This window comes from Vanellus vanellus (genome assembly GCF_965231255.1).
Source record: "Vanellus vanellus genome assembly, chromosome: 4".
NCBI classification, from domain to species: Eukaryota; Metazoa; Chordata; class Aves; order Charadriiformes; family Charadriidae; genus Vanellus; species Vanellus vanellus.
In genome coordinates, this window is record NC_138909.1 from 12634146 (window position 1) to 12778324 (window position 144179).

Consider the following 144179-nt stretch of genomic DNA (forward strand, 5'->3'; position numbering starts at 1 on the left):
ACAGTAATGAAACTGTAAGATGAGGGTAAAAAAAAAAAAAAAAAAGAATAATCCATTAGAGAGATCATTCTTATCTCCTTTACTTCTCTCAACAGCCTTCAGCCTGATGTGCGTGAAGTCACCGTGGGAGCATCCCTAGTCCTAGAAGTCAGTTCACCCCCTAATTAAAGCTAGTATGAGAGGTGGTGAGACACCCCCTCCTCAGAAGCAGCATGAAGCACAGCAGAACAGAAAAAAAACACTGATTCCTTCCAGAAAAAAAAAAGAAAAAAAAGGCAAATCACCACCGCAGCGACATTTTGAAGGCACACCCGGGAATGCCCACGGGAGCTTGAATTTGAAGCTGGGTTGATGCTACCACCTAGTGGGTATTGCTGGGGAAGGAAAAGCGGCTCCGCTGAGTCCAGCGGAGCAGCAAATCACGGCAGCTCTCTAACAAGCCTGCGATTGGCCTGAAACCACAGTGAGAAGGGTAAAAAAAAAAAAAAAAAAAAAAAAAAGAGCTAACAGATTAGCAGTCTCCCGGTGTTTGCTCCTTCTCAGAGATGTCTCCAACCCAACAGTAAAACTTGCTGGAATATGTTTTCTTTAAGCAAAAAACAAGTCAAGAGTCTTTAAAAGCGGTCAGAGTACTCCGTCGTCCGCAGACAGCAAAGGATGATCCATGCTTTGTGTCTTCGGACTCCGAGAAACAGCCTCAGGTCTGCAAACTGGAAACTCAGTATTTCTTAGTATTGAAGCCACCACTAAAATTCTGAAATACTATTGCTACAATCCCAAATGAAAACAATATAACCTCACTTTATTGGCATCAAATCTGAAGTTTTTTTTTTGTTGTTCTCTTTTTTTTTTTTTTTTTTCTCCCCCTGAAGTTCTGTTAAACTTCAGGATTTCTGTTAAACTCCAGGAGGGTTGCTGTTCTGGAAGAAATATCTTCAGGCTCCGTGATCCCTCACGACACTAGGATTTAGCACGCAGGGAGAAGACATTTTTATGGGTAAAATATGCAAAATATAGCACTGAAGGGGACCTTCTTCCTCTGAAACATGTGTCTAAACTGGCCGCTACAAGCCATAAATGCGGGGAAATTATGTTGCTCCTCACAGTGGTATAGGATAATGAAAATGTTGAAACTAGAAAAAATATGATATAGGTGTATAAGTGTCTTGGGAGTCTGAAGATATCATAAACCACTCACGCTTTTCTCTTTTTACTATCAGAACCCCGTAATGCCTATGTAGTGTTTTATCACCAGTTTTTCCTCTGTTGGTTCTTTATACGTAATGGACACAAATAATTCCCATACGTAGTGGTGTAGTATTCAGTCATGTAGTACTGGTAACCTAAATACTCTGATTTTATTTATTCTTCAGGGGAACTGTTTTGTTTTTTTTTTTTTAATCCAGGTTACTCTTTGGCACACACGCATGAGAAGCTAATATTCCTTTGAATGAACAAAAAAATTAAAGTAAACCAAATAGCTACTAAAATAAATTTGGAAGGATTTCCCCCGGACAGGATGATAAGTATTCCAAGGAACCCCATCCTACATACGTACAGGAATTTTACAGCTGTCCTGATACGCATTCAGCAATACAAGTGTAAAAACCGCGGGAAAAAGAAATGCCAAAGAGTTTTTTTGTGTATATCTGCTTATCAAATTCCCCAAATCTTTTTGCATCTTTTGTGCTGCCATCTCGTCTTTTTTCTGGCCGGCTTTTTTGTTGTTGATTCTGCATTTGCTTCTTGTCACTCAAGCATCTCATGTTTATTTCCCAGAGCATCATTTGCAGTCCAGAATAATGTATGCAACTTATATTTAGATCTTTTGATACTGATTCTTGCTTTGTTTTGGGGCATTTGGTTTTTATTTTGTTGCTTCCACCCTAGCTTCTTTACAGCGTTATGCTTCAAAACACGCCACTATCTGCCTTTCGGAAATATATCATCTTGTTTACATTTTTATGGATGCATGAGCTCCGTAGAATACTCTTCATTTTTTCTTTTCGTGAGCGTTAAAAAACTGTGCTTCTGGTTTCACGGAGTTTCGGTTTGCTTTCACACAGTTTTATGTAAAATGTTCCTTTGACTGTAATCTTAATGAGTGTGATATCCTTGAATTTTACTGTTCCCAAGCACATGATGGATCTCACCCTCGTGAAATTCTATCTGAGCCTGAGTTCAATCTGAATTCACATCACCTTTATCCAAACTCCTTTTTTTTTTTTTTTTTTTTTTTCCGGATACAGTAGTCCAAATTTTAAGGCCAGAGTAAACCCCACGTCTCTGAAACTTATTTCACAGTCCGAGTCTGAATCATCACCAGTGAAGCACCACTGCAATTTTCATATTTCCCTTTGTTTGCAAACACATCACATTCTATTAAGCCAACCCAGGTGTGTGAACACCAACATGTTGACTTGAAGGGCCCTGAATCCCTGCTTAAGAAAATCAGTTGACATCAGTGGAAATGGCTAATTTACACCGTTTATCCATCTGTCCCCCTGGCATTTGCTATCAAATACAGCTAGAATAACAGCTGAGTAGCTAAACATAAGCTAATAGAGAGTGAACGTATGCAAAACAGTTGTACATTTCGTAATTAGAAAGTAAGAAATAGATTTTCCAGATGAGACTTAGCTCTCTGTCTGGCGCTGAAAGTGCCTTCACCTGAAATTTAGATGCTGAAAATACTGATCTATAATCCGCCTGTTGGTAACACAGGGAAGCGTTGCAGGCTGGACACACGCGGACCTCCCCAGCACCGGTGCCGCGGCACATCCCCTGGAGCATTCGCCAGCAGGCGTTTCCCTCTCCACCTAGGGACACGCCAAATTTCTCCTGCTGAAGCGGCTCCAGTTGTGAAAACCAATTCAATATTAAATCACTGAGGAACCCCAGCCCTGTGCTTAGGGGGTTAGCACCTCCCTTTCTCATGATAGCGGCAGAATCCAAAATCCCCTCAAGCCCTCAGAGAGCTTGATGTGACACTGGTGGCTCTCCAGTGTTCATGGGACTTGTTTGGAGGGGGGAGACATGGACCAGCCTTTGCCCTTACCTCCTCGCCAGGCTCTGCGCCCTGAAAGTATACGGGCACCTTTCGCTCCCTCATTTCTGAGCAAGGCGCCTAAACCCTTCTCTTCCCCTCGCCACAAGGACATCCAGGCACTGGAGCGTGTCCAAAGAAGGGCAATGAAACTGGTGAGGGGGCTGGAGCACATGTCTTATGAGGAGCGGCTGAGGGAACTGGGGTTGTTCAGCCTGGAGAAAAGCAGGCTCAGGGGAGACCTTATCGCTCTCTACAACGATCTGAAAGGAGGTTGCAGAGAGGTGGGGTTGACCTGTTCTGTCAAGTTACAGGTGATAGAACAAGATGAAATGGCTTCAAGCTGAGCCATGGGAAGTTTAGATTGGAAATTAGGAAGAATTTCTTTACTGAACGGGTCATCAGGCATTGGAAGGCGTTACCCAGGGCAGTGGCGGAGTCCCCATCCCTGAAGGTATTTAAGGGTCGTGTAGATTTATGCTTAGGGACATGGTTTAGTGGTGGGCTTGGCAGTGTTAGGTTAATGATTGGATTAGATGATCTTACAGGTCTTTTCCAATCGAGGACATTCTGTGATTCTGCGATTCCTTTCTGCTGGTCAGGCTAAACAGCTCCCTGCTACAAACCCCCATCTTGGTCCTTTAAGGTCTATCTACAAAGGCGGGCAGCGGCATTTCGAGTCGGCGCGGGTATCGGAAAGGCTGCGGCGATGTTAGCACAGCAGCCGTCGATAACGGGGCCGGGCTGGGTGCGCCCGGGGAGGATCCCGATCCCGATCCCGACCCCGACCCCGACCCTGCGTGGCCCTGCTGCCTCCGGTGCCCCGTCCATCCAGACCAGCAAGGCATGCTGCCTCTCCCGCTGCATCCCCCCACCCCGGGCCCGCAGGTTTCATATCGCAGCACTACAGGAATCTAATCTCAGCTTTTCCGTGGCTAGAACGAACAGGCTTATTTGCCTGTTGACGCGGCAAGTAAGAAAGCTGGAATTTTTGTTCTCTTTTCAGGATCTGAATCCAGACCTAAAAACCTTCCTCGTACCCCTACCGCCCCCTAAAATCCATCCCACGTGTCTGCCAAAGCTGTTTGTCTCTGCTTCAACAATGACACCAGAATAACGCAGTCAGTGCCCAAATGCCGGCCGCTGCCACCTTCTCAGTAGGAAAAAAAAGGATCTTTGATCTGAGCCGGTTATTCATCCTGCCCCACGCTTACTACTACTGTTAAAAAACATAACACACTGGAGGGAGATTGTGCTATATTTCGTGAACGTTCACTGCTGGCGCTAAGGGACATACCCATCTGTTATTTGCTCTCAGCTTTGCTTACTGATAAAACAGGAAAGACAGCTTGCTGATGGGCTCTTTGAAGCAAAAGGCTTCTCTCTTTTTTACAATTAAAGTCTATAAATTATTTTTTCAGTAGACGGTATGCAGCCTACCTCAAATTAAAATGACTTCTACTAAAGTGAAATTAAGTGTTCTTTACTTTTTTTTTTTTTTGTATCACCTGACTTTGAGTGATGGAACCCTACAGCAGCGCGTCGCTCCTTAAAATATATTGAATTGGGCTTTTTCCCAGCACAATCTAGCTTTGTGTTAGCCGGGTTTCAAACATACGCTCCAGTGCGGTTTTCAGCTACGCTGTCGTATAAAAACGTGCGAGGCAGTTAGTGCGCTCTGGCTCAGGGACCCAAGAGGGCAGAGGGCAAGCAGGAGAACATAGCTGCCTGTAGGACACAGGTTACGGCAGATACTGGGCTATGTCCTTTCAAGGGCGCTCTCTGCTTGTTTTTACAGCCATCATAGAATCTTATAGAATCATAGAATTGTCTAGGTTGGAAGAGACCCTTGGGATCATCGAGTCCAACCATCTACCCTACTCTACAAAGTTCTCCCCTACACCATATCCCCCAACACCACATCTAAACGTCTCTTAAACATCTCCAGGGATGGTGACTCAACCACCTCCCAAAGAACATCCCGGTACTGAAGACAGGCAGCCTGCTAACATATTGGGAGTGACCTTAGCTGTTGGACACACCATACAAGTTCCCTCCAGTGGTTACTACATCTACCCGAACTGTTGGAAGTCGTCTTCCACTTTGGGGTCTCAATGCAGCCAGGGGCACTGGGGTAGAGAAGGTCCTGTCAGAGAAGGTCCATGCAGGGACTTGGGTCTTACCAATCAGTCTGCTTCTGGGCATCTTGCTGATCTTTCCCATGCCAAGTTTCTGCTGATGAGGGTGTAGATCCTTACCATGCAGAGAACAAAAATAAAGGCATAAAATTGATGCCAGGAGTACACTGACAAAAAAAAAACAACAAACCACCCTTGTTTTTGTTGTGCTTCTACTCTGCACGTGCTCAAACACTTCAGTTATCTCACACTTTTTCAAAAGGGCAATATCTGAAGATTTCAGCATTTAAACAGGGGTGGTTTTCGTCTCCAGGAGCATGTAATCAGGGATAAGGATACACCTTATGCATGCGGGAATCGTGTTTTCAGAGTGAGAACCGGTCCCTCCTTTTTGTTAGAGTAAACACCGCATCGCCAAGCACCATCAGTCAGTGCATCAGCTCAGATTTAACACCCGAAAGTACTAAAAGGCCCCTAGAAAGCTCCCCAGTTTTGCCAGACAAACCCGTAACCTGGCAGCAACCCGTCTGACACGCGGAACCTGTGCTGCCCTTCAAGCCCCGTGGGTCAACCGCTGGCCGGGCACCGCCTTCCTCTTCATTCCGCACAGGAACATTTGGCCGTGACAGTTTTGAGGAACGGGAGCTGCTCAATGGAAAGGAACACCAGTGACAGATGATATACAGTTTCTTTTGATGTATAGTTCAAAGCAACATTTAAAGCTTTGTGATGGAAAGTTAATTTTCTGACATTGTAACGCCTGCTGGTATTATACAACAGCAGAGGAAGAGCGATCCTCTATGATTCATAGCCGACGAGGTCTGAGCTTTCCAGAGTTAGATGCACTATTTAATGAAGTGCAACAGTTAGCAGCGTAGTCTGCGCACTGCTCAAGACATTTGAGAACAACTCATTGTTCTGACAAGGTCATTTCTACTGCTTGGACCAATTAAACCTCTTAAAGAGGAAAAAAATAGATTGCCTGTTAGCACAGAAAATTCAGCTGCAGATTCACGGTATTTCAATATAGTTCACAATAAATAACCTTATAATATTAGAACAACTTTGCTAATACAAACATCTCTGGACAGCCGTTTTCATTTTCTAAATGTGATGAATATACCAATGCCTGTAACGGCGTCCTATGGGTGTGCAACCTCTGCGTACAAGATACCCAAATAAGTAGACCAGCAGTCTTGCCCCGTTCTTCTTCCCCACGTATCTCCCCATTGTTCGCAGCAACCTACACCACAGGAGCAAAATCTGAGGAGGAGCGTCGACTGGTGAATTCCTGTTGCTTTGGGAGGCTGGAGGTCTGCGTAAGCTGACTCACCCTGCCACAGCCGTTGTCTTAAAATATCCTAGGAAAACGCTCAGGGAAGAATACCAATGCCCTCTGGTTCTATTGCTATTCTACCTTTTCTACACCGACAAGCCCTCAGAGAAGTCCGACACACGAGTACTGTCTTACTAACACCGGCGGAGTGTTTTGAGATTCTCACTGGAAAGCACTGCTGAAGCGCAAGCCCCACCAGCAGCGAGAGGTTGGAGCCACGGGAGGTTGGCCACCGCAGCAGTTGAGCAAGCAGAGCCCCCCGAGCACAGCTGGAGTCCGCTAGAGAGCTTCGTGTGCCTCACGGAAGGGCAGGTTTCACAGCTGCAGCTTCACCTGCTTTATGCTTAAAAGGTGATTTAAGATGGAAAGCAAATGCCATGCCAAGTGCGGTCACCCCCTTGTGCGCCTCTGGCTACCCGAAACAAAGCTGGTTTGCCTGAAATACGCTGTACCGGTGGGTCGCCTGGGCTCAGTCGGACTTCGGGGGATCCATCGATGTGTAGAAAGTCAGGGTAACCTCACAGTGGAAAAATCTCAACTGTGGTACTGCTTTGCCTGCAGCAATCATTGTTACCTCTTCTGTGAGCGTATCTGTCATCGCTGCAGCTGAACATCATTGCAATAGCAATTTGTCTACACTTCAAAAAAAAATGTGTCGTTTGCAATGGTGTGACCCCGCTGTCATGGACTGTCTTGGCTCCGTTGTTCTCCTCCATACAGCATGTTTGCCAGGGGTTGGTTTGTTGTTTTTTTTTATTCCTCTTGGGCAGAATAAAAAAAACCCAACACATAACAAAACCTCTTCCAGTCCTGAGGCCCTTAACCTTCACTCAGGCAAACGTGCCTTTAAAGCTCAACTGAACATAGGAAGTTCCATCTTAACATGAGGAGGAACTTCTTCACTTTGAGGGTAGTGGAGCACTGGAACAGGCTGCCCAGAGAGGTTGTGGAGTCTCCCACTCTGGAGACGTTCAAAACCCGCCTGGACACCGTCCTGTGCAACCTGCTGTAGGTGACCCTGCTCTCGCAGGGGGGTTGGACTAGATGATCTCCAGAGGTCCCTTCCAACCCTGACTATTCTGTGATTCTGTGATATCTGCTTCTGTTCAGAGGGACCAAAAGGGCAGGTCTGGTTTCTCCCCGTAGACTTCCCCATTCAGGCCAGCCCTGGGCACTGGCCTTCACCTGGGAGCGCTGGAAGAACAGCACGGATACGCTCGCTCGTTACGAAGACAACTGTCCCCATTGACCAGGAGGTCTCCCTTCCTGCTCCAGGCAATGAAAACCCTCCTCTGGAGACTTTTTGGGGCCACAGTACACAGTTCCTCTCCCCAGAGGCAGAAAGGGCCACCTCTCTCTCGCGGTCCCGCAGCATTTCCAAGGCACCTGAAGAGAAAAAGCCCCAGGTCATGAAACCTTGTCTCATGCGTCATGTGGAAAGGGTGGTCTCCTGTGCCCTTTTCATGCTGTTGAGAGCCTTCCGGGAGAAACACTAGGCATTTCATGGAAAGTCTGAACTTTTCATTCCTTCCTTTCAAACAAGGTCTATGGATTATTTATCCGTTCCCCTCAAGTGCGAACGCATTCTGTCATACATTATTGCATGAACCTCCTTAGGGACTATATAATGCAATTAGATCCCCTTCTGTCACCTTTTTTTCTAGCCCTGGAGATATTGTACTCTCCAAACCTCTTCTCATACATAACACATTCGTTGAATTCCCCGCAGTACGCTTTTTGCCCTTCTCTGCGCTTCCTACGGTATTTAAGTACCATCTTCAAACTTTTGTTCTGAGACTAGCCAACAAAACAGCACACAGGAATTAGTCCAGTTTTTAGAGATGCTGTAGAGATGTTTTCTTTTCTTTGACTCATAGCGCCCGGTGCTCTTCCTGGGCTTCTGGCAGCTCAATCCTTTGTGAAAAGGAGCCTCAAAAGCAAGCCATTTCTAAGAGAGAGCGACGGTTTGGTGCTTTCTCTGGTGCACTTCAGTCATTTTCGGGGCTGTGCTGAGTATCCTGGGTTATGTGATTTCCTTTTGCTCAAGCGTGTCATCGGCATCTCGAGTCTGTTCTGGTAGCGTTACAGTCAGGATATAAACAGCGCGAGCAACGAATTTCAAAATAGATACGCTGAGAGCAAAAGGGCATTTTCTTAGTTTTCAAAGTGTTGTCACAACGTGCTAAAACCTTGAATACCTATCAGGAAGAATGAAGCGTCTGCTGAGAAAAGGAAGGTTGTCATTTGTAACAGCAACAGTTTCTACTCTTAAAAAAAAAAAAAAAATAAAACTGAGGGAACGAAATACCAATCCCTCGTCAAGCGACCCTCTGGAGAAATCAGCTATCTCCTTACAAGCAATACCACTTAGGAGCGAAGCATTCTCCGCTTTTCTGTCTCAAATGAATTTTGTGCTCAATAAAGGCATGAAGGTGTGATTACATTATGCTTCTTACAGTTGCCAGTGCCTAACTATATTTAGTCTGCTTCTAAACCCTGTCAACTTTACATTTTCCCTATTGTTAAACAGACTATATTTTGTGCAGTTTGTTTCTTCTCCGCAATAATGAGCAGACTGCTATGTGTCACTCCTGTACTGTCATTAACAGCGGACTGGAACGAGGCCATACCTTGCTGGAGCTAAGCCAGACCGGAGAAGTGTCTTAATAAATGCCAAAGCTCATCTGAGAGGATACTCCAAACAGAGCGAGCCAGAAAATCTCCAGGAAAAGAAGTTTTCATTGAAATGCATCGGGTTCCTCAAACACAAAACACTAAAGAGAAACACGCTGGTTTCCGTGAGAGGGGCCCGGAGAAGTATGACTGGTTTCCAGCCGGGTGGATCAACCCTCCGGAACCCACAGTCTGTCCTGGAAACATCTCTGCTGTCAAAAGCCCAGCGGTTATTCCATGATTCATAGCCCTAGAGCAGATCCCGCTTGCAGGCTGCCACAGGTAAGGGGCACCACGAATTTCTCAAGGAATTTTTTTCCCTAGTTTTCCCTATTTTTTTTATTGGAACTCTCACACATATACTTTTTCCCCTAAAAATAATAATAATAAAAAAATAGTATCCAAAGCTCCAGGACTTCTGAATATCTCAGGACTGTGTAAAGAAATCTCTGTTTTCCACTAGCTTTGTTCTGCAATATTGACTTCTTTAGAGAGCTCATAGTAAGCTTGACATGCAGGTCTATGCAGTGCGACACTCGGGGTGAGCATATGCTTTAAAAGGTAATTGCTTTGGTTTCCCTACAGGTAGAGGAAAAACACACTAACAAGGGTGCGGTGTTGCCCGCTTTTATGTCTTCCTCATACTTCTTTCTCTTTTGGTGGAGTACACCGTATTTCAAATTTTTCACCGGAGTCATCAGACACGTTGTACAGCCTTATAGTAGGGGAATTAGGCTCCTTAAAGAGTTACCTTGGATTTAATGGTGGGTTTAATGGTCTGGCTAGTGTGCTTCTGTTCTTAATCTGAGGGTCATTACAACTCGCCTGTGTGAAACGACGCGAAGATCCAAAACAGATGAATCGGTACTACATCTGCAAAATGAGTATAGCATTGAACTCTGGTCTTCTCACTAGTGTAGCGCAGCGCCACTGTAGAGATGACTTATGAGGCAATTCCTCTATATTAATTTAGATGACATGCTCTCCCCCTCAAAAATAACTTCGGCATTCTTCTGGCCATGCCGCCAGTACATTTTGCTGAGTCAGCCTTTAGCTAGCTCTTTATTTCAATGTCATAAATTTCAACAACTAGTGATAAAATACATACTTTTTCTTGCTCAGGAGCACCAGAAGTTTAAGGTCTACACTTCTTTAACCCTGGAGCTGGGTTTGGTCATTATGGGGGAGCCTGGGGGTAAAAGTAATTAATTGTTCCTGATCAATAGTTTTCCGTAAAAACAATTCACCCCTTATATATATAAACATACCTGTGTCTGTGTTGGGATAAAAGCTCTTAAACAGGGGAAAAATTCAAGAGATGTGAAAATTTGGCTTATAGTTGGGAGCAGGGGTGGTGGTGGTGCTGACAGTCATATTTATGAACTAAACTATAGGGGTTTTTTTTGGTTTAAGATCCAAACTTGCCTTAACTATTCCATTAGCAGTAGCACCCGCTTTCTTTTTGAGAAGATCACTTTTACATGCCGAATCCTAAAAGTAAGATTTTATTTTACTATTATCCTGCTATTTTACGATTATCCTGAGTCTGATAGGGTCTGGGTTGCTATTTTAATCCTCTTATTTGCTGGCCGCCTTTGCCTGGCATGCGTGGCGTCCATGCCACGCGGGGGGAGAGATTTGCTTTCCCCTGGATCACTGAAAACACTGGCTAAAGGTTCCCAGGCTCTTAGTGGTAATCATTTCTAATGTCCCCGGTTGCCTGTCCTATTCACATACCCAATATCAGCCTGTAAGCCAGATTTGGTGTCTAGACAGATTTGATATCCCGTTGGCTGGGCAGGGACAAAAAGATGGGAGCTTTAGCTCTCTATTGTGTGGAGCACAAAGTGATCCCCAGGCTCAGAGGGGCGTTCTAGCGGGGCAAAATGCTGCGCCGTAGGGACCTAGGGCACCGGCGTGTATGTGCACGTACATATAGACATACACGTGCATAGAGCCTGATCTCGGTCTTTCTCTGGTTTTGCCTCTGGCTTCTCTCCGGTGCCGCTTCCCGTGGTTCATTATTATTTTTGCCTTTGATTCACTTACCACAAGTCTTATGTCGATTATTGGGCAGCAGAGCGATTGGCGACCTGTGGAGGCTGGCGACAAGTGGAATAGATGTTTCGGAGACCCTTCTAACCCAGACATCAACAGTACAGTTGTCTGTGATAGTGATCAGATGATTCCCGCATTCCTAACGTATTTGAACAATTGTTAAATACATCCTGCCCCTTCCTTCCCTTTGTTTTTCCTCTTAAAATGTTATTTGTAGAGTTAGACTTGTAAGACAGAAAAATATCTGAAAAAAAAACTGTTCTAAGGCTAAATTTGCCTTTGCTCATGAATATCTACCCTGCAGAGGAAAGGACTGTAGCACCTTGGAGCAAACACTGCAGTGCCTTGGAGGAACGAGAGAGCATCAAACCACATGTTTTGAAGAAAATACGTACCCAGATTCACATAGAATGTCTGAAGGTGTGGATGGGTAAGTTGAATCTTACATTTAATTTAACGGGGAGAGGTTATCTTTGTTTTGTCTATAAACACAATGAAGGACCAAGCCCAAAGGCACAGATTCAACTCGAAGGTTGCAAATACCCCTCTATACTGTATCTCGAGTCCTATAGGTGGGGTGGTTTGCTTCTTCTGAACCCCCCCGCTGGAAATATCCCCTAAGTGTAGAAGTCTGTAGTTAGTGTCTAAAGTTAACCTTTGCGACTATTCCAAGCCTTCAGCCTAAAGTAGAAACTTCAACCAGTTGCAGGCAGCTGCAATTAGGATGTTGTACTGGAAACCATTCCTTTGTTCGACATCACGTTTCTTCCTCTCTAGTAATTCCAATTTAATTTATCTCTAAAGTATTCACTTCTTCTCTTCCAGCGCGAGTTATCAGTATGCTCTTGTGGTGATGAAGGTTAACCACAAACTGGGCTGTACTGGTAAGACCGGATGCAAACTCAAGGAAGTGATTATTCTCTTTTTAGCACTTCTGGGACCACATCTGGAGTGGCGTGCCCAGTTTTGGGCTCCCCAATACCAGCAGGATATGGACATACTGGAGCAAGTCCAGCAAAGGGCTACAAAGATGGTTGGGGATCTGTGAGGAGAGGCCAAGAGAGCCAGTCAGTGTGGAGAAGGCGAGAAGTCCTCAGCTGTCCAGCGGGTGGCTTTACAGAAGAGAAAGCCAGATGCTTCCTGGAGGAAGAACAGTGAAAAGATGAGAGACAAAAGACACCAGTTGAGCCAAGGAACAAAATTTCACCACAAGGGTGGTCAAAATCTGGAGCAGGCTGCCCAGGAAGGCCGTGCCACGTCCATCCTTAGAAGCGTTTAAAATTCCACAGGGCATGGCCCTGAGCAACCTAGTCTGGTGCGGATGCTGCCCAGCTTAGATAAAGAGGCTGGACCAAACAATCTCTAGAGGTCCCTTCCAACCCGATTTTTTTCTGTGATTCTGGTCTGCAAATCTAAAAGCCCTACAAAGAAATGGAGCGACATGCGAATCAACAGGCAGAGGTATAAAGAAAGAGAGGAAACCGGGGCAATTTTAATCCTGGGCTGAATTCCTCTGCCATTTGAGACGGTGAATTATTTCATAAACATAACCAGGAAAATGTCCACGTCCCGAGGCCCGTGTATAAAATGCACTGACATTGAACGAAGTCTTGCAGAACAACATCCTTCCCCATCTCGCAAAATGGGCTGGGGTTTTTGATGCCATTTCACAGAGGGACAGCCAGCCCTGAGAGAGCTGATTAATTCCACTCCCTGTTCACCGGGGGTAGGTTAAAAGCTGGAATGCAGGCATCGAGCCCGGCAATACCAATTATAATAGTAAGATGGCTAATGAGATGAGTAATGGAGGATATCATGGCTGAAAATTTCACCTTTCTCGGAGATGAAAGGTTGAGGGAGATAGTTGCGTTTATACTCTAATTCCTCCCATATAGGGACCAGATGGCTTTTAGAATTGATTCCATTGATTTTCTTCTTTTTTTTATTTTTATTTGACATTCCAGCAAGAGAGCTCTTCTTTCATAGCGGCTGTGCGACTTATCTTTGCATAGTCCTACAATGGTTCTTTCTTCCCTTTCCTTTACCTAATCTGTGCTTTTTTTTTTTTTTTTTAACAACCAAAAAGCCATTTTTGATAAGTTTAAATGCAGCAGCAGTGCAAGACGGAAACATTATTCTCCTGCTTATCATTAACGTGGTTTGTCACTCACGCTAAACAAAAATTCTGCCCTCGGAAAAAAGGTTACACGCAAGAGAGACAAATGGTGTCTTACGGTACAGCACGTTAAAATGTTTTGCCTTCTACTGGGCAACATTGTCCAACATTGTGTGTCTAAGTCCCACCTAGAAAAGCACTTAAGCGCGTACCTGTTTGGAGGTGGCAGTCGTAGTTGGCTGACTAGGAACGGACGGCTCAGCTGGGGACTGCGTTTGCAAATTGCACATTTATCATCAAACCCGAGTATTATAAGATGAACTGTCGGAATAGCACACGTATGGTGCAGAAATTGCCATACCACCAGAAAGGAAATATGCTGGTGGTAATGGTAATCGCTATTATTAGTATTTTAATCAATGCAAATGATGTGTAACTGGTAATGACGTGCCCCAGTGTTTTGATTTGAAAGTTTTTTTCTGAGATTAGGAGTTTCACGAAAGTTTGCGCTATAACGGGCACTATTTTAAGAAGGCAGGCAGGCTTAACGCCCTGTTTTAAAGCGATATGAATACCAGGATATTTCAACAGTTCAGGTTCATCCGAGCACGATTTTGCAGGGCGTCATGAGGTGGCAGTGCCAGATCCCACGCCAGGAAGTCTTCTGCTCCCCGTCAATCTGTGACTGGTCTTTACAGCAGTACTGACTGCACTCAGGTCTGCTATTACGGGTCTCTCCGAGTGGAACGAGGGTGTCAGAAAAGCACATTATTTCACGTTCTGCTTGAGACTCTTCGCCTTATTGACAGCTACTGAGGTGAATAAGTAGCTTCCAAAGAACATGGCATCTGCATCAGTGTCAGGATCTCCTGAAAAGGGAGTTTCCGTATGTTGTTTTACAAGCTTTGCAGTGAAGATGGTGGCAATAAACAAGTTTGTTTCACAAGGAAACTCTGGCCTTTATATCCCCAGCTCCCCTCTGATGAGAAGACAGCTTGCAAGACCGTAACATCTGCTGCCTTTTAGAAAGAGGACAACGACGTTAGCTCAGCCATATTGCAAGGGTATACTTGCAAGGTATATTGCATGGGTACTTGTACCCGTGGAAATGTTGACAGCTGACCACAGGGAGTGCGCTGACCCACCAAATCATTTAAAAACTTTTGAGGGTCTTGCACATCGGGTCAGACCCACCATTCCCACCAGTCGTCTTTTGCCTCAGGGGAAACCGTGACAAATGTATTCAGGGTTTTTACTTCAGAAAGCGAGACAGTGCACAGAGAGCGCCAGTTGTCTTTGCTAGGTGACTCAGAGTCTTCAAACCTCTGGTCAAGAGGTCTGTCTCTCAATTTGGAAGGGTTTTTTACGTTTTCAATTTATTACTCGGAGTTACTTTCAGTTGAACGGGAGATACTCAGTTTAATGACTTGAATTTACAGGCCTTCTGCTAATAACTTCATCTGACTGTGGTGACCAAACAACAGAGATAAAGACACAGTGCAGTCTTATAGCAAAATAGCTTTTGGAAAATTGAAGTCGAATTTATGCTAATATAGCCATAAATAAACAGAACTAGTCTATGACACCTCTACAGAGAAAAATAACGCAGCAGGGGTACTTTTTACGGCCTTTGTCACACCTCCTTTTGTGATTATTCAATGACTTCAACTTCATGCACTTCAGAGAAGTGGTGCGGCGAAGCCTAGTTGCCATGGCAGTACTAAAAAACTGTTTCAAATTCACCAATGAGTGTAGTCTCTCGCCTGTATGTTGTTTTTTTTTCCTCCTGGTATTGGCGGCCACGAGAGGTACAGTCCTCATCTATGCATCGCTGACGGGAAATGGGGAGTATTTACCCTATATGAGCGGAAGATGTGAACCCTCGTTTGGGCCAAGATCTTGTCTCTATTCCACACCTCCAGGAGGCATTTCTGTTTTCACTGGCGTAAGGCAGGCCAAAACCCACTGGCAGATACTTCGGAGAAAGGGGCTTTTCTCTCATCCCTTCCTTCCCTGTTCCCCTCACTTATGGACATCGCCTAACATACCTGATAAAAGTCATATAGAATCATAGAATAGTTTGAGTTGGAAGAGACCTTTAAAGGTCATCTGGTCCAACCCCCCTGCAATGAGCAGCGACATCTTCCACTAGATTAGGTTGCTCAGAGCTGCGTCCATCCTGACCTTGAACGTTTCCATGGATGGGGCATCCACAACTTCTCTGGGCAGCGTGTTCCAGTGTTTCAACACCCTCATTATAAAAAGTTTCTTCCTTACATCTGGTCGGAATCTACCCTCTTTTAATTTAAAACCATTGCTCCTTGTCCTATTGCTTCAGGCCCTACTAAAAAGTTTGTCCCCATCTTTCTTACAAGCCCCTTTTAAATACTGAAAGGCTGCAACGAAGTCTTCCCAGAGCCTTCTCTTCTCCAGCCTGAACAACCCCAGCTCTCCCAGCCTGTCTTCATAGGAGAGGTGTTTCATCCCTCTGATCATTTTTGTATAGAAAAAAAAGAAAGCATCCTCCTTCCTGACAGCAATGACTTTATTCGCAGATGACATTAGACATCACACCTATCTGTCACCTTCTCCAGCCACCCTCCGCTCTCTTATGGAAACATGAAGCCTTTCACTTGGACCGCCCTTTCTGACTTGCAGATGGGGCTTTGACTACAGCTGAACTTAGAAAAGTCTCTGTTACCTGCTAATTTTTTCCTTCCGCAGCTATACCGCAGTTCAGCCACCGAAGTCTGGTCCAACTACCGTATCAGGAACTGAAGAACCAAGAGGGCAAATTCAAAGCATGGTCCAGGCAGCTCCACTACATAAATATGTATGTGTGCGAGTGCCTCTGTGCACACGTGAGAGAGTGCCCGCACACCTCCCAGTTGTTAAATTACACTTTTTTCATAACTTCAGTCTGAGACAAATGAAATCGCCCCCCAAAATATAATGAAACCTAAATTGATCTCCTAAGTGGATCAATAGAAGCTTAACTGAAATAGATAGGGGAGTTTATCAGACCTGATGTAGTAAAACACTAATAAGATCACTTCCAATTCACACATATAGGACTAAATTCTCAGCACAAATTGATTTCGTTGCCAAGGATGAATGGGAACCTTTAGTAACGGATTAGGGCCGTAAAGCATTCTTTTTCTAGACAAACAGTAGATTTTCCTCTTATCCTTACTGATTGCACGTTTTTAATGCTGCCTTTCTTCTCCACGAAACAGTAGATTTCTCTCTGAAGTGCTTATTTGTTTCAGACAACAAACTATCGGGTCATCGTCTGCACCATTTTGCACTGAATGGTACCTGAGAGAAAAAGTATGGGAGTAAAAACCACTTGTGGCCACGAATGCAAAACCCTTCCTCTCGGAGCCCTTGTTGCTGCCTGCAGAGACCACGTAAGGGCGTTGGGTGAAGCGGAGCAACCTCAGGAGAAGGGACGGAGAGAGTCCCCAGTGGCACTGCAGAAGAGGGAAGATCTGAACTGAAGGTGCCCATCGCTGGTGTTGACCGCGGGATATTCGGCCCCTTCTCCTTTAAATTTCTGGGCTTGAGGCTGCCTGCAGGAAAGAAAAAAAAAAACAAACCCAACACTTTTTCCCTAATTCCTTGACTCTGAAATCTGTAAAAAGCAGGTGACTCCGTCTGCCCCAGTGACAGGCAGGAGCACCCCCTTCTCCACATTGCCCCCGGCTAGCGAGATGCTTTCCTCCCTCAGCACGTTATCCTGCCGGCTTACCCAGGCGTAGATACTGCTAGTTGGACGGATAATCTCGTTGGGTTTATCACTACTACTTCAAAGAGTGGGATTTACCTCATCTATTTTCAGCTGCCCTGAAGTCTGATGTGTAGCTTATGTTCTTCTATCGCCTAAGGCTATTCTCCACGGTCAATGGGGGAAAACAGACTCCTCCAAGAGGGAGTGATGAGAAAACCCACCGTTACTCAAACGGCTGTGAGCTGAGACGTGTCAAAGAGTATCCGTGTGAAAGGCAGCAAAGTCCAACAGCGCTGGAGAGACAAGAAAGTACAATTCCACTCAGAGCAGAAGGCAGGCAGAGAGAAATTCATCCTGCATACAGAACAGCTCGCATCGCCTCCTGGAAGGACCGGTTTCTCTCCAGCGACTACAGAGATCTTCAACACGAGCACTGACTAAATACTTAGTTTTCAGATGGTTAGAGGCAAGCGAAACGAATACAGCTTTGAAGATCCAGCATCCACAGCCGTGAAGTTAGCTCTTAATCTCATCCTATTTTTTTTCTGGAAGGCTGTTCACGCAGCTTGGAATATAACTTGTTTGCTGCACGTTGATCCATTTAAAGGAGAAAAAAAATAACGGACGAGAGTAAGCAAGCACTCCCCGGTTGTAGTTAAATACGTGTAAATAAATGTATTAAGAAAGGAGACAACCCTTGCACAGCTTCACCTTTCTCCATCTGACTCCTAAAATATAAAGAGAGAAAATAAAAGGAATTGCCAAGAGAAATCTTTTTGCGCTATAGGACATAATTTATTTTTTTTTTTTTTTTTAAAAGATAAAATAAAGTACGCAGATGAAAAAACAAACCTGAGTTTTGACTCTGTAAATTTTTGGTAACGTTAAGGGCAATTTCTGACCCATTGTGCACAGGTTTCAGGATTTTGTTGCAATCCAGGCTGAAGCTAGTGGGCTGTCTGTGAAGTGATACCAATCATTCTGATACCGAGACGTTCAGTAAGGAGTTTGGTATGCTCCGGCATTAGAGGATCCAGAAGACTTTCAGCACCACAGAGGGAAGATGGCTGAATATTTATATCCCGAGGCATCACATTTAGAACAGCTTTCAAGAAAAAGGGGGATGAAGTTGTAACACAGTATAATAACAGGCCTTTTCTATTCTTTTTTTTTTTTTATAAAGCAATATTTAACAGGATTATTCATGCTTTTTAATTGTAGAACCAGCTGTATATCATTAAGAAAATGTAATTCACGGATAAATACATTTAGGAAAGTATTCTACCGAGGTAATAATCTCTTTGTAAAGAAACCCTGGAGCAGCGTACAAGAACGAACACTGTCTACCAAGGAAAGCAGAATAATACGGAAGATTTCTGACAGTAAGACAACCGGAGACCAAATGCAGAACTCTCAGCATTACCAATTACCACAAACGAACAAGGAAAATCAGACAGAACTGAAGAAAGATAAGATTTCCTGGAGCAGAGCTTCTGAACACGAATTGTTGCCTGAGAGTGTTGAATATGGCATATTAGAATAGATGGGCAAAGCAACTGAAGTGGAGTTACAATCAATTTCTGAAATAACAGAAACATAAATAAGAGAGCAGCAGTACCGTGATACCCATCGGACCTGCATTTTGTTAATGAGGAGTAAAGGATTTCTGCAAAATAGGCTGTTAATGTAAAATCCATAACTGTGCCTAGGCCGCAGATAGCTGTCTCTGGAATGATAGCTCCTGGTCTGCTCCCAACATTGCCAAGAATACAAGAATATAAACTGTATCCAGAGTGCAGACAATAATAATAAAAAAAAGCCTTCTTTTTTATGAACAAAATCTTTTAGTAATGGACTTGAATTGCAGGTTTTGCAGGCACTTTTGGAACCCAATGAGCAGTATACACACTGTTCAGAGGAGAAAAAAATAGATTTACTGCTCCAAATAGAGTCCACAACTTCTAAATTAAGGCTCTGGAAGTTCCTCTTAAGTCTGAAAATTAAGCTCAAAATATATCAAATTAGAAGCTCCAAAACACAGACAATCAAAATCTGTTGCTGTCTCTTAATATTTTTTTTTTCTATTACTTCGAAGGTCTAATTGTAACTGAAGCACTTTGTGCATGCCCTTTCCATTTTCATTTGAACGGAAATGTTTGGAATATGTGCCCTGGCAGAACAGAAACAATATTACGTGCCGGTCTTAATGAATCACGATTGCTTTATGGATATAATGCCTCAATTATAGACTAAAGAATTCAAAACAATATTTCTCGAATAGGCTTGAATATCAGATGACTCAGGGAACCACAATCTGTTAATTGATACAATATTAGCAGGAAAAAAGTGGTGCAACTGTCAAAACAATTATTAAAGAAAAATGCATTGGCCGTGTGTTAGTACCAAACCACGTCAAGAAGTTAATTTGTATTAGTTGTATGCGCACTGGGGGCAGGATAGGGAGCCACAAATCTTACCAGGCTAAATTTTCGTGGCGAACAAAGGCAGGAGAGAAGCAACTTCAAAAAAGCAGTGCCGCAGGGAGGGATTTACCCCCTCCCCGTGAAGGCAGCGCGCTTTTACAAGTGAAGAGAGAGGTGATTTGTGCACCGCTTCAGAAGCGCCTACAGAGGAATATGGCGGGTACCTGACCGGCAGACAACCCGTCCTGGGCTATGTGTCACCTTTGCCATCAGAACTGGGCGGGATATGTGCGAGCACCTGCTGAAGGTCTATGCCCACCCAGTCCATCTGTGAGGTCGTTGCTTCTTCCATCACTTCTTGCTTGAACCTTTCACAAGATGAAGTGACTGACTCCGGTCACGACTGTGGGCAGAGGGACCTGCTGTCAACTGGCATTTTGTGAAGTTTGGCTAAGCCGTTTCGGAGTCTGAATCGGAACATTTTGGTGGGAATTCATTAACGTTCAGTTATTTCTTTAAAGCGCTTTGCGTATCTCACAGCTATCTGTTAGGTGTCCAGGGCCACACTCACATCTATTGCACGACGTGTTAAAACACATTGCTGCCTCTGGTGAAACTTGGAAAGATGTGGTGAGTCCTAATGATTAGTTCTGACCTTGAAGAAAATTAAAGTAAAAGAAACTAAAAAGGAAAAAAAAAAAAAACCATAAAAAACAACCCAAAGTCCCAAACTTCTTTAAACTATGTAATAACAGCACAAAAATGGCTATCTAACTTTCTTCCTAGATAGGTTCAAAAAGGGAGAGAGAGTACATTTTTTTGAGGCCATGTTCCTCTCAGCTATTAAACACTGTAGTCCAGATGCAGTCACTAGCTCAGGGAGTCCTTTTGCCCCCGGTCACCGGGAGATAAGTCAGGGAAGCACTGTCTGTCCTTCTTTCTGATACTTTTTTGTTCTCAGAAGAAAAGCCACAGGTAGGGGCAGGACACTAGATTATATGGACCTTTGTTCTTTGTTCTCAGTCAATACAGCAACTTTTATATTCATAGCCCTGTATAAAGTATTTACATTATTAAAAAAATAAAAGAAAAAACAAAGGTTAGATTGCACAGAATACACAGAAACTCCTGGGTCGCAATTTCTTGCTTGTTTTGGTCCCCTCTGGTGGCTGGAGGCTCTTGGGAGGCACACATAGAGCTGAACCGGGCCTCATAGTGGAAGTCGCCCAAAGTCAAATACGTTTCTTGCTTGAACATAAATGGGGGGAAAATCCAGAAGTTAAATCAGAGAACTTGAAAGGTTTATATGAATGAGCATTCTGCATTGCTACAAATGAATGCGACAACAGTCTTCACCTCTTTCAGTTCAACCCTAGTCGAACTTGTCCCAGGCATCTCTTACCTGCCCTCAGGTTTCATCCGTCAGCCATCGTTTTTCTCCGGCAAGGAGAGACAGGTCTGTCTCTCTGGCATCCGCCTTTAGGAGGTCTTTAAGCCTGTAGTTGCCTCTTCAAGTCACCGTGACTTGAAATTCACGGGGACAAAACTCTGCCCGTTCTTTCTTACAGGCAATGTCTCCGCCAGTGCGTTGCCCTCACCCTCCATTTAGTCTGTCTCCCTACTGTTAACTTTCTTCTTTTCTCCAGCCTCCTGAAATAAGCTGACTTTTGCAACTGCCCTCAGGAAATGAGGCTGGTTGGGTGTTTTTTTTTTTCTTTTTTTTTTTTTTTCTTCTTTTGAGATGTGCTTGCCTCTCCAGGGAGTTGAATTAATTATCCCCCACGGAGACAGGAGCACAGAAATAGGCACAACACTGGCAGCACTGTTATGTTCAGTTTGGGGGCCTATTTCTTTTGTACGACCTATTGTAGCTCGGTATGAAAGACTTTAGGGTTTGCAAGCTTCCAGTAGCTTACGTTTGTCACAAACATCGGTTTCCGGGTGGGATCTCAAAAGCCACCTGTTTTTCCCCAGAGTTTGCTCTCGTTAAATTGAGCAGTCCCCCCCTGGGTATGGAGAGAGCGGGAGCCAAAAAAAACCAAAACCACTCCAGCCAAATTTCTCCCTGGTGTCAGCACCTGAAAGCCTGGCGCTGGAGGTGCTCGGGAGGAGAGACGTGAATATTGGAGCAGCGTCCCCCCAAAATTGTGGCAGCCCAGCCTTAGTACATGGAGTACATCACTCTTAGGCGCTACCTCCACCCGTAATGCTTTATTCCCTCTCACACACACACTCATACACACCTATCCACTTTTATAAGAGCGAAAAGGTTTTATATAAGTCTGGAGGATTGGTTTTTATTTTTAAAATGTTTGCGGTAGTACTTCTGAAGCATCCCTATCATCTGGCAAAAAAGGGAATTTAATGCAAAACCGTATTTCAGTTGCTCTCCCAACACTGCTGCTTCCCCTACAGAAATTGTTTCATTGAATCTGATTTCTTTTTTTTTTTTTTTTTGAAATGAATTTGGTATTCATGAAAGAGCTCGGATTGATAGCTTGGAAAGCGATGGCCCGATTTCCACGCAGAACCAAGGTAGCAAAACTGATTTCAGACCCGGCAACGATGGCTTGAAGAAGCTCAGTTTTTAAAGGGGGTCAGCTGGGGTTTTGGTTCCAGTCCTCGGAGGAGGGTTTCACCCACGTGCACAACATCATGCAAGGCCGTGTTCCCACTGACACCCAGACTTCTTCCCAGGCTCGTTTTAAAGGCTTGTCGCCTGGATTGGGCTCCGTTGGCGAGCAGGTTCTGCGTTTGGTGCCTTCGGGAGGCAGCGTAATGACAGGCGGTGACCAATAATGTGGTCAAACAGCGATTCAAACCACCCATCCAACATCAGAAAGCTGATTTATTACCTGGCAGAGTCAATCTTCTCTTTCATCAGTTTGGTTGGAAAGAAAGGAAATGGTTGTATTTTAAGAGCAATGTTGAAAAATATGGTACGGATGAAATATGAAACAGAAAACTTTTTATTTCTTAGAGTATCAGAAAAGACTAGCAGAAACCTCACACTAGTGGTTTACATCCTCCAAAGGACTTCAAAGTTTGCGGCAGCGTTTGTATCTATCCGAGAGCTATGTACACATGACCCGATACGTGCAGCCACTTTGATATGAGTAAACACAGGTGCAGATTTGCATCCATCGGAAAAAGAAAAAAAAGGATAATCTGTGTTATGTTCTTCCAGGAGCTCCCTTTGATTATCTTTCCCATTTCCATCTAGCTTTGTTCCGAGTTCGAAATAAAAAGCCTTCGTTTCATGCACAGTTGTAGCATTTGCAAACCGGGGGCTGGTATGATACCCGACCAGTAAAGATGTTCCGTGCGTAAGGAAAAGAGGGTCCATCCCTTTTTGTCTCATTTATATCGGGGGGAAAAAAAGATTCTGAAGTACTGTAGATTTATTACCGAGGGCTCGAAAGAACCTCCTAATTATTATTCACTGCTTTACAGATCATTGTTAAAAGTGTTAATTTCAATTATCTAAATGTTTTTCTGGCTTGTATGTCATGTGCAATAAAATTACCGGGGCCAGATTTACTGGTGTAGACCATTTGCTGCGTGCAATTCCAACCTCAGCTTTACGACTGCTTTGTGTTGCTGGAGTGGTGCTCTGAGCTTTCTAATGATTCTGGCTTACTGCCTTTTCCCCACACATTCTATTTCAATTTATTATTCCATGGTGGATGGTTATATGCTTTCTGCAATTTACTTCAGAAATAGTATTAAAAATGAAGTTGACGTGCACTAAATAATACTTCGTTGATTTTCTTACACTTGCAACACAGAAACGCACCTCTGCATCCCTAGCCCTAAACCATACATACCTGTACATACATATACAGATATACATGCACATACGTATACAGAAAACCACGTGTATAATCTAAGAGAAAGCCAGATGAAAGCCATACCAGTCGAACACAAAGACATCTCAAATGACATCTTGAAAAATTGCGAGGAAAAAATACCAAACCACCCCAGGTGGTACTGCACCAGTCTGTGTTTTGTATGCAGGCACATTCATAACGTGAATGAAATACAGTTTCTCCACGAGCACGGCTTCCAAACGAGCCACACCGCTACAGCGGCCACACAAATCGCTCCCCAACGAGCCCAGGAAGGGGAGATGGCCACATGCTGCTCCCCTTCATCCCCTCCCCTCAGGGAAGTTGTCGGGTCCCAGACCGTACCTCAAGCACAGAGTTTTGGTGCGCACATCCCCCGCCAAGAGCCCAACAGCAACAAATTGAACCCGAACCTATAGGACTACATTGCTTCCGATACCCGATTAGACAGATTTTTTTGTTTGTTTTTCTAAAGCAGGAATAAGGGGAGCGTTTGGGTGACCACCTCACCTTTTGACTAACGTATAACGATTTCATTTCCAAAAGTAGCAACTCTAAGTGAGCGCGGAGACCGGGTATTTTATTACCCACACGTGTCTGCTTTAGATAAAGGCTTTACCTATCCGTTTTGGAAAGGGCTTTGAAAACAATTCTTGTTTAAAATATGGGTAAAGGAATAAAAATGGGTCAAGGTGGATCCAACACGAGAGATAATTATTAGCGTGAGCTACAGCCCGGAGCATTTTAGAGCGCACGTGCCGCTAGATAAATACGACACTGGTGCAGCACTGTATGCTATCTTCTGAGCTAGCGTGCTTTTCATCATCCAGATGCCTTTCTATGATCTAAAGTAGGGCTGCAGGAGACTTGCAGTCAAATGCAGTGCTGCCAGAAAGGTATGATCAATCATCTCTGCCAAGCCGACAGTATAGGATCTGATTTATCCTGCCTCCGACTCATATATTTATTATAAAATCAAAGGTAGCTGGAGTTTAGCATCAGTACAAAGCGCTGGAGTTTTGTTCAATAGGGGGCTATCGCATGTGGAACAAGCATCAAATCTCCTGACATTTAATGATTCATTTTCAATATATCTGGCACATGAATTAGCAAACAGAGCCATGAAATACTAACAGCAGCCAAAAGTAATTTATGAATATGGAATTGCACTGTGCAGTATGTCAAGTAAAAATACAGCAAGAGCTCCCTTAAAAGCTTCTTTGCCTGTCCCAGCTTTCTGGTAATCAGAACACCTGAGAGAACTGTGCTGAATGTAATGCTCCACATCTAGAAATAAATAAAAAAAGAAAAAAAAAAAAAGAAAGAAAGAAAAAAAAGAAAAAAAAAAGAAAAAAGAAAAGAAAAAAGAAAACAAACCCAGAAAACCTGAAATTTCCCACTAGGAATGGATAGCAGAAGCTGTTGGTAATTGAAAATATGCAAGTAATTAAGTATACATAGATGGCTAACCGTAAATTTCACTGCTGTGCACATAGATTTGGACAAACCGAAAGCCTATCGGTATCGCCACAGAGTCTTCATAACCTCTGGCAGGGTTTGTCGCGTGTCCAAATTTTCCAACCCAAGTTGGCTGTGTCAGGACCTCTAAGTGCAAGGATTCTATTAAAACGCTGCAGCACATCCGAGATACCCCAGAGGAGCCGAGTATTTGATGGGATAAGCTTTAAGATCCTCCGGTTGCAATCTGCAAACAAAACTAGAGGAGCCTGTAAGGGAGGAGCTGTTTGGAAAGGCTTTAGATCCTTATGTGACCGTAACTCTCGATCACATTATGTTTTAAAAGTACCGTTACAGCCTGGACAACTGGTTTTTTTATGATGGGACAGTTTTCAGATGAGGAATAATACGAGGCATAAAAAAAAAAATAAAAAAAATCGAAAGTGGATGGGCAAGAATAGCACCCAGCTTAAAATTAAATACAGATGTCTCAAGAAGCTGGCTTGCAGAGGAGACACCGAAAGGAAATGCTTTCAGCGAAAAGTTATTTGTAACCTTCAGTCAGGGCGAATGTAGGAGAAAGCGCTGCGGAAACGGTAAGAATAATCATCTGCCTAGGAGTTCATCTTTAGCCCTCTAAGGTTTCCCCCCCCCCCTTTTTCTCCCAGAAATTTTGCCGAGCGCGGCAGAAGGCACACATACACACAGCCTAGAACACCTCGGGCTTCGCGCACGCCCTTTCCCGGGCTGTGTCACGAGTCCCCATCCGCTTTAAGCCAGAGGTCCTGCCCTGATGCTTTTAAGGAGCTTGATACGTAGGTACCGTGAAAGCTCAAGTTCTCATGAAGACTTATTCATCTGAACAAGTGTCTGCCTACTACGCTATGCGTATTCATTGATTAGCATCCTTAGAAATCAGCTGGATGTCATAATTAAGACAAGCCAGCATCGCTCGCAGCAAATTGTACATGTACTTTAGATCCAATTACACTGTAATGACTGAGTGGCAAAGAGATATTGGCAGCTAAAACTGCGTTAAATGGCTTTCTTGAGGCAGAGCCAACAGCACGGGGTAAAATTAGGAAACTATCCCGTAACATTTAAACTTCTCATAACGAAGGGGGGAGGGGGGGAGAGGGGAGGAACTCCACCAAAATTCCTAGGTAGCAATTTTATAAAACACTGTAAGTATGAGCAGTGATTGCAAAAGTTTGCTACTTTATACGACCCAGGACACCGGTTCCCCTTGAAGACAAGAAGCTCTGGACTCAGCAAGGCGCCCGCCTGCAGCTACAGTCACTTGTTGTCCAAAGCAGCGACTCTAGGCGGTGAGGTGCCCCCCAAAGGAAAGGATGATATTTTCCCTTCCAAAGGAGATCTAGGCTGAATTCCTGGGAGCAGAAAAAGGCCTGCAGGAAAGCTTAGCAGTGGGAAAGTTTTGTAGCTCTGCGTTGTGTGGAGAGAACGAGCTAGAGAAGCATCAAACTGATGGTAGCCACAGCGCTTTTATGGCCATGTTGGATCATCACCAGTACGGCATTTAGAAAAATATCAAAGCTTTGGTTTAGATCACAACGCTATAGACATTCTTGTTACGGGGAATGTAAAGAAGATCCAAACTCCCTCTTTAAAAAGTCAAGCCTTTGTTGAAAAAGGCGTTTTATCCATTTGGGTCTTTGCACTTCAAGGAAAAAATTATTTCAAAAGTTTCTTTGAATAAAAAGGAAACAAGAAAGCAAATGTAAACAGAATGGGTGTGTCAATTATAGACATCCTCCCCAGCAGCTCCTTGGCAAAAAGACAATAACAGAAATCAAATGAAACATGGACTAACACGCAGAAAAAATATATAGGCTTCTGAAGGCAGGCAGGAAATTCAACATCAGTTTGCCAATTCTCAACGGGTCACCAGTAGGTGTTTAAGGCAAGGAGACTTTCCTGAGTTACTCCAGGCCCATCACCACAGAGAACTGGATAAGTGTGCAGAGGGGAAGTACGAGGGTAAAAAACATCACATCTGCCATCTTCTGCAGAGAAGAGCTCCTGTCTGGGCACAGGGACCTCTCAACCCTGCCATCTCCCTTTGGCCTTCCCTGGGACTGATCCTGATCCTGCTGGTCATTAAACACAACGTTTGATAGCTATATTGGAAAAATCAAATATGTACTTCCTCCTGAAGAAAGTTCAACACTCATTTTTTCTAAGACCTATCCTGATTAAAATCTCTCTGGATCCTGATGTATGTCTAATGCTCGAACCAAAAATTCTGGAGGTACTGAATGCTACAGAAAGTCCTTTTCATCTTGTTGCATCAACACACTTAGCTACCTACCTTGTGGATATAGGCAATTCCTATTTTTTTCTGTAGAATGATGTTTGAAAAATATTCTTAAATTAAAGGCTGATTTTCCTCTGAAAATCAAAAAGTAGAAGCATATACATTTAGCCATAGAGTTATAGTTATATATACATAGTCAAAGGCAGATGAACTACTTGCGAGGGAAGTCTTTTGGTTTGGTTTTAATTCAAATTGGAAAATCTGGAAAAACCTCTATTGCCGTTTGAATCGAAAATAAGTAATTCTTAGGTGGTAATTGTGATCCTCACTATTGATCAGTTTATAACGTAAGGGCTTTGAGTAATTTTTATATACTGGCTGCAGTAACTTAGGGTTCATTTCACTCCCGCTCAGCTATCCAACACGCTAAGCGTGCCTAAACCAGTCGTCCCATCTCCTCCTTCAAGAAAAACAGAGCTATGAGCAATTCCAGAGATCGGTTCATCTCACCTACCTTAAATACCTGCCTTAACATGGGATGCATCACACCCTGGGGCAGCTTAGTTTTCTCTGGCTTGCCTTTTTCTTTAATCCGGCTTGGCCCTTAGCTTGCGATGTCAATCTGATGCACGTTTATATCAAATCAGATTAAACGCCTTTGTTACCGTGCACTAGCATTAAAGGACAACTTTTGAGATGCACAACTGAGAGTAAAAATAAGCAACTATTTCTAAGTAAAGCGAATAATCTACCAAAAATTAAAAAAATGTGGCATAAGGGTTATGAGATGCTTCATTTAGAATTTTTTTAATACGTAGAAGTTTTCTCATAAAAATATAATTTGAACGCGTTATGGCAATATATACAAACACGTATATACACACACTCTTACAAGACATTAGATGTTTAGCTGCAGCTCCGAGTTACCTACCTCTCTCCACTGTGGCGATGCTCCAGAGCCGGCTCCTAAAACACCGCGATTGATGGCACAGTATTTTAAAGCAGACCCAAATCAATGCAGGTTAACTTCAAACACTACACGGCAAACCACTGCAGCCTGGGACCTGACTGACAAAGTGAGGAGCCGGGGACAGGCACTGCCCTAAAACATCTTCACTCCTCGGCCACAGCCAGAGTCTGTGGTGTTCATGGGAAGGTGCTGCCTGTCGGCGGCATGTCGGCACTCCTGTAAACATGAGGAGGAACATCTTTACTTTGAGGGTGGCAGAGCACTGGAACAGGCTGCCTGGGGGGGTTGTGGAGTCTCCTTCTCTGGAGGTGTTCAAAACCTGCCTGGAGGCCATCCTGTGCAACCTGCTGTAGGTGACCCTGCTTTGGCAGGGGTGCTTGCCTCAGCAAGTTTGCCGATGATAGCAAGCTGTTTGGCGAGGCAGACACGCTGGAGGGGAGGGATGCCATCCAGAGGGACCTGGACAGGCGGGCCCAAGCCAACCCCATGCAGTTCAACAAGGACAAATGCAAGGTCCTACATCTGGGTCGGGGAAATCCAAAGCACAAACACAGGCTTGGCAAAGAATGAATTGAGAGATGCCCTGAGGAGAAGGACCTGGGTGTACTGATGGATTAAAAGCTTAACATGAGCCCACAATGCTCGACTACAGCCCAGAAGGCCAACCATATCCTGGGCTGCATGAGAAGTGTGGCCAGCAGGTCGAGGGAGGTGATTCTGCCCCTCTACTCCACTGTCGTGAGACCCCACCTGGATTACTGCATCCAGCTCTGGAGTCCCCAACATAAGGACATGGACCTGCTGGAGCGTGTCCAGAGGAGAGCCACGAGGATGATCCGAGGGCTGGAGCACCTCTCCTATGAGGAAAGGCTGAGAGAGTTGGGGCTGTTCAGCCTGCAGAAGAGAAGGCTCCGGGGAGACCTTATAGCGGCCTTCCAGTACCGCAAGGGGGGGCTACAGGAAAGCTGGAGAGGGACTTTTTACTCGGGCATGTAGTGACAGGATGAGGGGGAACGGCTTTAAACTGGAAGAGGGCAGGTTCAGGTTGAACATTAGGAAGAAATTTTTCACTGTGAGGGTGGTGAGGCACTGGCACAGGTTGCCCAGAGAGGTTGTTGAGGCCCCATCCCTGGACATGTTCAAGGCCAGGCTGGACGTGGCCTTGGGCAACCTGGTCTAGTGGGAGGTGTCCCTGCCTATGGCAGGGGGGTTGGAACTCGATGATTTTCATGGTCCTTTCCAACCTAAACCATTCTATGATTCTATGACCCTGCTCTGGCAGGGGGTTGGACTAGATGATCTCCAGAGGTCCCTTCCAACCCTGACCATTCTGTGATTCTGCGATCCCTGCGTATAAAGGAGATTATCTGGAGTAGCAGAAATGAATTGTGAAAACCATTGGTCCAGACAAGGAACATGTTTGCTGAAGGAAGAGAGGGCCCTCTGGCTCCCATCCAACAGCCCCTCGAAAGCCAAGTCAGACTCCGGGCTAGGAGGGGACAGCAGGGATAGACTGGCAGCACGTAGCACCAGAGGAAAGGTGGGCCACGCTGCACAGGCTTCAGAAATCAAAACGTTCCCCCTCTGATAAAATTCTGCCTTAGGCCACATAGCAGCCCAGATCAGGAGGCACAAAGATAGGTCAGCATCTTTGGAGGCTTCAGATGCTGAACTGTTTCTCTTCGAGGGGTTGCACTGAACCTTGTCAGTATTTGCTACTCACATAAAATGCTCGTTTCTGTTGCCTTTGGTGACGCATCTGCCTATAACGCAGAAAAGCAATAAGGTCAAAGAAAAACAGTAGCACCCTCCTAGACAAAAAGAATGAAAAGTTTTGACAGAGTCCAGTCGATAAAAAGGTGCAATACGCAAGGGAAAAAGAAAGAAAATAATTAAGGATCACTAAAATTCTCCGCAGAAGTAGTCTTATTGGTCTGACTACCACAGGCTCTACTAAGAAAAATGATATGTAAGGTTTATCCTTTATTCTAGAAGAATTTCCTTCGTGATTAAAGACAATACTTTAAAAAAAGTCTCAAAAAATAACTCAATGCTTTTAAAAAAAATGTGTAACCTGTTTTTCCTCCATTTGTAAGGATACGCATCACTTCTAGGTGTAATAAAAATCCTCAATACTGACTTTTAAAATACAGTGGAAACCCAGTTACATTGTTTAGTATTGAGATTGTAAGAGCTAAAGAAACTCAACCTGAAATTAGAGTCCCTGTGCATTTGCAAAAAAATAGTTTTTTATTTTGCAGCTACATTTTTTTTTTCTTCCTTAAATATACAACATCACAACGAGTCATAGGATTTCCCTGGGGACAAATTAACCTCTTACACGAAATAAACATGAAGTAAAATGCGGTCACTGAATCAGGCTTCAGAAACTCTTCTAAACTTTTAAAGTCCACGACGGAAAAACAAAGCAACGTTCAGTTATATTTACAGAGCCCATTTATTTCTACAGGTTAACACTGCCTACCATTTAAACTTTCGAGGGCTGTGGCACAAGAGGAGTGAATTGGCGGAACGAAAGAGTTGGCGCTGAAAACCTGGCATCCACACTCTCAATGGAGTAGCGTTGGACTCGCTCTGGTGGGATCCCGTGCACTCAGCATCCATTAGCGGAGGAGCACGTTAGGTGCGCTCCTGGAGGGTGTCAGGCAGTTTATTTTTATCAGAGAGAAAATGCAGTTTGTGTATTCTGAAGATGCTCCACGATGACACAGGTTAAAACCTGGGTGAACTAGAATGGCAGGAGGTGGCCTCAAAAGCAGAATTCTGACCCAAACGTAAATACCAATTAAACACATGCACTGTCAACATAAAAATCTCCCTCAAAATGTTTGCCTAAGAGTTTCAAATAACACTTGGTTACTGTAAACAGAAAACATTTAAAGAAAAAAAAGTTTGCGAAATGCTTTCTGTCTTAAATTACTGCTCTTTACATAATCAGTTACTCCCGTTTTCCCACTTCTGTGAAATGCCACCGTAGAAATACAAGAAAAAAAACCATGTATAAATTTAAGACATTTTACTGTACACCCTAAAAAGGGTAGATAGTCTGGATATATACAACAAATATACAATACACAGTCTCCCTTTACTGTAGTGGTCTGGCTATTAGTTGTGCTTTTCTCCCAATTCAGGAAGTTTAATGTCACTTAGTTCCATAAGAGTTTTCATGAAACACGTGACTTGCTGATAGCAAACAGCTCAAAAAAGTAGTGCATTCAGTATTTAAGCATTATATTCTTAACGGACTGATAATAAACCTTACTCGTAAGGTTGAGTAGTCTTCCACTAATAATATAAAACTGGATTTCCAAACATTAAAAAATTTCTTTATCTACAGCTTTCTTAACAAAAAGGGCAAAACTTGAACTCATATTTGAGCCAAATCTCAGCTCAAACATCATTCTGAAGATGAATTTAATTTGGTTTTACCAGTTTTTATGGCCTTTCTCTGTTTCTGCTGAGATAAAACTGGAAAGAAGACATCGGCAGAGAACCTGTTCCTTGGGGTTTCAAAGCCCGGTTAATTGGCACGTGCTTGAATGAAAAGCCCACAGATTAGGCACGTATCCTGCTCAAATCAACAAATCTGTTGTAGCTTGCTTTATACCTTACTCATAAAAAAGTATTGCATTTATTGCCATGTCTATACACTATTCCCACCAGTGACTATTATTCATTTCTGCCCACCGACAATGATATAAAACCTTAAAATCAGGATTGCCTGACTGATAACTGCAGGTCCATGTGCTTCCAGATACAAAATATTCATACAGCAACTGAGGTCGCGTTCAAATGTTTTGACTCCTTTGAAGTTGATTACTCAGTCGCTGTATTTCCTATGCATATGTACACAAAGAACCATTGGTAAAAACAGTAACCATTTTCAGACTGGTAGAAACTTTAACGTGTATGAAATTATTGCTCCCAGGCTAAAATCTACCTGCCCCACTGGCAGAAATACTAATTCTCGGAAGACGTTTCTATCAGCCATAGTATAACAACTCTGGACTGAAGAAACCTTGAACTTGCCACCACAAAGATGTGGAAAATGCATTGTGCTTCTGCATCATTGTGCTGGTGCTCCCAGTGAGCCAAAAGAAGTCAAATTGGGCTGTCAAATGGAGTGACGGGAAGAACATTAGTAAGTGAAACTCAGCAGCTTTATCTCACCCTTTCTCTGGTGAGAGTTGGGTTCTTCTGGGACAGCAAGCAGGATACATTCTTCACAGTACACCTGACTATTACTTACACGTTGCTTAAACCTATTTTCAGTGAAAATGCAACCAAAATCCTAGTTTGACAAACCTACAATTTGTTAAAATATGACACTGTAACAAAAGAAATAGTGAAGAGATGAGTTCCCTCATAACACAGGTTCTGGCTTTCTACATATAAACCAACCGCGCTAAAAAAAAAAAAATAAATCGTGACATCATCAAATACAGTTCTGGTATCTGAGTTGCTCGGTATCCATCTCAGCTGTGACTTCTTCCTCCAGTTTGCAGGACGTCAGGTAGGAGGCGAAATCTCCCTACCCTCTTCCTCAGGTTGAAATGAAACACCAAGCCAAAAGCTGTACATGAAGATCATGATTTCTGGTCTTCTTCCTCTGATGGGACGACTTCCAAGAGGATTTGTAATGTTACAGTTACCCTGTCTGCAAAGATAAAAGCACACACACGGGCAATTTTGGTGAGGATGGAGAAGGCAGAAGCAGCCAGGAAAATTATCTTAGCTGCTATGCAGCCCACTTGCACACACGGTTCACAGCGGTCATATATACCAGGTGCATATCTCATTTAAATGTCTCAATCATTTCTTTTTTTTTATGTTTTCTTTATCTCTGATCCATATGCAATAATAATGGAAGGGTATGAAGGTATGCACTTGTTCAATAAAGATCTACGTGCATTTAAAGGCTATCTTAAAGCATGACTACTCTGCACAACCGCCCATTTGTAATGAAGTTGCAATATTGAAATAAAAGTCTGAAAGAGTTCAACCAAGCTAATTCAGCTGTGCCAAGATCTGCCTAAAAAAAACACACACACACAAAAAAAAAGCAAACAAACAAACCAACCAACCCCCAAAAAATAAAATAAAAGGAAACAATGATTACAAAGCTTCACAGGCTTAGGAATGTCACACATCCAAAGCAACTTCACGCTGTCTTTTTGTCTCTCTGGACATTTATTTCCTTCAGGCATTTCTGGTGGTTTTCTTTTTAGGGTACAGATTCATAAATGGCACAGTTAATTTACATATAGAACAGCGAAAGAGCGTTCTCATTCTCTTGCCACTCATTTCGCTTATCACTTTTTTTTTTTTAGGAACCCATTTTAAACAAGCAGGAGCCGTTGTAAGAGAAAGTTCTGATTTTCCTTGTCTAGCACGACCCGTCAGCTTTTACAGCAGTGTAAAGCGAGGAGGGTAAAACACTGCAACTCACAGAAGGTATCAACGGAAACTCCTTTCCTGCTCTCCTGCTAAGGCTGACTCCACCGGCTTTTGCTCTTCTCTCTGGAGGTCACCAGCTCAGCGCAAAGCCAGGTTGACCTTAGACTATAAACTGATGGGGTCAGAGAGTTTGAGAGTCAACGGGGACTGCGTTTTCCTCCCGTCTGCCTTCCCTCCCCGCAGAGGGGACTTCAGAGCCGGGCTGAGCACGGCCGGGGCGAAGAGCAGGAGGAAAGCCAGCAGCGGGAAACCAGCAGGACTTCACCCCTGCCATCCCTCCCTTTCCAGGTTGGAGGTGGCTGCCACTCGTCCATTTCCACGGGGTAGTTTTGCTCTGTGCTGGGATGCTCCATGGAGGAGCAATCAGCCAAGCTGGGGGGGGGGGCTGGGGTGCTTGCTTGTTTATTTTGGTTGCAATATACTCAGGATAAGACGGCATAAGGAATATTCCCCTCCCCCCCCCCCCCCCCCCCCCCAAAGTATTCCAATCTGTCTCCAGTCAGTATCTCTACGTTGGGTCTCTACGTTGCCTGCTCGGAACAGCACCTGGAGTTACAGGACTACCTTCACGTTTGTAACAAGACAACTTAACGTATCACAACAGTAAAGACAACTTCCCCGCACACACGCTTTGAACTCTAGTTTTCCCTTTCAAGAGGAGAATTCACTGTAAATAGGTCTTCAGGGGACAACCTTTATAAAAAAACTTAGACCTCATATCTGTAGAAGCACTACATAAAGCTCAGGTGAGGAAAGAAAGCAGTAATTTACTGCGTATGTAAAGACCCGACACGAAATTTGCGACAGCAAAATGCTGAGATGATTTCCTGCGGATCCCAACATCACAAACTCAACAAAGAGAAGCAAACTGGGCTCATAACACTGTGTCCTGAGCGAGCAAGTGTCATCCTCTGGGGTTTGTAAATAACCCTGAAAGAGACATTTTGTTATATAAACAGAGCTCTTTTCCAGCATGGGCTGAGGCTATGAAGAAAGCAGGATTCAACTTTTAAGCTCCTCACAATTCCATCCACTGTAAAGGAATAGAAGTTTTAAATACGAGTCTAAGGCTGGGATTTCAACTGAGGAAGCCCAAATGGAAGCGTTCTGGTGTTGGTGCCACATGCCTTTACACGCTGATCTGCTTCGTAGGATTTGCCAGGCTTGACTTTTTTTTTCATTTTCACATTAGTTCTACAAAAAGCAAGAAAGCAGAAGTCAAACGAAGCCTGTACCAGCTGAAAATGATTTGTCCCAGCACTTCTGGTGCTACAGCAAAATTTCTTTGGAAGAGGAGAGAATAAGATGTCATTCTCACGGCAAAAGACCACCCAGACCCTATTAACCCCACAAACCATGAAGTTCCCTTTCGTTCAACACAGTGACTTGGTAAGGAGAATGGGCAATGTAAATGCCATTAAGGACCGTTAAAAAGTACAGAGCAAAGACATTCAGCCTTGGAGAGGATTTCATAGAATCATAGAATCGTTTTAGTCGGAAGAGACCTTTGAGATCATCGAGTCCAACCACTAATCCAGCACTGCCAGGTTCCCACTAAACCATGTTCCTCAGCACCACAGCTACATGGCTTTTAAATACCTCCAGGGATGGTGACTCAACCACTTCCCTGGGCAGCCTGTTACACCCTTTCGCTGAAGAAATTTTTCCTGATATCCAATCTAAACCTCCCCTGGTGCGACCTGGGGCCACTTCCTCTTGTCCTATCGCTTGTTACTTGGGAGAAGACACCAACCCCCACCTCATGACAACCTCCTTTCAGGCAGTTGTAGAGAGTGAAAAGGTCTCCCCTCAGCCTCCTTTTCCCCAGGCTGAACAACCCCAGTTCCCTCAGTTGCTCCTCATAAGACTTGTGTTCGAGAGCCTTCGCCAGCTTCGTTGCCCTTCTCTGGACATGCTCCAGCACCTCAATGTCTTTCTTATAGCGAGGGACCCAAAAGCGCTCCAGGTGGGGCCTCACCAGGGCCAAATACAGGGGACGATCTCTCGCCTAGTCCTGCAGGCCAGACTATTTCTTGGGTAACCCATTCCAGGGCTCTGCTACTGTAACCAGCTTGAAACCCCTTTCATAAACATACTCATCTTCAGGCTGGGTCCTTTATCTCACTTCTCCTTCTGGCTGTTCAGCATCCCTCTCCTCTGATCCTTACAAAACCAATTCTGAACATGCAGTCCGTTCTCATGTGGGGCTGGTCTGTCCCCATGCGGTTTTGCACCGGTGCTGTCCTTCACTTAAACAGCACTCGTTCCACGTAGGGTTTATGAGCAGCACCTCCGAAGCACATCTGGGGAGCTGAACAAGTCAAGTTCCCCAACAGGGTGACTTGGTGGCAAATGGGCAGAGAGAGCCCCACACCACTCTGTTGACGCGCTGAGCCGCGCGGGTGAAGCAGCCTGGGAACAGTCTTGTTAACGTGGTGCCATGTTCAGACTAACACGCTCTGACCACCCCTGTGGTACGACACGAAAAGCTTTGTTGAAGTCTAAGTAGATCGGACCTATTACGTTCTCCTTCGTCTAGAAAAATCAGTTATCTTCTCAAAGGAAGTTACCCAGCTAACGTGGCAAAAGTCTGCCTCTTAAATGACAACCACATTTTTTTTTCCTGTCGTCCATTTGCCTCGTGTCTGGAATTGCTCTTTCATGCCTACGGACACCTAATGCATAGCGTTTCAAGGTTAGAACGCCAAGCTTGCAGCTGCCCAACGACTTTCCTATATCTCACAGAGGTACCTTAAGTGAATTTATCCTCGTTCAATGCCTTTGAAAAAGGCTCTCGGGCTATACAGCGGAGCTCCCTTCACGCTCACAAAATAACGCCAGTTTAATGACTCCACACAGAAGATTTATTGCTGCTTCTGAGGAGTAAAAATAATAAACTTTTTATTTAACAGGTAAATCTCAACTCTGCTCCACCCCAAACCTGTCAGCATCAGTTTCCCGTTATTACCGTTGTTATTTTGGGAATAATAATTACAAAGCAAACAAGCTGTTTCACCCACGGACTGGCGTCCGCTGCTGCCCCCTCCGAGCCAGTACACTGTGTCCCATTCGTAGGTATTACACAGGCACCGAGCCTTCTTTCTGGGAGGAGAATTTTGCGTTATCTGAAAAGCTGGAAGATTCACCTTCGTTGTCACAGCTGGCAGAAAAAGCTTCACATCTACCCAGTCTACCTTAAAGAGAATATTTTTTCCTCTCGCTCAAGTAATGCAGTTCAACACTGGCATCCTGTGGCCAGAGATTCAAGTAACTGTATTCCAAAACCTCAGAGACTTCACAGAAAATGCCAAAAATCTCCTGGGTTTGATAAGGGAAAATTTCCTAGTCCCTGAATGTCAAGGCTGAGAAATTATAAACAGACAAAACCCCAACTATTTAATAGAATGTCCTTTTACATACAACTGTTTTTATTTGCACTGGAGCTTTTTACCCATTCCCAGGACATTGCAAGTAATTTATAACTTTATGGAGATAAAATTAAGACGACCGGAGCGTGCTAGCCTTAAACTAACATCTTTTTCTGTAAATTCTTTCTGCCCTATTGTCTATGGACTTTCCAGCACGAATCAAGAGGGAAATTCATAGATCTTTCAACAGATAGGATATAAATAGAGGTTATATAGTTATATAGAGAAAATACATATAAAAGGTTATAGTATAATAAATACATATAAATACATTCTTTTATTGTGAGCAGCTCATCTTAAATCATCCCTTAAGACTGAAGCACAGAAGACAATATGTATTTTTGATTCAGCACCCATACAAATAAACTATTTTTAGGTGAAAACTTGCATGGGTTGGGTTTTTCTTTTGCAGCAGAAGAGATTTGCTTTCAGTTTTGTTTAATAAATTAACCATCATTCCTCAAGTATTTGGCTTATATTATTGTTTCGTGTTTTGAAAATTACCTTCGTTTTGGAAACCTATCATGCTGAGTGACAAAAAAGAGAAGAATGAGGGAGTTGTAATAAATGATGCTGACTTCTTTCTAATCAAAACGCTCCAGATAACCCTTCTCCAACATATCAGAACTTCCAGAAATGCTTTCAAAAACTGTCAGAAATTGTACAGAAATTATTCTCAGCGTATTTACATGTGAAATACTAGAGCCAAGTTACTCGGAAGTCATTTTTCATGAAGCACAGAAACAATTTCCACAGAGGTGTGTCAAGCACGGTGTATTTTGCTATTGTTTCGTCGGGAGCCACCACTAAGGACAGTATCCCCATACCAAACCCAATGGATCCCGTCCCATTCCAAATACTCCACAGACGTGTGGTCTGAGCAGGGAGCACTGAGCCCATCCTGTCATCACAACTGCGATGTTTAATTTTCCAAACCAATTCTCCTAGGAGAGAAATACTTAGTGTAGGTCAACGGCAAGGGAAGGGAGATGGGTGATTTAAAAGGAATCAGATGTTTGTAGGGGAGGGGGGGAGAAGGGGGGAAGGGGGGGAGAAGGGAGGAAGGGGGAGAGGCATCCAGTCATTTAAAGCCAATCGCTAGCCGAAGAATAGGCTTGCCGTAAACATACCTCGTTAGTTAGCGGACATTGATTGTAACCGGCAGAGCAATGCTATAGCACGCGCCGAAAAGAAACTTGCATTGTCATCCCCAGCTCAGAGCAGCCGAGAGGATCGATCGGAAGGATTTCACAACACGGGGAGCCCTGAGAAATCCCCGGAATCAGCACGAAGGAGAGGAGTCCCACCGGGACTTACCTAGGAGCTTTCTGAACCACTTTGGCTTCTTGTCCCAGACAATAAAGAGGTAGTAGGCAGGAACTCCAGTCAGGGTTATTGCAAATCCAATCCCTGTATTCACTGGATCAGAGTAAAGTGACAGCGCAACCATGAAGAGGCAGGTGAAGGAAAACAACGCTGGAATAAATAGAGGCACCTGAAACATAACCACACGAAGAACCACTACTTTACATTGACCTTGTTGTTGAACGACTCTGGTGTTTAAGGTTTCATCAAACGTAAATTGGATAAAGCCCAGCGGTACAGGACAGTTCTGGAGAAATATCTAGAACATGCGCACAAAAGGGCAGTGACTGCGGAAACCAAGCTATGCAGAGTGCTATGCAGTGACTACCAGAGAAGGCCTTTAATTACATACTAAACCGCTACAGTGTTTTACATCCTTTAAAACGTAAGGGCTGTAAATAAGTTACGTTGCAAAAGTCCTTTCTCTAATTCCCCAGTAGATAAGTAAGCAGCGCTAACCGCAGTAACGATTTCCTCTTTGATAATTACCTATTAGAAAACATTTTAAAACACAACCAGGAGCTCAAGTCACCTTTTAAAACTATTAAGAACATATTGATTTTCTTCCTAAGGTAAAAATCCAAATCTAGCAGGAAGAGAGCAAATTAAACACCAATTTGACTCGTGATAAAGATATTTGATAGCATTATGCAAGTGATGGCTACTGAGAAAGCACTTTCTGACTTGTATGACTGATAGCATTATCAGGGTCACCGTTGAAAGTCCAAAAAGGAACAATATCCAATTAGTTCTCTCAATTTTCAACTATACCACTACAATCACTATGTTAGCACCTCTCTGAAGGAAACGCCTACAGGCATGGCTTGCGAGATGTTCGATGTAACAGAGAATTGGAGAATTCCTTGGAGATTGTTCTCTTCCTTTCATGCCTGGAAGCATTACTGTTCCTCTTTTGTGCACCGTCAAAGCCTTTTTTTTTTTTTTTTTTTTTTTTAATCAAACCAAAATAGGTTGTGCTGTTGACCTTCTTATTTACAGATATACCTACAAGAATGCAACAGCGCACATTCTTAGTTCTTCAAAAAATAGGCTTCCCGGCAATATATAAATAGGGATAGATTCCTTCAGTTTTTTCATGACGGGCGTTATCTTTCCGGATATGCAACGGGACAACAGACTTTGTAAGATGTTGCTTAAAATAAGCAAGAAGAACGGCAGAACCATGGCCAAAACAGCTACTGTTCAATGGGCCAGACTAATAGCATTTTCTTTCTGGCTTCTCAGTAACTGCATCTGCAAATCCATTGCAAGTCCCAAATACAGAAATAGCACTAACAACTTATTTGCACATCAAATTGGCGTATTCAATACCGGATAGGCAATGAAATAAATGTTTAATAGCAATGCTCATGCTTGACATGAATTCTGGTTGCAAAATTATTCAGGCCTTTATCAAAGGGGACATTAAATAGAGGACTGGCTGAAAAATCAGGTTGGCACGTGTAACCCCAACGTTTGCAGTTTGAACCTTATGTGACTACACAGGACTAGAGGTATTTTCACGCAACCCGCATCACGCCGCCTCGATGTGACAGATGGGCAAAACTGAGCAAACGCCTTCATTTTGGCGCAGCAGCTTCAGCCGCTGCACCCCAAGCACCGGGGAATCGGCAAGAATTATCTTTCATGAGGGAACGCAGGAGGGAGCTTGCAGGAAAACACTCGGAGACCCTTCACTGCAGACAGCTATTTTCTATTAACTCCATTTTTCAAGAAAAAAAGAGGTTAGCTTTCTACATCAGAAAATGCGCCTTTACTGGCTGACTACACAATAGATAGGAAGGGAGAAGGATTCATGTAAAACAGTAGAGAGCGGAGGTTACCTTGAAAGGACGAGGCATATCAGGACGTTTATATCGGAGATAAATCAACCCAGCAACTACTAGTCCAATAAAAAGCCACCTGGCAAAACTGAGGAAATTCAGGAGGCTGTAGAGATCCCCGTTGAATAACATTATCATTGTGAGAGGATGCTGCAAAAGAAATTCAGAGCATAAGAGGGGTTTAGTGGACTGATCTCTATTATTTTACAGCGGCGATGTCAAATTCTTCCACGGGGACAAGCAGCACAGCCTTTCGCAGACACACCTGAGGGCCACAGACTTCGGTTCTGCCTTTCTTACGCTAACCAGGATCGACACCTAGCTGTCCCCTGGCATCACATTTGATCAATATATATCTGTCCCAGGTGGCTACACGTGATCAATACATATCTGTCCCCTGTGACCCAGAGAAATACACAGGCACACAGCCCACTGCGTCACCAAAATGCTTGAGCATCCTGGGCACTGTTCTCCCAGGACCTGAGAAATATTTATTAGCCCACTGCAGTTTTCCTTGCTCATCACAGGTGCAAATGATCAGTTAATGCAGTTAAATTTTGGTCGTGCCTGATCATACAAAAGCAGAGGTTTCTAGGGTGCCTTATGGAAGGAAAAAAAGTCTTTATGGTCCTCCAGGCTGCAACAGGAGAACTCAGCCAAGAGGGCATGGTGAGGGGTAGCTACACGCCATGGGACGCCAAGCTGGAGACGCCAAGCTGGGCACGCCGGGTTGCCACCAGCTTGTGTTTGCAGCACGCCTTTCAGGCTCGCAGAGCGTAGACTTACTGCACATCGGAAATGCAAACATTTCAGAGCAGAGAGAAGCATTTAGCTGTCAGTCAGGTGGTTGCCGAACGGCAAGTAGGAGAGGGGACACTAGAATAAATACATTTCCTCATTAAAAAGCTGTTCTGAGACACGAGGCTTCTGTGAGGCAGGCAAAAGCTTGTGTATAAACTAGTGTTGCGCCTTAGATGATTAGTGTGGGCCACAGGGATCTATTTCAGGGTAATCTCTGGACAAAAAGCAGAATATTTGCAGCTTGAATCAACTCTGCAGGGTAGCCCACCCTTCCCACGTGAGGCATCCTATGCCCGCAATGACACGGTCCTTGCATTTGGGGATGAAGGAATGAGTCAACTGCACGGTAGCCCTTATCGTTCAGCAAGAGGGAAGATCCTGGCAGCGACAGCTTCTCGAGGTTTACGATGAGGCAACAAGTGAAATCAACTGCATCTGCAGTGAAACCTGGGCTAAATCTTTATGTGAGGAAAACGGATTTGTATTAGTTATCAGGACTCACAGCCTCTCTCTCTTTTTTTTTTTTTTTTTTTTAAAGCAGTGAAGACAGCGTGGCTTTGAACCAGAAGGATCGAAATTTCAAATGTGGGTCTCTGGCTTCCAACCTCTAATGACTTACAAAGTAAAGTTCTTTACACACAGATATTAAGTAAACTCCTTCCCTGTAAAGGTCAAAGGAATTTTTACCACTGAATTATATTGATCAAGATTTCTTCTCTATAGACTCAGCCGCTAAAAGCTTAAAATCTCAGTTATAAGCATGATAACGCAAGAAAGGGCCATGGACAGTGAAGGAGAGCTATGAAGAAAAAAAAAAAAAAAAAAGGATTACAATCAGATTGTACACACACATCTATGCTTTTGTCATCTAGGCTTTGAGCAACCTGGTCTAGAGGGAGGTGTCCCTGCCCATGGCAGGGGGATTGGAACTGGATGATCTTTAAGGTCCATTCCAACCTAAATAATTCTATGACTCTATGATCTATCAAATACCAAGACATACATGCATAAACACACTTCTTAATTCCTAAATATGTTTTTTTTTGTTTAACAAGCCTCAAACACTAAACATGCTTATTTTCTCAGTTTCTCCACAAGAGCCCTTTCCTTTCTCACAGCGTGTAGACCTTGGCAGCAGAAATAAGATAGGAAAATGCTAAAATGCAGGCTATTGGTGCAGAATACATCCTGCGGTAAGGTAAGAAAAAAAAAAAATTACAATCTCTGAAGGAAAGCCATCTTCATATGAGAATCTGACTTTTTCAAAGGAAATCAATGCACTGGTGTAACAGGACTGAATGCAATAGCAGAAAATGTCTTTCAGAAAAAAATAATATATTAATACATTTTGTGCATTTCATTCCGCAGAAAACAGTCAATGCAATTTACTCCAAAGGTATGACTACTTCAGCCCAAAGAAATAAAATGCAAAGTAAATGCTTATGTGAAATAAATTCCATTGAAAATTTTCACCATAATTACATTGCCTAATTTTCCAAATTTGGATGCCTACCGTTGTATGTGCACATGTAAAATTCAACACTTCAGCTGGCGCTTCAGAAGGGAGCTTATAGGCATCTATAGCAAAAACTGATTTAAATTCCAGTACGAGCATCTGGCCTTACTAGCGTACCCTCGTAGATGCACACACGTCTTCTGCTGTGGCTGGAACTCCCCATAGATGCAGAGGTCTGTCCAGATACATTACAGTCATCGGTCCCAAAAGAGGGACTGAACACCCACGGTTGCAAAGACTGCAAGTTAAGTGGAAATCTTCTCGGCACTATGCAAACTGAGGTTTGAGGTCGGTATTTTGACATTTTGTCCTAACATTTTACTGTACAAATTAGTCTGCAATGCAAACACATGGCCAACGTTTAGCTCTGCCTCTATTTTAGAAGTCAGTAATAGGATTTCCACTATAATACGGGTGGTTTTCCTTAGACAATTCACAGACTATTGCCCAGGCACACGTTCTCTCATTTTTTAATCACCGCTACACTGCACTGCTGAGGGTTCCCCTTCCATTATCTTAGTGCATAATTGTTTGCATTTTTCACTATAAGGTGGTATAATGAGCCTTTAGGGTGCTCCCAGATGCTGGCGGTTAGCTGCACTTTCACTTAAATGAATCCCTTTTTTTTTGTTTGTTTGTTTAAATGGAATTTGTTTCTCTGAAAGGGAACTAGCTTATCACTAGCAGGTCCTTAGAAATAAAGGGCAATAAGACATGAATTAGGCTGCAGCAATAGACAGTCAAGTGCTACCGACAAGATGGCCAGAAGACGACAGAATAAGAACAACTCCCAAATCTCATTCCTCTCTTTACTGTCCTCTGCCCTGCCCAAAGCCCACATACACGTTAATAAATGAGACTCAAGCAGTGCCCAAATTCTGTTCGAATCCTCCAGAGCAAGCCTGTAATATGAATTCTTGCGCAGGAACATTTGTTTGTATGATTTACCAAAACAATGACAGCTGGCAGAGGAGTGTGCTTGCGGACATGAATCATGGAGAGAATTTCCGGAAGGTGACCCTCGCGGGATGCAACGAAGAACATCCTGGTGGGAAATAAATGTGGACAGACTTTAAATGTGCTCATTACTGCGAGTAGGCAAAGCGGCTCATGAAAGTCACAGAGCACAGCGGCACTTCTGAGGCTTCTTTGAGGTATGCTGAATGAAAAGACTAGCGGGAGAAGCCCGTACGCAGAAATCAAAGTCATTTCTGAACGTGTCCCCTCCTTACCTTACACTGTGATGGGTGTTTGGAATTAGTTAACATTTTCCCTCCAATTTCCTTCCTTCACGTGAAACAAAGCAGCCATTAATTAAGTGCTACACTCAGAGGGGATCCGTTTCCAAACCATTCAAAGGGTTTTAACAGTAAGGTACTAAATGGAACGGGAACAATGTGAGAAACAGCCCCGCGCCTGGTAAACATTATAGTAATTTTTCCCGCTAAAGGTATGAATCCTACTCTCTCTTCCCTTTGCTTCCTCACTTTCGGCATATATCCCGTGCCCTCCACCCCCAGTAATATTAGCAATGCCCACCTGGAGACTGCAAAAATGCCACCATTCATAGATCCAAAGCAGGAGAGGGCAACAAATACTGGCACGGCTAAAGAGAAGTTTCCCATTAGTCGTTCGGCAAAGGTCTATTAGAGGAGAGAGAAAGATAAAGTGATTTTTCATAAAACATGAAAGCAATTTTACCCTATAAACAAACTATTAATAAGCATGGTAAGTTTTATTTACACCCCTTTTCTGCACCCCTCGCTGAAAGGCGTGCTGGGCATTTGTTACCTCGTATTTTGTGACACCGAGGCCACTGCAGATGAGGTCTCCCACCCTTGCTCCTGACTGAGCCTGGAAGATCGCCAGTTGAGGCAATGCTGTGGAGGTGGAATCAGGCCCTGATTTATAGTAGTTTAGTCCACTGTGACTCCCAAAAAGAAGACCCAGTCTGAATGGATCAAGGTCTGATCTACATACCTAATTTTTTTTTGTTTGTTTGTTCTACAGCCTTCATTTTACATAGCTGGTGCTTCCCAGTGGTATAGTCCATCCATTCACACTTTATTGTTGTAGGTTACCAGAAGAGCCTTAATTGGAGTTCTGGGCACCACAGGAGACGTGCACTATTTTCTTCAGGTTTGCAAAATGTTTTGTTTCTAAATCTCCCATGAGCTACAGAATTTGGTCATTTTTTTTTAAATGCCACATCAATTGAAATAGCCACAGGCAGTGTCACTACTGAAAAGTAAGCGGAAATTTTTATTTCCTCATTGCGAGTCTGATACCGTAAATATAAAAATCAGTTTCATCACCACAATTCAGCAAGAAAAATCGAAGCAGTATTTCCAAGCCAGGTTGCCTTGCAACTCCTTCCCAAATGAACTCCAGTTTTCACGGCAACCCCCCTTTCTGAGTACTCGGGATGCACATTGTGCGGAGACGGCGTTACAGCTTCTTGCTAGCAAAAATAGTTCCACAAATATCTGTGTTTCCTGCTTCCTGGGAGTTTGGCCTACAATTTAGCAAATTATTTTTCAAGCATGTACTTGGCTATAAAATTTAAGTCTTATTGACTTTGTTACGTCAAGTCAATAAATGTGGTCTAACTATACATTACAAATGCTACTGCTGACAGCCTTAAGTGCAATCCCACTCATCAGTCAAAAGTCAGACTAAGTTCACTGGGATGCTAATAGGTGGTGTAAAAGAAGAGCCATAGAAAAGCCTGATTGCGTGTATCCCCCTGATTCCCCTCCCCCCCCAGAAATAAGAATACATCAACAAACACAACTGCAGCAGGGATATAACTTTGCATTTTTCTTCCGTGACTTACCACTGCTACAGCTTTTGAAAGCAGCAATTCCCCAGCACTGATTGTAGTGAAATAAGCCACGTTTGTTAACACATAGCCAACTGTGACGATAATCATTGAAATGCATATTGCGAGGGGTATGTTTCTGAAATACACAAGGTAGCTCATTATTTTGCAATCTGGTTGCTATTCCCTGAACATGAAACAAATAACATGAGAAGAAGCCACTAATGATGGCGAATGCATATTTGGTGATCCCAAAATATCATAATTAGAAACTACCAATAAAAAAATAATACATCTCAACAAAACCATCTACACAAAGCAAATCGGTTTATAATGAAGAGGTGAGAAACCATTTGAGGGAGGAGTCCTTTGGGGATGCCAAGAAGTTGTGGTCCCCACGCTTCCCATACAAGAAGTATGGCCCATTTGAGCTGCCCACCCATATTGACTCTCAAGTTGAGCCCAACAGGAAGGCAGCAGGTATCGATCCTGGAACCAGCAAGAAGGCAGATGACAGATGCAGGTGATTCAGCTCTCTGTCTATCAGGAGAGCAACCACAGTGACATCTCTAAGATACCTACTGGCACTCAATGCCCACCTGGAGGTGGTTCGACTTCTTCCCCTGGGGGCCAAAATGTCTAGCATGTGAAATTCTGCCCTCTCCTCCTCTGTGCAATTCTTCCCTCACACACTTTACCACATCCCAATTATCTTGCTCACCATGCAGGGATCCGTGAGGGCAGAACATGACACCGAAATAGGTACAGCATAAATTTCTGCTGTTAGCACAGCACAAATAGTACTGAACAGTACAAAACCCCTGACATCTTAGCTAGAACAATTACTAACAAGTAAATAATAACGCCAAACTTTTACATAGCACATCCTCCCAGTCAGCAAAGCAGAAAAGCAGAATTATTTCTATTCTGAAGAAGAGCAGTAGAGGTACAGTGAATTTGTCCAAAGCAAGGCTGCAGGCAAATATTTGAGTTGGGAACAAAACCCAAATGTTACTCTAGTGTCTTTCCACTTGATATCATTGCTTTCTGCATCATACCGAGACTCAGATCTGAAACCAACGCCGAGAATTGCAGTTGGAAAGACACAGGATGTGCGCTCCCTCTGAGGAGAGCTGAAAGCTCCTGCTTCATGGCAGCTTCCCTCCAGCTGTCTATATTAAGATTGCTTTTCAAGAGATGCAAAGATCGCCACATTTAGAGAACTTCATTGCAAAGGTCACTCCACCAGGTGGGAAAAAGGTGAGACAGAATGAGGAATTCTGGTCTCCCTGAAGAGGCCACAAGCACGGTCCTAAAGGACTACTATAATTACCTCAAAGGAAAAGGTATTTTGAAAAGCAACACAAAGATTCAACTTTTTTTTTTTTTTTTTTTTTCCCCCTCAAAGAAACACAGCTGGGTTGGAATTTAAGGATCCTCTTTACTACCAGTCCTTTCTCAAAGAAATCCTTGACATCACTATGCCTGTATAGAGCTGAAAAGAAGCTCTAAACTGAGACTAAATAAAGTGGGACAGTATCACTGTCGCGCATCTTGCCCGCCCTAGAAACCATGGTGTCAAATACCATCATGTACCCAGGGACACGGGTAGGTAAGGGGAAGGAGGGGAGGCAGTTGGAGGATGTACTTGTTGATGGAGAAAGCAACGGCAATGACCGGAGCACACAGCCCGGAACACAAGCGCTGTACTGCTGGAAAAACCACAAAGTTACTGACTCAAGACATACTGCAGAACTGCGTGTTGATAGTATGCCTGTGAAAAAAGTGTTTTTGTAGGTCAGTTACCAGATATTTTGCAGCCAGTTTGGTTAAGCTTCTTACCAAGGTGTAAACTGAATTCAATCCACTTAGCATCTGATTCAAGGTAGGGATACGTGATTTCAAAGCCTCTCGGAAAAGAATTTTTAATTGTATCTTCTGCATCACAGATGAATGCTTCAACCACCAAGCTATTGGATAAATCAGCACTTACTCCAGCCTTAAAAAGTTAGAAGTTTCCAGCCAAAGATAGAAAATTTGTACTATTGTCACAAATACCGTTTGAATGACTGAAAACACATTGTCAAACTTCATCAACTATCATCGTCCATTCTAACTCTTACCAAACACCTGCTTGCTGTGTCTGCTTCTAATTTAAATCCCGGTCTAATTTCCCCTAAAACAAAATAGAAGTTCAAAACTAAGGTGTGTGTGGGAGGGTAGTGGCGGTGGGATCGTGCTCCCAAACATGACCGTTTTCATAGCCCTGCTGGTCCTGCCTTGTTATGCTGAAGAGCACTAACATCCTTGGATAGCAGTACCAACACCACCACAAAAAAAAAAAAAAAAAACAAACAAAAAACAACTCAGGAGAAGAATAAAACCCCCAAACCAAGACGGAACCAGTCAGCAAGCACTATTCATTAAAAAGCCAGCAGATGATACCTTACACCTGGAGCAGCACAAGGGATGCTGTGACTTCTAAGCTCCCCGGTCCTTGTCTTCTGAGCGAAGCGAGCGCTCAGGTTGCACCTCCTTTTGTCTCCCGGCAGGAGCCGGCCTTCAGAGGGCTGTCGTACCTTTGCACACAGCCCCTCTGAGTGCTGCTCATTAGCCACCGCTTTCCGTGACAGATATAGTCAAAAATGAAAGGCCAGTTTTAAGTTTTCAGGGATAAGTGATACGGTACGGCTCATTTCTCACTGACACCTCACTTCAGATTTACGCTTGGTCCTCAAGTCATCTGAAAGCACAGACAGACAGGTAGGAACCATACGTAAAACCGCTAAGTGAGAGCTTTAATCGTGTCTTTTCTAGCCGTCCAATTTAAGAGGCAGTTCCCAATTTGCAACACAATACCACGCTCAAACTCTTTGCCATGAACTGCACCGGAATAAAAACTGTAATGCCATTAGCATTAAAAATTACCTCCTTTCCTTGGAGGATCACTTTACCAATTTTCTTGTATTTTAGATATTCTCCTAGGCTTCCAAATCTTCTCTTCAAATCAGGAAAAATCGTACCTAAATCCTATTCTTTGTTAAATTGCCTCTATTAATGTAGATTTCACCTTTTCACTTCTGCATCCTATGAATCAAACACAACACAGGGTGTCAGCACACCGATAAGCCGTGTTTCTGATATAATGCAAATACCCAACTGCCACACAGCTAGCTGAAAGATTTGGCCTAGAGGGAGTCAGAAAATACAAGAAAAAAAAAAAAAAAGATATTATTCGCTATATTATTGAAGCTAAAACTTTTGATGGGAAACTTGACCGCTTCGGTATGATATTTCTTAGCAAAAAATCTTAGAACCGAGACAGAAATCTTGCCCAACCAGTAAAGACCTCAGAATGGCCAATAGCTTAAAAAACATAGCATTGTGTGTGCTCAGATACAATATATTATTTACTTAAAGCAGGCCCAGGACTTGAACTTGCACCGAAGTGGGTACTCGTTGCTGTAGGGCAGCGCTCTCCTTTTGCATTTCATCTCGGTGTTAAATCTCAACAGATTTCCAAATCAAGAAAAACTATTTTCAAGTCGGCTGGTTTTCTGAGTAGACCTTCAGGTGCTGACATTAGCCCCAAACCTACACAAGGATTGGGAAGTGTCTCATGTGTTACCGTTAAGACAATACTCCAGCAGGCCTCTCCTTGGGTAGAAGGGGAAGCCACTGCCAGCAGTGTCTTTTGCAATATTTATCTCTTCTCCCAGAACTTTGAAGAAAAACAGTACCGAAAGGCAAAAAAATATCTGAGGAAGCCTGAATCAGGAAAATATCGACAATATAATTACAAACGCTTTATAAAATCAGATGAGAGACAATTAGGGTAGCTTCTAAGCATCTGAATGTTGATGAAAACTGAATTGAATCTCCACACATTTTAAGATGTACCCACCCCTAGCTACTATTCAAAGCTACATCTTCCCCTTCCGCCCTATATAAAAAGCGATTATAGTGAAGAATCACAACAGCTTAAATAGAGAGCACGTCTACCTTGCGCTTCTCAAAGTCACCGAGGAGTCTCCCATCACAGAGAGATTCAGCATCAGGAATACAGTTAGTCCATCCTGTGGCTATACAGGGCTGAAATAGATTGCCAAGCTGTGCTGTATACGGCTTAGGATCAAATTTCCTCCTTCTAGAGCCTGTAAAAGGCCCCGGAGCCGGAGCACAGGGTTCAGTTAATCAGGATATCCGCTGGGTTTTAGATTTGACCTTCAGCGTTGCAGAATCATAGATCTTCTGATAATCTGCTCTGGTACTGCAATACCTCTTACAAATATTTTTAGAGAAAAAACACAGAGCTGACAGAGTAAGGGGCAGGGAGAGGGAAGTAAAAAAGGGAAAAAGAAAGCCAGAGTGAGAACCTGGGGATAAGAAGGAACAGTGTCATCATACATCAGCCGAGGAACATTCCCAGAAGTCTATAGCTCATATCCCACCTTAATGACGACTTTTGTAACAACAAACAGCGACCGCTGAGAGCTGTGACTACTGCAGGCCCTTCTTGCTGCGAAACGAGAAGCGCACAGTCAAACATGCCCCACCGAGCCAGCTGAGTTCACAAGTACGAAACACGTTGTCACACCCTTTGTTGCTTAGAGGCTGTGCCAAAATAACTTCCTCGCGTCCGTTGCAAATAGAGCTTTTACAAACGCTCAGCGTGATTTGAGGGGGGCCAGCGGGGCCCAGCCAGGAAAAATAAATAAGAAGGTCTAAACAAATCAGTTAATTACTGGCAAAGTTAGGTGAGATAACCACATCTTGATTGTGCTATGGAAATTGTGAAAGATACTTCCTGTTACATTTAAGTTAAAAAGAAAATAAAAAAAAAAAAAAAGAAAGAAAAAATGAAAAAAAGAGAGGAAAGTTCCTAATTCCTTCACATGGTTTCCAGGCAAGGATTTGCCTGGTTTTCATGAACATGAACCTATATGTGCTGTATTTCTTGAGTTGAAAATTTACCACCACAGGACTGTCAAGACCCTTTTCAAAAAATCCCTTGTGCAATAATTTATTCACCATTTGCAATCTGTTAAGCAATTTTCCAAATGAACCGTTTCCAGATTTTGGCACTCCTAAAAAAAAATATCTAATCATCCATTGCACTCTCCACAGGACCAAAGCTTAGCAGAAGAAGTCACAAGGGCAAATTTATCCAAATAACCTGACACTGGAAAAAAAAAATAAATACAATAGAGAAAGCAGCAAGAGAGCCCTGGTAATTTAATATTCCCAGGATTTCAGTGCAAGACCAGAAGACGTATAGGCTTGGCTTAGTAGGTGCTGCAGTCCAGAGCCTGACTTACACCTCTTGCTATTCCTGGGTCGTTATTCTGTGAGCTATGGCAATTCCGAATCCTGGACAGGAAAGCGATATGCTTTGATATAAACTTACTTATCTCTGATACACGTTTTTCATGCAAAGGGCCGCCTACAAGACAGCCCATTACACTGAAGGGATCAAATGGTTCTCACCATGTCAACGTGTGAAAAAATTACAATCTCACCCATCTGTTAGGAGAAAAGGAGGATGCGAAACTTGAAAGGAGGCCACCTCCCAGGACAGAATCAGAGCCAGGAACAGAGAGACAAAAGGGATGGGAACGATCACAACAGCTCTCGAATCGGCAGATTTGTAAATGCTAATACGGATCTCAGCAACCCCTGACTTTAGCAACGAGCTATTATTATTTTGTTTATTGTAGCGAAGGTTCTCGGCAGATCACCGCTTCTCCCCCTTGACTGCCTCCCAATATGTTCCAGCCTTATGTTCCAGACCGGAGTTGCTGTTTGTGGGCTTGCAGCTCAGACGCTATTAAATTACATGACATCTCTTCATCTTCTTTTGATTGTGATTTCCAGGGGAGAAATGAAATAAAGGAAAGACTAGCTATTAAGCTGCACTCTCATTTACGCCACTGCATGCTCCACGGACATTGCTGTTGAAGCCAGCGTTAAAGGGCTTCCTTCTCCACTTCGATGCGTTGGTTCTGCACCTCTGACATCTGCGCAGACACAGCAGCACGACACTGGGATAGCAGAGTGAAGAACCAGGCCCCAGTCTGCATTTAAATACCTTCTTGCTTTCTGTCGCCTAGCAAGAGAAGAAAAGAGCTTCTGCTGTGCCTAATTACTTGCTTTCTTCCTGGCATTTGACTTCACTGGTTTGGATTATAATTGGTTACCATTCATAAAAGGAGTCTTCTGTGACCAACTGACTTTAATGGGTCAAACTGCGTTAAAAGTGTGCTGGGAAGGGTGGTGGATTTTCTTAACTTCTCAAATGTTTTCAACACCCTTTCCAGCAGGCTTCCCTAAAAAGTGAATTAGCATAAATACTTTCTTGGCTAAAACTTAAGACCTAGAAAGGTACTAATTGCAGAAGGCAACACTGTTCTCCATAACATCTCCTTCCAGGCAAACCCTCCCAGCTGAAGTCCCAAGCAGAAGGTCCCAAGGAGATCTGCCAACAGCCCTGGAGATACTGAGGGTAACTGTCATGGCTCACAAGGTGATTTGCTTTATTTTAATAGAGGTTTGAACCTGTCTGCAGTCATTTCGTGTACCCACTCAGGTTGGCAAGCCAGATCTCACCGGAGTGCCGTATTCACTTACATCACGGCCCCAGCCCTAACTTGACAAGCCGATGCTTTTTATGAAACACCTTTCTTTGAAAGATGGAATGGATTCCTCTGAAAGTTGGGCTACCAGCTAGAGAGACCTCTCACGTTCAAGCAGGAGCCTGAATCTTTTCGCATGGAGTGGGGTGGCATTCCTGGCATTCCCAAAGAAAACTAGGCCCAGACAGCAGGTATTAAAGATGACAGCTAAATCCACAAAGGACTTTCGAGGTTACAACGCTAAATATTCGTCACCCTGTCTCTGCTTAGCCATGCATGTTTCTTGTACAGCAAGCGCGTGAGCCCTGTTAGGAGCCAGAAAGCGAGCACGAGAGGCAGTACACAGAGCGGCTGAAATAGTCTGAAAGGCAAGTAAAATGGGAGCTCAATTTTTAAAACCTTCTCTTTAAAAAAAAAGAAATAAAACACAGACTTGAAACATAAGAAAGAAATCATCCCCTGTGACTTCTCAGTCAACTCTTTGATAAACCATTTCCATATGTCCATCAAGAGCCAGCATCCAACATTTTCACATTACCTCATTTGCAAACTTATTGTACGAAGCTTATGACTGTTTCCAAGAGACATATGAATAATGAGACCTGGCTTTTATTCTGCACTGTAACTTGACCCCAAGTCATGCTCCTTCCGAGGACCTAAAGGTCCCAAGGACCTAAGCTGGCTTTTCTATCCTGTCGTAACAGACAGGCCTAGACCACCCCTGCATGGAGCTAGGCTTGCCCTGGAAACCCAGGCATGCTTGTCCTCAGGGAGCCTGGGAGGCTTAACTGGAAAAAAGTCAGGTGTCTGGAAACGTGAGCAGCAGGCTGAGCAGGACCTCAAGCAAAGGATCTGCATTTAGCATTCCAGAAGCTAAAATGACAGTGAGGATGCTTGGACGAAGATGTTCATTCACCTAGGGTATTGCGATTAAGGTGTGGTTTAGGTTGGACCTGTAATTAAAACACTGTCCAACACTCTCTTTCACAAAATCTTGCTTTTTTAAAAAGCAGCATAGTTAGTCTAAATTCAGAGGATTCAAATTGAAATATATTGTTGCTCCTGGGTTTGATGAATGAATTCCACGCTTCTACCTAACATCAGCGCTTTGACATCCTCCCTTTATTTCATTTGTGGGAAACTTTCATGTACTCTAGGAAGTTTGTGACCTTTTCCACCAGAGACACCAAAACTCAGATTCGACTTTTATTGCCCGGCTCCTGCTCAACCCGGAGATGAAGGGAGAACCTCTGCTCTTTCGCAAGCTCCGGCGTTTTATTCGCTTCTGAGGCCTACTTGCTGGAAGTGCCCTACAGCACCGCCAGTAGCGTAGATTAAGGTGTGAGGCAGTAGTAAATCACGGTACCCGCTCAGAGGCAAGGAAGCTGCAACCACAAACCCGACACGGGGTTGTAAAAACAAAACCCCTGCCTGCACCAAGCTCGCATACGGAAAGGAAGGGGAGCGGGGCAGAGGCGCGATCCACAGCGCTTTGTCCAAGCTGCCTTATCCAGAGCAGGATTGAGGGTCTAACATCCTCGTAACTGCTCTGCACAGGCGCTGCCAGACTTAAAAGAAACGTACAAAGAAGGCCGTGATGTAACTGTGCATTAAAAGTCATTTTATTGGTTGCAGGAGGCTCTCCTGGGAATTGAAAATGAATAATTCCCTGAACCCCTGGATTTATGAACAGGGTCCCCTTTCCCCAGGCAGAATCACTTTTCCTAGGAAAGTCAGAGTCTCCTGAAGTTCCCTGCGGATTTACCAGCCAGCAGAGCTGCCGTCCTGCACCACCGCTTTCCCACGAGGCACAAAGGCCGAGCACTGGCAGTAGTTTGGGGGGGGGGGAATATTTAGCAGCATAAGCAAGTGAACCTGAGGTGGAAATTGAGCGGGCCTCATAGGTGGGAAACCTAAGCCGGCAGACAGCGGCTACCCACATAATGATAAAAGTCATAGCCCAGGAATGAGGTTACAGCGGTTACAAAAGGAATCCCAGTGAAAAGGGTGCTGCACCCTTCCCGTACCACCGCAGGTACCTGAGCGCTTGCAGGCACCGCAGGGGTGGGGTGGAAGCGGAGCCCTGCCTTGATCCGTACGTGCTTCTATTGTCTATGCTGAGGACACACGTTTCTGATTTACGGCACGGCAAACGGCGAAGCAAGACTTTGAGTAATGCAAGGGAGCAGGATGGCGAGGGCTGCTGTCGTTCCCAAAAGGAGCCGCTCAAGTTCAGAGCCCGGGAACAAGCAGCCTGAATACAAAACACCTCGCTCAGCTCCGGCGGAGGGTGCAGGAGGGAACGCCGCCCCCCTCGGCCCCACAGCTGAACTTTTTAGGAAGCATCGCTGGTAGCATATTAATGACTCCTTATGGTATCAAGGGAAGACAAATGCTCAGGTGCAGAGAGGGATGGAGGGAGGAGCGTGTGCCTCTGTGTGCGTGTGCACTAAAGGAATCAAGATTTTTCATACTTGTTAAATTCCTTGACATTTAATTTTGAACAGGAGAATTTCCACAATGCCAAGGATCATAAAGGCACAATTTGCTGCTGTATGTTACCATTGATATTTCGGCATGAATGAAAATTGCACCATTCGGTGATGAAAAGAGCAGCTACTTGTGAAAGGAGCACCATGGAAACTGAAATATCGTTTACCAAGAAAGGCTCTTCTTCTGAAGGAATTCAAAACGAGAAAAATGGTAACTGCAGGTGCCTCGAAGCATTAGCATTTTAAAAGATATAAAAGGGTTTAAATGAAATTAAAAGGAGATGTCTTAACAATACTGCGCTGCCATGAAGGGGGCTGACCGGCAGATAAATAGTTTTCTCTGCAGAAAGCAAGGAAATGAGGCTCTTGGTAAGGAGAGCCTAGCAGACTGGCTACAGATGTGGGACAGCTCTTATGGCACGCTGAAATAACTCTGTAAGAAATGACTAAGTTATGACACAGAAGAGAAATCCAGAAAACTCCAAGTGTGAGCTGCAGTATGCCTTTATAGTGCGCAGTAACTGGAGGCGCTTGAATGGAGTTCAAATGGGAATATCAACTTTTCTCTATTTTATGACCTTCAGTGCTTTGAGAAAGGAAATATCAGTAAGCCGAAATCCTCATTTGCTAAAACCTCATACTACTTGAACTAGAATCACAAGCACAGGAGAAGACCTTTTTTCTTTTTTTTTTAAGAAGTGATGAAGCGATGTCATGAAAAGAAATGTCCAAAATTTTCAAAATCAACAGTAAGGCTGGATATGCCGCCTTCTGCGTACAAGCTGAGAAATCTTACACGTAACCCTTATAGTTAGTACTGAAACTCTTCTGCAAATCAAGTTCCCTCCGGTTGGGATGGTGATGTGAAATGGCCAGAATTCTTAGTCTTTTTCAATGATCTTGGACAGTATGGTCTACGAGACTTCGGATTTTAAGGCTGACTCTTCTTTGCAATGGCACTCTGTTCAGTGTATACCCTCTACCGATGATATGCTGGTCTTCCACGCTAAAATCTTAAAATGAAGGCGATAACGATGGTTTATACAGAACTTACTGCACCGTCTCTTATTCTGACTCAAAATCAACCTAATTAAAAGCCATGTATTGGTGCCATCAGAAAGCCCTACAGCCTGGCACTCGATAGCACGCTGTCCGGTTCCAGCCTGCCTGACATCTGCACCTGAAAGGAAAGCTAGAGAAAACACCAGCTCTGTGGACACAGGACAAATTTATGTGTTTAGCAGAAGTGCTCACAAGACTTGTTTCTGTAACGAAAACAAGCACAAAGCAGATGGCAGGATTTGGGCCACTGCGGGGGAAATTATTTTCTTAGGAGCGGAGAGATATATGTGATTCGTTACACTCCAGGGTAGTTCCTCTAGGACGGCATCCTGACTCTGACAACAGTCAACACCACGTGCAGGTGGCCTACAGTTGGGACCTACTTGTGTCTGGGATAGCCCGCGACTAAGAAAAAGACTCTCCTTGTGGCCTTCACAAGCACCAAGCAAGAATCCTAAAGCGATTCTGCTTATGCTTCACATCCATAGAAATGTTTTATCCTTAGACCCAACAAGAAGCTCATCCTCTAAAGAAGTTTTTCCCAAGAAAAAGGAATTTCATAGTCTTCTGTGCTCTTTGTGGATAAATCTTTACTTTTATCTGGTTTTGTTTAGCAGCTGTTTTTTTCCTGTAATAAACAGCTATGAGAATATAGAAGTGCCTGTCATTCCTTCACTGCAGGATGAATCTAATTCTTCTTTTCTCTAAAATAACCCCACACAGACGTTCAACCTCTTGTCATAGTAAACTGCTCCTATTCTCTATCCGTTCTCATGATCTGTGAAGGGGTCTCTCCATTACTGTTAGATCTTTTCAAATGATGATACCAAAACTACTCTTCTAAGGGACACTTCATTCCATCACACTTCAAAAAATTAAATACTGTTATTATATAGTCCATTTTTTTTTGCAATGAACAACACATAATGAGAAGGTGAAGATGCAAATAACAGTACTTGCCTAACAACGAGTGTTACAAGTGAATGAGGATTGACATAATAGACCACAGCAGTGCAACTTGTAAAATGCAGATTATTCACTTCACAGCTCCTCTGGAGCCATTATAATCTTATATAAATCCTCTTAGTTTACACTTCATGGATATAGGCTGTACCGTAATTTAAATGATTGAAAACCCTTATGGGTTGTTAGTTAACAATATTCTTTTCTTAAATAAAGTATCACTGTCACTGGATATTCAAAATTCCAATACACTCACAGCCAAATATCAAAGTATAAGCTACACCGTAAGCAATCCACTTCCAGAACATCAGTAAACCCACAAGCACGCGCATCAAACAGCCCCCCACGTAGGGAAGGGTTGTGCAGGGAAATAGGAATCCGAGCACTCACTGGCCAAGAAGAACCTACCGCCTCCTCTGATGGAAATTCTGCGATCGCACAGGAAGGGATATGCTCATCTACGGGAAAGATGTACAGAGCCAAATCGTCTCGTTTCGATACAACTATTACTTATCTTAAATACAAGTCAGCAATTTTGCTACTTATTAAAGCTGAACAATCAAATAAGACAACCCTATTTAATGTCTCATCCAAAAAGACGGTGTAAAAGTTGCGTAAGTTATGCTGCTAGCTGAACCAAGGGGAATCTATTCATGTTCTTGTGTATAATACCATTGCTATTGATATTTTGACCATGCTGTTCTAAAGGATAAGTACTCGTGATGATATGACATGCGTTAATAACTGAGCAGTTATAAAACTCCAATCTGATGCACAAGTACAATAAAGAACATACTACCCTTGCAGTTTTAGTAGTTCATCCCTTTATTTGTGTTTTATTGTCCCATTTTGTATTTTATACCAGTAAAAAATGCTATCTCACTTTCTCTGCCAGTTAGTTGCCTGCATCAGCCTAGAGAAGTTTTAGATGCTGCTGTAGTAAAAGGTTACTGTTAATGGCATGCAAGATGCTGCTGCCATCTCTGGCTTAACACCACGCTCACCTAACACTGCCTTAGCACTCTGCACTTTGCTATTTTGGAGGATCAGCATTAAAGGGAAAAGGAAAAAGAGCGGCACAAAAAGGCTCTTGATCCTCTGCAGCCAGGAAAGACCACAGTACAGATCAGAACATCACACTGTGAATTAAACTAGCAGTATCTGCCGTATATAACTACCCATAGGAGGTGGGTGTTGGCTTGCTTTTACAAGTAACAGGAAAAACGGCTGTGAGACTCCTCTTTTTTTTTTCCTATATGCAGGATGTAACCTCCACCTGCGGTACGCGCCAGCAAAGACTGATCTACACCTATGCAATTTCATCAGGAATTTATTGCCGTCTGCTGGGTTTTACAGTGAGATTTCAGTGCTATCTGAAACCCAGATTTAAATCTCAGACCAAAACATTAAGGCGAGTGCTCAGAATCGCCTCTCCCATGGCTAAGGCCATCGGTAAATAAGGAAACAAAGGCACCAGCATCAGAGGAAACTGGGCTCCTGTTTTAAAGGGGGAAGGGGAAATACCAGGAGAGGTTTGCCTACACTGCAGAGCAGCATCAGCACCAGAAGTTGTATATAGCATCTTTGCTCTCTTTCACAAAACATATAAACCCTGCAGGGCCCAAGGTGGTAAATGGGGGGGGAGGGAAGGGGGGGGGGATGGGGACGGGACGGGACGGGACACACCGGGGAGCCACAGTTACCCTGCTCCATATCCAAAGACAGGCTCTGAACCACCTCACCTGGACAGGTGCTTTGGCACCTTCCCCAGCTGTTAGCCCAAAGCAGAGTCCCACGGGGGTTATCAGCCAGGCATTGCGTTAGCGTGCAAAGAGACAATACATCACAGTTAAACGAAGAACTGCTTCTCGAGCCAGTAATTCTTACGTAGGCAAAACGTTTGCTGATTTGGCCCGATGTGTTTGGCAGGAAGGACTCAGTGCCACGGATGAGGTTGTAAGTGTACAAACACAACTTTATCTGATCCTTACTTGGATTTTTTTTTCCTTTTTTTTTTTTTTTGCCTCATCTCATTATAAACAAACTGGTGAGTTTAATCCCTTTTCTATCTACCACAGATGCACTGCTGTCTCACCTCTTTTCCTGTAAATCCAGTCAGGCCACCTGCTTATGAACCACCGAAAAAGAATGAAAATGTCTAACGAGAGCCTGGGACCTTCACTGCGGCCAAGACGAGAGCTATCTTAGCCCCGAGAGACCCGTGAGCTCTCCAGTAAAATACAGTATGTTTTACAGCTCTGGACCTTTAGCAGTGCATCAGTCTTGCAAGAGATTTTTATTCCTGCAATGAATATTCTTGCTGAGCAGCTCGGGGTTCCCATAAGGAGGGTACCGTCACCCTTCTGTACAGGTACTGCTGTGTCCCCTCAGCGCAAGAGAAATAGTGTATTTCAGGTGGTGCGAATGAAGGAAAAGGCAGGGCAGCGGAAACTTCAAAAGTTATATTATTTTGTTATTACATTACCTTAGCCCGCTGGTAAAGCAGATTAGGATTTTGCCAGCTACCCGGGGAGACTGTGAATAAACGTTTGTTTTACTTCCTTAGCAGGGCTGATTCACACTAACAATGACTCACATAAACAAACAACCAAAAAAAAAAAAAAACCAAACAAAAGAAGAAAAAAAAAAAAAAAAAAGAAAAAGGAAAGCAAACACACCTCGCTCAGCAGGTTACCACATCAGCAAGCCAACCCAGCCACCAGCGCTGGAGAGGGATGCCATGCTGCAAAACAGCCACCGCAGAGACAGCCGGGGCGGCCACCACCCCGAGCCCAAACCAGCACATAGGCTTATCGCACCCTTACGCCTCGGAGCCACCAAAGCTCTCTGAAACTCTGAGCCAGAGGTGCTGCAAGATTTGCCACCGCAGCCAGCCAGGTCCTGCAGACCTGCGGGGTGCTCGGCACCCTGGGGAGACACCTCCGCCACTGGGGAGAAGGAGGAGGAGGAGGGAGGGCAGGAAGCTCCAGCTGAGTTCCTTGAACTTTGCTTCCTCGAAAGACGTGCCACGGGCTTGGCAGAGGATGAGAAACCTGGTTGAGGGTTTGCCTTTTAAGTGTTCATTTCCGTGTAGATATTTGACTCTTCCGTGTATGCTCCAGGCAACAACTTTGCCCGTACCTGGTCACGACACCATACATCGTCAGCGTTAAACTGACAAAGGCAGTCAACTTGTAAAAATCAAAATGTCGAAATATCTTCATTCCCTGCAGAAGAGATTAGCCCAGACTCCCTTTCTCCAATACTCTGGGATGAGAAAAAATAAGGCTATGTGTGACGGCAGCCCATGCGCCTGCTTGTCCACTCATCCTACCAGTCTGCCCACAGGAGCTTCTCTTCTCCGGTGGACACCTCTCCTTCAGCAGGGACCAGAATTGTGAGAGAATTTTTTCAGTCATTTTCATTTCAAGTCAGGCCTTTTATCTTAAACCACAGAGTCTACGTAAACAGAAACAAAGCTACCAAAGCAATGGCTTCTGAAGGACTGCCATAGCGTAGATGCTGCCTTAGCGGGGAGACCATCGCGCGGGGAGCCTGCTCGCCCATCCTGCCTTACCCTCCTCCCTCCTAAACAGCACGCACAGCGACAGAACCGCTACTAGCCCTGTGTCCTGGCATATATCAGCGTGGTATCACGCCCTCTGCCTTTGCAAGTTATCTTTTCCCTTCCATCCTCCAGCTAGGTTTGCCGAATAACCTTTGATTTTTCAGGCAGCTGACTACCTTCCCGATTTCTGTACTATCACATTGTTGAGACATAAAAGGAATTGGAATCAGACCCCACATCAGACAATCAGGAGAAAAAGAATAGTGGTAGCACTATTGATTTCAATACACATATCCGCGGTTAAAACCCAGCACAGCAATACTGATCCGACCCTGCATCTGTAGCATTCATTTTTGTTCTTCCATTTTCCCACTCGCTCTTCCTTAAACACCCATGCCAGGCATGTGCTATAAGTTAACTTAGACTGCTTGAAATAATAAATCATACTACAAAAACAAAAATCAAACAGAACAAATAGATAGAAAAAGACAACTACTTTTTTTTTTTAGTATGCCCTTAAATCTTAGGTATGTAATCTGCGTTTCCCACTCCCGAACACTTCCACTGCCACCAGCTCGACTTTTGTGCGAGTAGGAACATTTTATACAAGGAATATAAATGTTAGAATAGGTAATTATACAAGTGACCTTGCCTTTCTTCATTCGATAGTGAATTATTAGTCTCCTCAACTGTAATTTTATGAGACATCCTTATTGTCTTAATTAATGATCAAGGTACATCTTTGAAACCTTTATAGACACTTTAGATTACATCAGTCTCTTTTCTAATTTACACGTATTGACTGGCATATCAGTTTAAACCCTGTCACAGGCAGCTCTTCACTGCAGTCAATATCTAAACAGAACATGACTTTTTTTTTTTTTTTTTTTTACAATAAAATAGAAAGATAATAAAGTGGAAGTAGGAGATGGAAAGACTGGAAGTCAGCTGAACCAATTCAAATGCTAAATTGGTGTTCAGAAGGCAGCTGCCAATGACAAAGACACCGGTGCCTGAAAACTGCACCCGAGGATCATCTCTCTCTCTCTGTCTCATGGTGTGGAATTGTACCACAGGACTCAGCACAGATATAAGCGCCAAAAAACATGGGGGGGGGGGGGGGCAGTGTCATACTGCGTGGCACACCATGTTTTCCAACTCTGGTTCCATTCTGATAGGAACCTGATAGGTCTGATATCACATAGCACTGCTGTTGAGGGGGATCCAACTGCACCCGTGGAGCATGGGACAGCCGGGTGTGGTAGGAAGAATTTGTGTTCAACAGCCTAGAACAGGGAAAATAAGAACTAAAGGACCGAATCCACATCCCCAGTTAATTATGAGATATTACGTAAGGCAGCTAGTGTGCTGGAACTCTTGAAAATTGCAGGGACAAAGAAAAGTCTGCGCTACAAGAGTACGGGATAATCCACATTATCAAATCCAAAAATCCAGTTCAATGAAATTGAAGTTAAAAAAAAAAAACTAATAAAAATCAATCCAACAAGCAAAACCCAACTACTCGGATTTTAATTTGGGTTACCAATTTCAACTCCTTCCTGACCTTTTCCCCTGTTTTAACTCAAGCTGCTAACACAGTTGAAAACACACTTTCCCTCGTTCGCTCCAGCTGGTTGGAAAAATTTTGTGGATTCAGTGGCTCTCACACCAAATCCTATCCCAGACAAGCCCCGGGTATGGCTCCCAAGCAGGTTGCAGCCCTTGAAACATTTGCGTGTCTCACATGTGGCTCGCTTAATTGCATCCGTCCTCGGCAGAACCAACAGATTGTCAGGGTGAGGGCATCTACAGCACGTCTCGCGGTGGGTGGGATGGAGGCGGGAGAGAGAAGGAGAAGCTGGAGCCAGAACTCAGCTGAACCTGCTGCAGCATCTGCTGCTCCAACAGAGGCTTTTCCTTTTAGACCCTTTAACCTGTGACTCAAAGTTCCGCTCGTTGACATGCAGGACAGGGCAGCAGCGAAAGCAGTATGTCCTGAAGGAAGTCTGCTGGCTTTTTATAGAAGTTTATTATTCCTTACTGATTTCCTGGCATCCCCATTAGGAATTAGGAAGCACTGCAAGAAAATCTGACTGCAATACTATTGCGTTTACCTGAGATCATAGCTGGGCAAAGAGTATTTTTAATACTCTCCCCCCTGGGTCTGTAATTGGTTTTGAATGCAAGCTGCCTCAAACTATCAGCAAAAATTAGCTGAGATCAGATGCAAAATGAAGTAATAAATACTCCTTCCTACCAGCAAGTTGTATTTATGAAGCATACCGTGTCACAGCTGATGCCTCCATTCCCTCCCACATAATATTTTGTCAAACAATTCTCAGCCTGATGTCGTATCCACGGTCTTCAAGTGACGCGGTTTGGGAAAGCTTTGTATCAAATTATAGGACAACTGAAGTCTCCCAAACTAGGGGTTTCAGTGAAAAAAGATTATAAATAAGAGCAAAGCAACTCAGAACATTTGGATCCAGCTTGCAGCAAGAGAAGCAGCAGCATCCTTTAATTAAAATATATATATATTTTTTTTTCATCAAGTGCAAAACGTTAGTTGCTATACTGAGATTTCAGAAATTTGAACCCATCAAAAAGCTTGCATCCAGGACTGAAATACGTAGTTTCAGAAACGAGTTATCAGTCATTTATTAAAAAAACTATAATGAACGAGTTGACGATGTGAGGCATGTAAGCAGTAAGTAGTTAATAAGGTTAGTGAGAGGGGAAAAAGCAAAGGGAAGTTCATTTTATCAAGAACAGTTTCCTGCTGGTGAGTCAGCTCCCCTATGAGCTAGCAATTATCTGTTACCAGCTCACAAACATACACAAATACTGCAGAATTACATTCTTAATTAAACGCTTCTTTCATACAGTTTACAAATAGCAAAACTGCTTGGGTTTGTTTAAATATATTTGATCTAGTAAATTAATTTGTTTTCTTTATTTGGCAGATTCAGCTCAATATTAAAGGATTTTATAGTTCTGAAGACATGATTGTGAATCTATCCTTTTATCCCTCACACAGGGATTAAACCGTGGAAAGTGATGTTGGTTTCACCAGTGTTTGGACACCTCACCTTCTGAGATGCTTAGCAGATAACTGAGGGAATTTAGGCAGCCTGTTATGCTGTTAGGTACAGTAAAATTTAGAAAGAATAAGATTTCTATGGAAGTGACACATAAAAATAGCCGGGGGGAGGGTAATTAGAACATCCTCATTCTATGATGGAGAATAAGTATTCAAACAGAAAAATAACCCAAGACACAAATAATATTTCAAAGAAAAAAAATGCAAATGCTTACTTAACTGACCTGGCTTTCCCTTTAAGGTAATCTGATGAATTCACATGAGCAAATGGGCTTTGCAAAATATTTGAAAGATTAGCATTTGTCTCTTTTGATTATCTTCAGATAAAATATCACAATGTAATCCTATAACTTGTCTGCACTGAATATTTGGCACTGTAGCCTGGCATGAAGAAAGTGAATTGGAGTCAAATGTATCTTTTAAGAGTAAGTGGAACAGAATAAGGCAAGAAAGAGTTCAAACTCTAGGTATGGGTAATATTCGGCTTATATCTAGGCGGGATACCTGCATCCAGCATCGGACTTAAGGAACTGTATTTATGTCCAGCTACTTTGTGAGAAAGGCTGGTCCAAAGTTTAGTTAAAAATAAGATTGCATCCCCATGGGGAACACCCCCGGGTGCTAGTTACTTGCATAGGGACCTACATAGACTTCCTTGTTCCCCTGGTACAGAATCACAGACTCACAGAACGATAGCAGTTGGAAGGGACCCTCTGGAGATCATCTAGTCCAACCCCTCTGCCAAAGCAGGTCCACCTAGAGTAGGTTGCGCATGATGGTGTCCAGGCGGGTTCTGAACGTCTCCAGAGTCAGAGACTCCCCCACCTCTCTGGGCAGCCTGTGCCAGTGCTCTGCCACCCTCACCGTAAAGAAGTACCTCCTCATGTTTAGAGGGAACTTCCTATGTTCAAGTTTGTGCTCATTACCTCTTGTCCTATCACTGGGCACCACCAAAAAAAGACTGTTCCATCCCCCCGGCACCCTCCCTTTAAGGATTTATAAGCATTGATAAGAGCCCCCCTCAATATTCTCTCCTCCAGACTAAAGACCCAAGTCCCTCAGCCTTTCCTCGTAAGAAAGGTGTTCCAGTCCTCTTTGTAGCCTTTTGCTGGACCCTCTCCAGCAGTTCCCTATCCTTCTTGAACTGGGGAGCCCAGAACTGGACACAGTACTCCAGATGTGGCCTCACCAGAGCAGAGTAGAGGGGGAGGATAACCTCCCTCGACCTGCTGGCCGTGTAAGACTTCACAGGACTGGGACCTACAGAAGCCACACCCAGGATTTAATAAATCTGCTAAAGCCTTCAGTTCAAGGAGTAGGCACATAGATTTTTAGATCCACATAAACTTTTTTTTGGTTCCCCATAGCCCACGGCTTACCCCCGACCTTGGAAGTGTGTAAATACTCCAAAAATGAAGCCAGGAGGTGATACCTCTCACTCCATGAAGTGTATAGAGGAAAGAAGGGGAGAAAGGAGGGAAACGGGAGGAGAAGAGATGAAGTAACCCACCCTTCGTTTTCACAGCAAGTTTGTGCCTGAGCCAGATCTCCCGAGTTCAGTGCTTCAACTACATCATCTGTCTTTCCTGAATAAAAAGCAGTGATGAGGTGTGTTTGAAATGATAGACAGCATAGCTGCAGGGAGATAAACTTCTAACTTTATTCCTTTTCTGGTGCCTAAGTTAATCAATATCAATATTAATATTTCTCTTCAGAGTAGAGCTTGTCATTAAATGATAAAATAACAAAAATGAACAAAGAAGCAGAGAGGCGGAAATGGCAAAGGCTTGCGTCCTCTCGATTGACATTAAAAATATTTTTCATTGTTATGATTACAAGGAATAACTCGTCAAGGTCTAGATCGGTAGCGAGCAACAGTGCAATTCAAGTTTCGGATTGATTTTGGAAGGGGGGTGCATCCTAGTGTGAAGTGCCAAAAGTCAGATGGCTACAAACAACTAGGGAGCTGGAAGAGTTTTAGTGTCGTAGCCACCATTCCCCTCCCACCCATCTGCGTCTCTACGATGCTTAGACACCCTGAAAAAACCCTCTCATACCACGTTTCTCTCACTCAGTCCTCATAGATGCAAAGCGTGACTTTAAACTTTAATTAATACAAATGGGTGGTACATATTAGATTAATTAGACATGACACTCACATTATTTAAACCCAATATAAAGCCAGATTATATCAAACATTTTGATATTCCGCTTTTACAAAATGTCTGCTGACATCAAGCCTTGGTGACTTGCTATACATCTACTGCTTCTCAGTTCCTTAGAAAAGAAGGAATAAATGAAGTGAGAAGAACACTGGAAAAATCTAATAGACAAACTGACTAATCTCAGACACCAAGGTCATAGCAAAGCAATTCATTTCTTGGCTTTTCAACAGTACGAGACGTGATTTATCAATCTGAGACCAGGCTTATAAACACTATACATCTCAATAATATGTTCTTTGCACTGTGTAACTTTTTAAACAATGATAGATTGCCTGGGCTGGACCAAAGTTATTTTACAAACAGAAACAGAATATTTGCAAATGAAATGGCCCAATAAGGGACGAAAAAAAAAAAGAAAAGAAAAGAAAAAAAAAAAAAAAGGATTATGCCAAATAGCAGCTGTGCTTAACTGCAACTGCAAAGGAATCTAACTTTTTGCTGTAAAATATTTTCAGAATCCACGTCCTTTAAAAATGTCCTATCTATCATTTTATCCAACTGAAATTGAAGATGAATAAAGGAAAAATATTTCCTAAGTTCAATAACACTAACAGAAACTTACACTGCCAAAGAAATAATATGATTTTGAGTTAAAGGAGGACTGTCAGTCAACACCTCTAGTTGCCCGCTTGATCACGGACTTCCTTGAAGTCATTAAGGAATTCAAGTCTTGGTTTCCCCTTCCCTTAAAGCGAAACAATATTGTCTTTCTCTTCCATCAAGAGCTTAATCTTTATAACGTGAAGCATTTGGGCTCCACATCTGCTCGTACTAAGGACACAGAACATAATTTTTTTAAAGCAGGATTCTCTCTGACCAGCATCTGACACAATCCAGCCCTGACTTTGATGAGGCTCTGAAGACATTGGCTGAAATGTAAAAACGCTCCTGTGTTATTTTCTCATCTGGAGTCTGTCAAAATTCCTGAAAAACTAGAGCACTGATCCCGGACTCCGCTCTGCCTGGGAAGGGAGGCGGGAAGGGCCGTTCGGGCACGAGCTGCTTTTAGGGTCTCGATTGAAAAAGCTTGGTCTGTTTCTTGAGAGTACAGAGTGGATGCTCAAGAATACAGATGAGCTCAAAGACTACGTATAAGAAATGAGTTTGAAAGTTCAACACGCTTGATTTCCAGTCCTCTAAATTTACCGCTCCAGGCAACACTGCTCCTGTCAATTTTCAGGTGACAAATTCTCTCTCAGAGACCCGGCGGTTCTTTCATTCACTTATTATTTAGACAATACAATATGACCTCCTTTTGAGTAGGGCTGATCCTTATAATGTAAGAAAATCAAAAAGATCAAAGCTGCATGTGACGTGGCTGCAGGAGGTTATTTTGGTGAAGCTCTGCTTCAAGGATTATTCAGATATTTCATTTCAAACAGCAATCGCTATTCAGCCAGCACACATACGCACAGCATAATTTTCAAAAGTCAAAGAAATTTATTATTACACTTCCACATTGTTCCACATAGTCTCGATAATAAAATTATTTCAGGTTCTTTTAAAGAAATTGTACATTAAAGGAGCTGAAGGCTGCAGCCACAGCTCCTTGTAAAACAAACATTAACTTCATGTTGCTTCAGGTCCTACTAATGCTGTATGAGGGAGGCGCTTTAACAAAGGGGAATAAAGAAATGAGTCCAGGCTTAAAAAAAAGAGACATCAAAAGAAGGTTTAGCAGGAGACAGAAACAGCTACTTTTACATCTTACGATAACTGGGGTTAGAATAATGTCCTTTTTCTTAGAGAAAAGAAGGGACTGTGACATTTCCAAAGTGAGAATTCAGCACTACTTCCAAAAATCTGTTCAAAAAAAAAGTAATGGCATTCACTTTCAGATCTTTTTTTTTTTTTTTCTTCCCCCTTTTTCCACTCTCCCTTCTATAACTTAAAGGGCACTTCCTCTCCACTTGGCTCATTTCCACTGTCTCTGTGTCAGCTCGCTCGCTCTCTAGGATTTCATACCGCCCAGGTATCTCAGTGCCTCAGGCCCGTAGTATTTATCCTATTTATAGACCTAAACCTGCGATTTATTGCACCCGGGCAGACCGCTGCCCCTACACAGACTCCCACAGCCGTCAGGAGCCCTTTCTGCCCGTACGAACGGCCGCTTCGCCGGAGCACAAAGGTGGCTTTCAGCTGGGCAAGGTCACGAGCATCCCCCCCCCTCCCGCCCCCTTTCCCTGCCTCTCTCCTACATTTCCCACGGCGCTTGCCGTACTCTGGCGATCTTTCCTGGTGCCACACACACCACAGCAAACAAAGCAACCCCTATCTGGAAAACTTTAATGTCTAAAAGTAGATGTTTCCACCTTCCCGTGCACTTCAGGACATGATCTAGGGCCCTGGCCCATCTCTGTCTCTCACCCTCCACAATACCACAAGAGCGGAGAGGGAGTCCAGGACTCGGCGGATAAAAGGGGGCTTAAAGCCACGTCTCCGCAAACGTGGGGCTCTCGGCAGCTCTGCTGCAACTCCTCTCAGCTAGAGGATTTCTGCATCGGCCCTGCTGTAACTGTTCTATCCTCCCCGCAACCCTCTGGGTACCCTTCCCGGCGGGTTTGCAGCAGGCTGGTTGACGTGAGGACGGGTGCCCATCATTCACCTCGGCACCAGCTGTCAATTACTTTAAAAGCTGCCGCACACCTGGAAATACGCAACCGTGACCGATTCTCAGACAAACATTTACTTTGGCACGCGCGGTGCAGAAGGCATCACCGTGCTCACCTCTGTCGCTGTAAGTAATTTGCATCCCTAGCCATTAGCAAACATTACAAATTGCACACCTGGAGCTGTTACAGACTCTAAGTGGTTCAAACTTATGCTTCCCTCTTCCCCGTTAAAGACAGCTACGTAATACCTCCGCAGCGCTATATGAGACCTTTAACATAAGGCACACAACACGAATGAAAGGAAAGACAGCATTTCAGGTAAAAGGAAAAAAAAAAAAGCAGTTGAGTTTTAATAAATACCTACAGCAGCAGCACGATTAGTGGCTCACCTAACGCCTGCACTGGGTTTGGTGGGAGCTGAGACAGCTTCCCCTGGGATTAGGCCACTATTCCCTTGTCCTGTGTCTTTGTGAACTGTGGTGGAGCAGGCCCCTCTTCATAGAATCATAGAATGGTTTAGGCTGGAAGGGACCTTGAAGATCATCGAGTTCCAACCCCCCTGCCATGGGCAGGGACACCTCCCACTAGACCAGGTTGCCCAAGGCCATGTCCAGCCTGGCCTTGAACACCTCCAGGGATGGGGCATCCACAGCTTCTCTGGGCAACCTGTTCCAGTGCCTCACCACCCTCACAGTAAAGAATTTCTTCCTAATATCTAATCTAAATCTCCCCTCTTCCAGTTTAAAACCATTACCCTTTGTCCTATCACTACATTCCCTGATAAAGTGTCCCTCCCCAGCTCTCCTGTAGGCCCCCTTTAGGTACTGGAAGACCACTATAAGATCTCCCTGGAGCCTTCTCTTCTCCAGGCTGAACAACCCCAACTCTCTCAGCCTCTCCTTACAGGAGAGGTGCTCCAGCCCCGTTCAGCAGGACCTCTCTCCAGCAGAGCCATTCACAGGTGGCAACTGGATAAAAAAAATATTCCAACTGGTTCATTTAACTGCTCGTTTTGGGTTGACAGAGTCCAGCATCCCCGTTTACAGGTGGTGCAGAGGTCTCTGTCAGGACAACCGATAGCAATCCACTTGCCCTGCCATCACCTGCCACTTACTTAGCAATGTTTCAAATCCCAATGTCTTCTACGGTATATTTGTACCTGTGTGCGGAGACTGTGATCCCTGGCACCCTGCTGTAAACACTGCGTGCATCTTCCCCTCTTGTCCTCTCAAAGCGCAACCCCAAGAAGAGTGATGAAGGGAAGCTTTAACGGCTTTGTGACAGCATTGCACATGTCACATTGAGCTGTTTTTGTGCGGAGTCACCCCGGAATACACCGAACCAGCCAGGCTTCCCCCCCAGTCCTGCATCCCCACCAGCAGCACTGTTAACCTCAGCAGCTCTCCAAGGGTGACCTGGAGAACAGAGCAGCTCTCCCCCAAGATGGGGGAGAGAGCTGTCCCCCTCCCTCACATCCCGGCTGCAATTGAAGAAAAACTGCAATTGAAGAAAACCCCGAACTCTAACCCACACCACTTTTTCTAGCTGCGATACTACGTCCTTCAACGAGTGTTAAAAAAGAAAAGGAACTATGACTTTCTGTCCTACACAGCAGAGGGCAACATGTTCAAAAATATGCACTCCTCTGACTAAGACCACAAGAAAAAAAAAGAGTCAGCATAAACCAAAATATTTGTAATGAAAATTACCAAAAATTTCAGTTAATCACCATACAGTTAAGAGGAATGCAGAGACACATAAGGTATAAAAAGTCCCAAAGGGTGGTAGGCATGCACATGTTGAAAAGCATCATACAGTATTGATGGTAACCACATGATAATTTAGGAATTATATTGCTTCTAGCAAATGCTTTTGATCATATCACCAAGACTCTGGCTCCTAACCCATCCCCAGAATTTCCTGAAGCAGTAGAAGTCTTGGATCACAATCACTTCACTTCTTTACTCAGTTTCACATTTCTTTTCAAGTCAGTCTGCCACACAATGATTTTTCAAAAGTTAAAAAAAAAAAAAAAAAAAAAAAAGTGTTTCGTTTTTTTAAATGTCTGCCTCCACTGACTTTATGAAGCACACAGATCCTTGGTAGTTAAACCCCGATTTACTACCAGATCATCTTGCCTGAATTCCTGCATGTCCCAGGCCTGGGACATGTTAGCCAGCTGCTCTCCACTGAGCCAAATGACTTGTGTTTTACTGAAGCACGGCTTGTAAAAAGGTGTCCCATCTGAGATGAAGACTACCAATGAAAAACCCAGTTTTATGTAGGTCCCCCTGCTAACGATTAGTCAACCACCTTGTCAAATATTAATGCTGTATTTTCTACCCGCATTTGTCTGGTTTCAACTTCCAGTTGTACATTCCTCAGGATACATATCCTGATCACATTAAAGAACCCGTTAACACCCAAGACCCCTCAAAGGCACTGAAACAATGGAAATCCGCCAGTCTTTCTGCCATCCTTGTGTTTTATCATCAATTTCTTTATAATTATTTTCAGGTCTCTGAAGAAAATACTAAACAGCTCACCAGGCTTGGTTCAGACTATGAAGAAACCAACTAATAACCTTCTGTGTGCTCTCCATTGATGGCTGGTTTTCTTTTTTTCCCTTTCCCCCCCCCCCACATGTCTCTGATACGTAGCTTCGTATTCTCCGAGTATACGGCACTGGGGGTCTTTGGTACAGGAAGTTATCTGGTACCCAGCCAGGCATCATATTTTAAAAGCCGAAGCAAATGATATCTACCCATTAATTTTTAATCAAGTAAATTGTTAGCTTCCCCAAAGAACACAATTTGATTTGACAGGGCATATATTCTTTAATTTTAAGAAAAGGTTAATATTGTTTTATTACTGGCCGCAGGTACTGAAACTTATAAATCAAAATAGATCTGCCAAATCAAACTCTCCCTAACAGGACAGCTTTTCTTTCCACATTTTACAGGCAGGCGCTGTGAGAGTTTTCATCTCTGGTTTGAAACAGACTCCCACCAATATCTCCTGTTTGGCTTAATTGGATCGGATGCTGTGCTATGTGTATTCAAGATCCTGCAACACCGAGACATCTAAAACAAGTAGAACTAAGTATTTGATTAATATTTAAACATAGAAAAACTGCCAAATATTGCAGCAGATAAGTTTCTCGGGCAAGATTTCCCTGACAGGATACCAGTAACTTCCACTGAAAGGAGCCACTGATAGTTACTTGTATCCTGAGGGGGAGAGTCGGAGCCCTGGAGATCTACTTAGTTTTCTGCTTTCTGTGCACATAAAAGCAGAATACATAACAAGGTCACGACAGGCCAAAAATAGCAAATCTTCAAGCAGTTGCAATTCCAATAGATACCAGATCTGCTGGAAAGCCAGCAACTTGACCAGCATGCAGAATTTCTGAAGAACGCTACTTTTATAGCATTTTAAATTTTATGACCATTTTTCAAAAGTCAAGAAAAATAATAGGTACATACTTTTCAGGGTTTTCCACTTCTTCGGTAACGAAATTGAGGTAAAACCTAGAAAAGAGTTATAAAACGTATTATGAGGGCTTGGTAGATTTTGATTCTGTATTTCTTTCCCAAAGAATCAAGAAGATGATTTTAGTTAAGCACTGTTGTTAATTATAGTAGACTTCACAGATTCATGCTTGGATTAAGGAACGTGTGAGATTTAACCTTCCCTCATCCCCACACTTAGGAAGGGAATTCTCAAAAAAGAGAACAAAGCAGAAAAAAGCAAAAAGCTACAAAATGCCTGTGTGGAATTTTTTTTTTTTTTTTTTTTTTCCCTGGCATACTAGGCAAGTTATGGTTTACCCTAATCCTTCACACAAACGCGCACGCACCCTCAAGCCTCATATTCCTTTTGTGGCTGTAGCCTTTTACAACTTTAGGTTATATTGGCAAAAAATTCTCATCAGGGTACTCAGCAAGGACTTCTTCACAATAAAAATAAATGAAGCCTCAAAAAAAAAAAACCCAAAACCCTCCTAAAACCAGGATTTTGGCACCAGTGTGTCGTACACGATCACAAACCCAGGCTGCTAATCCTGCGTGCTCTTGCACAACCTCCAGTACCATTTGCACTCCGGTCGTATTCCAGCAGCGTGCAAGAGACTGCTACGTATGGGAATTCATAGGAACTACTCACCGGGCACAGCCCCGCATACAAAGCAGCTGTAAAGCCTCAAGGTCGCTGAACCCTCTGTTCTGCATTTATGAGCACTAAGTCTGTGTATTGCTGGATCACACAGATGTGCTTGGCTCAGATACGGGCGCAAAGTCACATCTCGGCTAATTAAACAGAGCAGTCAATACAGTGCTCACGCTGGCTTTCTACTTTTATGCAGGAAGACAAACGATATCTGACCCAACAGTGCTACAGCGAACAAACAAATGGTACCTGATCTGGCAGAAAGTCTGGGAGCTTTTCTCCATCGCAAGCCTTGGACCAGATCTGGGCTGGCAGAACAAGTTAGCGCTGGCTCGCGCTTTTAAAAAAAATGTCATTTTGTGACCGAGCATGAAGTTCTGTAAAACTAGATTTGCCATCTTTCACAACCACTTCAACGCTTGTTTCTAAACGTGCCAGTGCGCCGAGCACAAAAGAAGAGATTGGGATAGTTCAAAGGAGAGATGGCTTCTGCCAAGTAAGACGTTCAGCTACTTCTTTCTCGTCTTAGTCCTGCTTCCAGAGAGAAGTAATTTGACAGCCCTGCATCAGTCCTTTTGTTGATGCAATGGCATGCTTCCTTGCATTCTTTTCTCTAATTTTCCTTTTTCATCCAGCATTCTATATACCCAATAATCTCCACTTGCTCTTTGCAGGATGAACCCACACATATAAGGGGTACTACCATCGTTTTGTCCTTTAAAGCTGTATCATTAGAGGTGAATAGTCCCATAGGCTACGCATAAAATTCTGCCTGCGTCCTGGGACACAACACCAACACTTGTAACGCTCCTTCACATTCACCTTATTGGATTGATTCAGCCCCACGAAACTGATAGTGCAAGGGTATTGACACTCCACTTAATGGTCTGCTCCTCTGTGCTCCGAGGCAATCAATTTGAGCTGGTGATGGAGACAAATAGGCAGGTGGGAAGAACCACTAGCCAAATTAGATCTTTTTCCTGCTAATTTATTTTATAAGTGGCAAATAAGGACCCTGAAATAAAAGTCAGAAGGTGTAAAGGAAAAACAGAGATGATTTTTATTGTAGGGGTTTGGAACGTGAGGTGGAAAATGGAAAGAAGCAACAGGATGACAGTTTTTTTGATGTAGCAATTTACAGTAAACAAACTCTACTTCAGTGATGAATAATATTAAAGAGCTTTTAAAACTGCTTTCATACAAAGCCGTACAGTTAGGTTAATATTTTAAAAGTGAGAAACCATCACATGTGTGGACATGAGAGACAGAGGCAGTTATATGAGAGAAGGAAGAAGGTAGAGACTGTCCGCATAATGAGTTCAATTTCTTTGAGGCTTCCAAATGCCAGGCTTTTTTTCTTATATATCTATCACAGATAAAGGCTTTGGACTCTCTTGGGTTCTCCCCACCACCACCATTTAATAGAAAAGTTCTGTTCAGTACTTCAGTGTGAATGTTTATAATGCTCCTGCGACCGGGGAGTTACGGACAGGCAGAGAACCCATTGTCACTCCGAATTAAATAAATAAACCCCTTATCTCTCAAGCCCTCGCCTTTTGTGTGAGGCAAAGAACTTGGCTGTCTGTGAGGCTATGGAAAGGAAAGGGAAGACCTGCAGACAAAGCTATCTCAAAATAAACCCACTCTGTGCATTTGTAGTCTTTTTTTTTTTTTTTTTTTTTCTTTTTCTTTTTGCCCCCACGCTGCTGCCGCAAGAGCAGGTTGGCGCTGTGCAATGCGGAGCCCTCGCTAAGCATGAATAAATCGTGAGGCAGATTCGAAGTGCGGCGACACCTTTCAAACCAGCTGCTGCCTCCTTTGGTGGGGGGGAGAGGGAAAGGAGTTGAAAGAAAGTTCTGAGCGGGATACTTGAAGGCAGATTCTCACACCTTTTGCTCACAGTCAATAGCGCTTGACTTCTATGGAAACCAGTTGCACTTCTTAAGTGAGGTCCAACTCCCTCAGAGCAAGAGGCATAAGAATCTGGTTATTTTTACCTTGTTTTGTGGTCCATACTGATGTCATTGCGGTTCACTTCTTACTCTTCAAACACTGCTTTTACAAAGTAAAGGCTGAGGTCCACACAACTTTGTAAGAGTTCCTACCATTTGTTTTTCGTGTAAAACTTATAAAAAACTTATTAAAACTTCAATTATTGACTCGTCCAACAAAAATTAAAGCTTCATTATCCCTTTTATCCTTTTTATCAAAATACCTAATGAAAAAATAAGAACATTCCTTTCCTGCCTTTATTTCTAGTCTTAAGGACAGAATGAAAAGTCTGTTTTTTTCCAGTGTTCAGTGCATGTTTTCCTGTTGTACACCGGAGAAGAAAAATCTTTCCTTCGCAGAGCTGCTTGCAGATTAACCACTGAGCATACGGAACAGTGGTGAGGATCTACCCTTACTACAAGATGTAGTTTGGCAAAAGGTGTCAAAAAAGCGACTCATTTCTTCATATAAATAAATATCTTTGTTAGAGCACATTTGTGTTTGTTTTCAGGACAAATACTTATAGGTGTCAACTTACCAGCCTGAATAGGCATACATTCCTGAATAGAAAGCAAGTGGTAATCCCATAACGCTGGCATCATTCCCCGCAAAGGCATTTTTAAAGTGCCGTGTTTCTCCTGCAACATCAACAAAACCAATACTGAAAAATAAGCTCTTTGGTCACCTACTACTTTAAAACAAATAAATATATCACACCATGGAACATTTAATCACCCAACAGTTTGCTGACTTGAAGTCCTGCCCTTGACCTTAATTTTTGTCCCAACCCTTGCAGCAGTAATTGTAAAAGCTTTCGTGGCGTCCCTAGTCATGCAATAGCAGAATTTGACCTATTAGGTTTTTTTCAAAGTATTCTGGGCTTTATGACGCTCGCCGCACTGCCATCCTTCAGCAGTGACTTACATCAACGTGAAGGAGCAGAATGAGCTCAGTAGTTTTTGCCGTGGAAAATTTCACTTGTTTCACATTTTAATTGGAAGGAGCATTGCTAGCATTTCACTCACCAGCAACATTTTTAAGGTAAACAAACCCAATACCTTAAACATTTCTACCGCTGAAAAAATTTAGTAACTCCCCACCACACTACAGTCAGTACTGTATTAACATTACACTAAGTAAAAATTATATAGAGAGAGATATCTATAAAGACAAACAAGTAAGAGTTGTGTTACTCTCTTACTCATTTACAAGGTGTTCTATGGCTTGTAAGACCTCCCTAAAATATCCCAAATTTCCTGAGAAGCGATGGTAGTCCAGAAAAGGAGCAGGAAGAGGCAGAATTAATTCAGGCTTAAATTAGAAATGGGTCAAATCCTCTACCCTTTACTCGGTTTTTACCGAGCCCTCAGTTAAAGTTCCCACTGAAGCGGAGGCTTTTTGGGTAAGGGAAGAGCTGTGGCTAGAGGAAGGTCCCAGTGGGAAATCAGGGACACTATCTGAGCTACTTAAGGGCAGCAAACCCCATCCAAAGCTGAGTCTGGGCCTGCTCCAAAGGTACGGGGGAAAAGGGGCGAATGGGAACAGAGAGGAATTTTGCATGTGAAAGGAAGGCAGGGAAGAGGCATTCCAACTGCCAGAAGGGAAGTGAAAAACATGAAAACAGAAATAGTGAATCAGCAGAGCGCTACACAGGAAAACTTTTACTGCAGAGTCTGTTGCTGACCACAGCCTGTCCCTGAGAAGCCGAGCTCACCGCAGAGCCCAGCGCGGTGCTGGTGACTCAGATGGGAGGCCTTGTGAAGCATCGCAAAAGAGCTTCGCCAGGGACCGAGCCGACGACTGTGATAATTTTTGTTAGATAAAATCTGCCTGCCAGCGATTCATTATCAAGTGCGCCCCGTCCTGACCCTCTGCGCTGAATGGCTCCTCGTGCTTTGTGCAGTTATTGTCTGGCGTCACCGTGAGGAGAGCGAGCTGGGGCTTGTCACCATCTCGCCCCCGCTGCTGATGGGGCTGTAATGGAAAAGCCTCTTCAGGTAGCTGAGCATATGTCAGTGAAAAGAGTCTATCTGACAGCGTGGCTTTACCCAAACGACCTCCAGAGCGCCAAGGAAAGGCCTGCGCAGCCATGTCCCTGCTGGGGAGGACAACTTGCTTGTGCAGCAACGTTGACGAAATCAGTAGAGTACTAATTCCGGCCCTCCAAACGCTTCTTCTCTCCTTTCCTATGCCTGGGTTACCCCCAAGACTACTGCCTTTAGCTGTACGCTTTAGTTTTTCACTTGGCAGAAGTAAAGCACACGTGCAGCTTGAGCATCCAGTTCTTGCAGGCAGGAAGCCCGTGAAAGCAATAGCTAACTGCAGTTTCTCTCGCCAGTACGGCACTTCTGACTTCACAACTTACATCACCAAAGCGGTAGAACAGCATTCATGATACTGTTTCTTTCATAAATTCCCCAATTTTGAGCCCTCTCAACCACCACATACCCAGTACCGAACAGGACTAGGCACTAGCCCAGTTCAAGGAGACTGGCACGTGCTTTGGGGAGGGGTATGTCCATCTATCAGCACAACCCATCCTTCCCCCTCCACAAAGTTCACGCCAAAGGCAAATTACAGCCAAGAGCAATCACATCGCTCATTTGAGAGCCGATTCTGATCTGAATAGACTCATTGGCATGCTGAAGGAAATACCAGTTCATCCCAGTGTAGTTCCACTTCTAATCAATTACACGACAGTACAGAGCTTCAGTTAAACAAGCACATACTAATTAAGAGATATTTTTGCTGCTATAAGCATTATTTCGCGGAGGCAGGTGGGGAAAGACTTGGGAGGGTAAAGATAAAAGCACTTTAAAGCATTTACTTTTCATTTCGTACCTTTAATTAGCTGGATAACTCCAGGGACTATAATTATCAGAATTGCTACAAGCTTGCAAAAGGTAAGGAAAATCTGAATGCGGGCGCTCCAGCTGACACTCGTGCTGTTCAGGACCATCACCAGCGCTGCAAGGGGAAAAAGAAAAGTCAGAAAGAAACGCTCGTGGCGCCGAAATTGCCACAAAACTCTTCTGCCAGCAGAGAGGCTGCACCCACAATAGATCCCGATGCATTAAAGGTCCCTTCCAACCTCAGCAATTCTATGATTCCATGATTCTATGAAATACACCCCGGTAACCTTTTTCAGCTGCTGCTGGAGAAGGGGGAACTTTTCACTTTCCCCTTCCAGACACCGCCTAAAATGCTGGAGCTGAGCCCCTCTGCCTGACCCCCTGCGCCGCCCATCCATCTCTCTGTTCTCTGCCCGGCTCATTCTGCAGCAAATTATAGCTTCGTTTACCCAGAATCATTAGCTGTCGGTAGACGATAGGCTGGCAGGACGCTGCCTTGGATGAAAGAAACCAATTCTGCAACCCTTGTCACTCCAGGTTTCTGTATCAGTGCCGGTTTGAGCGGAGATTTGCATTTTCAGAAAACAATAACAATTAATATAATCATATTAAATTTTCTTACTCCCATTTAGGCCTCATATCAATTTGTCACCCACTGCCTTATTTACCCCCAAGTCCCCTTTTCCAGCCTTCCTTCTCCCTTAGCGCCATACCACCAGAGAGGCAGAAGGGCAAGTAATGAGCCCATCCTTGTTGGGAATTGGTGAAGAAACAGAGACTTTTTACTTCCTGAAAACAAAGCCCAGGTCTGCTCCTCTCCAACACATAAAGAGATAACCGAGAAGGGTTTTTACATCCTGCCTGCTCGGCTCGCACGACCTTCTGGGTCAGGGAGGGCATCTTCTGGCCTTTACTACAGCACTGACTGACAGGAGGACGGTAGGTTTTATCATTCGAGTGCCAGTTATTCTAGCTTATTTCTACAATGACCCTGGCAAACCAGTATCAATAAAGGAGTTTAGGTTTTAAAAGCCCCACACATTTACCTAAAGAACAGAAAACGTGAGTCATTTCACTAGATAAAAAGTCTCTTTCCCCCTCTGCTGCAGTGAAAGACGAACGCAGTCCAACAAGCCTTTGCTCTCATCTTCTTTCTCGCCATCATGGGGAGCTAATAAATTAGCTCCTCATCACAGTCCTCCCATACTTCAAACTCTTTCAAGAGCACCGGTTTGTCTGTATCACCTGCCGTATCACACATCTTGGGATGCATAAAACCACAAGCTGCTATCTCCTGCCAGAGTCCAGGAGCTGGTTTGTATGAGCTAGCGTTGTAAATCTGGCACGGTACAAGCTTTCTGGCAGCAAAACCCGCTGATTTATCCCAAGTCTTTTATACAGATTCTGTTCACCAGCAAGGCCAAAGAATATATCATAAAAATTCTTCCTAGTTTAAACCAAAATTAGTTTTGGTTTAATGGAAAAGGGAGAAAATTCCAAGTAATCTGGACGACAATGTATTTTTTAGATATTTTTAACACAATTAAAATCCCAGAAAAAAAATATTAAAAGTATTTCCTTGAATTTTTTATTTGGGAAAGAGAGGGCCCCACTCTCAAATGAACAATCTACCAAAGGCAACATAAACTCGCAAACATCACTTAATGTGAATTTTTCCCCCAAAAAAGATCTTAAAGGTTAAAATGTTTTTCCAGTTCTGTTTTTCACCCTATTTCAGAACTGAGACGTTCTTTTCTGAGTCACGAAGTAATCACTTGGTCTTCTGCAAAGCATCGCTTGTGATCCAAATACTTATTTTCTTGCTTTATTACTTCCGCGTATACCTACACTTGGCAGGAACCAGAAAATCCCAGGGGCCTGATTCATCACTCTATTGTCTCAATACTACCCTGACATACCTTCACTTTTTTTAAATGTTGAAAGATCCCTTTAGATTGCGGCTGAATATTAGCACTGATTGAGTGCCTCTGCCTCTTTTCCCAGGGCTTGATTACCAGGAAGGTTAACAACTGTCATTTAAGCAAAATATATTTAAAACGTTCATTTGACCAACACCTTATAATTTATAAAGAAAATCCAGTGCCATAAACAAGCACTAGCTTATTTCAAATTTTCTAGAAATTTCAGGATATTGTACTTTTCTTTCCCAGAAGACAAAGCCCAGGCAGGGACCAGGCCACAAAAAAAAGTCAAGGAAAAGTATTATTTATAGGAGAACTGCTCCAGCCCTCTGATCATCTTCGTGGCCCTCCTCTGGACTTGATCCAACAGGTCCATGTCCGGGGGGCTTATATACTGCTATTGCATATCAGCATCATACTGGTTGTGTTAGCAACTGGATAGTGAAAGGCAACGGAGAAGAGGAGTCATGAAGAAAGCTGCTAAAGAGGAGGAAAAGAATACGACAACTGTGCCGGGATTCAAGAAGGAAATTATATCTTGGGACTGTGGTCATTATTCAACACCTCTCTTCTATGGATGTGGCCTTGTGAAGATACTTCAAGAAACTGATTGCAGATGCTTCGATGCAGGATCACAGCAAAGATCAGAAGGAAGCAGCAACTCCCCAGACAAAAGGACAGTGAAGGAGGACTCATCTCTAACTTTGCTAACTGAAAGTCAGGCGTGTAGTGTGGCTGCATCCTCAATGAAGAGACTGTTACCTCCAGAGGATGAACAATAACACCTCTTTCAGATGCCTATCTAAGGTGAGATGAGTTGCCTTCAGGAAGTGTCTCTTTCCCTCTTTCTCCACTATCCCTGTGGGGAGGGAAGCATAGACAATTACCTTAAACTAAACACCTAACTAAAAGCAAGATGAATCCTAACCAAGGGGAGTGTGGAGGGAGAATAAAATGGGGTTCGTGAACAATCAAACACAACGGTAACACCGATCGTGTTGCTTTTCGCAATCCCTGTCCTTCACGCAGCCACAGCTATAGATGGATAATGAAATCCTAACGGGAGAAACAGCAGTAAGCATTACACCCTGGCCTACTTTTCAAGAATATATGTACATATGTATATCACTTCAGCAGGAAACCAAGGAAATTGCCCTCCCCCAACTTGTCAGGTCAAGGCATTCACACACACACACAAAACTACCCTCAATTTGCAGATCCTAATGCACCATTTAAAACGAAGTCACAGGAGGCACAAAAGCACCCATCAGAGCAGCTTTTGTTACCCCCCCCCCCCTCCCCCCCCCCCGCAAGCCAAGAGATGTCTTAATTTAAACTGCTTGTCTGAAAACTGTCAGCGGTAGAGAGCAACGTCTGTAACATCTGCCATGATGGGGGGGAAAAAAAATAGCAGCAACTAACTATAGACTCACATACACACCATATTTATACCAATAAAGCTTTTGGCTGGAGCATTTGCCGGCAAGCACTGATAGATCCCTACAGCTGACCTTGATTTTCAAGCATGATATTGCCTCTAAACATCCATAGTTTGGGATATTTGAGGGGTTTTGGCAGACCTCAAAAAAAAAAGGGGGGGGAGGGAGGGGAGAACTTTATATTATTGCAGCGAGAAATGCCCAAAATATGCATGAATGAGTGTAAAAATTTTGAAAAGGTGTGAATTGGTAACCTGCTTTCAGCCTCACAGTTTTTTAATAGCTGAAACCTGTTTATCTGCTTTCTGATATGGAGGCCAAGTGAAAAGATTAGAACAGGCTCAGTTAAGATTGCGTATTTATTTAGGTTATGTATTGATAGCACGATTCAATACCTTTGTACAGTATATTTTATCCCTTCCTGTTACCAATATATTTAAGCTTACACTTAGGAGAAAAATGTAAAAATATAAATAAAGTAATACATGAATATAGGGGTTTTTTTTCCACTATCATCACGCTCATCTAGAAAGCCTCGTCTCCTGTTTGCATTTTCTTTAGCTGTCCGTCCCTATGTTGGGGCACATCCAGGTTACCTCTCCTCTACCTGGCCACTTATTTTCATAAAAATTGTAGTAATTGGGTATCTTTGAGATGTCTGCTCTTCTTTCAGGTACAGTTAAATTGACTGAGTTTAGAAAAAGTTTACGGCAGACCAACAGACAGACTGGGATATGCACATCTTGTCTTTGCCTAGGTTTTTCTTCTCACGGAGATTTGCTTGAGAAATACCAAGTGAATTAAAGTGATTTCTAAGTTTGAAAAGAACAGGTGGCCTTTACTTCAGAGGTTCAGAAAGCTGGGGTATCTGAAAAAAACCTCCACACAAACATCTCTCTACCAAGCCATTGAAATGTTTGGACTTTTTGCTTGGTTGGTTGGTTTTATTTAAAAAAAAAAAAAATAAAAAAATAAAAAAGAAAGCACCGTATTGTGGAACAGAAAATGTGCTTCTACAGATTGTTCTTAATTTCTCAGAACAGATGTGATTTCGAGGGGAATTTTGTGCCCAGCCCATGATTTTTTTCCTATAAATGATAAACAAAGAATGAGGGTTTTTTGTAAAGGTCACCATCTCCAGTAGTTTCATTTTAGTTCTCATGTGGTCTACACCTTCTCTGCAGCACCATCGTTCCTTTTTCACTGCAGAGGCACTGAGGTGGAACAGTGGGGAGCAGAACGGGCTGTAGCCCCTCTACAAGAAGTACTTGTTTGCAGTTGGCAGAGGAGCAACAGTATTTGCCATTCCCCATCATAATCCTGGCTGCATCCATCTCAGGCAACCTTTTAAAAATAGGCTTAAATTGCAGAAAAGGAGGTTTTGGTGGAAAGAAAAAACAAAATGAGAAAAGCTGTCTTGTGACAAGGATACAAACAAACGGGCTACAGTATTAGGTGAGGCTTTAAAACTACCACCGAGGGAGATTCTAAGACCAGTTTAGACAAACATCTGTCAGAAATGGTTTAGATTCTCTGATTGTGTTTGGGGGCAAGGGATCACCTGGAGATTTTTCAAAATCTTTTCCTGCCCTTTCCAGTATGATCAGAAACGACAAGGTAAAACTACAGAACAAAGCCTCACCCAAGGACAGCTTTTAATGGTGCTTCCCACTACCTTTCCCTCATGCTATATACAGACAGATATGCGATGAGCACGCTGTCATCAGGCACGGGAAGGAGAAAGGACCGGGACTGGACAAGAAGACAAAAGGCGCATCAGTTCACTTTCTGATCAACTTAAAATTTTCAGTGGAAGGGAACACTACCTTTGGCACTATTAAACTGGATTATAAGACCTTCAGGGCTCCAATGTGTGTTCAGCTCAACAACACCTTAATCTTACCTATCACCCTTCCTACATGCACAATACAAAACATTCTTAGCAGTTACTACCGCAACAGCTCATTCTTCCCATGCAAGAATAACAGTCATACACTCCGGCATCCCTGAGCTTAAGTGTAGCATATGCTCAAAACCTACTACAAATGAAACTCCACCGTGGAACATACTGCAAAGAATAAAGATAAAACCTCAGTCTGACGCGTCGTTGTTTTCCTCAGCGTTGCCCCATTCACCGCTACAAACTTTCTACCGGAATCCGTTCTCTGGGTGCAATGAGAGCTCATCCTACCTGCGCTGTACAGACCCGCACCCACCATAGCAGCAGTCTGCTGTGAACTCCTCTCTCCCTTTAGGCTGTAATTATTTCAGCATAACTCCTCACCCACCCACCCCCCCACCCACCCCCCCCCCACAATGCTGCTACTTTGTTTAATTACTTTGCGAAGCCCTGGCTTATCACACAGATTTTCAATTAAATTAAAAGCAATAAAAACCTATTTCAAATTGTTCACTTATTGTGCTTGAATCACACGCGCTTAACAAAATGCTTTGATGGAATCCTCACTTAACATTCCTTCTGTCTCAGTGACCTTGAAGTTACTGAACATCTGTTTCACCCTTACCTTGCACTGAAATATTTTAGACAGATGTAGCTATAAAAAGTCATTGACCTCAAAATTCAAGCCCTTAATTCAATTATTCCTATGAAACCTATAGTTTGTGCATAATTAAGTTAGAAGGAAACGCGGTCACATACTGATTTTTTTAATGCTCCTGGCAGAAGGGAACTCTTATCAAGAGACCTCCTATAAAAAGCCACAGTAACCTGGAGACTGGAAATTTCAATGTCAGTTGAACTCCCGAACCCAAAGAAAGACAAAGTTATCTGATCCTCTTATTGTGCAGAACTGAAGGGGTCTCCCGTGCGCCTTTGATCATGTTGCATGTCTTAATTCCTTTTTCCAGTCCTTTTGTTTCTGATATGCGCACTGACCAAATTGAAAGGAACAACCTGTTACCAATTACTCGGGTCTATCCTGCACTCTCCTCCCAGCACAGCTGAATGCGTGCAAGGACCATCATCACCAGTGACCAGAGAGAACTGGAACCAAACATCTCGTGCCGCAGGCCCACGGCTCCAGAATCACATTCGCATCACGATTTGTGCCCCCCCCCGTTGCATGCAACCTCCCAACACCAGCCCATTAGTTCTCTGTAGCTCTAAACAATCCCTTTAACACTAATTGCAAAGTTAGCAAAAGTAGGAGAAGATGCTGGTAGCAGACGTGCATTTTCATCAAGCGCCTGTACACGGTGCTCCCAAAGCCGTCGGTTGGGCTCCTGCTTCCCAAATTGCAAATGCCTCAGTGAGTTTTATTGCTATGAAGGACAGAGTGGGACCAGGGAAGATGATCTCATGTTGCCTGTGCTCCACTCTGGAGAACTACATTTCTTCATGGCATCATACTTGGCACTCGATTGCCTCCGAAAACAGAGGTAGAGCAAAGCACTTAAAATCAGGTAATCACTCTTCCGTATCTCTGGCACTGGCTCACCATCTCTTCGGGACTGAAATTGCTTCCACAAAAGTAACGAGAGTTCTGCCATTAATTAAAGTGGCAACAGAATCAGCCTTGGCAATAGATTTTTCCCTGCCATTAATAAAGTCTGCTATTCTTTTTACTGCTGCGTATGTTCACAAGCACACATACCCAGGCAAAAAAGTCACGCTCATGCCCTTGGCACTGGATGCATACTCATTCTGGAACGATTCGCATCAAACGACTACCTGTTCAGTGTACAATTACTTTTTTTTTTTTTTTTTTAATTTACATCATCTTTACCCTTCCCTAAAACCGAAAGTTGGATACTTACTGATGCCAACAGCTGTAATAAGTTTAATCGCAAGTTCTGGGATTTCACACTGCATAAAGAAAGGTTCCAAAATATAGCGTCCAAATGCCAACGATATCACTGCTGTGGCAGCAGGGCTAGAGTAAAAACAACAACAACAAAAATAATGAAATTCGTCTGCAATAGTTCAGAGACAATATTCATACAGGATCATGCTGTAACTTTACCATAACAGACACGTGAGTCATACTTAATTTTGGTGCCCGCTCGTAACTATGCTGCCGTGTACAGTGATTTCTGAAGGCAGCAGGAAACCATGAGCAGCTCAACTTTGCTCAGTAGTTCCGATCTTGACAGCATCACTTCTTACCAGGACCGGTCTTACGGCTTCCGTGTTGTGAAGCAACTGTAAACAGAAAGGAATGGTATCCATACAAATCTTCATTCACTCGCTTGAAGCGAACATGGCCAGAATGAGATTACATGGGCAAAATCCTGAGTAAAAATCGTTGAGGACTGAATTTTGGTGGCCACGTATAGCTCACCCCTCAGAGACACAAGGAAATTCATTTCAACTGAGCTGAGAATTCGGCTTTACTGAAATAAGCATCCAAAATTTACCCAAGTCTGGTACTAAAATCTGAGACGATGCCAAAAAATGAATGCAAATGGGATTTCCTAAAACGCAAACAGAATTTGCTCCTTTTATTGACTAACAACTTTCTAGCACCGCTAGTGAGAGCAAAAATCTCGAAGTACAGAAAACATCTTCCATGAAACAGAGAAATGTGAAGAAAGGTGTGCAGATGTTGCATTTACAAATTTGAAATACTCATAATATTCATACAGCCTTGAGACAAAGCCAAACGCTTGCCAGAAGCCTTACCACTGACACATATTAACGGCAAATTACCCTATGCTTTGGAGCAGACACTGTCAGGATATTACAGTTCCAGTGGTCCGTTCACGTTCGGTTCGGGAGGACTCTTTCACCCTTCCTAGAACAGCTGGTGGCATCTGGGCTTCATCACAGGCTCACACACAAGAAGGACAAAAGGGCATATGATTCCGCCTCAAAGAATTTTTGAGTTAAACAAGAAGCCAAGCAAATTTCTTGGGGAAAAAATCTACAGCATTTCATAAAATAGCGCCTCACCTTACAGAATTTTAATAAAATTATAGTTGCTAAAAGTGTTACGGAACGGTGCCAAAATTCTGCACGGAAGTAATTATCCTCCAGCGAACGATAAAGGCGTTTTCCACGAGAGACTTTCGCCCTTGAAACAAACCCCGCTTTCTTAGCATTACGACTCAACCCAAACGTCACACGTTGTGTTGGAGCAAAACTGCAGAGCAGCAAAGAACAGAAGCATCTTCCTCGGAAAGTCTCTGCGTGGCCGAGGGAGGGCTGCTGCCTGGGCGTCCCCCCCCACACGCGGGGACTCTTCCTTTCACTGGCTGACGATCGGCTTTGGAACTTTTGCCTCCGCTCAGGGACCAAACGTCCTCGGTGCTGGATTTACACAGGCGTTTACTGACTTGATCTCAGTGCAATATTTCTAATTTGCATAAGGTGGTCACCAGGCTTCCGGCTTTTGAGCGCCGCAGCCTGCCAAAAGTAGCTTGAAGTGTCCTGGATCGGATGAAAGATCAGATCTTTGGAGCTTTCCCGGACTTTTTTTCCCCTCAGTCCCAGCTTCTTTTCCCAAAACTTGGATTTTTTTTCCCCCTCTCGTATTAAGAAAGGTCTTTTTAAAGAGGCAGTTTCTTCTATCCACATCATTGTGTTTTTAAAAACCCAGCTCCTAAATGATACCTCGAATAAATAGCTGTGTCTCTCGTATCCCCACGTTGGGGGGCAGCGGTCAATCCGTGGAGGTGGAAGTTGAAGGAACGGGGGATTGATTGCAGCCGATTCCTTTGGACTGTAATCCTAAAGACAGGCTGGCAGCCCCCTAACAGCTGCGTGCTCAGGAGCGGCCAGGAAGCGCCTTACCAGCTTTGGTTGAAGGGCAAGGAGCACGAAAAGCCACCGAGGAAGAAGCAGATAGAGCGGCCCAGCACATACCAGAGGGTGAGTGAGTCACTTGGCAGCGCCACTCTCACCCAACCTGTGTTTAGCCACCACCATCGTTAAGCACTACAGACAACGCATTCACGCAGTCGTCTTCACTTGTTTGAAAACTACCTTTTGGATTTTTATTTTTCTTTTCTTTTTTTTTTTTTTTTTTAAAGTTATGTAATATACCCACAATCTGACATTTGGGGAGGAAAGAAGTTCCCACGTGTACCGGATAAGGAGCAGCACAGTGAAAGGCACTTCTAAACAGCAGGTGATGCTGGCACGGTTTAATCGGTACGGGGGCAGAGTTTAAGTGTGTCCTAGACTGTAAAATAGTGGCTGAAAAGATATACAAGAGCAGGAAATGTTTATTTTGGTTGCGGCCGCTCCACCAGCCCGTGGGTGTGATAATCCTGCAATCCGTCAGAGGAAAAAACGGCTTAGCCGTGAAGTGTGTGTGCAACTTCATCTACCCAAAAAAAAAAAATAAAAATAAGCCCTACACACACATTAGGTCGCAACTTCTTTGATAGCAGCAGCCAATTAGTTTACCAATGCAGGAGTCGGATATAAAACTCTACACAGAGTTTCGGCAGCGCTGCTCTGATCATCGCAAGTTAGAACAAGTACGCCTCCCTTGCTGCCTCTCAGATTTGATGATTAAAGAATCCACTGATGTTCCTTTCCCATGCAGGATGATTATTTTCTGGGTGTGGGGGCAGATCACGATGACTAAGAGTGTTTTCACGACACTCCTGGGACACTGTCATACACGTAAAAAAAAAAAAAAAAAATAATAATAATTTTGCAAGGAGAGGAATTTACGAAGCCCGGTTTCTCGGGGGTATTTGCGCCCAGGTTAATAAGGTCCCCCCGCCTCGTAAGGTGCAGGTTAAGAGGGGAATACCTAACGCTGCACATTCTGTGATGTGCAATGATAAAGGCAGGTTCACAGCACTGTGCTTCTCACCACGAAAACGTAGGTCCGTTTCCTCTGTCTGGTTTTCCTTTTTGGCAAAAAGTGAATACAGTCGAGACGTGTGCCCTTTCATCACGTTTGGTGGAAATCACACAGTTAATTCAAAGGTTACGTATGGGCGGGGAGGATGGAAGGGACCATCTGACATACACAATGATTTCCTCGGAAAACGAGATAAGGATTTATGGATTCATAATGACTCAGCACTGTCAGTGCTTTTAAAGTCAACAGTCTATGCTAGAACTCGTCGGTATTATGTAAACATAGTTGTGATTCAAAATGGGGCTTGAGCTTTTGTGACTAATTTGCTGATTGCGGAAGAGAGGGGAAAGGAGTGCTAACTAGCCTGAGGCAGGAATGCAGCATTCCTAAAGTCATTTTGCATAAGTGAGTTGCCCTCTTCTACATGTAATAAGCTCTCCAGCCTCAGCAATACTGTTAAAAAAAAAAAAAAAAAAACAACAAAATAAATTAAAAGTTCAAAGGGCCACATCTGAGTTTGGTACAAAGATTCATTTCCATTATGAAAATTTATTTTATACGATTCGATGATTCGGCATCTTCATATTGTAATTCACCTATACAATATCAAGGGCTGCATGAGACACAGGCTTACACGCCAAAACAATACTTTGGACATTTTAGATATGTAAGGACTTAATGTTGCTTTCTTTGGCCAGTTAGTACTTTTAATCAAGTAACCAAGATTTAAGTAACCAAGATTTAAGTAACCAAGATTTAAGTAACCAAGATTTAAGTTCTCCAACACCCCACAAAAACAAAAAATGGGGACCCTGAGTTGACATATAAAGAATACATGGTATCCCCAAATCTGAAAACTACCGGGCAGTAGCTTCACCAGGAGTTATTCCTGTGTCCATAGGTGACAGCTACCACTCCATAAACCTGGTGCCAAGGTTGAGAAAATGTAAAGGTGACTTCCCTCTTCCATTCTACTATATATAGGTGTGGCAGGCAGTTGTCTTAGGATCATTCCCCCTCCATACACGCACGTATGTCTTCTTGAATTTTTCAAGGCTGACAAGCAAAATGGCATTGTTAAATTCTCTGAAGCAACCATACTAAAAGAACGCAGCTCATTAATCAAGTTATATTTGATTTGTTTTGGCCATCACGTGTTGGAGATTTTTCTTTGTGACTGGAAAGAGTATTGCGATCAGAAAAGAAACACAGAAAAGCCCCGATACACTTACCGAATGATGAGCAATTCAACCCAGACTCTCACAAAAGCAGGTAATGGGCCAAAGGCCTCCAGGATATAGGTGTAGTGACCACCAGATTTCTTAATGCATGTTCCTAGTTCAGCATAGCAGAGGGCACCTGTGAGAATTAAACTGTAGCATCACAAGAGATATCCAGAAATACCTTTCAAAACATTTATAAGCTAAACAATGGAGCTGCTGGGGTATCGCAGCTACTTTTGATATATTTTAATAACTTTTTTCCAAGCAATTTGGTAAGTTTTCATTCACTCAGCTGGACTTGCAGTTAACCAAACTGTAAATATATCCAGTTACATTTACGTGTAAAGCCACTGAAGAACCTATTTGCTATCAACACGTTCCATGACTCATCTGTTTCTCACGAAAAGGGACAACAAAACGCCATGTCACGCCAGCTACGCCGGCTCCCCAGCCAACCTGACTGCACCGCCAAGGGAGAGCTTCTGACACATTTGCTCGACTATGAGGACCTGCATGAAGCCTTCTTCACCCATGCACCATCTGCTCCCGTTGCTTAATGAGCCATCACCCAGTCATAAAGCCAGCGGATTCGCAGCTCCAGGGGTGGACCGCATGGGTAGAGCGGTGTAGCACCTCTGATAAATGTAGGCAGCCCTTTTAGAAAAGCCTTAGCAGCCAGATGAAAACAGTGATAAAGTTTGTAAACACGGCATCACATAGAGTTAAGATCAGCATCATATATGAACTCATTTCGGCTCCGTTCCCCGCATGCTTTCATGCTGCAACCCTTTAAGATGAAAACTGCAGTTGTCAGAACCACCTCACATGCACAAGGCCCATTAAAGCTGTACACATTAGGACAAATTCCATCCTCGTGCACTGGCTTTGTTTGGGGCTTTGCAAAAACGTGGCAGCTTTTCTCTGCTATTCTTCAGCTTACCTGAAAACGTACTTAGAGGAATTCTTGCAGCCACATTAAAGAAAAAAAAAAAAAAAAAAAGCTAATGATGGGTTTTCTCTTGCCAGCCTCTTCTGCTGAGGTTCAGGATGAAATGAAGTTGAGTTTCAGTACATGTTCTACACACAGCCTCAGCAAGACCTTAAGTGATCTTTGCATGTGATTTTACTATGATTAAGTCATGCAGGGAATTAAAAACACCCATGACCAAAAAAAAAAAAAGAAAAAATAACTGTAACAGGTCCATTTGGAAAAAGAGATCGTATCTTTTGCTGGGCCAAATTACACAGTTCTTCATATCTTGAGATCTGGAAAATGACCCAGAAAATCCAACTGATAAAAGAGGTTTTGGGGTTTTTTTTTTACAGAATTTGCTTCACAGCCAGAAAATTACTACTACTAAAGTTAAAGCCAAAAATGCAATGCTTAAGCAAATTCTGCTTCGACCAAATCTAAAGACCAAGGTCTTCTGACAGGGTTACAAACGGTAGCTGCGGTCTTTCTTTTTAGGGGAATTTTGGTTACAGGCAGGACTTCCACGTTTATACGACAGATTATTCCGCGCACTGTACCAAGACGTTTAACATTTGACCAAAACGGGTCCTGACTTGCTTGCACTGTCTGTTTGGCTTGGGTGGGCTTAGCCTGTAAACAGACTATGTTTCTTTTAAGCTCAGAGCCAATTTACACAGGGTGGCATTTGCATGTTCCACCTCTTAAGCGGACACGTGTTAGTCCGTGTTTGTCCTCTTTTCCTCCTGCCAGCAAACAAGTCATTTCTGTTTTAAATAAAGCCAATATTCATGTTAGTTCTTCAGCTTCTTTGAGATTAACTCATTAAGTAGGTCAATGGACCCTCTGTCCCGCCGAGGCCAGAGTGGGCTTTTCCGCTCTGAATGGGGGTTTTGTGCACAGAACAAATAAACTGCCATTCTTCGGAATTTAATACTCTTCAAAAAGACACAAAATTAGTAAAAACTGTCGCGGTAGGCAGACCGGCAATAAAACTCGCATTACAAATTTGTTTCCACCACACTGTTTTTGGATTTTGTGCAACACAACCTTTCAAAGCAACGTCGTGAGCGAGGAAAAAAAAAAAAAAAGTAAAGAGCAGTAATATGGGACTGGGGAGAGGGGTTGTTATTTTGCTCCCTTTCGTGCCGATACAGCTTCCGTCCAGTGGGAATTCTTCCTCTCAGACCTCGCTCTAGCCCCTAGGGAACTGAGTCGAGCTGTCTAAACATTTTGCCGGTGTTCGAGCGGACCGACGCTCATCCCCAGCTGCCGGGGGCCTTACAAGCAAACCGTAAAGTACCTCTTACAGCCAGAAGACAAACACGATACGTACAGCACACTGTACGGCATAAAAAGGACGTTTGCTTTCCCCGTTCCTTTAGGAACCCATAAGAAACAATAATTTATGCTTCCAATCTTTCCCGACCAGGCGCCGGAGGGACAGGGCTTGCGTCCCTCTGCGCCCTCCATGCAACCTATCACGCAGCAAAAACCTTCTGTAGCCCCATTGGTCCTCAAGCTCCACACTCTGCCTTGCTATCCAATGGCAAAATCGGGCAAATGATAGCAATAATCCACCGACCGCCCGTCTGGACCAATTAGAAACTTTTGAGGGACTTACCGAAGAGCGAGAGGATACCACACGCCGTCCAGACAGTCAAGGACATGCCCACGCTGCCCGTGTTCTTCAGGATGCCTTTGGGAGAGATGAAGATGCCAGCTCCAATGATAGTTCCAATTATGATGGATATGCCCCTCAGAAGTGTCACTTTCTTCTTCAGCACAACTTTTCCCTCCCGGGCTGGCTGTCCGCCGTCCCCAGAGGGCAACCTGCCATTAGCTTGCCCCTGCAAGTAGTTTCCATTAGAGACGGTGCTTACAGCAGCTTTCCTAAACATGCTACAGTGCCACCAGCACACCGACGGCGAGCGCAGGCAAAAAAAAAGTTTGCAGCAGAAACTCAAGGCTTTTTTCCCCCCTCCTCTCCGGGTAGCCAACTACTTAGTCTCTTCCTCCGCTCTCTCTTATCGTTCCAGCTGCTCCTACGCACAGGTAGCAAGCTCCTCAAGTGTATTTGAGCCTTGAGTGCGATGCGAGCGCTGCTCAGGAACACCTGCGCTTCCACGCTGCGAGCTGGTACTGCCCTATCATTGGGAACGAGCTCAGCTTCCGCGTGGACTTGTATTTAAGCTCTTGTCATACCAAGTTACTCCAGCTGAATGATGATGCAAATTCTCCAGGTTTGCATCAGCCATTTGAGAAACCTCTGGCATTACTCAGCATTTTTTTTTTTTTTTTTTTTTTTTTTTCCTCTTTTTAAGTAGTAGGGGCATGTTGCACAACCGACCTGAGGGTGGTGGGAAGAACAAAGCACTCGCAAATCAAACCGAGCCAATCAAGCTAAGCACATCACCCTCGACACCCCGAGACACGCTCCCAAATTTTTTTTTTTTTTTTTTTTTTTTTGAGAGCAAGTCAGAGCCAGAAACAAAAGCCTGCCTAAACACAAAGCTCGTTAGAGCGCAAGGGGAAAAGAAATCAAACAGGATACGTCATCCCTGGGTCTAATCCAATTTCTTTCTCGAAAAACTCCTCTTAACGAAAGTTAAGTTTGCGGGGCTGAACTTCTCGTGCCGCCGGTGATCAGCCTCTCTCACCTCTATGTTCCTTACCTGGAAATCTCTACAGGGACCTGTCCCTACCTAAAGAACACATACAACCCCTTTGTTGCCCTGAGTTGCCTAGCAACACACCCAAATCGACCTAAGGAAAACCCGGGGTTATTTCCACAGCGCAGTAATTTTCACACACGCAGCGCGCTTCTGGGATGTCGGTAAGCAACGCCGCAACAGCACTTCCCCTTAAGAAATACGATCAAGTTTTACAGCCACCTCGCGTGTGCGATCCGGCAGGAGGAGGACAACACCCCAGAGCACGGGATTCTCCAGCGGCTCAAGAACGAGGAAAGGGGGTTTTTGTGTTACCGTAGCGCTTCCCTGACCAGATAAACAGGTAATCGGATGCATAAATACTTTTGTTTCACGACCCGATCATTCAAAATTCAGACCTGAGAAATTAAACTGTTAAGGAGAGGAGCATTCTCGTAAGGCAGAGCAAAAATCAATAGCCTTCAAGCACTTGTAACCTAATCGAGGGACAGCCTGTGGAATATATGCCAAAGGGGAAAAATCCTTTGTAGCATAACTATCGCAGCTGCGCGTGGCTTCAGATTAGATCAGTGCAAAGAGGAATGATTACTGCAGTTACTGCTCTCGCAGTTACCGCTTAATTAAGACCTCGGATTGAGGGGAGAAAAAAAAAGATAGCAGTTAAAACATTTTGTCACGTGAAAAGCAGGCACTCAGCTCAGAGCACTGCTGTGCTTTCGAATACATGCGAGAAAGAGGAGATTCTGGAGTATCACCACACTGCAGTGGTAAAACTTCAGTGGTTTCGAAGCCTCATTATTTTCAGTGATAACTCACCTGCAATAATTTGCACTAAGCTAAAAGAAGACACACACACACACACAAAAAAACGCTTGTCTGGTTTAAATGCACCCAGGTAAAAATCACAGTGATTGTAGTGTTTGACTACACACCGGTAGTGCTTGCCTATTTTCCGAACGCATCCTACTTCTCCCTCCATCGGCGGATGCGCACAGCAGCTCATCCCTCTCCCGCTCCCCTTGTCACTGCAGCGTGTGCCCGACTTTTCGGGGAAGCCACCGTCCCTCCAGCGCCTGCCATAGGCGACCGCACGGACCGACCGCGGGCAGGACCTCCTCTGGTCACCGCACAGTCCAAACCAAGCCGATTTTCACGGTGCCAGTGACGTGCAAAGCCACGAGTAGGCGGTGTGCTAGGCAGACTGGTTTTCCTCTGATGTAGGTTTCACAGGCTGCCCCCCGATAAGATTATAACTACCTGAAGGGAGTAACTAGATCAGATCAAACCAGGAAAAAGCATTAACCACAGAACTGGGTTGGGCTGATGACCTTTACTTTAATTTTCAAAGGCTGTTTAATGAAGAAACACGTGGCATCTTAAAACATGCTTTAAGGTAATTATTCTTAACTAACGCTTACCCTTTATTTGCATGGGAAGATGGTTCCAAGATCAAACCAAAAGCTCGGTAACCTTCCAGACAATCCCGAGGCAGGTCCCAGCAGCCCAGCCATCTGCATCAGCTATTCAGTAAAAACACTGGACAGTACGACGGCTTTCAAGTTTCATTTGACCACTAGCCAGAAGAATGCACATTTGCCCGTTGGCCATAGCTATTAACGCTCTCCCACACAGGGAAAAGGGTGCCTGCTTCTTCTGTGCTATAGGGATAACACCCATGCAAAGCTTAGGATCATGTGAAATTCCCCATGAAATTTCTAAGGGGAATCAAGGCAGGCTGGACGCAGAAAACTCTTTTTCCTAAATCCTGGCAGCTTGCTAGTGATCACGCTATTTGTAGCCTTCCCAGTGAGCACTGTTGCGTACACCGCTTCTCAATGCTGTCCGCTAAAAATAAACGGTAAAATAGGAGCACTTTTTCTCCTCTGAGTTCAAGCCTTACTTCCAACTGTCAGTTCCACCCAGGGTAGGGAATACTTATTTGGTGTCGGGGAATTGTTTGTTATATTCTAGAAATTTCATGGGAATTCTCCATCACCTGGGCCCAGTCCCAAGGAGGGCACGAAGCTGGAAAAGGCCCATTACTGTCTGCTGCCCCCCTTTATACAGTACTGTCACAAAATCCGTTCTGATTTCTTTGTAGTCCACCCACCACTTTCATTTGAATTATTCATGGCAGAGCAAGGACTGTGGTTTCACTAAGCAGCCGCAACACACAACACTAGTGTCTTTTCGGAGCGTTCTTCCAAAAGCGCAGGGCTTAACCTGTCCAACACTCAGAGAACAGCCCTGTTCTTCCATAAAAATCCACTCTGAAAACAGAACAAAAAGGTACAAGGTGCAATTTTCTTCAGACCAATTAAATTATTTGAAGCAATGTTTCTAAAAACGGTGCTCTGAAAAGAAACCTTCAACCTTTAGTGGCAGCTGGCATTGTGCACAGCCTTTTATTGTTTCTCTCTGGTTGGTTTTTTTTGTTGGTTTGTTTTTTTTTTTCCCCCCAAATTCATAGACATTTGCTCCCGAACAAACATTTTAAAGCATAACTGAGATCGTCACTGTGAAATAGTTTCCTTTTGAATCTTCCCATCAGCCCTGAACTCACTATCCACTGTCTGTTTCAAACAGAAATTCTCACTGGCTGAGCTTGCAAGTTCTCCTATGCCTGCACCTTTCAAAGAGCTGAACCACTAGCCCACAAGTCAGCTGCCCGTGCTGATTGCCTGCTGCCATCCATGGGCTCTGGTGACCAGGACCAGCTGCTCTACTGGGACCTTTCATGGTGCATATTAACAACCTTTCTGCCAACTGCACCGCACTACTCCAGCAAATGAAATACTTGAGCATCACGGAGAGTAATCATAGAATGGTTTAGGTTGGAAAGGACCTTGAAGATCACCAAGTTCCAACCCCCTTGCCATGGGCAGGGACACCTCCCGCTAGACCAGGTCACCCAAGGCCACGTCCAGCCTGGTCTTGAACACCTCCAGGGATGGAGCCTCAACAGCCTCTCTGGGCAACCTGTGCCAGTGCCTCACCACCCTCACAGTGAAAAATTTCTTCTTAATGTTCAATCTGAACCTGCCCTCTTCCAGTTTAAAGCCATTCCCCCTCATCCTGTCACTACATGCCTGAGTAAAAAGTCCTTCTCCAGCTCTCCTGTCAGCCCCCTTTAGGTACTGGAAGGCCACTATAAGATCTCCCCAGAGCCTTCTCTTCTCCAGGCTGAACAGCCCCAACTCTCTCAGCCTCTCCTCATAGGAGACGTGCTCCAGCCCTCGGATCATCCTCGTGGCTCTCCTCTGGACACGTTCCAGCAGGTCCATGTCCTTCTTATGTTGGGGACTCCAGAGCTGGATGCAGTACTCCAGGTGGGGTCTCACGACAGTGGAGTAGAGGGGCAGAATCACCTCCTTTGACCTGTAAAGATACTGCAATGTTTCACATTAGTAGAGCTTGTGCCAAATACCTGGACACAACTGTATCCCCGATTCCAGAGAAGCTACAATTTTGATATTTCCCCTGGGGAATGCTATGAAACACACACACAGAGCACGTTCTCCTTTATGGGAATGCTACAACACACACACAGCAAAGTGAAGGACCTCAAATTCCAGCCTGGACTTGAGTTCCCGCTTCCCAAGCCCACAAAAACTGCTTAATTTCTAGGTGTAGCAAGCATACCTTGACAATCCTTCCTGGCATTTGTATATCAGCATATTGCATCGAGCAAACCCAAAGGAGTCACAAGCCAAGCCTGCAGGCCACACATTGCCACACTGACTGGAGACATGGGAATAAAAAAGGAAGTGTATCAAGACTGAAGAGGCGAGGAAAGCCTCAAACTCTTTTGTGTGGGTGGCATGGCATGAAAACGTCGTTTAGAAAACCGAGCTGAGTCTTCTCTGCATAATGCCGAGCTGTTTGCAAGCCTCGGAAAGCAGCCCTGTAGGAAGGCAGTAGTCTGGTTTCAAATGTCAAAGGAAGGCAAAATACCTCAAAGTATTTGTTTCATGTAAATAATCCAGCATTGAAAAGTTTTGACTAGGGATTTTCTGCTCCTTTTGTAGTGTTGAGAAATAGTTTAATAGCATTGGGGGGGAAAAAAATAACCTGTAAGTAATTTAAGAACTAAGGTGTCGTTGCCAATTAACGTGAGAATAGTATCATCGTGAAGTACACAAAAATCTGAGTAGATTGGGACAGGTTTTTAAGTTATAATGCAAACCTAGAACTGTGAAAAGACTAAAACAAGTTGTTATTGTCTCTGCTACAGGCCAAAGCTAAAAATAGAATTACTGAGAATGTTGGGGGGAGTGTTACTTTGTACTCAGAGACTCACAAATTACTTAATTATTTTGCATTCCAACTTGTGCGGGATACAGAGAAGATATTTACAAGAAAAACAAAAAATGAGAAGGAATGAAATACACATCCAGCTCGGAGGCTTTAAAAATACGACAAAATCCTATAAGAAATCCAAAAGCAATTCAAATGCTATTTCTTGTATTTTCAGTAAAAAGCTTCCAACAAAATGCCTATGCAGTCAGCAAATAGAAATCTGGTTCCAAGAAGACTGCGGAAAACGATAGCAGTTGAGAAGGCAAATACTTCTGAAAGTTTCCTCGTCTCCGATTTGCTGATAGCCACCAGTCAATTTTCAGATGGAAAAGAAAAAAAAAAAAAAAAAAAAAAGAAAAAGGGATTTCAGAAATCCCTCCTATTTTTCTCACTATTAAAGCTTTATTTCAAAAGACATGAGGATTTCGGCTCAACGGTTTGACACTTCAATGATTTTTTTTTTTTTTTAAGCAGACAAGAATCATTAGCACCTGGTACCAAGCAAGAAAGCTCCCTATGAGAGCACGCCAGTTTTTACTGAAGCCCTGTGTATGTGAAAACGTGATTCTGTTTTACACCATCTCATTTTTCATATTCAGGATATTTGCAATTATAACCTAAGCAATGCTGTCCATAAACATTATTCTTGAGTTTTCTGTGTCTGCACTTCTCATCAGCAGAATAAGACAACAATTTGCAGAGTCCCTATGTTATTGTTCCTCAGTTTTTGGATGCAAACATTGAGATACCCCACGGCTTTCGAGAAATCAAGCCCTTAGGGTAAATTTCCATCAAAACTGCATGTGCCAGATACCTGGCGCAATGGCAAGATTGCTGTCGGCTTCAGGGAGTCAAGATTTTACTTGAGCTGTCTCAGGCTAGGCTGGGCATGTGAACGGAATTAATCAGCACTTCTGAAAAAAAAAAAAAAAGTCAGGATTTCTAAAAAAAAAAAAAAATAAAAATCTATCAAGATAGAGACAGAATTAGCATCTAGAACGTTTTCTTTCCTAGCTCATTTCTCCATTTTCCTGATGAGAATTCATCACACTAGATAAAAAGCTTATAACGTGAAGAAATCATTCAACTGCCTAGATTATCAAATTTAGGCTTGGCTATTTGTTTACTCTCTGTTTGCTTTTGTTGTATTTTTCATAAAATTTATACGGTACCATGTATACAAGAACCAGGATTCTGGGCCATTTGCCTTACTCCTCTATCAGGCCAGGACCTGTACTTTATGTGAATCATGTTTTCCCACTATGAATCAAATCTTTCTTTTTTTAAAAGCGTTATCCCAAATCAGACAGACAGATTCAGCCAATGAATTCTGTTACCAAAATAATCTTTCCAAAATCTTGGAAAGGACAGTTTCAAGAACTTAAGCCAAATTTTAATTTACTGACAAGTCTACGTGGAAGTCTTTCAGATCACTTGGTCTTAATCTGAACTCCTGTTCCTTATGGTCACCTGTAACAGAAGGTCACCCTTCTTTCCTCTCAGGTTTAGGAAGCTCATTCCCCTCCTGCTGCATACAACTCAGACTAGATGGAGCATACATTCAAAGTTATTTGATTTTTTTTTTTTTTTTTTGGAAACAGAAAACGACGTTCTTACCCAAGAATAATTGTAACGGGATTTTTAGTTCCCTTCTCGTTCCTCTTTCAATTGCCAGATGCAGCAATAGTTGCATCTATGGATTTCTCTTTTGGTTCATTTAATGTAGCTTTTTGTCTGGAGACCAAAAAAAGTCTTGGCTGCGGCCCCTTGCAGGTCGTGAACACGGTAAGGTCAGGCTCCAGTCAATAAACTGCTGGTCGGTCAGGGCTTCTTTAGCATCAGCGGCCACACGTGCATCGAGAGAGACGGACAGAAGAATCTCAGTCAAGGGTTGAAGTGGTGACAGAGTTTACCACAAGAAGGGATTAAACCGCAGAAAAGCCAAAGCACGTGTGTGCAGAAACGCTTCGCTGGTGATTGATGGTCATTCACGCTGTCATCGTAATTTAGCATTGAAACGCGGCCTATGGATCCTACAGGGAATCATTTTATTGGCATCTAAATGCGCATACTATGTCTTCTTGAAGTATTAAAAACTCCATCAGAGAGAGCACTGGTTTGGAGCACTGCCAAGGCGCTTCAGCAGTTTGTACCAGTGCAGCTCCATATATTATTCCCACATTTCAATAGAAAGAAGCATCTTAGTGCTGAGGTCAGTCTCTGTTTCTTCTTTGAAAGCGAAGTTCCTCTTTTCTACCTTCAAACTATATTCTTCAGAGACACTGTCTGTTCAAGCCTAGTAATTTTGTCGTGTTTTGCGATACCCGTAAGAAGATTACGAAGCCCATGTAAAGCAGACACATGCATTGCATGGGCACGAGGAGGGTATCTCCGTCGCGCCTACCCTAGACTTTAACATTTTGCGCAAATCAGTTACCACATCAGAAATCTGCCCTCTTTTCCCCTCACCACATTTGCCAGGAGGTACAGGTTATGCAGAGCCTTAGAGAAGTCTCCGCGACAACAAAAAGTAGTGAGGTGGATTTCTAAGTACATTTCAGATTCGTGCTTCACATATAAGCTTACAACCAACTCCTCAGCTCAACCCGCCCTGCGTATCGTGTACCGGTTCTAGCCTTTTTCCATCCCGCCCGCATTTAATCTAGTCCAAAAATTAAGAGAGAAAGCTCTTCTATCAAATGCCCCCGCTTTTATCACAGGCTCTTTCACAACACAACAGACACTAATTTCAGCATTTTTTTCTTCTTTGTTAGTATCTTGTTTGCACTTCAAGGAGGAGAGTTGAGAGGACTCTATAAGAGAACGCTTTGAAGACTCCCGCCTTAAAATAAATTGATATAACCAATATCACTCGCACTTTTCCAGAGGGTCCAGGAGGCTCACCATAGGGATGGTGGTAAGGAGGGGTTCAAAGGGACAAAAGACCCACTCCTCTCTCACATACACGGCGCTGAAATTTGGAGCCAATACATAAAGGAGAAAATTTATATCGTCGGCTGTCTCTATAGCAAAAGCAAACCCTGCCCATTGCATAACCTGTCACACACAGAAGCACTTCCCTTAAGTACACAATCCTGAGTATATAGATATCTCCATTACAGGGTACCCCATCAGCTTTATGACTCAAAGTACAAGTTGTACTTGCGTAAAAACCAGCACACGAAGTTATCTATGGTCATTTTCACGTTGCGCAATACCTCCCTGTAAAAGGCGCTTCTTCTGCGTACAGAAGGCTCGAAGAGGGACTACAGAAAGGTGCTGCACTGTAAAGCATGTGAACGCTTACTGGAGAATAGGTCAAAGTACCACAGATGTTTAAGTCAGGGGAAACTTGACCTGCTCCTGTAGCAATTTCTATTCAGGTTACACAACGCAGGCTTTTATTTATTCTTAATTTAAACAAAATATTGGAATAAATATTTATTCGGACAGTCATATAGTCTAAGCAGACAGATCCCGCTAATCATTGAGTGTATATTTTTTATTAATAATTAATTAACTTCAATTTATTAAACGCTTTCAGAGAAACTAGGGAAAATATCCCAATTCGGTTCTCTGAAAACAACATAGATTTAAAGGCATCTCCTCAGAAACGACAGCAATGAGTTTGGTACCTGAGGGATATCTTGCCATTAGTTGTCGCTTTATTTTGATTTTTCATGTTTATTTCTTACCTTTTCTCCCACTTAAAGCACACGCTCTAGATTCTGAGCTAAAGAAGGAGCCATTCAGAATTTCCTCCTATTTTTCCATGCCCCTTTCCAGGGAGCAATGAATGCCCAAGTCTTAGTGAACCTCCATGAGTAACGAAGAATTTACTCTTTGATCCAGGTACCCCCATCATTACCCCAGACAGCTCGGGTAAACCTGCACTAAGCAAAGCAGTTCAATCCAGAGCTTTTTATTGTTCTGCCTCAGGCTACGTCAGCCTTGTGCATTGGAGGAGGACCTGACCAGCCAGCGGCTCCAGCCTTGTGTGTCCACACTACTGCACAACCAAAGCAGAAACCCCAGTGGGGAAACAGCAGTTACCAGATTGCCTTTTGGCTTCGGTGCCCTTTCTTAAGCTACTCTGGGGGACTGCCACATCTGCTGCCCCTCCAGCGCAGAGGCAACTCGACTCAGGGTACACAGACAGGAATTTCTGTTTTTCTTTAGACAACGTGGCAAGGACGAGTAATATCGTAAAAATAGGAACTACTCTATTACAGGTAATTTGGGAGTAATTCCACTGATTCTCCCCTTCCACTGGTCCTCCCCTTCCAAATGGGAAAGGCTTCATTGCTCCTTTATCATCGAGGAAGAACAGAAGAGGCACTAACAGTCAAAATACCAAAAAGTGCCAAGAGACCCTGTAGCCAGAGTAGAGGGGTTTTTTGATGGGCTCTCCTCCTCCTTCGGACAGCCTTGCTAATCTTCACAGAATGGAGGATATCACCACGAAGCACAGTGCAAAGGACTGAAAGGTCAAAGCAGTAAAGAATTTTATTTTATAGAATGTATTTCACATTATGTTTCTAATACTGCTTCTCCTGACAAAAGCTATTCTGAACACATGGGGAGACGAAATAGAAATTCAACCTCCTGACAATTACTCTGTCAGAGAACGGGAAATGAGAAACGATGCTCTGAGCCACTGTCCATCTTCCCAACTCTCTTTTCATCTCCCCACGAAGGGTAGAGAGTCCACTTTCCCTGGAAGAGCTCCCTTTCCTCTTGTCTTCTACACCATGTATTTGGGAACCTCTGCACCAACATAGAAGAGCCACAGTGACAGTATAGTCTCTCCAAGATTTGGGAGAGCTTTTTACATACCCTTTTCCCTTTTTTAATTTTATCTAGTGAGCTTATCCTACCCGAGCCTCATCTACCCAGATATACAAAATCCACCTCTATAATCTTTGGTATCACCTGATAAGTGAATTCATCTTATTCAATCTGAAAATTAAGTAATCTTCCCACTCCAAAGGGTCCAATGTATCATGTGCTTGGTCAGTACGTTTTCTTTTGATTTAAACAAACCATACGAATGCAATTTTCAATCGTTTAGGTTAAAGACTGAAGCTAAAACTTCTCACCTCACATACTCCGGGGGCAGAACTTCTCCCATAGCCTCTTACGCTACGCTGAGCACAATAAATTCAAATGACATGAAATTGCAATACGTCCTGTCAGAAAGAAAGCTGCAACTCCTCAGGGTAAAAGACCTGTACATTTTTGTTTCCTCTCGCATGGCCTTGCATTTACTTCCTCTTCTCCACTTCTGATAATTACTGATTTGGGAGGGTGGAGAGCAGAGAGAAAGGTGGGGAGAAGAGCCAGAAATTGTGCCAACCTCTGGTTTGAAAAAGTGGTTTTCTTCTCTATTTTGGCAGTAAAGTTTTGCATTAGTTTTCTTGCATTCCATAACTGCAGCTATCACCAACTTAGTTTATAAGGGGAAATTGTCAGAGTATGCAAAAGTCATTCCAAAGCTAAAAAGCAGGAATGATTCAGCCTCTATATTCTGGATTTTCATATGTCTGTTGGCAGTTTCTGTAATTGAACCAGCAGATTCAAAACTCAGCACCACAAAATATATAACGAGGTGTAACAGTACAAAAGTTTACTGGGTTAAAAGGCAACCTGCAACTATTTTGTTCAGCAAATAAAGCCTGAAAGAAAAAAAAAAATAAATCTGGGAACAAAACCAAATATGCATCGGTTTGTTTTTCCCTTGAAAATAAATGTCCAGGTGCTTAGCTATCGCCCAGAGAGCGAACATTTCGGCACACCGGGGTGTGTGCATGCGTGAAGTTCACAGGGTACTTTCTGTGTGTGTTTTAAGAGAGCCTAAGGATTATATGCCCTTGTCCCTGTTCGGATAGGAAAAGAGCCAGCCACACCTGAGGCATTGCTATCAGGACTGCAAGGCAGAAACAGCAGCCGAAATGGCAGGCAGGCACCAGCATCGCTCCAGTATGACCAGTGCAGAAGTTAAAAAAACAAAAACAAAACCAAAAAACAAACAAACCCACACCTCTATTTCAGTGGTCACCTTGTAGTGTAGCCTATCAACTTCAGGTTCAGAATCTGCCCCCGCATAAACTTTGACGTATTGGCAATATCTATCACGTTGAGAAAGGGACGCAGCTTTCCTCCAGACAAGACAGATGTGCAGTTTGAACATCTCGGTTACCAAAATCTCCTTCTAACCTTCTTACCAAAATCTCCTTCTAACTAGTCAGCTTTGTACAATAACCTGATAACACGAAGTGCCATACATCCTCTCTAGTATTTAAAATCAAGCTGCTTGGTTACAGTTATGCTCAGTACTTAACTTGATCCGCACGGCTTTTCTGTTTCCATACTCCTCTTCTGATTTGAAATTACAGAAGTTTATTTGCACCCAGGGCTCCTCAATATATTCTTTTTGCTTCTTTTTCTGTTCGTCAGAAGGATATTTTCATCTTCAAGAGTCTGACACCATCCTGAAGAGCAAAACGTTATAAACAGATTACGAGCGGTGTGCATTCAAATAAATTACATGTTTAAATGCGTCAGTTAAATTATAATGCTCAATTAGACAGCTAATTATGTTGAAAATGCAGTTGTGTGCATAAATTGATGGCCACTCCCCAAGCCTGCCTAGCTGCTCCCATTCATATATTGTCCCTTTAAAGTTTTATCTTTCAAATATCACCTGGTGGAAGGCTTATCTAAGTGCAGTCATACACCGCTTTACTGTTACTTCATTAAAAAAAAAAAAAAAAATCAAATACAATTTGACATTCGCACTGAATTTTACTACCTGCCATCAGAATTTTAGTGGCAGAAGGATTTGTGGACCAGGTTCCCAGATTTCTTGGGATCTCATCCCCAAAGGGCTTTCCCTCTTTAATGATGTCTCGGTTTATAGGATGCTTTTTAATCACTCTCACTGCATCATTTTACAAGGAAAAAATAAGTTCCTTTTGAATGAACACATGAATTTTACAGATGACCTTTGGAGTTAACAAAGAAGCTGTGCATGAAACCGTAACTGACACACTTATATTTATAAAACACACTACCAAAATCTCCACTGCACTCAATAATACTTACTAGGACCTGGAAATCAAGGAGGAAGAAGAGTCTGTCAGCACAAATTAATCAAAATTTGATTTAAGGGTAACACCTTGGTATGACAAAATACATCCTCATACGCATTCATGATATCTCATCCCACAATCATCAGGCAAAATAGATCTTTTTCAGATATATTCTCCACATTTCACCCTTCATTCAGTTTCTATAGGTCTACAATGTATATTGGCAACCAATCTAACGGGAGCATGCATACACGGCAAATCCAAGCTCTCATAATTGATGAGATCTCTGAAGAGCTAAATGGCTCGTTTGGCGTTTCCAGACAGTTGCATATCTCATGTCTTACAATATGAAAGGAATCATCAGTACAGCTCATCGGTATCACTGTATTAAAAATTTAGGCAAAATAAAGACAACATAGTACCACCAAAGAGATAAAAAAAAAAACAACCTCCACTCGAGCACAGCATACAGAAGCATTTCAGGCGGTCAGCTGTTCTCTTCAGTTCTTACGCTCAGATAATAGAAAAAGAAAAATTAATGGTAGGGAAAAGAAAACAACCAACAAGCCTGACCATTTTCTTTCTTTTCTAGCTTTTGGTCTTTCTTCGGAATCGTCAAAGGTAAAACTTTTATTTTAAGTTCTAAAACCATTGTCATACAGTTTCTCCATACTGTCAGGCCATATGAGTCACAATTATTTGTGAAAGCGTTCTCAGGCAGCCCATATTTCTTGATAATCTATTTAAGATACCTGCCAGTAAAGAAAAAACAACTGAAATAACCCCGTGTCTATAGCTCCGGGCATATATGGTAGTAAAATCCAGCTCCTTGAGACGTCTAAAATTAATCTGAATAAGTACTACAAATGACAATGTATGGACCTACTCCAACTTTGACAACGCAAGAGACAAAATGATCTATTGTACTACAAATTTTTTTTTTTTTTTAATTTATTACCTCTATGATAATTCTAGAGGGAAAGCCTTCATAATTATGCTCTGGCTTTGTACTTTCAGGATTTCTAGTAGCTTCTCTGAAATATCTTGACAGCTGAAATCGTGGAATTCCAGGGTACGTTTTTTACGGCACACGCTACAAATTATTAAATGCCACTTTGAAACTAAAAACTTGTTTAAGTCTCCTTTCAAAAATGGCATTAAAATCCACACATCAATTTCTGACATGTCACTCTGAACCACTAGCCGTGGCGCAACAGACTACTTGAAATATATAGAAGCAGGGTTAGTATTTATCATTCGGTCCTAGGTCTCTGAGCGGCACCACTCCGCCAGCCTGCAGAATCCGAGAGTGACACCGAGAGGGCTAGAAACTGCTTAGACGTTTTTAAACGTTCTTATGACTGTCACTAAGCTCACCGCTCCACAACAGATTGAAAAATGCGAGAGGTTGGTTTTCCAGCTGAAGTCACGTGTGTGTTAAAGAGGATTAACACGAACAGCCAACTAGCAAATACCACTTTCTTTCTTTATGTTTTTTTTTTTAATCCTCCTTTCTTTCTATCCTGCAAGAAAACCCTTTTTTTTTTTTTTTTTTTTGACTCCTGTTCTGTATTATTTTCCTCCTTTTGGAATAATGCATAAAGGAAGTTGGAAGTCATTTAACAGAGGCATCTAAGCACAGCGAAATTCTGCGCTGCAGACCCTGAGGATGCAGACTGCGTAGTGAATCTCACTCGAAGCAGAGACTATTAAATCACAGAACCACTGGAACAACTCAGGGGCACAACTGTTCATTTACACAATTCAGTTGCTGCATGCTTATCTCCCCATTCTCTCCTGTCCCCAGTGTGTATATCAACAAAACCTGTTCAGTCGGAAAAAACACCTTTGGGTTAGCATCCAAAGCCATCGCAGGCAGAAACACAAGAGAAATGTTTTGGGTGAGTCACACTAAAAGGCAGCCTTCAGTGACGCCTCCACCAAGGCAGAACGCGGCACCGTTGCTTCTGGATGCTGTGCAGCCTCGTCCCACCTGCTGGCCAGCTTTCACCTTCACCTACACCTCCAAAGCGTTAATGACATCACAGTTCGGCCCAATTCTAGATTTACTATTGGCACAGAGCAGGTCGGAGGAGTATGGTAAGAAAATTGGAGAAACAAACATTGTAATGAACAGATGTCACCTTTTTTTTCCAGGTTTGGATAGTTTGATCAATTAGTTACAGACTTCTTCATGCTGAAGCCTTTCCATGATAACCTGATGTGTCCCCTTGATGCACTCTCAACTGAAAGTTAAGGGAAGAAAAAAATAAAAAGTTGGGGTTTTTTTTCTGGCAGAAAAAAGGGAGACCAGAGGTCTGTGGTTAATACTAAGCCAGCATTATTCACCTTTCTCTTCTAGGAACATTTATTATCACAACAAAGTCATTTCTGGTTATCTCATTAACTGCTGCCACCACCGCAGCAGTTCTTCAAGGCCCGGCAAATTGGGTTCCCCAAGAAACACCGTCTGCCTGCAGGCCGCAAAGTGTCGACTACGGCCGCCGTTCTAAGATTTCTTGAGATAAAAGTTGCGTCTGAGTTATCACAATTTTTAATTGCCAGAACACATCTCCACCATGAATTTGCAAAAGCCCTTTTCAGACATACTTCAACTCTGGAGAGAACAAAAAAAGTTGTTTTCTTTATTTTTGCTCTGAAATTTTTCTTTTGTTTTAGACCACTCACTCATATTAAAAAAAAAAAAAAAAACAACAAAACCCACACACAAAAACCCACCACACTCTGTGTTCATTAAATTCCTTGCTTCCAGATTAGACGGAAGTTTTCCAAGATGTATTTTTCAACAACTATAAGGAAACATATGAAAAAAGGAAAAAAAAAAAACAACTCTTGATCTTCACTAATTTCTATCCTAGGATTTTTCTCTTCCATTAACATTGTTGAATATCATTCACAAAGCAATTTGACATCTGCACACACTTAAACTCTGAACATTTCAACATTTCCCTTTTAAATTGCTCAGGAAGTAGTGGTCAAATTTAAATGCCAAAGAAGAGGAAGATAAATTTCTGAATGGGACCTCCGAGAGACAGATTACAGCACATTGTAACTATTACACTAAGTTTTCTCCAGGTAGAAAAAAAGCCAAAGGTAAAGGAGCCCCCTGGGTCTCTTACACTGTTCATTTAGGTCAGAAACCTTTGTAGTGCTTAAATATTTCAAACTAATTCCCCCAGAAAAACCTCACACAAGTAGTATTTCACTTTTTTTAGGAAAAGCGTCTTGAAGCACAAAGCTGCCTGAGCCAGTCTGAGCTGTAGATAGGAAGAAGCGGTACGTTAGAACAGCGACAGCTCGGTCTCACTGTACTTACACTTTCGTGAAATATCTTCCTCTCATGCCCTTTTGTCAATGAACTTGATTTGGGCCAACTCTGCTCTCAGATATGGCTCCAAAAATGGGGCAATTTGCATGTCAGTATAAATTAAGCAGGATTTTTTCCGCCGTAGTTGTTTCACTTCTTATAATTCATGTATTCTTCGTTCAATTACCTGACACCAGAGACCTTATCGAAGTTTCAGAGCACGTAATACCCTTCAAGAGATACCCGTTTGCTGTGCTTAAGGCATTAACTGTTTGAATGCTATTCAGTTCTTGTTGAAATCTTAAACTCCTGCTTATTCAGGTAGAGTTTTCTAGACGTAAAAAGCACCACTTCAGCAGACTATCAGCCATGAACTTTTTCAATATACGTCCAGCAGCAAATTCAAAAGAAGAAAAAGCATTCAGACAGATTTCACGGATCCAAGTAAGTTTGTCAGATCCTTATTTTGAAGCAAATAACATTTGTACACTGAAACTGGTAACTCTGCTCTTGCTCCCAGTATGTAGGTTACACATGAAAAACAGAGAAAACAAACTAAAAGGAAAAAAAAAAAAATTCATTCTCCTGCGCTCTTGGGAGGAAACAGGGCTGAAGGTCCATAAGCAGCTCCTTGCATCCAGTTGTTCAAAGTGTGTTGGCTGCACAACAACTTCTGTCGTGAACCATCAAGAAAATGCTGAATCTTATAATATAAACCACTTCCACTGCAAAAGTAACTCTACCGGGTGGCAGCAGTAATCACGAACACAGCAAATTTATTTATCATACCATACAAGCTGCATGAAAGAAAAAGGGAAGCAATCGTTACATTTACTTTCCGCACAGCAGTGCGGAAAGAAATGGGTGACCGAGTCTATGTGATTTAACTACGCTTCTTCCATAATCCTGTCCAGTGAAATAATCACTGACTAATCTCAGCATGTAACTGAGATGCTGACGATAATTTTATTTTTACATGGCTATCAAGCAGCTTGTTTTGTTTTAAATAGAAAGCCGTCCACCCTCCTTTGTCTGTTGGGTTCAGTACACCCATTATTAATAAGTAATTCGCTTGGACTGCTCTTTTCATAACTTTCCTCACAATCTTGTGCTTGTGGCATCGCTGTTTGCTGTGAAAATCATTACAGATTAATTAATTATTATGGTCTTATTTTAGAGTACACGACAGCTTTTCTAATGTAAAATTCCGGTAATTTTCTCAAAACTTCCCCCATGTGAGTAACAAACCAGAGGGGAATTTTTCACTCTTCTTTCAAAATGAGGAAAATAATTCATAGCTTCCAAATGACTGTGGACCATGGGAGGATCCTGGGACTTCAGTTTTCACCACCTGCCACTTCCCCTTTCTTGTATTCACCGCTAACCTTCCAAGTCCCATTGCCTACCCAGTGACTCCTGTGCTTAACCTTAATCTGCTAAGTAGTCCCATGTATTTCAGTAGGATTTTCGGCTGCAAAATGTTTGAGGCAGGAACTGAGTCTTTAATTTACGAATGTAAACCAACTTACACAACAGAAATTCCTCAGACCACTCTGTACACGGGCGCACACACACGGGCATCTCCTCGCCCCGGGCGTTCATGCTGCTGTGGCTACTCCGGTGCCACCGTCCATCCACACCGGTTCACTGATGTGGGCAGGCATCTCTCCCATCTGTGGCATAAACACATCAACAAGGCTCGGTCAGCTCTCAAAACCCAGCTGGACCCAATGCTATGGAATATAAAGCCGCACGGTACAATGTGCTTCCTCGTCCAGCTCTACTGATGGACCAGAAGCGGAGACTTGCCCGTGACATGGGAAGCTGAGCATGATCACCATCGCTTCACTGAAATTGTTGCAATTAGCTATGTAAAGACGGGTGACTAAAGCTCCTGTTAGCCTCTATCTCTTCCCCCAAATATTGTGCAAAAGCAGCTCTTAAGACTTCCTATACTTTTGAGAGGAATTCCTATACTTTTGAGAGGACACTGTGTATACAAGTTTTACCATCACAACTACACCCTTTTGCAGCGGAGAGGAGGATAAATCACTTTGTCAAACCCAAAGATAGCAAAATCCTTGGCGTAAAAACAGATTCACTAACAGCCAAGTACTTCTGCAGGCTCAGGTTATGTCACTTCTCAGGTTTTTTGTACTACGCAAATGCTCTGCACCTCTGTTAGACAGCGTCTCCACCCTCACCATGTTAACACCGTGACATACGCTAACGTATGTTACCACAGCCATTCCAGTGCTGGCAAGGTCAGCGTGAATGCTCAGCGACTCCCACGTTTTTATTTTTTCCCTTTGCATCTTTTCTACGAGGAATAGAAACCCCGCCCGGAGAAGGTGGATTCATTACAATACTTCTCCTTTTCTTCTTTCAAGTATGGGTCATCAGAGGCAGACAGGCAGACGAGCCCGGGCTCGTAAAAAGACACAGAACATGCAGAGCATGCTGCAAGAGCTGTCTCATTGCCACCTCTTGCCCTGTTCTAAGTTAATATGAAAACTACGCGTGAATAATTTTTTTAAAAATCGGAAAAGATGATGCTTAAGGCATCTCTAATCAACTTGCTGGCGAGGCGCGTACAATTCTGCTGCGGTCCTGCACAGCAAATAAGCCACATAGAATTTTAATACAGCAATTACCGCCTGCCACTTCAAGATAATGATTACCTACCAAGCCATTTAAGACGTGTGTGTGTATATGCATCAACAAGAAGGATAAATTGCAAGCTCCTTCAGAAGAGGAGGCGGCAGAATGAGGTTTTTACCAGATGAACTACCCCATAACAAAAGAAACAGGACCACCCATCCGCGTAACAACACCTAGTGTTAAAGTATAGCCGGTGGCCTGCCAAATATACTGGCATGAACATATCTTCGGGCAGAGAAAACGTTGATAACTGAGGAAACAATACTGAGAAAAGCGGAAAACAAGGTTTGGAGGGCACGCCTATTACAGGGATGAGAGGAACTTGAAAGAATTGCATCATTTCCCCCCTCCTGTGTTTGTCTTTCTGACCTGTCCCTGAGCTCCTCTGCTTTTCAGACACATCCATATAATCCCTTCTGGGCCATAAAAGGCTCTCGCAACAAAAGGTGGTGTAGTTCCTGTGCTTATCTAGCGTTACACAGCCCAGCTTTAAACCAAGTGCAGCCAGATGGAGAGTCAGAGGTCACCGGTTATTTTTAAGCTCCATCTCTCTAAGAAAAGCTTTTCCCATGGATGTTAACTATCAGTTCAAGTTGTGCGTACCCTACTGTATGTCAAGACATTATTATGCCAGATCCAATCTACGGCAAGGTTCTCTCTAGCTACACAAAAGTAACACTATGTATTACTATGACATAGTGACAGACAAAATTTGGCAGAAAATGGCGTTTAAGGCAGAAAAATGCAAGTACCTGCCCTTGGATCTTAAAAAAAAAATAAATATATATATATATAATTACCCATATACGCAGGGCTAGGCACAATTTGTTCATACTTAGGACTGGCAGACCCTGGGAACATAAAAGGAATGACGGGACAACCAACTTATTGCTGCATGCCTCCGCCCCAGTCAAGCAAGGGAGCAGCTAGCTTTGAAAAACAGCCCAGCTTTCTACCGAGTTTCACAAAAGTGCATAGATGCCTCCAGAAAAACAAGAGGTGACAGTGAGAAACACTGTAATGTATCAGGAAACTGCAGGGTTTTTACCCCTGTGAGTAGATGCTGAGATAATAAATTTGTTGCAGTTAGTCTCCGCCGTGTTTGGTTTTTAGAGTAGGAACCCAATGTGTGCACAAAATTCCACCAAAACATTAAATTCTTGGTATTTTATATACGATATATATGTATAGATAAAGACACGACTCTGCACTACTTAAGATGAGTAGGATGACAACCATTTGAGCTGTAGACAGCAGGAAAATGCCTACATGGGAATCTTCACTAGAAATTTCTGAGCGTGAGACTTGTCCTCCTCCCCTACACAACTGCAAGAAATTCTTAAAACAGAAACAGAAGCTGGAAGGCAGATTCAGAGTTTCAGAAAGATTTTTACAGATTTTTCACATTCAGTACAATAAAATAAGTTCAGGAATTCAGAAAAACAAAAGGAACATGCTATTACAGATTAAAAACTGAAAAGGAGGGCTTCTTAAGGCAGAAGATCGATGAGTTACAGCATACTCAATGGAACTGTAATAACGCTCATGCTCTTTGCCGTGTTTATTGGTGAAGGGGGAAATGGAGTAAAACAGGGAAAAAATGCTGATGGCACAGAAGCAGTGAGAATTATGAGGGGGAAAAAAGAGTTTTAGAGTCATAGTGAAGTACGGGGCAATACGGCGCCAGACAAAACTGAACCTAAGTAAAGGCCATCTATGACCAGACATGTCTTATGAATTACTACAGTTGCAACATCTCAGGACAAAATAAATGAGAAAAATCATGCAGTTACTGAGGAAGAGCAATAGTGGGGACTTCTACTCAGTACGTAAAAGAGGTCAGAGGAAGAATATTCAGTGACGTGCTTTACAATATCCTTCCTGAACATTTCAAAAAATACACTTTTTCTTACCATTTGCAGCTTTACGAAGACCTGGAGTTCCATTTCTGCTCTACGCCTGAAGTTTTGGTCTCGTATATGCAATCGCACATTGCCCCGCCGCCAGGTTTGCAAAGTCGTTGGCCCCGTCTCTTTTGACAGTCCTGGTCCCACCAGCCTGTTGCGCTCAGAGCATGTTACCAGTTATATCAGAAGTCAATGCAACCATTACTGACTTTGGAGGAGCTAGACGAATACCCGTAGGATCTGAGACAACACCGATACGCGAAGAGCACTTAGTTAACAAACCTGTTGACCATTTTGACCATGCGCATCCTCCCGAGTTGTGCCACTTGTGCAGGATTTTATGTTAAAAATGGACTTTTGTTTTGCTTTTTCAGCAGCGATGCAAAAGAAAGATGATGTCATTTTTAAAATCCAACAGAGAAAGATGGCAAAATTCCTGCTATCCCCAAATGCACAAAAATAGAGGAGGCTGTACAGGTCTGAAGTTTCTATTAGCAGGCTTACAATAGAAGACAAAAATTAAAAAAAAAAAAAGCATAAAACTAAATGTAGCTTTATGTGAGTAAAAATCACTGCATAAACATAACAAAATCCCTGTGGAGAACAAGAATTTTCCTAAAACAAAGGTTTTGGGAAATAAATGTATGAGCTAGTCTCATACCTGCAGAAAAAAAAAAAAAAGCAACCTCCATGTATATTCGTTGAAGGGCTGATTTAACAAGTGAATCCCCTAGAGTTTTCGTGGTGGCCAGAGACAGTAATTTGGGCCCAGCAAGACTTCTGTTCTTCCCGCAAAAATGAAAGCCTGTTGAAGATGAACAAGTATGTACGCCTTCTTTCTTTTCACAAGGTCGCAAACATGCTGATTGCAGCACAGGAGCAATTTTGGAACAAAATACTGCCTGCGTGCCTGAGGGATGTGGTGAGCCAAGAGATAACCTTCCTGCATTCCACCAGCCTTTTGCAGAGGTACCAACAACGTCTCTTCACTATCGCAGAGGCAGTTTTTTACCACGAAAAAAGAAGAGAAAGGACAATGTCTGATTAAGAGAGAAAAGTGAAGCTGTCCATTGTCTATACAAATGATCTAAGATCATCACATGCTTCAGCAACACTTCCCCATCCCAAAGCCGCCACCTAGGATTATTCCAAAAAGCACATCGCAAGCATTACATAAAATAGCTGGCCTTTCAAAAGAATAATAAATTCAGAGTCCAGTTAGGATCAATAAAGATTGGGTAGCAACTTCATAAAGTCAACCGTGTCAGTGACAGCGCCCTAATTAAATTTCTACTCAGGTAATTGTGGTTTAATGAGCGGCAGCTCCTGCGGGCCCCCTGCTCCCCTCCCTTCCTACCTTCTCCACTTCCCCTGCGAAACTTGTCGCTGCAGTTGCACACTCTTAAGAGACTACTGCATTTCAGGGGTGGTCAAAGTTAACTTTGTACACCTCAGTCTTTCCATACGCTGTGGAGACTCAGGAAGTGCAAATAAGCACATCAATATGGGGTTTTTCTCTCAGAAGACACCGTAAACTCTTGAAGGAATGACTTTATCATCTTTAGACTGTCCTGGGGACAACTTTTCTCTTTCTACATTCAAAAGTTTTCAATAAAAGAAGAAAAATTCCCAATATGATAATTTGCATCAAATTTTACTGTATGTTTTTCTTAGTATTGCCTATCTTATTTTACAAATAGCCTTTCTCGGGCTCCAGGCACAAGAGCTTATGAGCTCCTAGCACATCCCAGTTCCAGTGGGCTTCACAGATTATTATTCGACCCTACACATCCCCTCCTATCTGGCAACTAAACATCGCCATAGACACACTAAAGAAAAGTGCATTAAGTGAAAAAGTTTAATTATAGCACCTAAAATCCAGGCTCACTGATACTCCGTTGTTCTGCAGCAGCTTGCTTTCACCTGCTGCTTTCTTTGTATTATATCAAGTTTGTTTTGGTCTACACAAGAGGCAAAAGTCCTTTCCTACATCAAAGTTATTGTGAAGTAAATCCATGGAAACCTGTGAGGACACAGCACTTCCTGATCTGAAATCAGACTTAGGCCCAAAGTCAGGACTTATAAACCCGGTCGTAAAATTTATGGCAGCACTTAAAAATGACACAGTTTAATTAAAATGAGAGATGCTAGGGTGGATTTTTTTTTTTTTTCCCTTTTGATAGCTTCGTGGCCAGACTGCTGCAGTAATTGAGGACTCATCTTATTATTATGATCTTCATCATAATTATTTTTCTTTGTTTAATGTTCAAACAAAGTTTTGTTTCCATCTTCCATTTCATTTTACAGATTTTGATCTTAGTAGCAGCCTGGAGAGCCTCGTTTAATTCTCCTGCATGTTAGGACCAAAGAAGAGAACTAATTAAAAAGAAAAACTGGGAAGTACAAAGAAAGTTTGGGGTGGGAGGGGTGGAGGGAAAGCAGCACAACAATAATTGCCAATAAATGCACACCTAATCAGCAAGCAGGATTATTGAGCTATTATTCCAGGTAGTATTCTCTTACCTGAGTAGTTCTGCCTTTCCTTACTAGGTCTGGAAGTGAGTTTCTAATTGTATTTTCATGAGGCCCTCACAGTAAGTCTAACTCTACGTTTCCTGCGTGATGACTTTAGGCCACGTTGTGCCTTACAGGAGTCCTCACTAATAAGAGTTTGTCCAAAACCAGGAATTAGTTATGACAGAAATTCCCCTTTTTCCCCCCATTCTCACTGAAAAGTTTCACCCAGCTTTGCAGAGTCTTGCAACACTAAATCCTTATCATTTAAGGCACTGCTGAAATTAGGTGATGCATTAGCAGCTCACATATCCCATTCACTTCTGTATGTTCATCTTGTCCTAATGGGAAAATTATGTTGTATCTAGGGAATATTTGCTGGTTTTATTTCAATATAAAATAATTAATCTGAAAACAGGCATAAATTTACATATGTTTTCTCTGAAAATAAAATGGAATCATTCGCTTCGACTACACAATGATTGTGTTGGCCACGCACTTAAACTACCACCCCTCCGTGGCAGACAGTAGTTCTTGGTCAGTAGTTAACTACTGTATAGGTAAAAGGTAACTTATGACCTATTTTCTGTACCATAGTTTTCACATTTTTACCAGCTGTAGCAGCTGCCATTTTATAAGGCAGCTTTGATATACCACGGAACCAAAGAAGTGCTTTCTTAAACAACTTCTGGAAACCTTATTGTGATGTTTTCCTATTTATTCACTTACACTTATCTTACAAAAAACTACAGAACAATTTAAATGGTGTATAGCCCCTCTCTGTGAGCTGGAAACCATTAGAACATGAATATCTTCTATTTATTACAGCAATTATGGGTTCTGAGTACGAATTGTGCCACTGTTAAAACGCGTCAACCCAGCTATCCTTCCCTTATAATGGTGATAGCCAAAACGTTATCCCCAAATTTGGCCTTGCTGACTTTTTAAAACAAGTGCCAACAGACATAAAGTATTACTCTGCCAGCACAGAAAGAGGAGGTCAGAACTTGTCATACTAAGGAGCTTAATGAAGCAGAAGGAGGGCCAGGAGGTCACTGTTAACTTCTCACCACTTTGAGAGGAGTCCACGTGCCCAGGCACTGGTGTCTAGTTCGTTTGCAATGCTTTCAGGCATCCTCCTGCCTCAGCTGATGTTCCAGATGGGCACGGGTATCCCGTAGCTGCTGCATCACATCTGCCAACCATACAGAGGTTATATCAGCGGGCATAGGTTTTCTGGGTACAGTACCAGAATCACTTCTCCTTTACCCTTCTTTCACTGCCTGCAAACTGTACGCTTGTAAAAACATCCCTCATAGCAGTACTACTCCCGGTACTGAGTCGCATCATCTCCATTGGCACTGGGACACTCAGTATTTTATTTTAGAAAAAGGTCAGATTTCCTCTTCTTGCGCGTGTATATATGCAATATACCAAATATAGCAGGCACGCAGCTTTTAAGCCGATGGAAGTTAGACTGCCCTTGAGATCAAGTATATTTAATTCTCAGATTTATGTATCGGATGGATGAGACTGGGACGGATTGCATTGCAAGGTGCTTCAGAACAAGGCGTAATTTAAAGAATTAATCTGCAGCTTCCATGGCCACGGTCCAACTGCATCCCAACTCCACCAAAAGGAAATCCAGGCACCCGGACCAGCCAGAAGCTGTGGCATGTTGCCCCTGGTACTCCAAAAAGGGATCCGTGACTCCAGGGCACGATGCAGAGTTCACCTGTAAGTTACCTAGATACCACTGCTTATAATATTCAAATTACATTTCCTCTCTAAAATTAACCCTGACTCTCACGTTCAGAAGGAGCAAGAAGAAAAAAAAAAAAGATGAGAATTTAGAAAACAAGCAGAATTGTTCTCCCTAACTGTTGGGGTTTCGGGAGACTCTGGCAGAAATTACCAGCCAAGGCACTTGCTTTGAATTAGAAAGAGCAACGGGGAGACAGACTTGTTAAGCTTTCAAAATTGCTTTCATTCCATTTACACCAAAGAAATCACACAGTGCTCAACACTTCTAATTTTCAGTCACAGCTAGCCAACCTTGATCCCATGGTCTCTTATTAATTTTTCCTTCTCGCAGTCTCAAGCAGCTACGTTAGCTCACCATTTTAATGCGCTTTCATCCTGCGTGATTTAGATTCCAACGGCCAAACTGAGAACGTCTATTACAGGTATCACTTAAATTGGGCGAAGGGCTTCAGACTGCTCCTGTTAACAGAGAACAGCCGATCATTTATTAGCGGTATGCTTTTGGTTTGTATTTGAGACACTGCTGCCGTTCTGCATCTGAGAGGCAATTCAGCGTTTTTAACATTGCCCAGAGCCAAAAGGTCAATACGTAAGTGCTGCATTATAATGTAAGTGATACCACACAGATGCAAATCTTATTCCACAGGCGCATCCTGAAACAGAGTTCCCCTCAGCCTTTTTTCTTTAGGTGGAGCTAGTTATGACCAGTGCCATGCACACACTTTCAAAGAAAATGAAGGGAAAGAGGTACCAAATCTCCTTTTTACAGAATAAGGGTACATTCAGAAACAGATATTGCAGTAATTAATGTCCTATTGTCCTGTGGGTATAGACAGTAGAACACATGAAAATCAGGATTAATATGTCAGGTTTTGTATGAAGTTATCTTTAACGGCCAGTGCACAGAGAGTAAGGCTTGACAGCTGTAGGCCTGGTTTACCTTATAGAGAGCAAAAAATCATTTTTAAGAAGCAGTATTATACTTTACAAGATGGTAAACTGAGGAAGGCCAACACTTTCAAGCAAGTCTTCACCTCAAGTAGGTGAATATTCCTATTCACAGCTTTCTGCTCCTCGGGATTCTTCTGAGCTCCTCTGCCTCTCCTGGGTTTATGACAGTTCTGAATTTCCCCAAAGTGTATATTTAACTTCCAGCCTTTAGGTTTAGATGACTAAGTTCTGACAGGTCAGATAAGGTAGGCTTCATAACCTTTGACTTCAGATTGCACCATAGGCTCTGTTAATAGACAGCAGAGAAAAAGGCATTTTTAGGGCCAGGGTCATCTGACGTTTTTCACGTAACTACCTTCAGAACAAGATGAGTCGTGCTGCAGCCGTTCATCCTTTTTTCCATTGACTGCGAACGGAGTCTATCGGTTTCTTCAGATGGAGACACACCATAGAGGTCTACATTTGAGCAAATGAATCTCAGTGAAAGAAGGAAAGGAGCAAACCCCCACTGTCCAGTGGAGGTCTGGCTGGAGATCCCTGAGCCGGTGGTATATGGTATATGAGCTGGTATATGGACAGACAGCGGCAGAGAGCCACACAGCAAAATCAGTCTGGGACCCGGGAGGAGCAGAGTGCTGCACTCAGGACAATAAGTTCTGCTTTTGAGACAGCTCTGCTTGCAAAACCACCTTCCCAAGGAACGCTCCTCTAGATCAAGAAACAGTCTCTTATCCCTATCAGTTGAATATCAACAGTCTGATACTATTCAGCTTCAAGTGAAGCCCACTAATGCACTATTTATAATAACTATTTATATAGAACTTGCCATCAGAATGCCTTCAGGCATATATTAAAGGTTCAATTCTATATTACATGTCTAGAAAAAAAGATATTATTCATAATACTAAAAACACGCAACAAGAAAATATAAATAAATGCCCCCTGTACTGCAGAATTGGACTTTTTAAAAGCTGCTGCAAAGCCTGTATTTCAGTATCTCTGGGTAGTTAAGAGGAAACAACAGTTTCATTTTTTTAAACGTCTAATGCCTCAGAGCTCATTAACTTCACAGCTATAGATCATTATACCTGACTTCTAAAATAGAGGTCTGCCATCCTGCATATCACTTTATGAAAATAAAGGTTAGTTTACAAGACCTCACATTTAAAGTTTTCTGGAAGTGAATAAAAAAATAATAAGAAGAAAATCTTACCAAAAAAAAAACCCGACAGCTAAAAACTTTTCTGCAATGGAAGTCACTATAAACAAATAATGGATATTTTTTGTGAAATAACCCTCTAACACGATAGAATTAAAGTCTTTCAAATAAAAAAAAAAAAGATTACTTAAGCTGTTGAGTTTGCTGTTATGCTTTGGCACGCTTTAAAAGGGAATCATTGTGTAACTGGTGACTTCACCAGAAAAGGTTCTGCTGATCTTCTCTCTCCGGCATTTACGAACTTCGTTTCTATCTGCTTTAGGTGCTAGTGGGGGTAGGAACAATAGTTACTAAGAACCTGAGGATCTTTATTGGAGCAGCACGTGTTTTTCTTTTTAAAAAAAGTACTTGAGTTTTGAAGTTAAAGTTACTAATAACTGGCGAACAAAAGGTCCATTCTCTGTATTTGTTTCCTCTAGTTAGAGCGTGTCCATTTTCAGGGAGTACGTTTTGGAAGTGACATCATGTAAATCCTAGATGGCATTTACTTTAGTCTCCAAACTGTAACAAATTCATTGCAAGTTAAAATCTCTTTGGAAGTAACTTAATGGCTCTAGCGGTTACGGTGAGACTTCACTCAGAAAATTAACTTCAGAAACTGTTGAGCTCGAGATCCATGTCAGCAGTTTCCACAGCGAGTCTGAGCGCTGCACAAACAGCACTACGTCTCCAGCAACTGTCAGTCCTATAAATTTAGCCTCGGGCATTAGAACTCAAACATAAAAGTAATGTATTTTGTTGCCGGCACAACACAAAAACAGGACTGCCTGTGCCCGTTTGTCTCCTGAGGAAGGACAAAACCACACTCCCATTTTATAGCCTCCAGGTCTGACGCCCCATGCTGGCATAGAAATGCTTCCCCCGTCGGAGGTCCATTAGGATTCACTACTCGTATGTGTAAGGATTACATTTCAAGAAGTAATGAGAAATAAGACTGCAAATAATGGGATGAAACGGAGAACAGGAAAACACATCAAACTTCCTGCCCGCAGCCCGCATTCTCAAGGGGGGCTGGTTGCCTTCTCCTCCATTTCGCCAAGTTTCTTCTGCTCTCACACAGAAGCTGGGGGTGACCTCAGCTACGGACTCACGTGCTCTTCTGGAAGCTTGAACCCTCAAGTTATCAAATGCCATAATAAAGTGTAACATCTGCCCTGGAAAACAATGCTCACCTGGCAGAAGGAGTAACTTCACTGCTTTATAGACCTCTTGCACTTAAAATTACCAGGGCTATAGGAAACTAACACACAACCTACAAAACAAGTTACCCAACACATCAGCGCTCAGCAAAACACTTTGGGCTAGGAACGTTATAAACAAATAAAGACATAGTCCTATAGCAGCTTTGTCTCGGCTACTTCGGAATTAATCAGACATTAGTCATTTGTTTTGCTCACTACTCACTCCTGGCCTTCTCAGGACAGAGTAATTCAGTTTTGCCTACATTTCTATGAGAATCACAAGAAGAGGAATTCAGAGAATATCTTCTATAGAAAAATGAAACTCATTTAAAACCTGAAATTTTTTTAGATTCATAAATTTCACTGCATTGCAACTGTTTCACACTCGGGGTTTTCTTTCTTACATGAACAATATGTGATGGAATAGTTTCCTTAAAAATTAATAAATCAATCACACTTGTCCACATCTCTATGCTCTTCTCCATTTCTTTGAAACGGGATCAGCCTAGGGTGTAGTTTGAAACGTGCAACATACAGACTGTATTTTGTAACAGAATCCATTCAAACCAAGTAAAACTTTTTTTAAAAAGATAGCAAATACTGATATCTTTTTGTTGCTTTTATCTTAATTTCCTGAACCTACCCTTGAAGCTTTGCGTATCTAGAAGGTGAAGAGCTAGAAAATACAGCAGTCAATGATTAGAATTTTTCATTATTATAATAGGAAATATGTCGCAGCAAGTTAGGCATTAAGCACTTCCTGTATTTTCTTTTTCCCTGGGGAATGCCTTGCTCTGCAGTACACAAAGGATTTCCCTTTGCTTTTATACAAAAAAAGAGCACTGAATTCTGCTGTTTGGATCACTGATGACATATTACAAATTTGACCATTTTGTTGCTTATTTATGCATCTGTTATTTCTCCATCAGTATCTTTAAGTGAAGTTGAATAATTTGGCCTTTTATCGTAACAGACAGGAAAAAATGGTGGTTGCCCAGGAAGGACTGCAGAGATACAAACATCTCAGTGAAAAATCCTCCCCCCCCCCCCCCCCCCCCCAAAAAAAAAGGTTAGCTTAGTTTGAAGCATGATCAGAGTTTTGACAAACTTTCCCTTTTACCAACCTGACTATAATAAGGCACATACCAAGAATGCCACGCGAACAACACATTTTTGAGCTGGGCATGATGCCTGCACGCAGAGAAAGCGCTCAGTCACTGAGTGACAGCAGCTATTGCAGGCGGTCATCCTCAAAGAAAACATTTTCTGCTAATACCTGCAAGTGCTCTGCTAACAGGAATTTCCAAAATCTGGATTCTAAGGGCTTCAACACGCTTTATTGATCTATTTTATTTCTTTTATTGGAGTGTGGCTAGAAGCAAGAGGATCTGTTTTTGATAACGTCCTGACCTCCCCCTAAGCTTGACAAAATCTCAGGCATAGCTGAAAGTATGGATGTCATGTAAAAAATAGATTTTGAAAAGGCTTCTGAAAAATCATTCTCCAGCTAAAGGTCACTGAACGCTTGTTAAATTATATAAGGGGACTGGGAATTAAGATTATGCACCTTTGGCTGTTTTCCTGCTTCACAGAAGGTAAGAACAATTAATAATGCAAAGAGCTTACAGTATTTAACGATGCAGAGTGCTTAGAAGAAATACCCATGCTATTTCCAAGACACCACAACAAAGACTGAACCATCTGAAGGAGGAATGTTTTTCTGCCTGCACAGGATATCGCCTTGTTCCTTCATGATTTTTGAAAGCTCTACCCCACTCACAACTTCTTTCCTGAAGAAGAAAAGACAAACACAATCCGGATTCCTTCTTCTTAATTAACTTACTGTATAAAGAACCCAAAGGATTACAATCTGCCCTCAATTACACCTGAACTTCTAGTTAACTTCAAAAAAAAAAAAAAAGTACCCGGGAGAGAAGCAGCAAAGATTCCTTCCCGGATTAATAACTGGGTAAAAGATATGAAAAGAAAGGGCCATTTTTTGCAGCAGAGGGAGGCCATCAGCGGGGTGTGTGCTACATCCCATTCTGCATCCCCACCGTCTGCCTAAACCAATAACCTGAGAAGAAAGAAGACAGCAAAGTGCTGAACTTGGTCCATGACACAAAATCATTCTGGTGAATCAAACCTAAGCTGGCTAAGAATGGCAAAAAATTGCACGTTAACATATTATAACCCTGTCGTTTGATAAGTACCACGCTGGCAAGTGCCTCGCGGGACACGTGGAAACAGCGTGTGCAGTCGTGGCTCTAAACTAGGTACCACCGCAAGGACATCCCAAAGCCACAGGAGAAAACGCTGGCTTAGCATCACAAGACAGAGAAAACATTTGAAACCAAGAATTATTAGGAAGGGAATGGAGAACGTGATGGAAAAGGCCCCCCAAGCCCGGAGGTAAGGCAGAGGCGTGTGGGCAGCCATCCATCACTGCCTGAGACCCCGGTGCCGGCAAGGCAGAATCCGAGAGCGGGCTCCAGCAGACACGGTTAAAAGTCAGAGAGGGCAACCCAGCTCAACAGCCGTTGGCGTGATGGCTTCCCCACATTGGTCTCCAACTCATGTACATGCTTGTTAGAGAAAGGAGAGAGGCAGGAGCCACGGAAGTCAATATGTTGTTTTAAATCTTCCCTGAGGCACGCACTCGGAATAATAGTTCTGATTGAGAAAAATGACAGACTGTAAGAAATAGCAAAGCTTCAAAAGTGATGATGAAAACATTTGGTTGACAACTTCACCTACATCCCCTCAGTAGCAGTTCTTACAGTGGAAGCCAAAAAAATACGAAGCTGAATGTACGAACACAGGAGTCAGGGAAGAGTGGCTAAGAGGAAATGAGTCAGAAATACCAGGCGCTTCGGGACTGGCAACACCTTCCCTCTTCCCTGCTCTCCTTCCGAGACAGGTCACCGCTGTGGCTTTTAATCCCTCGTTACAGTGCAATTAGACACGCTGGGATGCACTGCATAGCAAGGGCTATGTGGAAAAGAAATTTGGGGGAGTCCGCTAGGGGTCTAAGTGCGAGTCTGTCTGTGGCTGCCCTAAACGATATGCAAGCCCACGGGAGACGCCATCTGCGTTAGTTATCTTCATCCATTAAACTGAAGCAGAACAAGAGAGAGAGGCCCTGATTGGAAGGAAAGGAGTAGGGAAAGCAACGGAAGGAGTAAGAACACACTCAACACCATACCCGCCTAATGCAACGCTCACTTCAGAGAGACAGAAACAGAGTAAATACCTAATGACCTGTCTTCACATCTTTCCTTTTGTACTAAAAAAAAAAAAAAATAAAATCTAAAATAAAATTTGGCACAAACCCATGCCAACTCCCACATTAAACGAATGCTTTCCTGAGCAGTACATATTTACCTGATCAAATCTTTGACTCACTCGAGAAGAAGAGTGATTCAATAACATCGGGATAATGAAATAATCTAGTTAATAGTTTCAATTAACTGAAAAGAAACAATCCTTCATTCATTTAGGGGATCTGCAAAGGGAAGAACAGAAAGCGAGCAGATGAAAATACAGAAAGGGAACATTTTATGTCAGAAAACTAGCAACTTCTTTTGGGGGGTTTTAACAGATTTCTCCTAACTATCATGCAAGGCTGTTTTAGTGTATAACTAGTCTGAATCTAGCCCTGTAATTCTACAGAGCCAAGTCAATCTTGGCTTGTTATTGTCAGACTAAAAATAAGTGAAGAGATACATCAGACCTAATATTTTCCTATTCTAAGGTATGCATCTGGTTCGGCATCTTAGAAGAATAATAATCTCATAAATGTAAAATACTGTGATGTGAACTGGCCGTAGGAAAAACATGGGGCTCTTGTCAGAACAAAGTTTTGGAGAGTATAAGGGTGTGTTTCACTCAGACCATCTTCTCCCTCTCCCCCCCCCAAGCCCCCCCCCCCCTTGTTCTGGGCATCTGCATTATTATTTTTCCAGTGCTAAGAGTGAATGGGAGTCAGGAGGAGCTCCACTCCAGCTTTTACACTTTGACAGGGGCTAAGCACCAGCAGTACTACTCCTGTGTTTCTCACTAATACACATAAATAAGAGGCAGCAGCTGGGACACTTTTTTTTTTTGAAAACTGATAAAGAGAACCAAGGAGAAACGCTTCCGTTTCTGATGAAATGAAATGGTTTGTCCCATTTACCTCTGCTTTCTGATGTATTCCCTCCTTATTTGCCTCTGCTGAATAAGTACTGCCAGAGCATCCTACGCTGCGGTTCCTTCTTTCGGCACCACGTTCAATGTAACTAGTTTCTTCAGCATAAAAGACAAGAACAAATGTCCATCTTTTCTTTTTAATGGATTTCATGCCAGGAAGAAAGGCAGTACTATTTAGCAATGATATTTTCGTCATCATAAGCAAAATCAGAAGAGGTTCGAGCTACATCTGTCTTCCCAGGTTTGGCAGGCATTCCTCTCCATGGCAGGAGCACATATCCTCCTCCAGTTCCGCATCTGCATGTGTCCCAAGCAATCTTTCACTCCTGAAATCCACATTCTATGCAGAGAACACCCAGATATGCCATAGCTGACCCCAACAATATAGTCTAGGTATAGCTTAGGTAAAGTCCTGGAGTACTCCTCCAGATAAATTTCATCAGGCAAATCAATTCCTTCCATCTTACTTTAATTTGGGAGGTTGGTCAAGAAAACACAAGCATAACTGACAACTTTTAGCAACTTCTGCTTCATTAAGACAGACTTTGGCTGTGACTGAAATTTCTCAGCAGCTCACAAGGCTTTCCGGGTTATCAGTGTTTCTCAGCCTGCGGTCTGCAAGACATCAGCAAATCACTCATAAATTGCAGTTATCATTTTTAACAAAGCCCCAGAGAGACTCCTACAGTTAAAAGCGAGCCAGCAGACAAAGCAGAAAAAAAAAAAAAAATTCAATTTACACCCACATTTTTAAACTATTTTGGCTACAAGGGTCAGGACTGACCATAGACTTTTGCCTGTAATAGGTGGTCCTTAGATTGAGAACAACTGGGACACCCTAAAAGAGAGCACGCCGTTGACCAGGCTAACCCTGTGGTCCTCGGATGGCTAACTGCTGCCTGCAGCTGAACGAGCACTGGCTTTAAGGCCTGAACAGGGAAAAGATTTCCCGAAACACGTTAGAAAACCGCAGTGCGACGTAATCAGAGAAAATGACTGTGCTTCGGAAAATCAAGTGCAGGTATTGACAGAGAAGACGTCAGAAAAAACTGAAAAAGCAGGAGGGAAAGGCAGCTGTGGTAGTTTCAAACTGCGGCCTGTGCCGAGGGCTGGAGAAAGCATCGCACAGCTCAGGCTCATCTGGTAGGAAGAGTCCGCTTTTGCAACAGGCCTGTGGCCGCGTGTCGAGCAAAGCCAGCGCCTTCGCTCCTGTAAACCTCAGTTCCATTGAGAGCAACGAGCAGCAACTCTCAGCCTGGGAAGGACGTTTTAATCAAGGGCAGCCTGTGACCGCGGGGCTCCCATAGACGTGCGGCAGCAGATGAAAATTTGGGCAGCTGAAGCTGCTACCGCTCCCTGCCTTCCTCCCCACCTGCCTAACAGATGTTGCTGCCCCCAAGGCAGGGACGTCTGATCCGCTCATGAATCAACTCCTAACTTCACCCCGCTTTTCGGCCTGGCGTTTTAAGTTAACCTGACTTCAAAGTTGGTTTACCACCGGTGGGGTGGAGCAGGCAGCTACGGGCAGTAACAGCTTTAGCCATCTGATGTTAATTCACCGCCGCCTTCCTGACAAAGCCGCCGGCCCCGCTGAGCGGCCAGCCGGGCCCGAGGACCAGGAACGGTGGTGGGAAGCCAGCCCCGGCGGAGGTGGGTGGTTCGGCTCACTCTGCCCAAGGAGCCACTTGTGCCTTATCGGCAAATCTGCTCCGGGCTTCAAAAAGGACAGCGATTCAAGGAAGAATTCACAGGGGCAAGGGAGATTTAACCTCTACACAGATGCTTTGAGCACAAACTCAAGCCTAAACATGTGCCCTTTGATGCTATAATTCAGTGGGTTTTATGCTATAATTTCAGCGGATTTCTAAGACTAACCAGAATTAACATATTTAACGCTTACTGATCTGTATCCACACATCAGTTAAGGCCCAACAAGCTTCTTCTAGAGGTGCGTATTTTCGCATAATATTTCTACTATAACTTTAGAGATAAACTAGTATTAGGCTATTCAAAATAACTACTTCAAGTAGGGGCTTTTTTTTTTTTTTTTCCCAATTTGCATTTGCACGTATGTACATGAAGTCTTTAGATGTGTGAGAGCTTGGGCAAATTTTGCATGGTAATACGCCTTGGAAGAAAATGGAGACAAAAGTCAGGGAAAAACATCATACTCCTTTGCTCTGCCTGTATTGACCACTATCGCCTCCTTCAGCACGGACCCTTCATTCAGTCTTCCCTCTCTCATCCTTGCCCTTGGAGCTGTATTTCTAAGTAGCTCTGTTCAGGAGCCAGCCTGGAGAGTTAGAGTGAGGATACAGCCAGAAAAATAGTCAGTAATAAAATGTATTTAAATCGGCAGTCAGGGTGCTTTATCTAACTGACAAACTAAAAACACGAAGACAAAGGTTTGGGGATGTGGATATACTAGCCTCCATATAAATCCCAAATAGATCCTTATATCAATGTGCAAATATACCCAACAGACAAGAACATATAGGAAACAGCTAATGAGAAGTTGTGCCTCATCTCTGGAAATGTTATCCAGGGTGAGTTTTGCAACTTTTTCTCTGAGCCCCTTGACACTAGTAGCTCTTGGGACACCACCCTGGGTTAGGCTGACCTCTGCCTGGTGGAACATTTCAATGCCTGAAACAGGGTGTGCGTGGGGACAAAGAACAACTTCTTCACTTCTGTCCTGCCTGAAAACTCCCTGCGCTCTTAAGCATGCAGGCTGGTCCCGTTTGCCTGGAATTTCTCATCCTGGGTCCAAGGAGGTGATAAGAGCTGCATGCTCTTCGCTGCACAGAAGAAAATAGCTGGTGATGGCGGCTATAGAACCACTTCAGGACCCACTTCTGCCTCAGTACAAATCCTGAGCTACAGAGTGTGCTGGTACACAAACGCGCTTTCAAATTGTACCACGAGCAGTACAGAAACTACAGCTTACCCATTCGTTTCTACAGCTGCGTGCTTAGCAGGAAAGGGCCTGGTTTCCTCATAACTGCGCTCACAAAATAATATCTTTTACTCATAAAATTACAAGAGTTACTTTACACTTTGTTCTTCCACCAAAACAACTGGAAAATTACAGTTTTATAGCTATCCCAGGCACTGTATCCCTGCTTAGCTCCAAAAGGAATATTCTGAAGGCAATATTTTCTTCTTTAACTATATCTGTCTGAATCGGGGTCAAAGTAGTAACCCTAGAAAAGACAGCCATCCCCAAAAAAGGAGGTAAACTTTTTTAGGGGGAAACAAAAAAGCAAACACAATAAGGATTTGGAAGTACGTAGAACTTAGACAGGGACAGCAAAAACCTGAGCAGACTGAACTCAAATTCTACTCCTTAAAGAGTTTCCTATCTGTTTGCCTGAGGACACAATACTAAGGACAATATTATTTATAACACACAATAAAAGCGCAACTTTAGGTCCTTTAAAAAAGTTAGTGATATTGATCTTGGGTTCTTTATACAAGACAGTATCTGTTACTTTCCTAAACATTTACTGGATTGCAGCTAAATTTATTTTTTCATATAAAATGAAAGTGTGTCTGGCACAATTTACTACCTTTTTTTTTCATAATGCCATATTAAATCAGTCCAGAGACATCGACAACAAAGCAGTAAATATTTAAGATTACATCTTCTTTCTTACAACATTATTCTTTTCCTTCTCTATCAGATCTACTGTCAAATAACTCAGTTCCTCCTTTCATTCTCACTCCTCACTCTCAGCATCACAGTTACACTAAGAGCATCAGATTTCACTGGAAAGACAAGCACACATCAAAAGTCTCAGAGAGCACTTAGGGCATGATCGAAAGTTACTGGAGTCAACAAGAAACACTGTCTTCCATTAGACCGGCTCAACATTAAGCTCCAAATATCACTGCCACTTCTAATGATCATATGCCAGAGCCTTCAATAAGATTCATTACAGTGAAACGTTTATTAGAAAATGGCAACAGTAAATGAGTGAAAATACATCCAGGTAGAAAATTTAATATTCATAACCCTTCTCCTATCTAGGGATTGCTAGAAGAGCAAAACAAGTATTTCTTTTCATTTCTCCGTCTAAGAAAAAGACTCACAAAAAGCTTCTAAGAAAGCTTAGGGGAAACGTTAGGAAAGTAACATCGTCCAGCAGAGCTAGGATAATCCTGCGATTATTATTCTGATCTGGAATTCCCAGCAGGTTGACAGCTACCCTGCAAGAACCGCTGGTGAAAATCAGGCGATCGTGCGCTTCCTATGGAAAAAAGCAAACCTCAATCAACCAGTTATGCTTAGATACAACGGCACAAGAAAAATGCTAGCTGTCATCCACAAATATTTCTCCAGAGAAAGCTTTTGTGCTTGCATTTCTCTGATCGTGTCTTGGGTCAAGCAGGGGGTAGTGTTGGCTGGTTGGTTGGTGATGGGCTCCTGCTGCTGTTTTGTTTCTCCTAGATCACGGACTTGTTTGAAATTCTGATGCAAACCACAGCACTGAGGCAGAGCTCAACATTTCGAGATCTGCCTTTAGCCATAATTATAGGCTCACCTTTGTGCTCTGCACTTTCAAGGGTGGCGGTTGCTATAAATTACCACAGGTAATAAAAAAAAAAACAAAACAAAACACTCACAAAACAACAGCAACACTCTTGAAGGAGCACCAAACAAGCTACAAGTTTGTCCACTGACATTTTCCTCCTGGATAACTCAGGCCAGGAGGTCAAAACAATGGCTGACTAACAAGACAGCATGCAGGGAAAAGGTTACCATTAATAATGCAACAGAAGAGTACTGTGTGGACAAGTAATGTAGGAAAAACATACCAAGATGACCAGTAGGATACAGGGGTCATGCAAGAAATGACTAGACGCTAGTCAGAGAAGCGTTTTTTTTTCTGAAAAGGATGCAATTTCGTTAGCTAAACATCCTTCCAAAGCGTTCAGTAACTTCTGCTCCCTATGCATTTCCTTCGGAGGCAGAAAATACAGATCTACTAGTGTTCTTACTTTATTCTTAACGTAAGTCAGTGCTTTGGTGATCTTGCTAGGTGACTTTCCTTAAGGACCCCTGACTTGCACAGTCAAAACAGACAACTCAAGAAAACGGAAAAGGGAAAGGAAGGGGAGGATGTGAACGGGGCAGCTGAGGCAGATTTGGAGTAGAGGATTCCCTGCCCACGGCAACGGCAGCACAAGCAGTGGTGGGTCAGTCGGACGATGCCACCCATCCCATGCAGTCATTCCTAACAGCTTCTCCAGCCAACACACTAACTCAAGTCTTTGGTGTAACAGATAGATACTGATATTACCAAAAAGATTCATGAAGGATTTCTGGAGGAAGCTAATGTCCACTAACCAAGATTCCATATCCCACCGTTTCCAGACCTATGAGAACTAAGTCCTTTACAAAACATACAATTTCACAGCAACATTCTCATAAGTAATATTACAACATAACAACTTTGCCTCTGTTTTGGATATAGCCTGCACATCTAGGTTTTCTTTCTATGAACGCTGGTGGTGCAAACCTTGCTTGTGGAAATCCAAAAGCTCCAAGCGCAAGCAGTACAGGCTGAAGAAATAAATGTACTCTTCTCCAGACATCATTGCACTTCAAATCCAATGTGGCAGAGACTTGGAAGCTTACTGTTTGAATGGTGTAAATTCCCGATTTCCAAAACAAATTCCATTAGCAGCAATCTGATGAAAAAAATGCCTTCCTACAAGACAGACGTCATTTTAGGGTTCCAGAAATGCATAATGCCAAGTATTAGAGAACTGCAAACCTATTCCATTTCCTTAAAACTAAGTATTCTGTGACTCTTCTCTTACAGTACTGTAAGCCAAGCAAGACTGTAAACTTAAGCAAATTGCCATAAGTTACGGCGGTCCAGTCTTATGTAAGTGGGAAGAGAATCACGCTGCCTATGCTCTATAAACTACAAGAAGCACAAAGAGTTTACATAATGGGTTTATAAACAAAAGCCCTTCATATCTACAATCCATGACTGGAAAATGAATCTGTCATGTATAAAAAAGGAAAGATGGCCCACCTTACAATGCCTTGTATGAATAATAAACATGAGGTTGCAAACATTGATGTGAAGGAATTATAAGATAAAACGTGGACATCGTTTTCCTTTCTTACAGCAGCTTTGGAAGTGGTTTTGCAGTTTATTTGTATGCAGACAGTTGTGTACAAAGTGGAGGGGGGGGTGTGACAGAGTATGTAGTTGTCGGAAGAAGAGAGAGACAGTGTGTAGGTAAGTTGCCTGTTTAGTAATCTTTATTGCCAAACAACCCCACTAATGGAAAAATGGAAAGCAGTTTCAGAGTGTCCTTGCCTTGTCATTTGCCTGCTTAGCAAAATACACTTGCAAAGAGGCTTTCAATCACTGTCTTCAAGGACAACACAATGAAAATTATTTCAGAACTGCTTTTGGTGAGGTAGGTCGGAAAAGCAGCCTCAGCATGGTATCCTTCCCTTGTGAGCTCTGTACGAGTGAGGAGATAACAAAAGTTTCAGTTTCCAAATACCTTTTCTAATTCTGATCCCAGTCTTGTGATTTCAGCCAGTCCTCATTGCGGGCTACTGAAATAAAGACTTAATGGGACTTCCTAAAAATAGCTAAGTGTTACCTGTTTCATCAAGAACTAGCATACGTGCTGCGTTAGGTCAGAAGCCTGTCCTGGATATAATTGATGATGTCTGGAAGAACAAACCAAGTTTCTTCACTGCAACGTCTCTGAAGTGTAACTGTGAAAGCTGAAGAAAGGAACTGAACACAGTATTTTTTTAAAAATAAACCAATTAGAAACTAGTATACTTATTTTAAGGGTATTACCTGTTCAAAAATGATACTAAATTAACGTGAATATGACAACATGCACAAGTCAGTAAACTGCGTTGCTGCTTTATCTGCAACATCCCCCAGTCAAAATGAAGAACAATCTTTCCTGAATTTTGTATTGCTTTCTTCTCTGAAATAACAAACATCTTCCTCAGAAGCACAAGGACTACACTACAGACACCAACGAGAAGACAGATTTACACTCATATCCCAACTGATTCATTTCTAGAACAATTAAGCCACATCCTGAGACCTCTGAAACCTCTAACAGTCCATGTTAGAGAGTCCTCATTGGTTTTATACATTGTCCTAAAACCACTCTATGTTAAGCCACAAAATCAGAATTATCTGGACTAAGTGCTCTCGATCGGTGGCGTTCCCGTTCTTTCTTCTGACAGTACAATATTTGAGGAGAAAAGGTGGAGAAAGAGGTGGTGCCAGCCAAGGAGCCAGACAACACTAATTTGCCATCCTTCAGGGAGAATGAATAGTTTTGCATAAAGCAGAGCCTCTTTCTAATCATGTTGACACCTACTCTCTATATCAGAGACATAGTAATGAGAACAAATGTGGGTACCAAGACAATGAGTTTTGCTGGACTTCTGAGTATACGTGCTCCAACCACCTTGGGGTTAGAAATCCAAAGCCATGAGAAAGCCAAGGTGTGGGCAAGTAAAAGTGGTTTTCCTGTGACTTAAAGACTCCCTGAAAAGCACACAGGGACACGGAGGCAACGGAGCATCCACGTCACCGCAAACATAAAAATCTGATTTTGGACTGGCACGCTCTTTTCATCATTTCTTTAATGAACCAGTGAACTTAAGTTAGTGTTAAAGCACACTATTCATGTCTCGAGCGCTCCGTTACACTGACAGATTTTATTCACACTGTCTGAATAATAAAACTGACAGAAATCCAAGTTTATCTGAGCATAAACAAGGAAATGATAGAGTGTCGATTTGTGCGGGAATTCTAACGGGGCCAGTTGTCTGTTTCCTCTTCTCGTACAAGCTGATACCCCTAAAAAAGCAAGAAAGAGAGATGCGGAGAGGATGAGCCAGTGAGTGAAGAGAGAGGTACCTACCTTTAAAGAGACTAATCCAAACAAAAAGCGTGACAGGGTACAAAGGAAGCAAATGTTTATTACCGGAGGAGTTATTATCTCCCCTTTGTCAAAGGGCACCGAAAAAAATCTAGCTCCTGTCCCTTCGAGCACTCCTCCCCGCTCACACACTCCTGCTTGAGTTTTACAAACTGGTATCGGAGATGTAAGGATCAGAAGAGACTGTGGTCATGCCCAATGCTGTTTTACACAGTAGCCAACCCCGAATCAGCCAAGACTCCGGCAAACCTCACTTCTCACACTTCAGCAAGAATTTCCTTTGAAAGGGAACTAAAGTAACTTTGCATAAGCGACTGATCAAAGAGGCGCGCCGAGTTATTGTTCATGACACCTCCTTTTGTTAAGGTGACCTCCAAATGAAACGTGGGCCTGCAACTGGGTGATCGGAACACCCAGCACTGCTGAGCGTCAAATTATTCAGAATGTAAAAGCATCCCTTTAATATCTGAAAGATTGTTCATGTGTTATAAAGCAAGATAATCGGAGGATCAGAGTAATTGTTTCACAAGCACAGGCGCTTTTTGTTCCTGTAATCCACTAACCAGGAGGAGCATCCAACCTGCACAACAAACAGAGCAGATTAAATCGTTAGCTGTCACACACAAGATAAAAGGGAGAAGTCATTTCTGTGCCTCCAGTGGCACAGGCTACATTCAGTTCCAGAACGCAGACAGTCTTGCCAGTTCCTGGCACTGTAAATTCATTAGTCAGCCTTTACCCCTCCCGAAACAATCCCGTTCCTCAAACGTCTTTTAAAAATATCTTTCTCATGATGGATCCCTTTGTCTTGTGGTGTCTGGACACTGAGGAGGAATTAAGCTCACATTTTCAGGCTCTTCCCTGCAGAACAGTTGAGCCAAGAGACCTAAAACACACTCTCTACTTTTCCTGATAAAAAAATGAGGGTCTCCCCTCCAGAAATCAGGGCTGCCAGAAAACTGCAAAGGTCTCTGAGGAAGTGTTGGCACTCATCAACAGCTCGTATACTTCTCTGACATTGGGGAGAGGAACCAGTGGTGAAGCTAATTTTGACACAAGAGTATCATGAATGACATTGACATTAGCATTAAATTAGCTTAGAGTTTTGTAAAGTTTTTACATGATCCATGATACAATTAAAATACAAGAAATTTATTTCTATGTATGACAGAGAAAAACTGGAGAACTGTAGAGGATTGCATCTTTATAACGAGTCTGGTATAAGCCACTCAGAACCAGCCACAACAGATTTTTGTACCAAAGCAGGTACCTCGAATTCAAGCATAAACTGTTGGGTAAATCTCTGCAGCCTGAAATATCAGTTGTATAAATCCAAAAATACTGATTAATGTTTTCCATTTAGACTAGCTCAAGAAGTTCCAGCACTTAAACAATATTTCAGCAGAGTTGTCTGATGTACTTTTTTTTTTTTTTTTAAAAAAAAAAAAAGGTAACTCTATAACTCACAATTAACCAGCAAGGAACTGTTGATTATCCTTAATTGAAACTAAAAGTACAGAACATCCCTGTTCATCTTCACTCACTAGAAGATTTCAGTCCCCTGTAATCCCAACTCAGTCCCCTGTTTTGTGGCTATAGTTCATACCTGTATGATACCCCAAACTTCAAAACTTCTCTGAACCTGTGCTTTGCAGCTGAGCAAGCGCGAAATAACGTAGAAAATCTGGCCCATGCAAACACTTCGAAAATAAAGTTGTAGAATGAACTTGTAGGATTTCACTTGGGCTTAAACTGTTTTTTATGCATCAAAGAGTTTGCACCTGTGCACAGAAGCAGCGCTTCATCAAGGAGAAACACAAGCCAAGGTAGCTGTGTTTGAAAACTTCAATTTCAAATTAAATTCTAGAGGAAACTATTTGTTTTCCTGTCTCTTTAGATGATCTCATTCCCTCATTTCCTCCTTCCCCACATGTTACAAGATCTCTCCTCCTCTACTCCGCTCTCCTGTGTTAGTGATTGAAAGCGGTTCATTAAATACACATGGACACCATCCATTAAAAATGTCAATTACTACACAGAAACATATCATTCCTCTGACAAGGAGGATACTCTTACCATCGAGGGTTCCATACCCTCCTGGACTTCTGTTAGAGTCAATGGAAAGGAACAGGGCACAGGTCAGAAGAAACCGAAAATGGATCAGGGGAATTGCATACTAAAAATATATGTTTCTCTCCTTTGACTACACAGGGAGTTTAGGGTGACTGCCTCTGATTCAGGCACTGGTCCCAGGGACTTCTGAAGTCAGGTGAGATCCCAGCACAAGCCGTTTCCTGAGAGCACCTCTATGTACTCCATAAGCAGGACCTCATCCGACTGAGAGGAGGGATGGATAAGCAGCTGAAGGAGAACCTTACCAGAATATGTTACTGGAATCTGGGACTTCTCTGATACAATCATAAATGTACACAAGGAGAATATAAAACAAAAGAAAAAAAAAAAAACAAAAAAAACCAGAATATAACTGAGGAGCTCCTAGCCTTGTCAGCTACCATTTGACTCAAAAGATCACTCCCGTTTTTTTCCACAAATCCCATATTATATTTACACTATATTCAGATTTTGGAGGGACAGGCTCCATTACTAATCAAGTTTGTTTCACCTGTTCTCCAGCTAAGATGTGTTTCGTCCATAAATCGATGTTTATTATTTATCTTCATTTTTCAACGCAAAGTCAGTCCAAACATGTCACCGAAATTTCCTGTCCTTATTTTAAATGAAGGATGCGTGATATATAGAGAGAAAATTTTAATGAGATCTACACTAAACTGTGTTTATAGAATAATCTCACTAATAGCTAGATGTCCAACCAGCAATACAGAAGATATCTTAATGGCATCTCTAAAAATGCACTTCAAACTCAGAAGGGTATATAGTTCATAAATTGTGAGCAGCTCCCAAACTGTTATGCAAATGTCTTTGCAGGATGGGGACTTTAAACTACAAAGAAAGAGAGCAGGGATTCTACTCCCCTAGGGATTTGTTCAAAAAAAAAAAAAAAAAACAAAAAACAAAAAACCAAAAAACCCTACATATAATTAGGTAATATTCAAGAACGCATATTATTCTAAGCTATTCAGAATCCAGGTTTCTGAGGGAATACAGAAAACTTCACATTTGTTTTAATCACCACTACAGGTTCTAATTCCCAATAATTTCCCATGAAGAAATGGAGAGTAATTAAAGACAACCTTTAATACTGGAGAGAAGAGAAGAAACTGTAACAAAAGGTAAGCATTCTGAATAAACACTAAAAAGGGAAGAACAAACTTTTCTTCAATTTTAAATTAATTAAAAAGTTTTCTGCTTTTTCCTTAAAAAAGTGGAAAAAGAATACTTTGAAAATTGATTGTTTTAACTATGGTTAGTTATAATTAAAAGCCATCTAAAAATCACAATGCAGGATTTAGCAAATTGCATTTCAGGTTGTGATTGTTCAGCTAGAGATTTATCATACATAAAATTAAACCTCCCCAAATTAACAATAGAACGCATTTTACAGATTTGCCTAGAGTGAAAGATTAGTTATTAGTTCCAGCCCAGTCTTTGCCGTGATCTCATTATAAATTCCTGAAAGAAAAACATTTTTTTTTTTTTTTCTCCCCTGCTGAATGGGCTCTTCTCTGTCTTAGGGCATTCATCTCCTGTTGCTGCTGCTGCTGTTATCTACTGGAATGGTTTTCACACAGGTGGTACACGTATTACCACACACAGGTCTGGCAGCTTTTTGATATATAGGACGGGTGTTTCCTATACCTTTCCTTCTTCATTATGAAAGATGTGCAATAAGGTTGGTTCCCATACTATGATTTATGTGATCTAGAAAGCCAAGAAGTTTGACTGTAGGTTTGGGATGGCCCTAAATCAGTCTTTAAAAGGAGATCTTGATTTTCAAAGGCTACACGTGGGACTGTCCAGCTTCCTGTCTCAACCTCACGAAATTCCCATTTCACTCTCGCGCGCCAAGCTGAACACCCTCACTGCAACACGTCCAACCCATTTCCTCCCTCCTGAAATGGGAGGACGTATAAATCTAATCTTAACACGTTAAATCTTTCAGCTATTTTATCTTCACCGGGACTTGACTCTATTTTCAGCCATTCAAAACAATTTTTTCCTAACGAAGACCCAGCCCTCTGGGAAATGAGGCCCAAATTTGCCCATCGCAGCTGTCATTCACTCAGGTACTCCAAACGTCCCATCACCCGAGACAGGTCCAGGTCATGAAGGAGAAGTACAGAGAGCAGCCTATGAGTGCCAATTAGTGTTCAGATTCAAGCTGACTCAGCTTCAGTGGCGAGACACAGTCCAAATTTTTTGTGTACCAGCAATTTTCAGCTTTCTTGTGCCTATCCTCTAGTTATTACCGTGCTTCGCTATTAAGATCTTTTTTCTTCCTCAACTCCAAATATAGCTACTGCTTCCTTAGGCTCCTGCCTTTTCTTACTTTTTGTATTACAGGCTAATGATCTGTCAACTAATATTAAATTATTTGCTCTCCTAATTGCCTATTTTGAAATAATAGATTGTGGAGTAAGGTAGCTACCTTAGCACTTTTCCTGTATATTTCAAAAGAAAAAAGAATTGATACGTAAGAAACGAAAGTCTCAAACCCCAAGAGAACCCTAGTCCTGCTTATTACTCACAAAAATATTTCATCCGCAATATTAAAATATTTTAAAAAATTTCTGTAGTATTTATTTTTTCATCCCCATCCAGTATCAGTTACTTTCATTCTGAAGCCTATGAGGTTTTCTCATTTTCAGATCAAACATTCAAAGCATCCTGAAAATTTAATACCACCATAATGCTGTATTTTAAAACAAACAGAAAAAAAATACGATTGAATCCACTGATATTTTTTCCACCTTGTAAGAATTCTTCCCGTATGCCAATAAGAAAAAAAAAACACTTCCAAACCAGAGACAGCTGACCAGGTTACCGGTTTGAGATCCGTTCTGCTGTATGACTCAGAGGCTACACAGATAAGATGCTCGAGAACTCAAACTTTCCTAAAGTTAAAGAGCCTCAGCTGATGAGGCTCTCCCTTTATAGCAGGGAAAATACAGAAAGCAGAGGTGCCAATGGGATGCACGCAAACAAGGAGGTCCCCTACCTGTCTCCTCCAAATCCTGTAATTATTTTTCTTGGATGGATTTTTGCTCATATTTTCTTCAACTCTTCCTGGACTCAATTACACCGGTGGAGCACTCTGGTTACCCTGAACCTCTGAACAGACTGAAGGTGGAAAAAAGAAAACATGGAAAAACACTAAAGACCTGCTGGCAACTCAATAGACACAGTGGAGGGAGCCAAATAAAGCTCCTCTCTTTCAGACCTTTCAGATTCATAAAACAAATTTGCTCCAACACTCCACTGAGAGCTTCGTCCTCATTTCACAAATGTGCTGCAGTCTGACAAAAAAAGAATGTGTGGGTTTGGAGAACAGAAAAATGAAACCTCAAATTGTCATAGGGCACTTGCAGAGGCAGCTAGAAAATGGTATAACATCCGTTATAGTAAATTTTTGGCTTTAAAACCATCCAGAACAGTATTCCTTCCTTTTTGCTCAACCTTTATCTCTGAAGTCATGTGCTTTATCAAAGTAAGCTATCTCAACAGAGAAGAAAAATCAAGATTGTATGACACCGAGTTAAACCTAGTAACATCAAATATTTACGATTTCCTCAAGGACATAATCAAACTTTGTAAAATCTTTTCACAGATTATTAGTACAGAGTGATAGCTCTACCAAAATTATCTTCCTGGTAAAAAAATTAAACTCACTTTAAAAGCTAATATGACAGGTGGATTAATGAAGAACATGGCTTAGCTTTCAACCATTTGGTTTTATTATTATACTTTATAAAGCTCAGTGAAGATTTGAAGGATCCTCAAAGTTCTTAGCAATGTGTGACACTAAACACAGAAAGCCTAAGAAAATTTCAGCTATGCCTAATTTTTACTTCTCAAGGCAGGCAGAAAAATAAAATACAAAATAACCACCTAGACCTTAAGCCAATGTAGGTAACCTAAAGCCTTTAATGAGTAAAAAAATAATCCTTAAATAACTTTCACATTTAATAGATAACTTTAAAAAAAACTTTGTTTCTTTTCTGAATGACTAACAAATTAATTACTAACAAAACTACCTCCATCTGTCAACAATTAACAGTAACTGAATATAACTTCTCAAAAACTTAATCACAAGATACTTCATCTCTAACCCAATGACATAACCAAGAGATGATGGAGAAACACTTGCATAAACCATCCTTTTTGTCCTTGAATCCGTAAGTGTGACAGATGACCATCACTACAGCCCACACAGGTGGCTGGCGCAATGTTATAATGAGACGTGTGGCACAATCTCATGGTGTGACATCCAATGGGTGTGTCATCTGCAAAGAAAGGGAATGTCTCTGTTGCTCTTTCATAAATGTTTCATTTTCACGATTTCTCTTTTGGGTTTTTTTTGTTGTTGTTTTTGTTGTTGTTTGTTTTGGTTTTGTTTTGTTTTTTTTTTTTACACGCTTATAATGGAGGACACTACGATCTGACTGTAGTTGCTAACAGCACTCTTGGCCTCTCCCATAAAGTTTGTGGGAGAGCAAGTCATGCAAATATCCACCGCTATGTGTTTGCATTCCCAGTAGCATATCGCACTTCCCTAATCAAGGACAGCAACCTACAGTCACACCTCATGACTTTAGTCTGAATCATCGACTTATGGCTCTTCCACAGTACCCAGTGTGAGTGAAACTTAGTGAAAAATAAACGCGTATCATTGGAGAATGCCTTGCTCACATGTTTAGACTCACATTTTCTAAGTGACTAACAATATAACCACATAGACCCTAACGTTCAGATTTAAAATGTCGCCAGTTAAACTGAGAAAAGCACTTCCCATTCTTTTCGAAACTCCAAATTCGTTATAGTTACAGGGAGGTCACAAAATCAGAGGTGCCAATGGGAAAATAGGTTCCCTGTCCATGTCCTCCAGCTCCCTAGTTTTGGAGGTTTTTCATAGATTTCTTCACACAAGCATTCTAATCCATATTCTACATGGTTTGGGGAGATCACCCATTTAGACCGCATTTCCTTTTAAAAAGGAAAGAGCTTGAAAAATATAGTTCTTCAAAACAGAGACAGGTACTGTCCAAAGTCAAGGGCTAAAGACGATTTTTAAAATTAATCCCAGTCCAGCCTTACTGAATGAAGCTAGAATTTCACTAGGAATTAAGCGGCTCCGATAGGATTTGAGTTTTCGTGTTATCTGTAAAATAGGGTGCCCATTACTGCTTGTGTATGTCATTAAAAAAAATAAATAAAACAAAAATTTAGTTCTCTCTTCCTTCTCAACGTGGGAGCAGGGGAGAAAACTTCCCGCGTGGTTCACTATAGGTGACTGCAATTAATAGCGATACCTTCTGGAATTTCAAAGAGCTCCGAGAGCTCTGATTACTTGCACAACTCCCCACGCCAAAGGAGACCAGCACACTGCAAGGCCACCGGCCACCAGGCAGGGTCGGGATCCGGCTGAGAGCATCAGCCGCCTTCTTACCGAGAACGCCGGGCAGAGTGTCAGGCAATCATGAAAAGCAGTAGGCCACCGCTCTCTGCTCCGATATTTTTGCAACAGTTTTTCAAGTCACTTCATCCTTTCCCTGCCAGCCAAAGCCAGATGTAATACTGTTTTTACTGCCGTGGAGAATAATAAAAGAGATGCCATTAGTCTTTAATTTAAGGTTTACGACACAGAAAATTATAATGGGAGTTAAATTAACTATTGACATTTATCACAATAATTTGTTCTATAGCCTCTGACCTGCAAGACTATAGCAGGATAATAAAGGCTTCGGGACATGACTGAGCTGGGAGAAGAAACCGTCAGTTATCAGATGCAAGTAAGCAGCCTGTCAAATGCGAGACTTCTTGTTTTACGGACAAAGAATATCCCGCGGTGTCTATTTTACCTATGAGAGGTGTTCACGCACAAGCAATCACATCAACTTTCATATCCATTAATTTCACAAGTATATGCAAAATGAGGTCCTGAAAAGTCTTTTTAGAGAAAGAAAGCTAAATTGCTACCGACCGTCACGGCATACAAAACAGCCAGTGTGACATCCTCACGAGAAAAATGCTTAAAAACTTTAAAGATTATTTACAGACATAAGCTTAGCTTCCAAAATACTTACCATATGAAGCAATTATGTTTTAAACAAATTTTAGGCAGGGTAATACAAAGGAGATCTGAGACATTAAGAGACAGAGTCTTTTTGACTTAATGGTTTAATCCAAGTACATTGTGGAAAAACTGGCATATTGCGGCTTTCCTTTCAAAATAATTTTTAACACCAGCTACTAATAACACATTGTAGGCAGGCAGGTCTATATTCATCCAATATCATTTCACTGGATTTCGCATCATGGGTAGGTAATGGTAAATGCATTTTTTTTTTTTATACTAATGAAAGGATAATACCGCAGCATATCACTGCTAAAAGCCTCCATTCTGGAATTTTCCAATTAAAATGTTGGTATCATATCAACATGACAGAGCTTGTGCAGCCCAGGAGCAAAGATATGCTAATAAATATTCTCCTCTTACCATACAACTCCCGTGGCTTTGCATTCCTGCAGGAAACCTCATCTATTAGCCCGACTCCATCACAGGACTTTATACCCAGATCTTTGCCCAACACTGTGCCGTAAAAGTACGGCCCCATCAAAGCTACTGGTGTAAACTGGCTTTAATATCTCAGGGCAGCGTATTAACGGTACATCAAGCCAAGCATCAGCTGACCTTTCCACAAGAACATTTTCCCAAAGACTGGCAGCAAAAGAGGCAGATTTTCACACTAAATCCAGTGTTTAGGCACTGAGCAGTATTTAAATAATATTTTTTTTTCTTAATTATACAATCATGTGGAGAGGGCAGAATGATGAAGCCAATCACACGAGCCTTAATTAGACCAAATTCTACTGAATTTAAGAGAAGTTTTGCCACCTTAAGAACTCAAGGCTCAGATATTTCTTCCTGCACCCAGCAGTTGATCATTATTTTTCCCTTGAAGCCTGATTAATTGCTCATATAATGCAACTTTTTTCCTGGCTTGTGTAACTGAACTCCTTTTCATGCGCGTCTCGTCGTATTTTATTACCGAACTGAGCTATTGGCAACAGCATCATCCTGCCTCAGCAATTTCTATAGATTAAATAAACGTTGCAAGAAAACGCGTTTCTCTTTATCTGTTTTAAATTTGTTGCCTTTTAATTTCAATATCCCTTTGTTCTTTTGTTACGAGGGAGAGTAAAAGCTAAGCATTTGATCGAGCTTCTCCATACCAGTTCGTATTTCTCACACCGCTAACATTTTTTACTGTGTCCTCCTTCCTTAACTAGGTCAGGCAAGCCTTATAAATATCTCTTCGCTTGGTAGCCCCTCGGCCTCTAACAACTTCCATTGCCCTCCGAATCTCTTCTAGTCCTGCCAGGTCCTTCTGCTGTAGCGCAACTAGAACGGAACGTAGCGTTCAAGGTTAGAGGAAAGCTGCGGTTCTGTTTAGATAACACCAATTAAATATGTCCTGTGTTATTTTGTGCCGCTGCCTAACATCTCCGACTACTTCACTTGCTCTGATTGATACTGCAAAGCCTCTCCCCACCCCTACTGAACGGCCCTTAGATGCCTCATAACCCTGTGTCACCCTTCCATAAGTCAACGTATTTCAGTGAGTTCAGTCAAGAGATAAAAACTCAACAACAAAACACTCCAGCTCAGACTGTTGCTACAGCTCCGTTTTACCACCCCCCCCACAGAGAGCTCATGACTGGCTGCGGTCCCCAGGCATCACCGTACAGAGAACGGCAATTACTTCACCGTGGAGGCACCGCAAACCCAGACCCTGCCCAGGCAAGCGCATAGACACATACATTGAGAATTAAGTTATATCTGTGTCTAGAAGCCTGCTAGGGTGAGGGTCATATTTATTTCCATTCCGTAATTTTGAACAACCTATTCCTACGCTCAGTGTATGGCGTCGGGTCTATTTGCATCGCTTCCGAAGCTACTGGTTATTTCTACTATGTGGGTGCCCATTTCCCTTAACCTATAAGTTACCTTTTTTACACTAACAAGGCAAAAAAGTTACCTGTGATAACAGTTTCTCTGCCATAAATTATTTATGAATTCTGAGATCCCGTTTGCTTTGGGGGTAGGGAAAAAGAGTTGTTTACCTAATGAAGGAGCAGCCTATGATCACGTCAGTAGTTTTCAACACAGATTTACATAAAAAAAAAAATCCAGTACTCTTACAGTATTGGAAAATGCAGAAGTATTTATAGCTTTATTTAAGAGTGTTTACTTTTACATTAAGACACTTTTCTCAAGGTGCTTGAATTTTTTATTTGATTTTGATTCATATCTCGTTTCCCACAGCGTGGCAGATTAATGCAGGGGAAAAAAAAAAAATATATAGTATGCTATGTTTAACTCCTTTGCTGTCCTCTGCTAAACATGTTATGATATAGTATTTACATTCAGCACGCCACTGCCCTTAAACCTGCTCCAGTATTCAAGGCATAGCCGAAAGGGTCAGTAAGGCCCGTCTCATACTGATCTCTAGCAGCGAGCCCAGTGCTAAACTTGAGGATGGAAATGGAGTCGGCAGTAGCAGCTGCCCCCAGTCTGCCCACTGCATTCACACCCGGTCTCATCTAGTCCACGTGGACCTGAAGTTGCTTGAGACTGGCCAGTTCTCGAAGTGCTGGGAGATTTTCTAAGCAATAGTGCAATAATACAGTCACATACAAATGTATATTTTAAAATTCTAAAACTTTTTTTTTTTTTTTTTAGTTCCTCTCTTCAGGAGGGGATTTGAAGGCGGGGGTTACTCTGGTATTTTTGCTCATCAATAGCTCAAAAGCAGCCAATCTACTGGATTTCAGACATACCATCACACATCTCAGAGATCCCACAGCTGCGGATGATCAGATGTTCATCATCTGACGACAGATTATTTGCAAAAGCAGGACCTTAGCTATGGAGCGATTCGCCAAGAGACATCACACTTGGCTCTATTGCACCTCATTCCCGGAGACCAAAATCCACACGTTGTTTTTGAGGAAACCTTCCCTAGAAATAGCAAGTTGAATATAAAAAGAAAAAAAAAAAAGAAAAAAGGAAGTGCAAAGTTATTGACCTCATTCTATTATTTCCTCTCACGGCCCTTCCTCACATCTCGTTTTGTAAGGCATTTCAAACGCTTTAGTGAGAAATTCTTTTGAAATATCATGGACTGGTTTAGATTTGCAATATGTGATGAAAAATGAAAGGTAGATACCTGAAGAGAAGAAAATGCAATTAGACACAGGTGCCCAGCAGCTGCCTGAGGAGTGAGGGGATATATAATTGGGGCAGTAGACAGCCGGGCAACATCTAAACCCTTCCAGCAGGATGAGACGTGGATGACTTACTGTACCAAACACGCATTTTTTTCTTCTGTCTTACGCCCTCAATTTGCTCAGGTTCCAGGGAATTCCATGGACTCAGGAAATCAAGGCACTTGGATGAGGAATGAGCAGTGGCATTCCCTGGCCAGCTCGGCAACGCGCATGGTCAGGGAAGAGACGGAGATTTCAGAGTGCACTGGGGATCCACCATTTAAGGGTTTTTTTTCCTCCTCCCTTAGGTTACTTACAGTTTTGGTTTAGCCTAAAGGTATTTGGAGGGTACAGTTAGGTGTGCGTCTAAGACTAGAGAACTCCAGCAGCAAAAGGATGAACAATCCTCTTCGAAGCAGCTCAGTGAGCAAGGACCAGCGTAAAGAGGAAGCTAAGAAACAGCAGGCAGGTGTGCATAGGGCCACTTTCTTTATAGAAAAAGAACCACATTGAAAAGCAGCATTTTTGGCCGCCTTAAAAAATGCAGAAAGAGTGAAGCTAAACCATTAATAAATGAACCGGTAGAATTCTTTGGGGGTTTTTTGTGTGTTTGTTTTACTAATATTTATTGGTTTTATGCAAAATTCTTCCAATGCCTGTTCTGGAAAAGAACTCTTTTTTTTTTTTTTTTTTTTAACAATTTTGTTTTAAAGTACAAGAGAAACTTTTTGGATTCATAGAACCTTTTTCCTTTTGGGGAAAAAAAAAAAAAAAAAAAAAAAAGGGTGTTGACCAGACAGGAATGAAACAGAAGTCTTTTTGTGGTTCGGTACCTGCTGACTGTTGCTGGTTCTCTTTCATAAATATTCACAACCCACTAAAGTCCTCTTTGTAGATCTAAGAGGAATTCTGGGGTTTGTGTATGAAAAAAAAAAAAAAAAGATTTGGATACTACTGAGAACAGAAGCAGCCTATCAGAGCTGCTGTCTACGGCAGCTGTCATCTTCATTTTTGTTTCTGGAAAAGAAAACAAAAGACATTCGCCTTTTGTGGAAATAAATGTACAGCTGCCATCCAGAAACGAGCAGGTTTCAAAACGATGACACCTAGCTTTCTGGGGCAAGTTCACACTCCATTGCGTTACAGACATCCAGGCAGGTGCCAAGTCACTCGGTGGACCAAATGACACAGCAAGAGCCGTACAGACGTTTCCTTAAAACCATACGAGCACGGTGAAATGGGGTTGATGAGCTGAACTAATTAGTTCTGGTTCAGCACTAGGCATAGGTGAGGTAGTCAATTCCTAGAAAAGCATCTGTGGGAGAAGGTGCACTGGCACGATTTACCAGGCAGTGTAACTCTTCCTACCGGTGCCACTAATGGCAGCTTCATCGCTGGTCTCAGTAGGAGCCAGTCTACACCAATCCTTGCAGCTTTTAATCAGCCCACCCTACAGACACAAACATTTAGGACCAAACGCTCTCAGCGGGAGCAAATAAAAATTTTAAGAGAAATAGAAGATGGAAAAGACAGTGCCAACTCAGCCACCCTGCAGGTAGCAACAAGAAGGCAGAACGGTTGTTTTTTTTTTTTTCAACAAAAAATTGCAGTCATTTGGAAGCCAAGATTTCACGTGGGCTGTCAGGAAGGTAATCCCCTCTATACAGCAGGAACTAGGAATACCCTTCAAATTGCTTTATTCACCATCGAGAAGAAAGAT

General features: G+C 42.7%; 1 protein-coding gene across 1 annotated transcript; it reads right to left on the reverse strand.

The window, feature by feature from the left end:
• Positions 1-32681: 32681 nt before the first annotated feature.
• SLC7A11 (solute carrier family 7 member 11) lies at positions 32682-91226 on the reverse strand (the record flags this gene model as incomplete). Its single annotated transcript, XM_082482314.1, has 12 exons — positions 32682-32752; positions 38298-38475; positions 40190-40339; positions 43455-43551; positions 44046-44149; positions 45343-45466; positions 71467-71511; positions 74679-74778; positions 76982-77107; positions 84131-84246; positions 88365-88491; positions 90950-91226. The coding sequence occupies 12 exons, from the start codon at positions 91224-91226 to the stop codon at positions 32682-32684; spliced, it is 1515 nt and encodes a 504-aa protein (XP_082338440.1).
• Positions 91227-144179: the final 52953 nt, after the last annotated feature.